A 143,859-nucleotide genomic window follows, 5' to 3' on the forward strand; every position below is an offset into this window, starting at 1 on the left:
AACAACAGAGGGAGAGGATGGTCTCCACTTACCCCTCCTTTATGTTTATATTCGGTCGAATTATGGATGAGAAAAAATAATGATTTTGAAGAATCTCAAGAAGATAGAAAGATTGAAAAGTTGAGGTTAACCAATCTACATAGCAGGTTTCTGTCTCACAAAAACAAAACATTTTAAAATTGGTAAGAATGGAGGTTGAAGAACTGGCTCCTCGCTCCTCTCTCAAAGGACTGGCATTAGATTCCCAGCACCCATGTGGCAGCTCACAACCATCTGCGATGCCAGTTCCAGAGAACTCATCCCCCTCTTTGGGACTCTGTAAGCTCCAGGCAAGTATGTGGTACACAGGCATACATGGAGCAAAATACACATGCACACAAATTTTTAAAGTTTTAAGACACTTTTTTTTAATCTGATAAAAGCATTCACTGTTTCTGTGTGGGGTAAGAAAAATGAGGTTTTCATCAGGGAACTAGGGGAGAAGTGGGCTGCTCAGAGTACACCCAACAGAACTGTTCAGATTTTTTCTAACAATATCTTTAAGAGAAACCATTCATTAAAAGATCAAAAGTTACTTTAAATAAAAAAAAGTGTATGCCAATAATCCCAGAATTTGGGAGGCAGAGGCAGGCAGATCTTTGTGAGTTTGAGGCCAATCTGGTCTAAAAAGTGAGTCCAGAACAGCCCGGGCCATTAAATATAAAAACCCCTTCACCAAAAAAAAAAAAAAAAAAAAAAAAACAGTTACTAGAAATAATTACGAACAGCTTTTTTCTTTATATGTTTTGCAAAAAGAAGCATTTTGAGAGAAATATTCATAGAATGAGGAAACACGTATCAAATCTTACTTTTATAGAATGAGCAATCACATTTATAATGCAGTTTTTTTTTTTTTTTTTTTTTTTTTTTTTTTTTGGTCTGGAGACTTGGGAATGCTGGTTTGTTACATGTATACAATATGTTGTGACCCTATTCACCCCCTGTGTCCTCTCTTATCCCGTGCCCACTCCTACTGACCCTATCTTCCCGACCAAGCCAACATTCTCCTCCGCCCACACCTCTGAGTGTCCACGTGTGTTGCACACATGGCCACTTGTGCTGTGTGGCTTATCTCAGTGTGACGTCAATGTCCCAGCCATACGCAGAAGTCACCATTTCACAGCTCTATCCCCAACGGCTGGCTCCTCCCATCTTTTCAGCCCTCTTCCTCAATGTCCCCTGGCCTTGGAGGACACACTATGCATGTCCCATCTAGGACATAACACTCAACAGTCACCTTTTTGCGGCTCATTTACCAGCTCTCCGTCTCTACATCAACTGCTACTCGATATAAGAAGAAGTTTCTCTGAACAAGGCTGGGGGCTGTACCAGTCTATGGATATAAACTTAAGTCTGTAGAAGTCTGAGTATTTTGACTACATGTCCTTTTAGCGAAACATCAGCTACAGGTGTCTCCTCTAGGACCTGTTACCTCCTCAGATTTAGCCACCTTTCTGGCAATGAGCATATACTGGCTGACAGGTCAGTGCTGTTGCACACAGGATCTGCAGCTGAGTAAGATGATCAATGGCTTTTCTTTCCCCCAACCAACGAGAACCTCCTGGCCCGGTGAGGACCTGACAGCAGGGGGAAGCTCCCACCTCACTTCTAGCTTGATTTCTGTGCCCTGCATTCAGAGTATGCGATGTCTTCAGCTACACAGTCTAACCATCAAATTCCAATACACAGCCAAGAGCAATGGCAATGGCTTGTGGTGTTCTGGGAATCTCACCATAACTCATAGGGAAGAATCCCGTACCTGGCCCCATGGTTTTCATTTAAGAACCTGTGGCTTCTGAAAGAATCATTAATCAACTACAAGGAATACCTTTCTTCAAACTCGTTTCTTAAATTATAGTTTCTCGCTATGTGGACATCGTATCCCAAGCCCTTTAATCCCAGCACTTAGGAGGTAGAGATAGGAAGATATCCATGTAGACTAGACATGCCAGATCTATATGACAAGACCCTGTTTTAAAAAAAAAAAATTCTAAGTGGAGGTTGGAAAGATGGCTCAGCAGCTAAGAGCACCAACTGGTCTTCCAGAGGTCCTGAATTCAATTCCCAGCAACCACGTGGTGGCTTACAAATAGGATCTGGTGTGTCTGAAGACAGCTATAATGTACTAATTAATATACATAAAATTAATAAATAAATCTTTAGTAAAAAGGAAAAAGATGTATTTTTTTGTTATCTTACATAGTTTCCTATCTGCTTTTTGGGTAATGCTCTCCCACCTTTTCAATTCTGACAGCTCCACTCCCTTCAGCCCTTCCCTCACCTAGTGTTTCTCCCTGTTTTCATATCGCATATGCTTTATTAACTCTCTTACCTTTAAAGTCTCTTAACTGGTTCTTTGTGGCTCCTCTGTTGTTTCCTGGCCTCCACAGACATTCCAATTTAAACACAGAAATCCAAAAGTTTGAAGCTGAGAATCAATATAAGAGAGAAACAGACGTGTTTGTCCATCTCTCTAGGCCTGGGTTACCTCCCTCGGTATAATATTTTCCTGCTCCATTCATTTTCTGAAATTTTCATTTAAGTACAGAACAAAAATTCCATTGTGCATATGAATCACATTTTCGTTCCCTACTCATCAGCTGATTGACATCTAGGTTGGTTCTAGCTCCTAGCTAAGGGACTAGAGCAGCAATGGGCGTGGCTAGCCAGGTACCTCTGTCATAGGATACAGAGCATCCTGGGCCACTCTCTATGTGCCTTCTGTGCTCTGTATGGTACTTTTGGTACGTGCCCAGGAGTGCTATAGCTGAACACCATCTGTTTTCTTGGTTTAAAACAACAAAACTCTAGGTACATTAGTTAGATAAAGAATGTATCATGATTGTTTGTGTTTGTGCATGTGTGTGCACCTGTTCATATGCACGTGTGTGCCTGCACAAGTGCACATATGTGCATGTGGATACAAGTTGATGCTGTCTGCTTCACTCACTCTCCACATTATAGTTTGAGACAGGGTCTCACTGGACATGGAGTTCACCATTCAGCTAGACCGGCTAGCCAGGGATGCTGCCGTCTCTGGTGTTACAGGTGTGCTCTCCCACACTGATCCAGGGATGCTGCTGTCTCTGGTGTTACAGGTGTGCTCTCCCACACTGAGCCAGGGATGCTGCCGTCTCTGGTGTGACAGGTGTGCTCTCCCACACTGATCCACGAATGCTGCTGTCTCTGGTGTTACAGGTGTGCTCTCCTACACTGAGCCATGAATGCTGCTGTCTCTGGTGTTACAGGTGTGCTCTCCCACACTGATCCAGGGATGCTGCCGTCTCTGGTATTACAGGTGTGCTCTCCCACACTGAGATTTTTATATGGAAACTAGGGAATCTTTTTTTTTTTTTTTTTTTTTTAGTTATTCATTGACTTTATTTTTTTTAAACAACTTTATTTTACAAAACAACAAAACAAAGATAAATGTACAGATTTTAAACATTTTTTGCTTAAAATTATACATTTTTGTCAGTACTTTTTTTTCCGTTTTTAACATAGTTTTTACATAAAACTATATGAATATATTTTTTAGTCAGTACTTGATTGTTTTCAAGGTTTGATAGTATGCCTTGAAAACTTAATAGTTACAATGAGCATAAAGTACATGTAAAACAAAATGTAACATGGAAATAGTTAAAGTTTTCTTGTTTGTAAATTTTTTTTGTTTTGTTTTGTTTTCTTTATTTCTTGGACTTCATACAGTCTGTGACTTGTTTCTGGGGCAGTGCAAGCCTCTGGGGTTAGCATCCCACTATCAGTGACTGCATATTATGTCTGTTCTTTTGTGACTGGGTTATCTCACTCAGGATGATCTTCTCTAGATGCAGCCATTTTCTTAAGAATTTGGTTAAGTCAATGTTTCTGGTGGATGAGTAGTATTCCATTGTGTAAATGTACCACAATTTTTGTATCCATTCATCTTCTGAAGGACATCTGGGTTCTTTCCAGCTTCTGGCTATTATAAATAGAGCCGCTATGAACATTGTGGTGCATATATCTTTGTTGTGTATTAAAATGTCTCTGGGGTATATGCCCAGAAGTGGAATAGCTGGGTCTTCATGTAGTACTATATCCAATTTTCTGAGGTATCTCCAGACAGATTTCCAGAGTGGTTATATTAGCTTGCAACCCCACCAACAGTGGAGAAGTGTTCCTCTTTCTCCACATCCTCGCCAGCATCTGCTGTCATCTGAGTTTTGGATCTTGGCCAATCTGACTGGTGTGAGGTGGAATCTCAGGGTTGTTTTGATTGGCATTTCCCTGATGGCTAAGGATGTCTAGCACTTCCTCAGATGTTTCTCGGCCATTCAGTGTTCCTCAACTGAAAACATTTTGTTTAGCTCTGTACCCCGTTTTTTAATAGGGTTATTTGATTCTCTGGTGTCTAGCTTTTTGAGTTCCTTGTACACCTTGGATATTAGGCCTCAATCTGATGTGGTGTTGGTAAAGATCTTTTCCCATTCTGTTGGTTGCCGTTTTGTTTTCTTGATGATGTCCTTAGCCTTACAGAAACTTTGCAATCTCATTAAGTCCCATTTGTTAATCTTTGACCTTAGAGCTTGAGCCATTGGTGTTTTGTTCAGGAAATTTTCTCCTGTGCCTATGTGTTCTAAGGTTTTCCCTACTTTCTCATCTAATAGTTTCAGTGTATCTGGTTTAATGTGGAGATCTTTGATCCACTCACACTTGAGCTTTGTACAAGGAGATAAGAAAGGGTCTATTTTCATTCTTTTGCATGCTGAGTGCCAGTTGGACCAGCACCATTTGTTGAATAGGCTGTCCTTTTTCTATTGAATGTTTACTGCTCCTTTGTCAAAAATCAGGTGACCATATACATGAGGGCTCATTTCTGGATCTTCTATTCTATTCCATTGATCCACATGCCTATTTCTGTACCAGTACCATGCAGTTTTCAGCACAATTGCCTTGTAATATAGCTTGAGGTCAGGGATAGTGATTCTTGCAGATGTTTTTTTGTTGTTGAGGATGGATTTTGCTATTCTAGGTCTTTTGTTATTCCATATGAAATTGCACATTGATCTTTCCAATTCCATGAAGAACTGTGATGGAATTTTGATGGGGATTGCATTAAATCTGTAGATTGCTTTTGGTAGGATGGCCATTTTTAAGATGTTGATTTTTCCAATCCATGATATTGGGAGATCTTTCCATTTTCTGAGATCCTCCTCAATTTCTTTCTTTAGAGGTTTGAAGTTCTTGTCATACAGGTCCTTCACTTGCTTAGTTAGAGTCATACCAAGGTATTTCATAGTTTTTGTGACGATTGTGAAGGGTAGAAACTAGGGAATCTTAACTCAAGTCCTCATGCTTGTTAGCAAGCACTTAACTGGCTGAGCCTTCTCCCCAGAAAAGGAATACATCTTAATATTACAAACACACAAAATACTAGTAAGTACACACGGAGGCTGGGCGGCCAGCCAAAACTTGAACAGAATTCAAGGCAACTCGGAGCCCCTATCATGATGACACAGAAACTGAAGGTGACAATGCTGCCATAGATGACCACTGCCACTGATGTACTTGCACAGCCTTGACAGCCACTGGATCCTTGACTTTCTGAGCCGTCCCTGTTTTCATGTCACAACCTCAAGGTTCAAAGTTCAATGCAGGAGCAATCAGCCAACCAAATAAAATGAAGACTATTCCCCAAGTGGAAGGTCCTGTAGGGTCAGGGACAGCACACTCCCTCACCATTTACTATAACAAGAGGGCAAGCTAGAAGGTGGATTTTTAAATGGAAAGATGAAGGAATTGGATTGGTTGCTTCTGTTTTCTCAATGCACTGTGACAATGGCAGCAGTAAGCAGACAGTACTAGAGATTCCACTAGCCTACATAGTAAACTACACCAAAACAGTGGCCTACAAAAATAATGGCCACTTCCTTACTTATGAGTCTGGCAATTCTTCTCCAGGGCCCCTCATATAAGTGCAGTGAAATGGTGGTGGAGCAGACATCATCCTGAAGGGCTCTTCAGACAGTATTCTGGCCTTGGGCTAGGAAGGCAACACTGGAGCACCTCAGAATCTCTCCCACTCCCTCTTTCCCTCCATTTACATGTGCATATGCACATGTACATGTAGTTATTCTACTTGTATATGCATATATAATATACATGTATACATGAGTATATATACTCATCTATAAATTATCAATATGCATATTTATATGTATATTCACACAGAAGCTAAAGGCTCCCAATAACCCAAGAAAAACCAGAAGAATCTTTGTAGCCTTTTCTAACCAGGTCTCAGAAGTCTTATATTGTTCATTCTACTATATTCCACTCATGGTAGAGGAAGTTCTTTGACTCTGAGTAGTTAAGTCCTACCCAGAGCCAAGGGGAAGGTGTCTAAATGTTCTCTCAGTGTAAGAAATGTCAAAGAATTTCCAGGAATATTTCTAAAGCATTACATGTTTAAAAAAAAGAAAAAAAGAAAAAAGAAAGATTAAAGAGGATGAGGAGAAAGAAAAAAATGTCAGAGCTACACTGGGTGTTCATTGTCATGGTTCATGACATGATCATGAATCAGAGACTCTGGTTGGAAGTTGATTTTGTCCATTGACTTTAGGCTTGGTGGGTGTGAATGCAGAGAAGACAGTCTGTTTACAGTCTGTCTTCATCAACAGTCCTACCTATGAGGAAGTCGGTTTCATAAGGAAAGAACTTTTGTGTGACTTAGAGCTGAATCCCAAAGGTCAAAAAGCTGATCAAAGGATCCCTCCATATATCCTTGTTGGGTTGATCTGGGCTCTTCTAAGCCCTTTTGAGTCATGATCTCTGCCTGCCTCTTTGTTTCCAACTCCACCATTTGACTTGACACAGCTCACAGGAGTGCTTGGAGCCTTAGGTCTCACATCAATTAAATGAAGATGATTTGATTTTAAGATCTGTTTCAGGCATAAAAGTCACATCTTGCTGTCTTGCATAACTCGTCTGATAACCTGCAACACTGCCGCCAAAGCACATCTACTCAGATGAAGGCACCAGCAAGGTGCCCTCAGGTTTTTAACTTACAACTGATCCACTTAAGACGAAGCCTCTGGAAACACATTGAATCTAAAAGCAAAGCCTCCTACACTCAATAAATCCTTGTTGGATTTCAATGTAAGAACACACAGAGAGAACTATTGGTGCTGGAACTGTAAAGTACCTGAAAACAGATAGGTCTAGCCCATCATTTGCCCTCTTGGGTGTTCACGTCCTGACTCAGCTGTCACCCAACTCAGTCAGGTAAATATATCTCTTTTTATCTCTCCACACATATCAATCCCTTTCTTTCGTTTTCGTTATTTTTCTCTAAGCATTACCCAGTCTGTCTTTGCCTTTCCAATGTTTAATGTAAATGTTGTACACGGGGTAGGAAGTCGGAGTGAGGCAACAAAAGCAGTAAAGAACATGGAGCCGTGGAAATAAATCACATCACTAAGGCAGTGATGTTGTCTAAGCATACACTTTGCTCCAGCAGCTGGAGCACACCCTGAGGCTGGGTCCGTAAGCCCAGCAACTGCCTATGAGGTGGATTTGAGGACTAAAGTGGGTGCCCCTGCTCAAAAGTGGCGAGACAGGGTTCAATGCCGGCTCTGCCACTAATAAAATGTATGTGTGACCTTGGATAAGCCATTTCCTCATCATTCCATTTCTTGGTTTCTTTCTTTAAAATATGAGTATGCAGCATACAGGATCAAACAAACCACACCCAGGGCAGAGTGACCAGGTACAAAAGCAAGAATAGATCCATGACACCTGAAATCCTATCATTAATAACTTACTCCATAGGATGAAGACAGGGACCCAGCCTTGCTGCTAGCCCTACTCTAACCATATTGTCAAGCTAAGAAGTCTATTTGTTCTCCTTTATTCTACAATGGATGGAATTCTCATATCAGGCCCTATAATTGGCCCTACCTTGAAAATCTGACCAATGTCAAACATCTCTACTACCAATTCCCCCTCGAGTGTTACCTTCCTCAGGATCTGGACTAATGGATATTCCAGACCAATGGAAGATTTCGAGCTAGGTATGAGTTAGAGATGCAATGAGTTGATTGGCTGACCAGCTACCTTCTTCTGGTCTCCAAGGTGCTTACCCAGAATGGTGCCCCATGGGACATCATCCTTTATCTCTGTATCTGCATTTGGTAGCTGCTTTTTACTGCCTGCATCTAACTCCTCAGTCCTCCATCATCTGCCATGAACCCCAGCCCAACCACTACTTTCCTTCACTTTCTTGGCTAAATAATTGAAGTTGTTAAATCTCTAGGGTTCTTCTCCAGAACGTACTGACCACAGTCCATCTAATGTAAAACTCCACCCCTCGAGATCAGACAGGGATCCATTGGCCACACTTAGTGACATGTTCTCAAATCCTGCACTTCCTTAGGCAGAAACCTATGAGCATTCCAGTGAAAGCCCCCCTTATTCTATCCCAGCTCCCCAAACCCATTCCAAATGCAGGAAAGTTGGGACTATGATAAAAAGACCAGGCTTTCTAGACCAAAGATGGTGATCAGAGAAGAACATAATAAGGCTGAGGGACAGAATGGTTGCTCACTAGGTAAAGGTGCTTCCCAAGCCTGATGACAACCCACAGTAGAAAGAGAAAACCAACTCCTAAAAGTTGTCCTCTAATTTCCACACGTCATGTGCATGCTTGCATTTGCGCACACACACACACACACACACACACACACACACACACACATCATACATACATACATACTTACACACACACACACATACACACAATAATAATAACAGTACTGGTAAACAAAAATAAAATAAGGCTAGAGCAGCAGGATGCACACAGATCAACAGAGCTTTAGAAGGAGAAAGCCTAGCCTAGCCAGGAGACTGGCATGACAAGGGTGAGTCTTCAGGAGGATCTTCATGTTGGAATACAAAAATATGTGACTGAAAAAACCAGTGAGGGTCGCACACTCTGAGCTTTGAAAAGTATTTCAGGAAGTTGATGGAGCTTTTAGATTATTAATAGGAGTGTCGGGGCAACCCCTGAACTCCAGGTTCAAAATCTTGGATTCAAATTTTAAAGCCAATCAGCACCTGATACAGAGCAGGCCCTTGAGTTGTTATGAATGTATGCATCTTCCCAGAGCCCTATTAAAGTCCTAACCCAGGATATGATGGGAGCAGAAAGTCGAGCCTTTGGGAAATAATTTAGATGGAGTTTAGATGAGGCCAAACGTTACATATCCCATGGTAGAAATTAGTGGTTTCATAAGGACAGTGACACCTTCGACTCCCCTCTTCCCCATGCGAGGTCACATCAATAAGGGAAACAGTTACAAGGCAGAAAGGAGGCACTCAGCAAAAGTAAAATCTGCCAGCACCTTGACCTTGCACTTCTCAGAACTCTCTCAAACCATGACAAATTAAAATACCAGTGAGTCTGTAGTATTTTTATGATAGCAGCCTAAATTAATTAAGACAGTAATGTAGCCAAGTATGGTGATACACTTGCAATCCCGTTACTCAGGAGGCGGATCACTCAGGAGGCTGACACAGAAGGATCACAAGTTAGAGGCTAACCTACGTCATATAATGATACCATGTTGGGGGAAAAAGAGAAAGGGAAGGAAGAAAGAAAGAAAGAAAGAAAGAAAGAAAGAAAGAAAGAAAGAAAGAAAGAAAGAAAGAAAGAAAGAGAAGTCAGAGACTGGATGGATGTAGTTAGGTATTGATGTTATAGACAATGGAAATTGGACTCTGGACCATTTGAGGGGGTGGGGATCGACTCTTGGTTTGGGGATTTGGGAAGTAAAAGAAAAGAGTTTGAGGATTTCTAGTCAGGTAATAATGGATAACCAGATAGATGGTGTAGATCTAATGAGAAATTTTATCAGGTATTTTGTTGATTTTTTTTTTTTTTTTGTGTTGTTAATAGATATGGATGGGAAGTTTGACTTGTTCACTGGATGAGTTTAATAAAGCACCTAGGACATGATTGACCTTGAGAGCCTCATAGTAAGCCATCTGTCCCCTCCCTTGTGGAACTTATACTGTCCTGGAAAAAAAACACCCAGACAAAGAATAGTAGTTGCTGGAAAGCAAAGGCAGCTGGTGCAATGTTGATGATTAGGAGCCAGGGGTGACTTCTGAAAGAGTTATAGAGAAGATGCAGGAGGAAAGGCCAGAGCTTTGCCTGATAGCATGAGGGAAGAGATTACAGAGCTCTCAGGTTTGCTCTGAAAGTATACACGTTCCCTGATTAAATGTAGGCAAGACCATACTATACTAAGAGATGACAGGGGAATGGTTAGCAGGACAGTGGGTGGCACACTAGGATTTAAGAAGAAAGTGATAAAGTATATTCGTGAACCTAAATTTTGAGCAGTTTCACTAAGATTTAAAAAAAAAAAAAAGGCAGACTGTCAAGGTGTGATAGTACTGTGGTACTCCACTTAAGTCTACTTCTGGGTCAAGAGTAAGATCATCTTCCAGGGGTCTTAAGGAGCCCAAGCCTTTGAATTGGGTTTTAATAGAAATGGGGTCAGGTCTTTTCTTCATTCAGCAGTTCTATTGGCCTCTTTGATCTCTGAAAAAATCAAGTAATAATATTTTCCCTTCAGTCAAAAGCTTTCCACGGGTGGTTTCTTGGGAGCCTTGAACACTGCTTTGGCTGGTGTGTGGTGCCCAAGAGGAAACCCCCGAGGGCCTCTGAACAGACCAGGTGGTAGGCAGGGTAACAGTAGCAGGAAGGCAGGGCCCTCAGCTTCAGAAGCCTCTTTTGAAAAGAGGAAGCTAGAAGAGTCTAAACTCAAAAGGGAGGCCAGGCAAGTGAAGAGGAAGAGATGAGTACCTTAGAAAACAGAGTGAAATAGAGAAACTAGGAGTGAACCAGAAAAAAGAAGTTACAGCTCTACAGAACTTACGTAATGACTCAGATAGATTAGATAGATAGATAGATGGATAGATAAATAGATAGATAGATTGATTGATTGATTGATTGACAGACAAAGATAGGTAGAAAGAAAGAAAGAAAGACAGATAGACAGTATATAGACAATAAACAGACAGATAGATTTACTGGAATAACTTACAAGCTTCAGTCCAACTAATCCAACAATGGTGCCTAAGTTAGGGTTTCATTGCTGTGAAGAGACATCATGACCAAGGCAACTCTTATAAAGACAAATATTGTTTTCATAATTTTTAATTCACATTACATCCCAATCACAGCACTCCTCCCTCCTCTCCTCCCAGTCTCATCCTTGCAAATCCCTCCCCCCATTACCCTTCCCCTTTTCTCCAAAGAAGAGGACACCTCCCTTAGGTACCACGCTAACCTGAGACAAAGGCAAACATTTAATAAGGGCTGGCTTACAGCTTCAGAGGTTGAGTTCATTGTCATCATGGTAGGAAGAAAGGTAGTGTGCAGGCAGACATGAGACTGGGGAAGCCAAGAGTTCTACATCTTGATCTGAAGGTAGCCAAGCCCTTATTAAGTAGGTGACTCTCTTCCTTGGACAGCCAAGAGAAGGCTCTCTTCCGCACTAGGAGACCTCAAAGCCCACCAACACAATGACACACTTCCTCCAACAAGGCCACACCTATTCTAATAAGGCTACACCTCCAAATAGTGCCCCTTCCCATGGTCAAGCATATTCAAACCACCACAAATGGCCAGCTGTGAGTAGAAACTCCAAAAACCTAGTGGTAACTCAGTCCACACGGCTGGATGTTTCATCCGCTCTTCAGCTTATGCTGGAATTCCAAAGAAGTGGGTTCCAATGCCAGTGAAGAAATGGAAGTGCTAAAAAGGAAAGGGCAAGCAGGCAAACATCAAAAACATCCTTGTTCTATGTCCTTTAGACTTCTAGCAGAAGCTATGATCTAGCCAAAAGGTGTGTCTTCCCACATCAAGATCCATGAGTAAAGGTGTGTCTTCCTGCTTCAAGAGCAATCAAAGTCATGCATCTTCCTACCTCAAAGGTCCAGAATAGATGTACCTACTTCAAACAAAGCAAAAAAAGTCTCTTCTAGATGTGCCCTCCATCTTTGGATTGTAGTTCATTCCAGATGTAATCAAGTTGGCAACCAAGAATAACCATCACCATAGGTTTGCTTAGCAACAGGGCTTGGGTTTTGTTGGCAGACCTGAGGAAAGAAGCAATAATGAAAATTCTAAGGAGGTACGGTGAGGATGGCTAAGCCTGTAAGGAGAGATGAGTTCCTCAAGCTTGAAAATGTATTTGCCTCCTGCTGAATAGCTTTCACAGTTCCAGGGGGCTGTGCATGCTATTGGGGAAGAAAAACCATTGCTGCTTTTCCCCAGTGCCAGGCTGCATGCTAAAATACCAACTTCCATGCAAGATGCATCTCCTCGTCCAAGAGTAGTACAACTATTAGATTATACAACTTTATGGTTGGCTTTAAAATTTGATCTACAGGAAGCAATGTCATGCCTAGTACTGTAACCCTTGTCAAAAGTCAATGGTTAGGGAAGTCATAGGCCTTAGAGTAGTGCCTCTTACTGGTATTTTGACAAATAGCCATGTTGTCAAGTTGACTTTTTTATTATTTTATTGGATATTCTCTGTATTTACATTTCAAATGTTATCCCCTTTCCCCCCCATTCTATCCCCCCTTCCCCTTTCCTTGTTTCCATGAAGGTGCACCCTCTCCCAATCACCCTCTCCACCTCAGTGCCTTGGCATTCCCATACACTGGAAAAACAAGCTTTCACTGGACCAAAGGCCTCCCTCCCATTGATGCCCCGTAATGCCACCCTCTGCTCCATATGCCACTGGAACCAGGGGTCTCTTCATGTGTACTCTTTGGTTTGGTGGTCAGGTTGACTTCTAAATATTTATATTTGTACACACACACCTAAGCTGCAGTTGACCTTCATCAAGAAGGCTTTATGGGTGGCTCTTGTTGTTGTTGTTATTGTGGTTGTTGTTTTCCCATGGGCAATATCAAGGGAGAGATTCATAACCGATCAAAGTTCTGAGAGGAAAGACTGAATGCTCAGCCCCAAACGGGACATGTTTATTAACCCCTGTCATCCCAAGTCAAGGCTCAGGGAACATCACAGAAGAGGAGGTAGAAGGAAGGTAGGAGCAAAGGAGCATGAAACGCTGCTTTCTGGGTGTGGCATAGCTAGTTCGAAGCAGCTGTGGTTACCTACAGCAGATCAAGTCAGCCAACATTTGCACACAGGTGGAGAGGTGCTCTTAGGCCCCCACCCTTACTGAGGAGCAATTAGCAGTTGATAGCAGCTGGGGGCAGGAAAGAGGCTACTGGTAGGTTCCACACTCCAGTGGGTGGCCCCAGGCCCATGCACATAAAAGCAGCACCAATTGAGTTATATAAATTTAAAAAGAGGGAAAAGATATGAGGTTTAGAGGGGGGTATGCAGGGGCTGGGGAAAATGGGAAGATAAGTATGGTCGTATTTTATCATATACATGTATAAAATTATCAAGGATAAAAATGTAATATAAATCTTTTTAAATAAAAATAGTTTTAAAGGAAATATTGCATTTGTGTGACTTTGGAATGTGCAACTTAGAATATCTCAGATATAAAGAAAAGCCTCAGTCCACGTGACAGTGGCTGAATTAAGAGACCTTGGAGGTAACACACAAGTGATGACTGAAGTCATGAGAAAGGATGACACTGTCCTCAAAAGGGGACAGAATAGGATGATGAAGATGCTGAGAGGCAGACCCTAGGACAGACTAAGCAGGGACAGCAAGAATGCTCAGCATGTAAAGACACTAACCACCAAGCCTGGATTTAAAACACAAATCCCACATGATAGGAGAGAAATGACTCCCACTGATTCCCTCCTGACCTCCTCATGTGTAGTGGCACAAACACACACATACACACACACACACACACACACACACATACACACACACACGTAAAAATAAGTGAATACATAGAGGCTATTGAAGAGAAGCAAGGACTAGATTAACCAGGAGAATAAAACTAGAACAACTAAAGGAAGAGTTTTCAGGAATGGAGTGATCAAAAAAATCCACTGTCCCATAAGTGTCAACTGAAGCGTATCTATTAGGTTTAACTGGGAACTCAGTGCTAACTTTCCACCTAGAGCTAGGTACCATGATGCACAACTTTAATCCCATCACTCAGGAGGCAGAGATGGGCACCTGATCTATGTATCAAATCCCTAGCCATCCAAGAACATGTAGTGAGACCCTATCTCAAAAAAAGAATCTACAAAAAAAAAGAAAGAAAGAAAGAATCTTTTCAAGACGGAAGCAGAAAATAGAATACTGGGAATTAAGGATGCCAAAGTGCGACAGGGTAAATGGCCTTTTCACTTACTTACGTGTGAAAAAAAGAAAGATGAAGACGGGAAGAGAAATATCCAGAAAAGCCACTGAGTCACCAGCAGATGCAGCTTTTGCTCTTGCTTTATAATGAAAAAAAGATTCTGAAGGTGGTTCTATGGTGATTCTATTCTGCGTAGAGGAATCTCCTGGAGATGAGGGGGCTGCAAACACAAAAGAATAGAAGAAAGCTCTGACCTTCCAGTAAGGTCACAGCAGAGAGACTAAAGAAGTAGAATTTAACCCAGCTCACAGCTCAGCCTTAAATAGACAGTATTGCAGCATCAGGAGAAGTACAGGCTGGTGCTGATGCGGACACATGCGCTCGGGCAGCAATGGCCATCTATCTTATTCCTGGCAGACATTATCAAATGTTATCTGCAGAGAATGAAGTAAACTGCAGTGCAGGTAGGAACCTAAGAGGTGAGGAAAGCACCCCACCCTGAGAGAATGCCAAACAGAGCAGTACCCTTTACTGACCTACACCAATGCCAATGTCCACACATGCTCCATGACTGCCTCTGTCATCTCTCAGGATCTCAGGTATCTTAGATCTAAACTAAGGTTGCAGAACAGGTGGAAGAGGCACACAGGGAAACAAAGAAATTAAGGATGCTAGAAAGAGAGAGAAAAACACAAATGCACCAGGAATCCTCATCAAAAACAATAAGGACATAAAACCATAGGAAAGGACTGGTGAAAGGGACAGAGGAAACAGAACCAAGAGACTGGAAATTACCAAGCAAGGAGAAAACAGATAGAGATTTTACCATGGATCCTTTCCCTTTACTACCTATAGAAAGTTAGCTCAAAAGCCTAAGTTTCAATATAGTGCAGTGAAATGAATGTTAAGGTTAAAAGAAATATTAGAGTTAAAACCATAAAGCTGAGAAAACATGGGAAGAGATAGCCAGGTAAACCTAATGTGATACAGAAAGGCTCTGAAAAGCAAGGCCAGTGTCAGTGAGCTCACCAGCTGGCTTCCATGAGACTCCCAAAGCTCTTGAGGCACTATTGTCCTTTAACACAAACTTCCTTCTAATGCAGCTGATGATAAGCCAGTAATCAACTGAACTGTAAGTAAGGATGGCTTCTAACTTAGAAGCTTTCACTTAGTAGACAATCCCGTAGACATGGTACTATGAGGTGACCAAGAAAGACTCAGCTACATCTTGGTGGCTGTGGTAGATTTAACTCATTGCCAGAGTAAAGTTCAAAGTTGATCATGCAAATATCATAACAAAAAGATATTAGTGTCACTAGCCAGAGAATAGCAATGCCAACCAAGTGGCTAAAGGTCAGCATTCAAGGTCAACATCTAACAAAGTCAGAGTCAGACACAGAAAGAACAGGGCTTCACCTACCTCTCTGTGTGGGCAAAGCATGATTGATCATCTCCCTGGTTGGGTCAAGAAGACATACACAGGGAAAGGCGGCTCGAACAGGCTGAGCAACTGTGACCTGGAACAGATCTTAGGAACTTCTGTTCCCACCCGGAGACGACTTCAGGACGCAGAGCGGAGCCTGGCCCAACTACCAGCCGAAAAGGCGGCTCGTACAGGCTGAGAAACTGTGACCTGGAACAGATCTTAGGAACTTCTGCTCCCATCCGGAGATGACTTCAGGACACAGAGCAGAGCCTGGCCCAACAGCCAGCCGGAAAGGCAGCTCGTACAGGCTGAGAAACTGCGACCTGGAACAGATCTTAGGAACTTCTGTTCCCACCCGGAGACGACTTCAGGACGCAGAGCGGAGCCTGGCCCAACTGCCAGCCGGAAAGGCGGCTCGTACAGGCTGAGCAACTGGTGAGTGGGAGACCTAGGCTGCGGGGGAGCAGAGGGATCTCTGCGGAGTGCGCACGGAAAGGGCACCCCCTGCCCTGACCTGCCCTGTCCTCCCCGACCCAGTGACCGGGAACAGATCTTAGGAACTTCTGTTCCCACCCTGAGACGACTTCAGGACACAGAGTGGAGCCTGGCCCACCTGCCAGCTGGAAAGTTGGCTCAGAGAGGCTGAGCATCTGTGACCAGGAACAGATCTTAGGAACCTCTGTTCCCAGCCGGACGCAACTTCAGTACGCAGAGCGGAGCCTGGCCCAGCTGCCACCCGGAACCTGGGCTGCTGGGGAGTAGAGAGATCTCTGCAGAGTGCACACGGAAAGTGTACCAGGGACACAGACCAGATACAAGGGAAAGGCAAGAACATATCACCGACAACAAAATGGCAAGAGGAAAAAGAAAGAGTATATCCCAAGGAAACCAAGACAATCTAGCAACACCAAAACCCAGCTCTCCGATAGTAGCAAACATCGGAATACCAAACACTCCAGAGAAAGAAGACACAGACCTGAAATCATGCCTCAAGACGCTGATAGAGTTACTTAAACAAGAAAGGGAGGAAAAGCAAAAAGATTCAGAAGCTTTTAAAGAAGAAACAAGAAAAACACTCAAAGAACTCAAAGAACGAGATGAAAACAGAACCAAAGAAATAAAAGAATGGAAGAGGAAAATTAAAACAGAAATTGACACAATAAAGAAAGCGCTAAAAGAGATAACCCTAGAGTCAGAACACCAAAAAAAGAAATCAGGAGTCACAGAAGCAAGCATTTCCAACAGATTACAAGAGATCGAGGAGAGAATCTCAGGGGCAGAAGACAACATTGCAAACATAGACAAAACAGCCAGAGAAGATGCAAAAAACAAAAAGCTCCTAACCCAAAATGTCCAGGAAATACAAGACACAATGAGAAGACCGAACCTAAGGATAATAGGAATAGAAGAGGGAGAAGAGTATCAACTAAGAGGCACAGTAAATATCTTCAACAAAATCATAGAAGAAAACTTCCCTACCCTCAAGAATGAGATGACCACGAGCATAAAAGAAGCCTTCAAAACTCCAAATAGGTTGGACCAGAAAAGAAATACCTCCCGACACATAATAGTAAAAACATCAAGTGCCCAAAGTAAAGAAAGAATACTAAAAGCAGTAAGGGAAAAAGGTCAGGTAACATATAAAGGCAGACCAATCAGACTCACACCCGATTTCTCAACAGAGACTATGAAAGCTAGAAGAGCCTGGACAGACATCATGCACTCCTTAAGAGAGCACAAGTGCCAGCCCAAGCTGCTATACCCAGCAAAACTATCAATCACCATCGATGGAGAGACAAAGATATTTCAAGACAAATCAAAATTCACACAATATCTGACCACAAACCCAGCAATACAACGAATTATAGGTGGAAAACCCAATACAAGGACGGAAAATACAGCCTAGTAAAAACAAGAAAACTCCTAAACAAGAAAACTAAAAGAAGAAAAAAACACAGACACAACTCAACCCAAAAAAGCAAAAATGGCAGGAAACAGAAACAATTATTCCTTGATATCTATTAACATAAATGGTCTCAACTCCCCAATAAAGAGACATAGACTATCAGACTGGATACATAAACAAAATCCAGCCTTTTGCTGCATACAGGAAACTCATCTCAGAGACAGAGACAGACACTATCTCAGAGTAAAAGGGTGAGAAAAAAACTTCCAAGCAAACAGCTCCAAGAAGCAAGCTGGAGTGGCTATTCTAATATCGAATAAAGTAAACTTCCAACCAAAAGTTATCAAAAAAGATAAAGAAGGACACTTTTTACTCATTACCGGGGAAATCTATCAGGAGGAACTCTCAATCCTTAACATATATGCTCCAAATAAAAAATCACCCACATTCATAAAAGAAACTCTACTAAAGCTCAAAAAATACATTTCACCACACACAATAATAGTGGGAGACTTTAACACCCCACTCTCACCAATGGACAGATCAGGGAAACAGAAACTGAACAAGGACACTGCAAAACTAGCAGAGACTTTGAACCAACTAGAATTAATAGATATATACAGAACATACTATCCTAAAGTAAAAGAATACACCTTCTTCTCACCACCCCATGGCACCTTCTCGAAAATTGACCACATAATTGGACACAGAACGAGCCTTCATCGATATAAGAAGATTGAAATACTCCCATGCATCCTCTCAGATAACCATGGTCTACGGCTGGTCTTTAACAACAACAAAGACAACAAAATGCCCACATACACAAGGAAACTAAACAACGCTCTGTTAAAGGATAGCAGGGTCAAAGAAGAAATAAAGAAAGAAATTAAGGACTTTCTAGAATTCAACGAAAATGATAACACAACATACCCAAACCTATGGGATGCAATGAAAGCAGTATTGAGAGGAAAACTCATTGCCCTAAGTGCTTCCAAGAAGAAACTGGAGAGAGCTCACATCAGCAACCTGACAGCACAGCTAAAAGCCCTAGAACAAAAGGAAGCAGATATACCCAAAAAGAGTAGACGGCAAGAAATAATCAAAATTAGGGCAGAAATAGACCAAATAGAAACAAAAAAAACATTGAAAAAATCAACAAAACAAAGAGTTGGTTCTTTGAGAAAATCAACAAGATTGATAAACCCCTAGCCAGACTAACTAAAGGGCAAAGAGAGAGTATCCAAATTAACAAAATCAGAAAGGAAAGTGGTGACATAACAACTGAAACTAAGGAAATTCAAGAAATCATCAGATCCTACTACAAAAACTTATACTCCACAAAATTGGAAAATCTGAAGGAAATGGACGAATTCCTAGACAGATACAAGGTCCCAAAGTTTAACCAGGACCAAGTAAACCATCTAAATAACCCTATAACACCTAAAGAAATAGAAGAAGTCATCAAAAGCCTCCCATCCAAGAAAAGCCCAGGTCCAGACGGGTTCAGTGCAGAATTTTATCAGACATTTATTGGGGATATAACACCAATATTCGCCAAACTATTCCAAAAGATAGAATCAGATGGAATATTACCCAACTCATTTTTTGAGGCTACAATAACCCTCGTACCTAAGCCACACAAAGACCCTACAAAAAAAGAGAACTTCAGACCAATCTCACTTATGAACATTGATGCAAAAATACTCAACAAAATCCTTGCAAACCGAATCCAAGAACCCATCAAAACCATCATTCATCATGACCAAGTAGGCTTCATCCCTGGGATGCAGGGATGGTTTAACATAAGGAAATCCATCAATGTAATCCACCATATAAACAAACTTAAAGACCAAAATCACATGGTCATCTCACTAGACGCTGAGAAAGCATTCAACAAAATCCAACACCCCTTCATGTTAAAAGTCCTGGAAAGAACAGGAATCCAGGGCCCATATTTAAACATAATAAAAGCAATATACAGCAAACCAACAGCCAACATCAAACTTAATGGCGAGAAACTTGAAGCAATCCCACTAAAATCAGGGACTCGACAAGGCTGCCCACTCTCTCCCTACCTATTCAACATAGTACTGGAAGTCCTGGCTGGAGCAATTAGACAGCAAAAGGAGATCAAGGGGATACAAATCGGAAAGGAAGAGATAAAAACATCACTCTTTGCCGATGACATGATAGTGTACTTGAGTGACCCCAAAAATTCCACCAGAGAACTCCTACACCTGATAAACAAGTTCAGCAAAGTGGCCGGATACAAAATTAACCCAAACAAATCAGTAGCCTTCCTATACTCAAAGGACAAACATGTAGAGAAAGAAATTAGGGAAAAGGTACCCTTCACAATAGTTACAAAAACTATGAAATACCTTGGTGTGACTCTAACTAAGGAAGTGAAGGACCTGTATGACAAGAACTTCAAACCTCTAAAGAAAGAAATTGAGGAGGATCTCAGAAAATGGAAAGATCTCCCATGCTCATGGATTGGAAAGATCAACATCTTAAAAATGGCAATCCTACCAAAAGCAATCTACAGATTCAATGCAATTCCCATCAAAATTCCAACCCAGTTCTTCATGGAATTGGAAAGATCAATGTGCAATTTCATATGGAATAACAAAAGACCTAGAATAGCGAAATCCATCCTCAACAACAAAAAAACATCTGCGGGAATCACTATCCCTGACCTCAAGCTATATTACAAGGCAATTGTGCTGAAAACTGCATGGTACTGGTACAGAAATAGGCAAGTGGATCAATGGAATAGAATAGAAGATCCAGAAATGAGCCCTCATGTATATGGTCACCTGATTTTTGACAAAGAAGCAGTAAACATTCAATGGAAAAAGGACAGCCTATTCAACAAATGGTGCTGGTCCAACTGGCACTCAACATGCAAAAGAATAAAAATAGACCCGTTCTTATCTCCTTGTACAAAGCTCAAGTGTAAGTGGATTAAAGATCTCCACATTAAACCAGATACACTGGAACTATTAGATGAGAAACTAGGGAAAACCTTAGAACACATAGGCACAGGAGAAAATTTCCTGAACAAAACACCAATGGCTCAAGCTCTAAGGTCAAAGATTAACAAATGGGACTTAATGAGATTGCAAAGTTTCTGTAAGGCTAAGGACATTGTCAAGAAAACAAAACGGCAACCAACAGAATGGGAAAAGATCTTTACCAACACCACATCAGATAGAGGCCTAATATCCAAGGTGTACAAGGAACTCAAAAAGCTAGACACTAGAGAATCAAATAACCCTATTAAAAAATGGGGTACAGAGCTAAACAAATCATTTTCAGTTGAGGAACACTGAATGGCTGAAAAACATCTGAGGAAGTGCTCGACATCCTTAGCCATCAGGGAAATGCAAATCAAAACAACCCTAAGATTCCACCTCACACCAGTCAGATTGGCCAAGATCCAAAACTCAGATGACAGCAGATGCTGGCGAGGTTGTGGAGAAAGAGGAACACTTCTCCACTGTTGGTGGGATTGTAAACTGGTACAACCACTCTGGAAATCAGTCTGGTGATTCCTCAGAAAATTGGACATAGTACTACCCAAAGACCCAGTTATTCCACTTCTGGGCATATACCCCAGAGACACTCCAATATACAACAAAGATACATGTACCACAATGTTCATAGCAGCTCTATTTATAATAGCCAGAAGCTGGAAAGAACCCAGATGTCCTTCAGTAGATGAATGGATACAAAAATTGTGGTACATTTACACAATGGAATACTACTCAGCCACCAGAAACAATGACTTAACCAAATTCTTAAGAAAATGGCTGCATCTAGAGAAGATCATCCTGAGTGAGATAACCCAGTCACAAAAGAACAGACATAATATGCAGTCACTGATAGTGGGATGCTAACCACAGAGGCTTGTACTCCCCCAGAAACAACTCACAGACTGTATGAAGTCCAAGAAATAAAGAAAACAAAAAATATACATATATTCACAAAACAAGAAGACTTTGACTATTCCCATGTTGCGTTTTGTTTTGCATGTACTTTACGCTTATTGCAACTAGTACGTTTTCAATGCATACTGTCAAGCCCTTGAAAAAAATCAAGTACTGACTAAAAAACATATTCACATGGTTTTATGTAAAATTTATTTTAATGTCTGAAAAAACAGTACTGACAAAAATGTATAATTTTAAGCAAAAAATGTTTAAATTCTTTACATTTATCTTTGTTTTGCAAAATAAAGTCGTTTAAAAAAAAAAAAAAAAAGAAGACATACACAGAGTGTATTGCCCTCCACTGGTTCAGTACAAGATAACCCAGAGCCCAATCCAACCTCCTGACAATGACCTTCACCTTTGTCTTTGACTCTATAAAAATCCCCACACAACTCAACTCTTCATAAAGTTGGAAAGAGCAATTTGCAAATTCATTTGGAATAATTGAAAAACCAGGATAGCAAAAATCATTCTCACCAATAAAAAAAAAAAAAAAAAAAAAAAAAAAAAAAAAAACTTACGGGAGAATCACCATCCCTGACCTCAAGCTGTATTACAGATCAATTGTGATTAAAAAACAAAACAAAAAACTGCATGGTATTGGTACAGAGACAGACAGGTAGATCAATGGAATAGAATCGAAGACCCAGAAATAAACCTACACACCTATGGTTACTTGATCTTTGACAAAGGAGCTAAAAACATTCAATGGAAAAAGAACAGCATCTTCAACAAATGGTCATGGTTCAACTGGCAGTCAGCATGCAGAAGAATGCAAATCGATTCTTTCCTATCTCCTTGTACAAAGCTCAAGTCCAAGTGGATAAAAGACCTCCACATAAAACCAGGTAAACTGAAACTAACAGAACAGAAAGTGGGGACATGCTTAGAACACATAGGCACAGGAGAAAATTTTCTGAAAAGAACACCAATGGCTTATGCTCTAAGATCAAGATTCGATAAATGGCACCCTGTGAAATAACAAAGCTTCTGTAAGGCAAAGGACACTGTCAAAAGGACAAAATGGCAACCAACAGATTGGGAAAAGATCTTTACCAATCCTATGTCTGTTAGAGGGCTAATATCCAATATATACAAATAATTCAAGAAGTTAGACTCTAGAGAATCAAATAGTTCTATTTAAAAATGGGGTACAGAGCTAAACAAAGAATTCTCAACTGAGGAATACTGGATGGCTGAGAAGTACCTAAAGAAATGCTCAACATTCCTAGTCATCAGGGAAATGCAAATCAAAACAATCCTAAGATTCCACATCACACCAGTCAGAATGGCTAAGATCAAAAACTCATATGACAGCAGATGATGGCTAGGATGTGGAGAAAGAGGAACACTCCTTCTTGTTGGTGGGGTTGTAAACTGGTACAACCACTCTGAAAATCAGTCTGGCGATTCCTCAGAAAATTGGACATAGTACTACATGAGGACCCAGCTACACCACTCCTGGGAATATACCAAAAGGAAACTCTAACATCTAACAAAAACACGTGTTTCATCATGTACATAGCATCCTTATTTATAATAGCCAGAAGCTGGAAAGAACCCAGATGTACTTCAACAAAGAAATGGATACAGAAATTGTGGTACATTTACACAATAGAGTACTACTCAACTATTAAAAACAATGACTTCAAAAAAAATGACTTCACGAAATTTCTGGGCAAATGGATGAAACATGAAGCTATCATCCTGAGTGAAGTAACCCAGCCACAAAAGAACACTTATGGTATGTACTCACTGATAAGCAGATACTAGCCCAAAAAGCTCAGAATACCCAAGAAACAATTTACAGAACTTATGAAGTTCAAAGAGAAGAAAGATCAGAAGGCAGGTGTCTCAGTCTCTCTTAGAAGAGAGAGCAGAACACCCATGGGAGGAAATAAAGGGACAAATAGAGGAGAAGGGATTGGAGAAAAGATCAGCCAGAGACTGCCTCACCTGGGGATTCATCCCATATGAAGCCACCAAACCCAAGCACTATTGCTGATGCCAAGTAGTGCTTACTGGCAGGAACCTGATATAGATGCCTGCTCAGAGGCTCTGCCAGAACCATACTGATACAGATGAGGATGCTTGCAGCTAAAATTCATTTGGAACATGGGGACCCCAAATAAGGAGCTAGAGAAAGGACTGAAGGAGCTGACAGGGTCTGCAACTCCATAGGAAAAACAAAATTATCAACTAACTAAAATCACCACAGCTTCCAGAGACTAAAACACCAACCAGTGAGTTCTCATGGAGAGACCCATGGCTCCAGGTGCCTATGCAGCAAAGGATGGCATTGCCTGGCATCAGTGGGAGGAGAGGCCTTTGGTCCAGCAAAAGCTCATTTTCCCAGTGTAGGGGAACACCAAGGTGCTGAGGTGGGAGAGGGAGATTGGGAGAAGCACCTTTATGGAGGCAGTGGGAGGGGGAAGGAGGGATTGGACTAGGGGAAAAGGGATAACATCTCAAATGTAAATACAAAAAAGATCCAAGAAAAAAAAGAAAAAAAATTTTTTTAAATATTGTTTTGGGGAAATGGCTGGAACTAGATATTTTCAAGGAAGTGGAATAGGCCAAACCCAAAAAGATACAGATTTGTATTTTCTCCCATCTGTGGAAACTAGGTTTTTAAACACACACACACACACACACACACACACACACACACACACACGAGGGGGGAAGGAAGGGAGGGAGGGAGGGAGGGGAAAAGGAGGAGGAAGGAAGGGAGGGGCGGAGGAAGGGAGAACATGAAAATAGGAAGGGACTCGATTTGGGGAAGGGAAGGGGTGATGAGAAAGAGAGTAACCAGGAAGGAACATGATCAGTTAGTGACATATTTGAACGAAGTGTCACACTGAAGGCCATTGCTAACAGAAGTCATTCCAGGATGAGTGTGGAGGATCAAAGAGGAAGTGCTTTACTCTGGATAGCTCACAAGCAGAAGAAACTTCTTGTTCTGGAGGCAGGAAAGGACAAGATCAGAGCAGCAGAAGATTCAGCACATCGTCATGGGAAAGCCTTCATCTTTAAGTCATCCATCATGATACATCAGTCTTGCCTCCTGGGTTCTTCATTCATTCATTCATTCATTCATTCATTCACTCATTCTTCCTTCTTTCCTTCCTGACTGGATTTCAAAAGTAGCAGAGATTGTTCTCAAACTCATGATCCTCCTGCCTCAGTCTCCCAAATGCAAGAATTATACAAATGTGCCACCACACCTGACCAAGGTATTTCCTTACAGTAGAAATACTTTGCTCTCTGTCTCTACTGAGTGTAAAAACAAAAGACAAAGAGTGATAAACTTTTTCTGAAATTTTTCTTTATGAAAGGGAAGTGTGTTCATACATGTTTTAATATTCACATAAAGTATTTCTGTTTCTAAAATATATAGACTTTTCCTCGGCTTACTTCACTCAATTATGTTATATTCCTGGAACTCTGCTGGCATTTCAGCCTGAGTCCCTGGGCAAGAGCTATACCATTAGAAAGCAGTAAAATTATCCAGATTTTATAGAACTTACTCATGGCATAGTCAATGTTTTACTGCTGTGTCTTGGCACTGATTTTAGACTTCATATATCTCTATACCATGGCCTTCTTTTTCCACAAAGTCTTCTCAGTAAATGAATGCATCTAGACAAGTGTTTACCGCACTGCAAGTAGGGAATCCTCCCGGCATGTGAAAGAATAAAAGAGCTCTACAGCAGCTGATGATTAAAGGAACGGAATAGATTGATTTACTTAGTTAAAGGGGCAGATAGACTTAAAAAGGGCAGAGGGCAACAGGAGAGCTGTGAGAGATACAACTAAATTAAAAACTGAGGTGGGGAACGCAAGGAGGGGAATTACAGGGGAATTAATCATGAATGATGGGAGAGATGAGAACAAAGGAACGACAGGGAGATGAGCCAAGATGTCTGCCACTGCTGAGATGGACACATCAAAAAAAGGAAAACCAAAGTCCAGAACCAAGATTGCTGGGAGAAATGGGATTTTAAAAGGTGCTGAGGCTGGAACCAGAAGGAAAAGGGTAGACATACGGAGAAAGGACTTGGTGTGCAGCATCGGAACCATGAGAGGACTGAACCACAGCTGAGGAAATCACCTGGCAAGGCTACCAGTTCATCACCGTCCAATCCTTAGCGGGGAAAAAACAGGAGTGGAAATAAAAAAGCAAAGGCAAGTAACTAGTAGAAACCAGAAGACCTAAGATTTAATAGGGATCTGGGAATAAGAAACAGTAGGAGGGCTGGCAAGATGGATCCACAGGGGTGGACATTTGCCAGAAAAAGAACCAACTCCCTTAGTGTCCCTCCAACGTCCACACTCAGAGAGAGAGAGCAGCAAATACAGACAACACATTTCAGTAGCTTGAGCTGACTCAATTTCCTAGCACAAACCTGAGTCGTTTCCATTCTTCCTATATTCCCAAACCTTCAACAACAATAAATTCTAAATGTCTATTGTTGAGGAGCTCCATTTTGAGTTATTCTTCCCCATATGGAATAACTTTTCTCCAAGTTTCCTTTTTTGTGGGTGAAATTTATAACCTCTTCATTAGCCTAGTATATATTTTCTTCCAGAACATTAACAAAGGTGTTTTCTTTTAAATCTGATTCTTTCAGAAAACAACCTGAACTCAACCCCCTGTATGAAATCTCTCCTTATAGAATTCTTAACTCTTCTCCGGTCAGAACTCAATGACAAGACAACTTTGCAACTACAAAACAATAAAGCCATTGACTTGTGAGAAAGCCAGTCAGTATTTTACAGTACATCTGAGCAAAGCCCATCCTCATTGGCTAGATGCACGTTCTCATTTCAATCATAAGACTTTCTCAGAACATAGGTAGGGAGTCCACTTCTCAAGTGATGTGTTTTAAACGAGATGGTTGCTAAGTTTTTTATTATATATCAGTAAAACTACTTCTGGTTGATTTAAGAGAACATTATAGGGAGACAGAAGATTAGGACTTGGGAAAAGACAATAAAAGTATTTATGTCTTATCTTCAGTTTATGAAATTGAAAAATAAAAGTGATTGTTTCTGCCCTAAGTACTTCTTAGAACTTTTAGAAGGGTGAGTGAGATACATAGTTGAAAAAAATGCCTTATGAAATGCAATATAAAGGCACAAGTACAGAGTCCAAATACCTCAAGTCCAAATCCAATTGAAATACTCACTGTGGCCTCAAGTAAATTATTCACCTTCTGTGTCTTGATTTCCTCATCTGTAAAATGGGAAGAACAGGAGGCCCTTGCTGGATTTGGCCCCTTTTATCAACAGTGAAACCTGTATCATTTACACCCCAGAGAAACTATGGGACATACTGAAATCACACCTCATATTCCTTTCTTATTTTTATTAATTATTTGGGAACTTCATACAATGAACCTTGATCATACTCTTTTCCCATTCCTCCCAGGTCCACCCTCCAACTTTTATAACCTCCTCCTCCCTCCCCCATCAAAAAAAAGGAAAAGAAATACACCAAACCTAATTTGTGTTACCCATATACTCAGTGGAACATGGTCAAACTCCCAGTGACCAGCCCCTTAAAGATAACTGAATCCTTCCCCACCCACCCACCCCACCCCACCCCCCAGCTAGAAGTGATTAACAAACTGAGACGATCTACACTTCTGAATCTTTATCACAATTTTTATCAACTCTCTTCAATGTTTAGCCATATCCTTCCTTTCCCTTATTTAATTTTCCTAAAAGCATTATTTGAACATAGCACATAGATGTAAGCGCTGCTTCTAGGCAACTCACAGTGAGTCTACGCTACTTTCTCAGTTTCGTGATACCGGTAGGGCACTTAATACCATGTCTGGCACTATTATTGCTCTGTAAGTCTGAGCAGAAAGTGGGCCAGGAAAAATGGGATAAATGATCATGATGTTGTTATAAAACCCCAGGCTAGTGGTTAGGGCCGAGGAAGCTGCCACTGCACCCTAATAGGTAAAAAGCTGAACAAATTGAAAAATCAACAGTTCCTCCTGGATTTTATGGGGAGCAAGATCACCAAGCAAACTGCTGCCCCAAAATAGGAGAAACAAGCCGGCTGATACAGAGAATCACAACTTACATAGCAGAAGCCTCTGCAGGAGCCAGTGATGAGCAGAAAAACTGCTGTATTGAAGTCCCAGCAGAGCCAACCCCGAGAGTCTAAAGCTTTCAGGGAGCCAATCACAGGAGACATCAATATTCTGGTGAGTTTTACCTCTAGGAGCCCTATCAGATTCTCCCTGCAAATATCAAGGAAAAGAACCGTTCTGGACCAGGCCTGAGCATGCTTCTTCACGGGGCAAGCCACTGTAGCTGGGCGTGGTGACTGCATGCCTTAAATCCCAGCATTTGGGAGGCAAAGCCAGGTGGATCTCTGTGCGTTCAAGGTCAGCCTGGTCTACAGAGCAAGTTCCAGAACAAGAGCTACATAGAGAGACTCTGTCTCAAAAACAAAACAAAAAACTGTCAGCAGAAACCTACTTCTACCTGTCAGGCTCCACCTTATAAAGTAGCACCTTCAAGATGAGTAGTAACTGGTGTGAGGTGGAATCTCAGGATTGTTTTGATTTGCATTTCCCTGATGACTAGGGATGTTAAGCATTTGTTTAGGTGTTTCTCAGTCATCCGATATTCCTCAGTTAAGAATTCTTTGTTTAGCTCTGTACCCCATTTTTTAATAGGATTATTTGATTTTCTAGAGGTTAGCTTCTTGAATTCTTTGTATATAATGGATACTAGACCTCTATCAGAAGTAGGATTAGTAAAGATCCTTTCCCAATCTGTTGGCTGCTGTTTTGTCTTCTTGACAGTGTCTTTAGCCTTACAGTGAAAGACCCCCAAGTTGGGGAAGCCCCTCACGCAAGTACCGGAAGAATTTGAACCCAAGAACTCACGAAGATACAATCTTGATGCAATCAGGCAAGAAGTTTAATGAGGAGACCAGAGCTCTGGGGACGACATGTATCTCACACAGGAGGTAGAGGAGTCGATCCCGAACTCAAGTGGGGAGACGTATTTATATGAAAAATCACATAAGCAGTTAGCAACAGGCACGTAGCAATTTCATTGGTTCATTCAAATTGGCACACTCTCTATTTTGAACACGGCTCAACTCTAGGCCACCCTATTTTTGGGCACGCCAACCTTCATACTTGTTTTTCTCAGAACTGTGAAGCCAGACCTTATCGAGATCAGATAGTATGCAGTTGGGCTATGTTATTTTGTTCTTAGCCTTGAGACATACTTGTCCTCAAGGGAGGGTTAGTTTGGTCAACTTAAAATTTTAACTCTTTCAACAGAAGCTTTAAAATTTCATGAGGTCCCATTTTTCAATTCTTGATCTTAGATCATAAGCCATTGGTGTTCTGTTCAGGAAATGTTCAACATCCCTAGTCACCAGGGAAATGCAAATCAAAACAACCCTGAGATTCCACCTCACATCAGTTAGAATGGCTAATCAAAAACTCAGGTGACAGCAGATGATGGCTAGGATGTGGAGAAAGAGGAACACTCCTCCACTGTTTGTTGTATTGTGAACTGGTACAACCACTCTGAAAATCAGTCTGGCGGTTCCCCAGAAAACTGGACATAGTACTACTTGAAAACCCAGCTATTCCACTCCTGGGTATATACCCCAAAGATGCTTCAACATATAACAAGGACACATGATCCACTATGTTCATAGCAGCCTTATTTATAATAGCCTCAAGCTGGAAAGAACCCAGATGTCCTTCAACAGAGAAATGGATACAGAAAGTGTGGTACATTTACACAATGGAGTTTTAGTCAGCTATTAGAAACAATGACTTCTTGAAATTCCTAGGCAAATGAATGGAACTAGAGTCTATCATCCTGAGTGAGGTAACCCAGTCACAAAAGAACATACATGGTTTGCACTCACTGATAAGCGGATACTAGCCCCAGAAAGCTCTGAATACCCAAAAAAACAATTCACAGACATTATGAAGCTCAAAGGGGGGGAGCAAAATGGGGATGCCTCAGTCCTTCTTAGAAGGGAGAACAAAACATTCACAGGAGGAAATGCAAGGTCAAATAGAGGAGCAGAGATTGAAGAAAAGATCACTCAGAATCCACTTCACCAGGGTATCCACCACATATGCTGCCACCAAATCCAAGCACTATAGCTGATGCCAAGAAGTACTTACTGGCCGGAACCACCTCCTGATAGAAATTCCCCCTCAGGGACTATGTCAAAGTCATATAGATACAGCTGTGTATGCCTGCAGCTAACCATGGGGACTGAACACGAGGACCCCAATGAGGGTGCAAAAGAAAGGACTGATGGAGCTGAAAGGGGTTGCAACCTCATGGGAAGAACAACACTATCAACCAACCAAACCCTCCAAAACTCCCATGGACTAAAACACCAACACTTTGAGAGTCCTATTGGTTCAGTTGCATGTGTAGCTAAAGATACCCGTGTCTGGCATCAATGTGAGAAGAGGACTTTGGTTCAGGGAGGGCATGTTTTCCCAATGTAGGGGAATGCCAAAGCAATGGGGTGGAGAGGGTGATTAGGAAGGAGTGCACTTTTGTGAAGGCAGATGGAAGGGGAGGGGGCATGGGAATGAAGTGGGGGAAGGGATAACATTTCAAATGTAAATACAGAGTATCTAATAAAAATGAGAAAAACTAAATTTAAAAAGAAGATGAGTAGTAACTATTCAAAGCATGAGCTCATGGAGACCTTTGAGAGTCAAGTCATAAAATATACCTTAATGCGCATCACAAAGGGTTACTTTTAGCATTTTTACCCATGTTAAGAGGGTATTTTGTTTTGTTTTGAGACAGTATCTCACTAGGTAGCTATGGCGGTAAGAGAACTCACTTTGGAGCTCAGGCTGGAATGCTAAGAGATCCACCTGCCTCTGCCTCCACCCAAGTGCTGGGATCAGCAGTTTGCACCAGTATGCCCATCTGAGGGCAGGATTTTTAACTATGCTGCTCCACTAGGCCCCAATAAAGCTGACTAACATGTAAAGTGGTGTCTACTCATGCTGAAGTTCCACATCACCAAACAGACACTAAGCTGCTACCTGACTTTCTTACAACTAAGGGGAGAGAACCAAATTTCCCCTCAACAGGCTCCTCTCAGTTAGTATACTAGCTAAGCACCTTCTTCTAATCTAATACTTGCCAGAACTTTAACCCAAAATAACCTGATGTTAACCAGTCGGGTTTTTTTTTTCTATCCTTCTTTCTCCCAGCCACCTCCTTGAAAGGGAAGTGACTTAGAAATGGACAGTCTCCTATTTGTTCATTTCTGCTTCCTTCAGCCCTTTTCTTCCTATAAAAGCAATCTCCTGGGCTCAGCTCATTGGAACGCCTGTTTTGTTTTATGAACTGGAGTGCTGCCTGATTCTAAAATCACAAATAAAGCCAATGTATCATGTCCAGTCCGCAACAACAACAAGGGAAGGGGCGTCATAAGTCATAAGAAAATGCAAAGATACAGACCGGAGGCACAGCACGCATTGGCGTTAGTGAGGCAGGAGCACTGGCGTTCTCTACTGAGACGTTAAAGCAAGTGGGTTAAGGCCTGTCTGGATAAAATAGACAGCATGCATGACTACAGAGAAGGAAAAAGCTGAAGACATGCCGAAGATTAAAACACATATTTATAAATTATGAGCCCCTCTGAAAGGCTTGTTTGTTGACTGAACGGGGCTAAGGAGCGTTTCTGAGTCAATAGAAGCTTGTGAAACTGAAAAGGGAAAAGGGAAAAGGCATGTACTAAAGAAGCATGGCGTAATCACAAGCTCCTGGCTTTCCAAACCTCAGACCAGTTCCTAGGTTTCGAAGTGACTTTCTGTTTCCCTGCAAACTCTGGTCTCCTGGTCTCAGTCACTCGGACCACCCCCTGCCACTATGGAACATTGAGGAGATCTGAGTTTCAAGGATCCAGCTTCAGTGGTATGCCTCTGGCCAAAGGGAAAGAGAAGGAGCTATATGAAAAGAAACTACGTGAACTCCAGATGCAAATTTTCTCGAGGTTGTGAACCGAAGCCCCCTGAACAAGCCCCTTTTCTGCTGAGGAACGTACAGAAAGTCATATTAGCTTCAGACTTGGGGCAACTTGTTCCACAGCAATAACAAGCTAGTAATGTAGAAAGACAATGAAACCCCAGATGTCAGCATCTTGGTTCAAAACCAAAGACAAAACTCAAAGACTATGAATAAGAAGGTAGAATAGGGTGGAATTACCCAAAAAGCTCTAGGAGGAGCAAAGGGAAGGACCCAAATGTCAGCATGCCAATATAAAAGAAAAAAGAAAAATAAATAAACAGCAAGACACATCATTGACAATGACAAACAGGCTGGAGAGATGGCTCACAGGTTAAGAGCACTGGCTGCTCTCCCTGAGTTCAGTTCCCGGCAACCTCATGGTGGCTCAAAACCATCTGTTATGAGATCTGATGCCCTCTTTTGGCTTGCAGGCGAACATGCAGGAAGAAAGCTCTGTACATAATAAATAAACATTTTTTTAAAAAAATTATAAACTCAGTATTAAAACTTGACTTCCAAGGTCCCTGAAACATCCAAACCAGGAGAAACTGAACTGCTAGCCAGTTCACAGTTAGCAGAGTGTCACTATTAAGAGAGAGACAGAAAGTCTTTTTCTTAGAAAAACGGAAAAAGAAAATGACTAGGCTTTTAAAAAAAAATCAGAATTTAATCTTCAGTCTCCTGTGACATGAATAAGGCATTCCAGACAATGCAAACTCTTTGAACTAACTCAGAGTCACTCTTTCTGATCAGCTGACTGTATAAATTAATAAGATGCTGCTGCGAGTTCAGTCTTAGCTAGAGAGATTTCAATAAACTTTCTGAAGTCATTACACATTAATAGGTTCCCTGGAAATTTTCCAGGGTTTCACTTTTCCAAGGCAGTCCTGTAGCTTTCTTCCCAAAACTGCAGTGGCTTCATAGTGACCCCTGGCAGTGTGATGGGGCAAAGCTGGGGGACAGGGCGGGGCTGGGACTTTGGAGTCTGGTCCCAGCATTGTCTAATCAGTCCAAGTCTTCAACCAAGACGTTCTGCTTCCGGAATGTTCTTATTTGACAAACATGACTGGCGATGCCATCCTTCACGATAAATAACAGATGGAAAGCACTTAGCAAACTGTAAAGTGCAGTGCAAACTGAAAAAAAAAAATCCTTTTAGCGGCCATGTTTCCAGTGAAGACTGTCTCTCGGCTAGGGGCAACCCTTCTGTCAGTTTAGATCTCTCACGATCAGGAGACGTTTCTCTCCAGCGCCTAATCCTGTTTTGAGCATAGCAATCTCTGCACCCTGGGCTTTCACCCTTGCTTACCTCTGCTCCTCTCCAGCGGTTCACGTTCACTTCCGCCTTCTCCACCAGCAACAGTGGAGAGTGCTCCCTGACTTTTCTTTCCGGAGGAGACGTTTCCCACTAATAAAGGCCCCAGCCCTATCCTTGAGGAAAGTGTAGTAGACTCATCCTGTTCTCATTCTCCAGAGAAAGGGCCACTCGCAGAGTGCGGACTCATTCTCCACAGGCTGCAAACCTAAACATCTGCTGGAAATGAGCCTGTGGGGGGGGGGGGGCACTGAAGACCAGGAAAACTCAAACTCTACCCAACCCCCTTCTCCTTCTCCTAAAGCTCTGTATTGCCCCCCCCCCCCCCCGCCCCACTGTGTGATACATTTCAAAAGGTCATTCTTGCTTCCCACAAGCCTACACTCCTTTCCCTAGGGAGGAGGAGCACTGGTTTCAAAACTGATCGGTCACCATGGGGAAAACGACTTGTCTTCTCTGTGATTCCGTTTTCCAGTGAGAATAAAGCCACCTGCTTCTTAGTCCTGTGTGTATTACTTCCTTTTCCTGCTCTGTGATCAAATACTAGACAAGGAGCAATTTAGGGAAGAATTATGCTAGTTCATGGGGGCGTGGACCATGAAGACGGGGATGGCGGCTCCTCCCTCACATTCCACCTGTAGTCAGGAAGCAGACATCAGTGAATGCTGGGGTTCACCAAGCCCTCTTCCTCTTATGAACTCCAGTCCCATGGGAAGATGCTTCCCACACTGAGGGTGGGTCTCCAACCTCAGTTTACCCAATCTACAAGCTCCCTTATAGACATGCCCAGAGGTCTGTCTCCAAGTTGATCACAGATCCTGTCAAGCTGACGATCAGTGTTCACCATCATACCAATTAAGTATTAAGAAAAACAAAGCATAGACATGCTTTAAAATATGCACTCACCGACGAACCTACAACTGTTAACTAGCAAACAAGTCCTAACTGCTACACACAAGGCTTTGCCCTCTCTCGGTCTAGCCTAGCTTCTATCCTGACAGCCCTTCTTGACCTTGGAGCATCTCCCTTCCTCCCAATGGACCACATTAGGACCTGGCTCCTCGGCAAAGCGTGAGATGCTCGCTTGGGTCCCCACTATGCATTTACTGCATCTCTCATCACTTGGGTCCCCACTATGCATCTCTAATGACTTGTGTCTTCACTACGCATTCAGAACTCACCCTATACTTCCTTATACAGAGAGATAGGGACTGTTCGGTCCCTGGTCTTCTTTAGTGAAAGTGCTTTTTATTGCCGATGTTGTGATTTGCTAACAGTCTTCACCAAACAGACTTATACCCAGGACCACTAATGTGAATGCTGTCCCCCCACCCTACCCCATTTCACTGAGATTAGGATAAGATGTAGGGCAGCCTGACTTCAAACAATCTGGGGACCACTTGCTTCAACCTCCCAAGTATTACAATTACAAACATGAGCTACTATATCCATCACTGAGTCTCTTAGATGTAGGTACATTCAGGGAACAGCAAGGAAAGGGAGAAACGTTGGTTGGCTGGTTGGTTTTGAGACTGGACCTCACCATGTAGACCAGGCTGGCCTCAAATCAGACAAATACCTGCCTCTGCTTATCTGGTGAAATGTGCCATTTTAAAAGCCAAACAACTGGCCAGGCTTTGCCTCCAGCGAGTTTTGATTTCTAGGTGCAGCTCTAATGCAGCTTTGTCAGTATTAGAGGAAAAGAAATAACGAGATAAACTATCAGATTTTAATTAAGGTGACGGCACCTGGCTAGAACCAGTAAATTGTACCTGAGAATCTTGATCTTTAAAGCAAGGTTGGAGTAAGGTTAGTTTGAGTGATTAGTGAGCAACTTAATCCCCAAAGTCACTTGTTAATAATATTTAGAGGCGGGAACTTTAAGGGGGCGATGAGGTCATAAAGGCTAAATTGTGGATTAATGGGGTCTTCCTAATGGTGGAATGTTTAAAAAAAAATAAAAAATCCAGCTGTCTCAGCTGTGCCTTGTATCCCATGATGCCTTGCGCCACCCTGTGGCTCTGCCCTGCCTTAACGAAGTCCTCCACCGGACACTGCCCTGAACTTCTCAGCTTCCAGGACTGGCAAATGAATAAACCTTTATTCCTTACAAATTACCCAGGATCTTGTATCTCCTGTCATAGCAGGGAAAGCAAACAGAGTCAGTAAAGTTAAAAGAGAGGACTGGCGATGAACAATAGGAAAGGCCTTACACAGAAGTAGAGTCTTCCAGGGTCCAAGGATGAGCTGCCCACAAACAGCAGGGAGGCTCAAGAAGGAAAGACATCCCCTTCTTCTCTTTTAGCTATTCAAAGAGACTAAATCTGAGTTAGTCTCAAAAGCAAGGTCAAAAAGAAAGCCTAGAAGCTGGACATGGGAGCATATGAGTGTAATCCAGCCCTCAAGAAACCAAGGCAGGAGAACTAAGAGTTAAACTTTATACTATAAAATTTTATACAAAAATAGTAAAATAAAATAAAAATGGTTATTAAAATATAAGAAAATTTTAAAAATTAGAAAACAAAAAATGGCTCCAGAATTACCTAACCTAAGCTCATATGAGCTCACAAAGACTGACTGGACAGTTGGGGACCCTGCATGGGTCTGACCTCAGTCAGTCCTCTGCGTATGTTATGAATGTGTAGCTTGGTGATCTTGTGGGGCTCCTAACAGTGGGGGCAGGGGCTGTCTCTGACTGTTTTACCTGCTTTGGGGACCCTTTTCCTCCTACTGGGTTACCTCACACAGCCTTAGTATGAGAGGAGGTGCCTAATCTTATTGCAAGTTGATATGCCATGTTTGTTTGATATCCCTGGGAGGTCTGCCCCTTCCTGCAGAGAAACACAGGAGGCGTGGATCTCGGGGAGAGGAAAGAAGGGAGTCGGGGCTGGGAGGAGAGGAAGGAGGGGAAATTGTGGTCAAGATGTAATATAAGACAGAAGAATAGAAAGAAAGAAAGAAAGAAAGAAAGAAAGAAAGAAAGAAAGAAAGAAAGAAAGAAAGAAGAGAGAAAGGAAGGAAGAAAAAGAAAGGAAGGAAGATAGAAAGAAAGAAAGAAAAAAGGAAGAAAGAGAAAGAGGAAGGAAGGGAGGAAAAAGGGGAGAGAGAGAGAGAGAGAGAGAGAGAGAGAGAGAGAGAGAGAGAGAGAGAGGAGGTCTAAGGTCCTTGTCAGTGTCCTTACTCAAGGAAATCACCTTTATGCGTTTACTGACTAAACTAAAAAGACTTGTCTCTTGCAATTAGACACTGAAGGTCAGGTGTGAGCATGGTTCACAGATAAATTACCAAAAGCAGCTGATGTTAAGCTGACCTGCCTTGGTGATATTTCACTAGTGCTGAGAATCAATAGGCCAGTGGCCACTGAGACTTTCAAAAGGGAGTCAACCTACTTTAAACTTCAAAGCTGAGAAGGACTTACACTCCAGGTCTGCTTCTTCCAGCAAAATAGGTGCATGTCAGCAGCTTCGCCAGTTTTGGGATGCCTCAATACTCTGGTAAAGTGTCAGAGTCAAAAGTCAGTGTGTGGGGCCTGTTAAGAGCACTGACTATTCTTCAAGAGGTCCTGAGTTCAACTCCCAGCAACCACATGGTGGTTCACAACCATCTATAATGGAATCAGATGCTCTCTTCAGAGAGCTACAGTGTACTTATATATAATAAATAAATCTTTTTTTAAAAAGTCAGTGTGCAGCAAACGCCACTTTAAAGAGACTCCCTCCATATGTCTCAGGCAGCATAAGCAATGGTTGTTACAGACTGAGCTGTGAACCACCACAAACACCTTCTCCTACTCCCCCCAAATCTAAATCTCCAACTGCCAGGATGGCTATATTTGAAGTCAGGACCTTTGAAGAAATCAGGAAAGCTAAATGTGATCTTAAGGGTAGGCTCCTGTTGCAACAGAACTGGGATATTCTGTGAGGTTGGGATTGTGTTTCTCTCTCTCTCTCTCTCTCTCTCTCTCTCTCTCTCTCTCTCTCTCTCTCCTCTTCCTCTTCCTCCTCCTTCTTCCTTCCCTGCCCTCTCTGTATATATACTTACATAAATGCTCTGGCATCTCCATGTGGAGATCCAAAGACAACCCATGGGAATCAGTTCTCTTTCACTGTATGGAGATCAAACATGAGAGATCAGGTCTGATAGGAAGTGCCTCCACCCACTGAGCCTTCTCACTGCTGCTGCTGCTGCTGATGATGATGATGATGATGATGATGATGACGACAACGACGACGACGACGACGACGACGACGACGACGACGACGACGAAGAAGAAGAAGAAGAAGAAGAAGACGATGATGATATTTAGGATAATGTTTTTCTTCTATATATTTCATGCTGACCTCCAACACACAACCGTTCTGCCTCTACCTCCCCAAGTGCTGGGATTACGGGCGTGTACCACCATGCCAACTAAGCTGGTCTTGATAATAAATAAAGCCAGTAGTAAATGCCCACTCAGAGGAAAAGCCCATTTGATGCTACAAGTGCTAGAAATCAGCTGTCTGGAAACCAGAGGACGAGGCCTCACCAGAACTAACCCTTCGGGCACATCGATCTGGGACTTGTAGCCTCCAGGCCCTGTGAGAAAATAAATTTCCCTCAAAGCCACTTTATCTGTGGCATTTCACTCTGGCAGCTGGAATAGGCTAATGCAGGGACCTAATTAATAACTGTGTGACACATTCAAACATACACGTAAGGAAGGGGGTAGACAGAACTTAGACATAGAGACCAAGAAAAGCTTCTTAGTAAAGAAGAGGAGACTGGGCAGTCTTGCTATTCCTCAAAGAATTTTTTTTCTTAATGCCTTTTAAAAAATAATTGGTGTGTAAGCCCGGCTCCACCGGCGTCGGCGCGGGTAGTGGCGGCCAGGGAGGCCTCACATAGGCGGCCGGCCGGCGGGGACAAGAAGGTCATCGCAATGAAGGTTTTGGGAACAGTAAAATGGGTCAATGTAAGGAACAGATATGGTTTCATCAACAGGAATGACGCCAAGGAAGACATATTTGTACGCCAGGGTGCGGAGTCAGCAAATGTTCCAGGCCCTGATGGAATTCCAGTTCAAGGCAGTAAATACGCAGCAGACCGTAACCATTCTAGATGCTATCCACATCCTAGGGGTCCTCCACGCAATTACCAGCCAGATTACCAGAATAGTGAGAGTGGGGGAAAGAACGAGGGGTCGGAAAGTTCTCCTGAAGGCCAGGCCCAACAACGCCGGCCCTATCGCAGGCGAAGGTTCCCACCTTACATGTTCCAACGCCCCTGCGCAAGGAGAAGTGATGGAGGGTGCTGACAATCAGGGTGCAGGAGAGCAAGGTAGACCAGTGAGACAGAATATCGGGGTTACAGACTATGATCCCGCAGGGGCCCTCCTCGCCAAAGACAGCCTAGAGAGGATGGCAATGAAGAGGACAAAGAAAATCAAGGAGATGAGACCCAAGGTCAGCAGCCAGCTCAAAGTCGGTATCACCGCAACTTTAACTACTGACAATGACACCCAGAGAACCCTAAACCACAAGATGGCAGAGACAAAAGCAGCGAGCGGATCCACCAGCTGAGAATTCGTCCGCTCCCGAGACTGAGCAGGGCAGGGCCGAGTAAATGCTCACCATCTCTACCATCATCCGGTTTGGTCATCCAACAAGAAGAAATGAATATGAAATTCCAGCAATAAGAAATGAACAAAGATTGGAGCTGAAGACCTTAAGCGCTTGCTTTTTGCCCGTTGACCAGATACATTAGAACTATCTGCATTATCTATGCAGCATGGGGTTTTTATTATTTTTACCTAAAGATGTCTCTTTTTGGTAATGACAAATGTTTTTTAAGGAAAAAAAAGGGTCTGGTTTTTCTCAATACACCTTTAACGGTTTTTAAATTATTTCATATCTGGTCAAGTTGAGATTTTTAAGAACTTCATTTTTAATTTGTAATGAAGTTTACAACTTGATTTTTTTTTTCAAAAAAGTCAACAAACTGCAAGCACCTGTTAATAAAGAATTGGTGTGGAGACTGGAGAGATTGCTCAGTGGTTTAGAACACTGACTGCTCTTCCAGAGGTCCTGAATTCAAATCCAGCAACCACGTGGTGGCTCACAATCATCTGTAATGAGATCTGATGCCCTCTTCTGGTGTGTCTGAAGACAGCTACAGCATACTCACATAAAATAAATAGTTCTTTAAAAAAAAGAATTGAGGTGTGTGTGTGTGTGTGTGTGTGTGTGTGTGTGTGTGTGTGTGTGTAGAGGTCAGAGAACATCTACAGGGATTTGGCTTTCTTTTTTTACCATGTGGGTTCCAGGGACTGAACCCAGGTTGTCAGATTCAATAGCAAGATCTCTTAAGCCATCTCACGGGCCCCCAGAATACTTTCGATAGGTCCCGGGCGGGAGGATGGGATGTGCCTGGACCCTTCTCACACTAATCATTTTTATCCCATCTGAACAGTTTTTATAATACAAAGGTAATCTCTCTGCAGTTTTAATAGACACAGATTGACAAGCAACTACGGGGCACCAGGACACAAGGAACAAAGAGAAAGATGCTACCTCCCAGCTCCAACGATGAAAAGACTCGGGAATGTCAGCTCCCTTTCTCATCAGCACCCCCTACGTGCTCTGTGCAACAGACTATGACTTCCAGACGTCCCTAGACCAATAGAGAGCACCCCCCCACCCCAGATCTCTGAGTGTTTGGAGAATGAACAACTATTTCTATTTTGTCTAATTTTAAGATGTTTCCCTTCTAAGGGTATTTTTTCCATTATTCCACTGAAAGATCTATGACGATCAAGTTTAAAAGCTTTATTTTGGATCACAGTCTGAAAGTGAACCCATCGCTCTGATGCCCATGATGAGGTAGCATCATATCAAGGCAGAGGAAGATGCTCCTGTCATGGCAGCCAGGAAGCACATCTTGTTTGAGGGCACACTCCCAGCAACTGCTCATCACTTGAAATGATGACTCCAAGACACAGGCTGTGCTCCAGACTTCCAAAGGGCAGGCTGTAAATCAGCACTTCCCAGGCCCCCTTTTCAGCTTCAATTCACTTGTAAGGTTGGCTCACATAAGTCACCAAAGCACTTACACTCACCCACGTGTGCTTCTCTGTTTACCAGCCTAAGTTAGCACTCGAAGTGGCGGGTCCCGTTATGGTATCTCCCCTACCGATGTGTCATTTTGCTTTATTTTCACTCATCTCCCTCCTCTGTCGCCCTTCACATTGATCCCGGTCTTCCTTCCCCACTCACTTGTTAGACAAGCAGAAGAGAGGCACAGGTCAAGGTGAAGTGGAGGGCAGGAAGATTTCCTCAGCCATCATCTATGAGCCGAGCTTCATGGTGCAGTTTTACTTCCAGCTCTCAGGAGGCGGAGGGGAACAGATTTCTCTGAGTTTGAAGCCAGCCTGAACTTCATAGAGAGACATAAGTTCCAGGACATCCCGGCTACACAGACAGAGAAATCCTGTCTCAATACATATATACATACATACATACGTATTTAAAAGGCACCTCCCAGGTGCCTAGCTGTCCAGGAGTCCCTGAGACCACTGTCTGAGTTTCTAAGTGAGGCCTCCCTCACAGCAGAGGTAGGATTGATCTGCTCTGGTCATTGGCAGTTGAAAAGTTGGTTCTACAATCAAGAGCTCTTGCTGCTCCTTCGGAGGATCCAAGTTTGGCTCCCAGTGCTCATGTGAGGTAGCCCTCAGCCCCCTGTATCTCCACTTCTGTGGGATCCCACTTCTAGAGGATCTGACAACCTCATATGGACTTCACAGGTTCCCATGCACGTGTGACACAGAGACAAAGATACACAGGTGGGTCCTCGGGTGCCACCCATAGACACAAATAACATAAACTAATAGAAATAAATATTTTTTAAAATATTACTCATTGATCTCAACAGCCTCAGCACCTCTCCCCTCCTGTATGCTGAGGAAAGAGTAGGAAATGTCCCAGATCACTCTGTCCTCTCATCCCTTCCCCCTCTCTCCTCATTCCCTTCCCCCCGGATCTATGTGCTCATGGTTAGCCTCTATTTCTCTACTCCTCTAGTGTCTTTCTCTGTCTCTACCACCCTCTCAACTCCCCTCCCCATGACCTAAAACAACTCTATTCTATACTTAAAAAAAAAAAAAAAAAAAAAAAAAAATCCCTCCATCCCTTGAGTGACAGCAAGAGTTTTAGAAGCTATGTGCTGGGGCCTGAGGGCACAGATCAAATATGTATTTAATATACCATAGTATCACAGCAGTCATCTCTCACAGTGGCATGGCAGCTCTGCAGCACAGTATTGTGAACCTCATGTTTTCTAACAAAGAAAATCAACGACCAGAGAAATCCTACAATACAGCCAAGGTCACCAGACCTCGGTAGCCTGAATGCAAAGCATCGAGCGACTGCTATAGTCACTGATGGTTTTCTGGCTTTTAGTCCAATACCTTTGTTGGTGTCCTGATAATGTAAAGGAGCTAATGCACACTCCTCATTGAGAGCCATGAGGAAACAAATACACTGGACAGAAACTTCATCAGGAGGGCGTAGAAGAGACGTCAATCACTGCAGCTGCAGTAAGGCAGGAGAATCAAAAGCTCTAGGCTAGTCTGGGCTACGCTTGCCCAGAGTGAGGAAACAGGCCTGTGATCCCAGCAGGACACGTCAGCGTTGAGGCTAGCCTATGCTAAATAGCAAAACTGTCTAGATAGCAAGGAAGCAAGAGAGAAACAGGGGAGAATAAAAGAAGACTCCCTACCCTGGCCTCTGCAAATTCCTCATCTCCAATAAACTGTCTTTTTTTTTTTTTTTTAAGATTTTAAGAGTGCACTGTAGCTGTCTTCAGACACACCAGAAGAGGGCATCAGATCCCATTACAGATGGTTGTGAGCAGTTGTGAGCCACCATGTGGTTGCTGGGAACTGAACTCAGGACCTCAGGAAGAACAGCCACTTAGCCATCTCTTCAGCCCCTGTCATCTTGTAATTAATGTTTTACATTAGCTGATTCCCAATTCTTCAAGAACTCTCAGGCATGAAGTAGGTTATAATTATCAATTCTATGACATAAAAATTCTGACTTTAACCTTTTAAAATGTCTTTTTAACCATCAAAAAATTAAAGTGCCTCTTTTCTCTAATTCTTATAAGCAAGAATGCTCTCTCTCTCTCTCTCTCTCACACACACACACACACACACACACACTCACACACACACACACACTCACACACTCACACACACACACACACACTCACACACTCACACACACACACACACACACACACACACATTCAAGGACTAGGACTTAGCTTTTCTTTGCAACTGCATACAAAGCTTTTAACTGTATGGTCACTCTGCCATCTAGCTTCCTAAGCTTATATAGTTTTCCCTGAGATTCTCCTGGGCCATGTTAGGACTGATCATCAACTTTGGTTTAAAACATATTGTTTCAGAACACCTAACAATGTCCAATCATGGACAGAAATCACAATAACAGGATACATCATGTGTCCTCCACAACAAGAAACAGACCTTACCTGAAAGATTAATCTGTGGTGCCGTCAGTTGTGATGTCTTCTTGTTAAATAAACATCAGCTGGACAGCACCTTTCCCCCTTAGAATCTAGGACGCAGATTTGGGTCTTAAACTTCACAGGCTAATGTGGAAGTCTAATAAACCAAATGGAGTGTCCACCCTTTTTCTGTTTGATGGATCGTGTACATTTACTTGAAAGGGCAAAGGTTTTTCTAGTAATCTGTGTCTGATTGGTCAACCCTGCTACTCTTAAATCACCAAGCATAACAATTATAATAGAAATTGTATTGTTGCTAGATGGTGGTAACATACCCCCAAGAAAAGGAGAGATGAGGGTAGAGAGAAACAGCCTGCTGTGAGCAGCCTGCCCTGCCACCTGAGGCCACTGAGGACCATGTCGGCGTCTGACACATGCAGCCACGAGGGTCTCTGTCGATGTTCCGATGTGCTCGTATTACTACCAAAGGTCATGCGGGCATCCCTGGTCTAGGCTGCTGCCTGGCTGGTCCCACCCCTCATCGGCTGCAGCACTTGGGAAAGTGAGCCCTGCACCTTGCTGGTCAGCACCTGGTGTCAGGGGCAAGAGTGAGCCAGCCGCTAGGGCATGAGCGAGGGAAAGCTGACCCCTCATCTGCCGTGCAGTGGTATGGGCTAGGGAAAATGCCCCCCATTCGTCTCTCCCCACCTGCGGCATGCGGGAGGACTGGTCCTACCGTCTACCAGCTGCAACTCTGGGTGAGCCAGTCAGGGCGGTGCTGGAGAGCTTGCCCCGGTGATGTGGGTTCAGGAGAGCTGGTGGGCTGACCAACTCAGCTACCACCCAGGCCCAGAGCTTTGAGTTGGCCCGCACCAACATCTACCCTATCTAAGAACTTCTGTAACGGTCATGAAAATACAAAAGCTGCAGGATCTCTGTGACACAGGACAACATCAGGATACCTCTGAGAGGTCCCGGTGAGTGGTAGCAACTGATGACGTTAGCAGAAGGCAGAAGACTTGAACCCAGACCGAATGATTCACTGCAACGAATGTTTGCAAGTGAAGATGTGTGAACAAATGAACTCCGGGACACGCCAACACACTACAGCTTCCACATCCAACACTTTTGTTTGTTTTAATTTTTTAAATCTTCTTTTGGTAGGGGAGGTTGCAAGGCCAGAGGGTAGATAAGAAGGGATGGGAAGATGAATGGGCTCAGAGTGCATGGTGTGAAATTCACAAAGAACCAATAAAAATTAAAAAAAAAAAAAAAAAAAAAAAAAAAACCTATGAAAGACTTAGATTAGGTCAAAAAAAGATAACTGAGTGCTTCTGAAGAAAAATCCATATTGTTTCTAGCACTGGTCGCTGGATGATCTCTTTCTGCTGGGTTTTATTTTCCTTGAGCGATTTACACCTCTGCAAACAACTGATGGCCAGAAAAAACTCCCACATACAGGATATGCAAGTAGTTTCCAATAGCTGGAGAGATCATTTTATTTCCCTATATGCAGAGTTAAATAAAGATATTCAATGCTGTTTATTGAAAGCATAGTAAGGTAGACGTTTTCCAGAGCACTGAGATAAAAACTGGAAACTCTAGAATGGGGTTGGATGGAAAAGAGAGGTTAGATTCCAGCTCCACTACAGCGCATGTGAGCATTTATAGCAAGGAACATATAGAGGTAAGAGATGGGAAAGAAGGAAGACTTCAAGGACAAAGTGGATTCTGGGTAGACCAGTAAGAGGATTCATGCTTTGTATAGGCAGGGTGAGCAGTTACCATCTGGGAAAAAAGAAAGATCAGGTTTGGTTTTGGTTTGTTTTAATTTTTTTTTTACCCTTACTTTATCTGCATTTATTTTATGCTGAATTTATGCCCGTGCCATGAGCTTTTGCTTCTTCAGTTTCTTCTGGGATATCTTTTTCTTCTGTGCAACCTCCTCTTCTGGCTTTGGAACAATCTGTTCCTTCTCAGTGAGGATCATCTCAATGTGGCAGGGGGAGCTCATGTATGGTTAATTCGGCCATGAGCTCTGTAGGTTCGCCGGCGCATCTTAGGTGCCTTGTTCACCTGGATGTGTTCAATGACCAGAGAATCTACATCTAAACCCTTAAGTTCAGCATCACTCTCTGCATTCTTAAGCATGGGCAGCAAAAACTCAGCACTCGTTTTTGGCCACTGTCCCTGTGTCCAGCCCCACTGTTTGGTCCGGGGACACTTCCAACTCCACCATTATACCCTGGAATGGCACAAATTGCTTCTTTAAATCGACATCCTTTAGGTACTTGGTGGCTTTGCGGATATGCATACCCTTGATGGCCTGGGCAGTTTCCCGGTGTTCTTAAAGTGAACACGAAGGTTTGAACCTCTGGACTTGCATGATTTTGTGGGGCTTTCTGGGTAAAGAGAGTAGCAAACCATCTTCACAGGACACCTCTGGCCGCTTACAGGAAGAGTTTGTTTTAATTATTAATAGAGCTATGGGTGGTGGTTCGTTTGCCTTTCCCGGCTTAGATCTTCCGCAGATAGAACTCCAGCTCCTCTTCTGCTCTGCCACACCGGCCTGGTCTTGAAGCAATAGAGGCAGGAAGCCCCCTGCTGGGGCTGCTCCTCAGGAAGACTGCTGACTTTTGCATTCTTTTTTCCTATCTTTGTATTTCTTTTGATCCTTTTCTTTGATCCTTTCTTGTTTAAAGTCTCTTCCTCCTCAGGAATCACCTTGGCCCCCTTCTTGAGGCACAGGCGCAGCACATAGTGGGACTCGTACCGCTGCCAGTGGTGCGGTGTGCTATCAACAAGCACAATGCTGTTCTTCCCCAGGGTCTTGGTGTGAACATTGTTAGACGCATTGTACACAACATCAATGATCCTTGCTTTGCGAGGACAAGACAGCGCCCCAGGAAAAGTTCCCTACATCCAAACTCAAGCCACGGTCCTTCTTACTGCCTCTTCAAACTCGGACTGTGTGTATGCGGCGAGGGCCAATCTTAGTGTTGGCAGCAGGCATCCCAGCTCATACTTCCGCTTCCTGTGGTAGGGCTTTCTCTTGCCACCGCTCTGTGGCAGTTGTGCCAGTTGTCCCGATAGATGCCCTTCCGTAGGCGCTGGCTGGAAAGAGGAAGCGCAAAGCTTCATGGTCCGGTTTCTAAAACCGAGATCAGGTATCACAAGGGACCAAATAGTGAGTGACTCAGCGGTTGAGAGAACACAGCGATCTGCCTGCCTTCCCTCCCAAGGGCTGGGTTTAAAGGCATGCACCACCACCACCCAGCAATACAGGTTTTCAAAATGATCAAAAATACATACTTCACAAAGACATGAAATAAAGTCACACCAAAGATTGAGAACAAATGTAAGTCAAATATCCTCATAGCCTTCAAGTAAGCAGAGTTCATAAACAAAATAAAAAGCCAAAATATATCTATGAAAGAAAAACACTAGTATATTGGACTCCTTACAAACCAATAGGCATTTTAAATTAGCATTAATAAAAGTAAATAAATACTAATATTATGAGGCAATGAGATGGTTCAGCAGATAAGGGCCCCTGATGACCTGAACGGGATTCACTGGGACCCACATAATAGGAGGAGAAAACCAATTCCCATAAGACAAGCACACTGTGGCCCATGTGTACACACACACACACACACACACACACACACTAAAGCAATAGATATAAAATAAACCTTAAGATAGTGGCAAACCACAGTCTTAGAGAAAATATTCATATTCAATATATGTGCATAAGATAAGAATATACACACAGACACACGCAAATAAGTAGGTGTAACAAAATAAATAAAAATAACAATTTTTAAAGAAATTTATCTAGGGGTTAGGGAGTAGCTCAGTGTGTTTGCCTAGCTCAGACAAGGTTTCAGTGTTTGACCCCAAGCTCTGAGAGAGAGAGAGAGTTTTGACAAGTAATAATACCCTTCCCCCTCTACACACCCTTTATATGAATTTATCTCCCTTGGAGAAATACCCTTGACTATCTGCTGCTGTGTATATCATAAAAGATCCTAGGTGATGTCTGGATTACAATTAGTTTTGCTTTAGAAAAGCCAGTTGTCCCTTCCTTACTGCTCTGGGAAGTTCTGCTCAGCTATGGTCATAAACAAGATTGGCCTTGTACTGTGAGATCAAGGACTCCCTGGCTTGGACCTATTGCAGTTTAAGATATTCTAGGCAATACCCAGAAATCTGCCTGGTGACTGGACAGTGAGTAACCGGCATTTACAAAGCTTTAAATCATAATCTTCCATTTGCATGCGTTTAAACGCTTTCAACAGCTCTCCCCATAAATAATGTTCACCGCTACAATTTATTGACTGCTGGCTTTGTTCCCTTTGACTGTCTGAAGTGTGTCGCCCTGAGATTCAGTTCATCCCTTCCTGTTAGCAGCCAAAGAAATGCTAAGGCTCTGTATTTGCAGGTCTAATGCTCCTGGATCCCAGCAAAACTGGAAGGCCGACTAGAGGAAAGCAAACAGCCTCGGAAGTGGGGTAGATGGTGAGCAGGACCGGCAGGCTTGGGGGCTGCACAAGATACTTATTCCACATTGTCAAGGTGCTTGGTGCTCCCTGGAGTAACTACACACCCTTCAGGATTCTGAAGCCACAGTGGCTGCATTCAGGCCACACTGCTTGTCAGAGCGGCCAAACCCAGATTCTTGCTCCCAGTGTACCTGGCCTCCTCTCAAGTGTTCTCAGAAGGCGACTCCTGTCTGCAGTCCGCAGACTTCAAGGCTCTGCACCGTCAAGAACCACCCACAGTAGACATTCATTTGCCAACTCATTTGGTACTTTTGATACTTTAGTCAAGTGGCATCACCGTGCCTGTTTTATAAATGACATTACTGTCCCCTAGAATCAAACTTCACTGGCACACCCCAAACTTGTGTTCATTGTATATATTTTTCATGTACACATACATAATAACAAATTTCACTGGCCTTTCTAGATGGTTCCAGGGAGGGAAACCCAAAATCACTACAGTCACTGAGTCATGGCAGCATCTTTGTCATTTGGGCATCCCTGGAGTCACTTGTAAGTTTATGCCAAGAAATGAGATCAAAAATACCAGCTCTGTGATTACAGGACTGAGGTTTGGATTAACCTGACTGTAAGGGATTGAAAAGAGGATCCACGCTTTGTGCCCCAAGCCTTTAATCCCCAGCACTTGGAAGTCAGAGAGAGGCAAGTGGATCTCTGTGAGTTCAAGACCAGCCTGGTCTACATAATAACCTCAAAAACAAATAAATAAATAAGGTTGAGAAAGGGAGAAGGAAGGGGAAGTCAGTTACCTGGCTAAAAATTCAACCATGTCCACATAATGGAACTCCGATAAAATGGAGGATGCTGAAACAGAGTAGACCGGGAACGCTCGGTGCAGAAGCCGTAACAGATCTGAGTGAGGTCGTGGGGAGAGATCGCGGAAGCTGTCTTGTGGAACCTCTCAAACCCCACTGTATGCCTTGTTCTTCATCTGGCTGGTCCTTGTTCATGTCATTTGGAATACAGACGTAATTGTACTGGAGGCTGGGCTCTGTGGGAAACCGCCAACTTTGTAGCTAGTTGGTCATCCGTGGCCCAGAGACTCCCAAAGTGCAGCTGACATCTAAAATAATGGCAGCCTCCCAGGGGACCATGCCCTTTAATTCGTGTAGTCCGTGCTAACTCACTATAGTGTGAGTTGGTGTCAGAATACTTCCCAGATATAGCACAGCATTTTTATAAGATGTTTTTATGCTTGATTGGTATTATTTTCCTACTTGTAAAAACCACTTGTGGTGTGATAGAATACAAAATGTTTTCTAATAAAACTAATGGGATTTTTTTTTTTTCACTTAACAGCTTTTATCCCAGTGGTAGGGTTTTCAGGAAGCAGGTTAAAAAACATTAACAAGGACTCCCTGCACTTAAAACACCTATAATAGTGGATCCAACTGAGAGGCAAATGGGACATCATGTTCTACTCCTTAGACAATAGACACACAGCAGTACCTGGCTCCAAATAAGACAATGAAGGCCGCTGGTCTTGTGGAGTGTCCTCTAGAAAAGACTGCTCAGACATGGGTTCAAGCCAATAGAAAACCTTCATTAGCCTGCCAGTGAGTACACTGGGTGTTCAGGATTCAGGGTGGCATCGGGCCTTTCTCGGGGTAAGCTTTTAAGCACAAGAACCATGCTCTAGGTTGACACGCTTCAGTTAACAAAAACAGTTAACCAAGAGCAGAACTACAGATGCCAAAAGAAAAAAAGAAAAGTTAGCACATTTAGAGACTTTCCTGGAACAATGGACTTTGATGGGTTCAGTCTTTGCTTTGGTTTTGGTAAGTAGTGCTGTCTATGTGCTGAGTTTTACAGCCTGAATGGTGCTCCATCATGGAGTCAGTTGTGCTAAGGTCTGGGCTGATCCAACCACATGAGCCAAGATACCCAAGGATACTGACTATTGTTTGAGGCTCTTTTTTATGCTGCTCTGGAGGAGTTTGGTTACTAGAAGTAAAGTGAGGGTGGGTTTTTTCTGTTTTATTGACAAATTATATGACATAGTCATTTTTTCTCTATTGTACATGTCCTTTTCTAATCTAGTTTTAATAATATGCATAGCCAATTATGCATAAACACAAGATGGTAAGTAGAGGACACTCCCTAAAAGGTTACTTGAAGACATAGTTTTTGCTTATTGCACATGTACCCAAAATCAGTTCAGGCCAGATCAGCCCATCTTACATGGTGCTCAGACATAACTGGGAATATGACTGAGCAGAAAACGTCAAGGTTTCATGGTCATTAAGAAGGTAAAACCTTACTCTATTCTTGAAGTCAGGTGTGTGTGCAGCTCAAGGCAGATGGGGTTGGAGGTCCTAAGTTGCTAACACATTGCTAAGAACATCATTTAAGTGGGATCTAAGGGTCTGCGGCTGGCAAGCATGTTATTAGAGAAGGGGGGGGGGTTGTTTATAACCTAATAAAGTGAAGTCCCCTTTCTTAAATCATTCTCTATGCCTTGCTGCCTGAAAGGGGGGGGGGACATACGGCTGGACAAACTCAGAAATCTTCATGTCTGATGACAAAGCACTCTTCAGATCTCCAACTCCTTTCAGCCTTGATGACTGTAACAAACTTTTCCTTGGCCTCCTTCCACTCCCTGTCAGCAGCTTTCCTTGGCAGATATTCTATGGCCCTGTCATCTCTAACATCTTGGGGGCATCTAAAACAACTTCAACTTTATAGCTGTAAAGTTGTTCCAATCTCTGGGATCTACACTTGATCTTCTGGGCTCCTCCAAAGGGTTTGAGTCACATCTCCAGCTCTGCCCTCTGTAGCACTCCAGGGTTTGGTTGACTCTACTCCACTGCCCCTGCTATTCTTGGTGGTCATCCCATGGAACTGGTATCTCCAGTATGCTGGGGTCTTCTGCTGCAACTAGACCTCACCGATAGCCTTTCATAGGCTCTCTTCATGGTACCAAGCCTCAACTTCTTTGCTTGACCCCTTCAGTTAATGGGCCATCAACTGCAACTGAGGCTACCACCAACCACCTTCCCTGGCCTCTCATAGTGCCAAGCCCCAGCTGCTCTCCATGACCCTTTAATACCTTCAAAACCAGCACCACCTGGGTAATTCTTAGCCAAATCCAGCTGCATCACAAGGTACAACGTTGGCTATCTCTGGAACACCGCTTCTCTCTCAGAAAACACCGCCCAGAAGATTTCATCTCAATGATGCTGGTCTCTTATCATTGCTAATGTCTTAACTCCAGCCAACCAGCATTCCAGTAACCCCATCTATTCTTGACTCCAAAGCCAGAGCCACATAATCAAAGCTTCCAAGTTCTGCTGTTTGCTGGAGCAGAACATGGCCCCCTAGTTCTATTACATTCTTCACTTCCTAAACTTGGCTGTCCTGGAACTTGCTCTGTAAACTGACCTTGAACTCGGAGATATGCATGCCTCTATCTCCTGAGTTCTGGGATTAAAGGAATGTACCAACACGCCTGGACCTGAGGTTTCCATGACTACTATTCCTCAAGATCTGGATCACAGACCTTCAGTATCCACATAAACGTTGGGTAGGCATGCTGGCCTACCTGTAATACCCGCTTCTGAGAGGTAGAGACAGGCATGGATCCCCAGAGCAAGCTGGAAAGCTACACTAGCCAAATTGGCAAACTCCAGACTTAAATGAGAGTCCCAGCCTCCAAATAGAAAGTGCAATCACAGAAGGTACCTGACATCCACCTCAGTCCTCTGAACACACATTTACACACACCCAAACACAGAAGGCCATTTACTCACTCATAGGTGAGCACACATGCACACATGTGCATGTACCACATACAGACATTTTAAAAAGACAGGAAGCAAAACAATACTCCCCACAAAATAAGATGAGCATTATACATAACACCTATAACACAGAAAACCTTGGCTTTGCAGCCAGTTGGTCAAATTACTGCCCACAAGCTTATTGGCAGTACATCTTCGAGTCACTTAATCCCATAAGACTCATTTTTATGGTCTACAAAACGCACATAACAACTCTGTGTGCTTGTCTGAAGATCGGTAGAGACAATGCATGAGAAACTGCTCTTACAACACTAAATAAATATGAAATCTTTCTGCTGCAAAATCTCAAATCTGAAGACATCTTTCAAACACAGCAACCCAAAGAACACCCAGATGTAACAGTAGTGTTTATTGGGTTTGGTTTGGTTTTTGCTGTTTGTTTGTTGTTTTGAATCAGAGTCTCACTGTATAGCCATAGCTGGCCTAGAACTTGCTAAGTGAACCCAGCTGGTCTTAAACTCAGAGAGCCTCCTTCCAGTCTCTTGCCTCTGGGGGATTAAGGACATTAGCTGGCATGCCCAGCCAGCATTCTTGCTAACCGTAGTGTTCCCCTGACAACCACCCCACCACCCAGGGCTCTGAATGCCTTCTATCCTGACAGCAGGTAAAGATGAAAAGATGCGGGGATTAGTGCTGAAAAGCACAGAAGGTGGCTAAACAGAACACAGTCTTCCCCCAGTCTTGTCTGTAACAAGTCAACTACCCAGGGCAAAAGGCAGTTTTGAACTTCAAAAGCTAAAATATCTGACAGGGTTTACCTAAATCTCATGCCAATAATCCCAGAGCTTTGGAGACTGAGGCAGGAAGATTGCTGTGAGTTCAAAGCCAGCCTGAATTACGTGGTGAGCTCCAAGCCAGCATTGGCTACAGAGTAGTATCTTGTATCAAAAAATAAAATATAATAATAATACGAGCTCAATCATAAATCTTGCAGTAGTGAAGTTTGCCTCCTCCACCGCTAACCTAGCCTGCCTGTATTTCTCCAGGATGCCGTGCTAGTGGGCCGAACCATCTCTGCCGCGGCTGCAATTCCAACTGTGTGTTCGTTTTCACAGGCTTCTCCTTTTGCAGCTGACTGCATGTGTCGTCTGTACTGAATGTCCACACTCGGTCTTCATGAATGGCACTATTAGTTAATTACCATCTGAGGAAGAACATGCACCAGTGCCCCGTGAAGTGGGCTTTGTGGTTATGTGAAAATGAGAACGTGAGGTGAACAGGGCTCGGCCGAGGAAATTCAATGACTACGCTGCGAGAAACAGGCTCCGTTTCTTTCTTGCCTTATTCTCTTATCGATTTGTCTGTGCTGCCGTGGATGTTTGTCACGCCGTCAACTAGTCCTTTAATTTGCAATCTTGTTATTATTTAGGAAATAAAATGCAAACCTTCTTTAGCATTAATATAATGAGACATTACTCTTTATGGAGAATTGTTAGGCATTTTAGTAACCCATATATCTTTGGTTCCCGGGGAAAAGACTTATTGATTTTTCTAGCAGTCGCTGTTAAGGCTTGAGACTTAGCGGTGGAGTCTCAGCGAGTCTACACAGGGGAGCTGTTTACACAATCAGCATAATTACTATCAGGTTGCACATGTGCATCATGCTAGTGGTACTTACACTATTACAGCGTTATTAAACTAAGCCATTCTATTCTCTCTGCTCCACACTTGAAGTGTTAAACATTCCTATGGTGCCATTCTGAATTGAGAGTTTACACAGTAGAAACTTACAAAGTGATCTCCTGAATATAATCGTATCCAAATACATCTTCAGATTTATCAGTAAAGCCCATATCCCCAGGGACAAATGATTTTTTTTCTCTCTGTAAAAGGGCTCTCACTCCTTTCTGCGGATACTGCTCCACTCTTCTTCCTTTCTTTAAGATCTCAGCAACCAGCCACAGTCTTCCAGTGGAAACGAATTCCTTTGCTGTTTGTTCAGGATGTTGTGTGAATGTTATAAGATTATCTGAATTATTTTGTAACATGGGCGTTGATAATCGCCTAGACCAATGGTTCTCAACCTTCCTGATGCTGCAACCCTTTAAGACAGTTCCTCATGTGGTGGTGAGGCCAACCATAAATTATTCTTGTTGCTATTTCATAACTGTTATTTTGCTACTGTTACAAGTTGTAATATAAATTCATTTTTTTCAGATGGTCTTAAATGGCCCCTTTGAAAAAGTCATTTGATCCCCAAAGGGGTCTTGACCTAGTTGCTGAGAACCACTGATCTACAGGACTCTCTGGACTTCCCTAGCACAAAGAATTGAATGTCGATGAACACAGAGGACAAAGCCACAGAGAAAGGGAAAGGAATAGCTTTTATCCCTTCAAGTTGGGAGGAACCCTAAGCTTGGGAATCCCATAGCTGGAACAGCTTAGGTATTTTACAGCATCCCTGGGTCCTCCCCTTTCTTTTTCTGGTTCTGTTTTGAAGCTCACCCCTGTGCCATCCTACAGTCTTGTCTCTCAGTATCAGTGAACAAGAAATCGTCACTTTAGGGAGCCCACACTTGCTGTCCACTGTCTACCTACGTCCTTCTAACTCTCCTTTTGTCTTACAGACAACGTCTAACGGCTGCAAGCTCGGTCTTGTGAGTTGACTGGGGACATTACAAGCAAATTCAGAAATAGGAAGGCCTGATGGAAAATACGAAATGGGAACCCAGAAACAGAATAAGTAGAGGGCATGAGAAAAGATAGAAAACCAAGAATAACTGGAAGAACATGGGGTAAAGAGTGATGCTGAGGATGTAGCTCAGCTGCCAGAGCTGCCAAAGCCCTGGATTCGATCCCCAGCCCTGCAGAAGCCGAATGACGGAGGCACGAGGATCAGAAGTTCAAGTCTATCTTTGACTACACATCGAGTTTGAGGCTAGCCTGGGCTATTGGGCTAGAGATTGCATCTCAAGAAAAGGCTAGTGAGGTGAAAGAACAGAAAAAAAGGAGTCTAGTTGGATCTCCTCAGCTAAGAACCAAAAGTCCAACAAAACTAACACTTTCTATGAAAGTTTTAGAGATATGTTAATAAAATAGAAAAAAAATGTCCCACTTACTAAGAGTACAATTCCTAACCACATTCTAATGATTTGTCCTTAAACACACAAATAAGTGCAGTTCCCAGCCTAATCAAAGAAATGTCTCTTTGCAACAGAGACCATTACAGAAAACCACAACTGATCAAAATTCAGAGCTATGAAATCTAGTTCCAACTGATACACCTATAACACAGCTCCTTTACCTAAGGCTCAGAGAACATTGCAGAATATATATGTACATATATATGTGTGTGTGTGTACTAAAGAATACTTATTAATAAATAATAAATATATTTCTAAATTTCATATATATTACATATATGTTATAAGTCTTTTTTTCCTTTTTTTAAGAATTATTTATTTATTTACATATGTGAGTACACTGCTGCTGTCTTCAGATTCACCAGAAGAGGGCATCAGATCCCATTACAGATGGTTGTGAGTCACCTTGTGATTTCTGGGAATTGAACTCAGGACCTCTGGAAGAGGTAAAGTCTTAAAAAGTAGTGATAAATCATGCTTATCCTCTAAGCCTATATGACCTCCAAAAAACACCTGTTTTCCAAGATATTCTGGGAATGTCACAAATAGAACTAAACCTTTGCTTATAGTTAAAAGCAAAAAACAAAAAAGCAAAAAAAAAAAAAAAAGAAAGAAAAAAGAAAAAGAAAAAAAAAAAAAACAGCTCCTGTAACCTAAGTATCTTACCTTGTCAACTATAATCCCATCACATCAAGAACCACCCTATGATCTTATTCACCAAAGAACACAGGGCTCCTTAGCAACCACTTAGCATGTAGCTTCAGAAGCCACCAAACACAATTTAAACTGCTCCTGCAGGTAAGTGCCTCTCTCCTTTCCAAAGCTCATGGCTGTGCTCTGGGCTGTGGCTTTCTCTTCTCCAGAGCTCCTCTTAAGCTCCACCACCATCCATACTAGCACATCCTAAACTTCTTTTCAGTGGAAAAGCCAGGATCTAGCTTTATCTAAGGGCGTGACGCTGTAAAATGCTAATGTTGGCAGCTGAGATCTCTGCTCCCCCACTCCCTCATTAAGAACAACCTGTATCTAAAGGTGAAAAAAAAATGTTGTTCATTTTTGGCAATGAACACAGTTCACTGAAATGTAATCTTTGGAGTCTTGGAGTAGAGTCATTTCGAGGTACAGAATTGTCACTTCCAGAAGTCACTTTTAGTCATTTTCCCAAGACCAGTGATTTTCAAACTATACAGACATGCAGGAATGTTTGTATAGAGGCAAGAAACAATCGAGTACATGAATGAAGAAATATTATACGTGTTGATTCCCAACCCTCTATATCAGATCTACTACCACCTAGGAGACTAGCCTCTGGGCAAGCTTGGGGTGGGGGTATTGACTTATTGAATGATTTGGTGAGATGCACTTACGGGGGTGGCACCATTCCCTTGGATGGAAAGAAGAGGAGAAAGGGAGCTGAGAACTTGCCTCTCTTGAGGTGTGCTGTGATCAGCTGCTCCAAGCTCCTGGTGCCTTGACTTTCCCATCATAATGGACTGTACCCTAGTCTGAAATAAGTAAGCCCTTTCTCCAGTCAGCTGCTTGTGCCTTAGGTATTTTCTTATAGCAACAGAAAAGTAACTAAGACATAGTGTTACACGCCTTCAAATACAAGCCCAGTAGTCTTAAAAAGATTTCCTTATCAGGGAGCGGTGGCACACACCCTAAATCTCAGCACTGTCAGAGCACTCAATGTTTAGAATGAGCTGGCATTATGCAGAGTCTAGGTCTCCATCAAATTCCTCCCCTCGGAGCTCCGGAAATCCAGAGGGTGAGGAGGCAGAAAGAGTGTAAGAGTCAGAGGGACTGGAGGATACTAGAGAACAAAGTCTCTAAGCTCGTATGAGCTCACAGGGGTGGAAGCAGCAAGCATAGGCCCTACGTGAGTCTACACCAGATCCACTGTGCATTATAGATATGAGTTTAGTATTTTTCTGGGACTCCTAACTGTGAGACAAACAAAAAGTCTCTAATTAGAGATCTGGAGGTGGGGAAGAAATCAGAGAGAGAAAAAACTATAATTAGGATCTATTGTATGATAAAATAATCTGTTTCAATAGCAAAAATAAGCTGGTTTAAGGGAAAAAAGTCTTAATACTGACATCAGGGATACTACACACAGCAGTCACTGGATACCCCAAGTCTAATGGAGTCCTTTTTCTTTTCCATTGTTTTTAAGACAGGGTTTCTCTTGTAGCCTTGGCTATCCTGGAACTTGCTCTGTAGACCAGACTGACCTTGAACCCATAGATATCAGCCAGACCTGACCTCCGGAGTTCTGGGACTAAAGGTGTGTCACCACCACCCAGCTTAATCCGATGCTCCACATTTATCACACAAAGGCAAAGGCTGCTAAGACTCCAGCATGTTGGTCTTTCTGTGCGTTTCTGCAACAATGAAATCATACTACATACACAGTTCCCTAGTTTTTACTAATTATTTGTTAGATACAACATCTAGCACAGAAAAAAATTTAAAGTTTCTAGTGAGTCCTACTCAACTCTAGTAGAGTATCCAGGACACCTTCCCACAGCAGGCTTCCCTCCAATACAACAGGGGTGGAACTGGCTACTTTCCCCTAAGTCACTGTACATGTATGTACATATATGTGCATTACACAGGCCATCAGGCTAGAACAGACTACAGCTCACCCAAGGTTCTTGATCAAGTCAGACTGCTCTCACACTAAATCATGAAATGTTAAGCTTCTCTAGTTTCAGCTCCCAGATTGTGTATTTGTTCAACTGACTTCTCATCCATCCTCTATCTGCAACAAGCCCATCCCATCGCCTGAAAAAATAAAATACCCTCCCAGCCAACGGAAGAGCATTCCTAGACATGTCCCTGACAGCAAGGGAGGCCTGGTTTTGATCTTGTAAGAAAACTAGCCTCCAACTTACTTAGCCCAAGCTGTTCTTGAGCTCTTGATCCTGCCTCCACCTACCAAATTCTGAGTTTGTAGGCATGCACCACACCTAGATTCTGTATCAAAGGCCAAGATGGATTACTGTGAAACCTAACTTTGGACTGGGGATCTCTTGGCCCACCAGCCATGTTCATCCTCTTTCAAAAACTAATTTAGCTGGCTAAAACCCAACCTGCTCATACAAGAGAAGGCTGAGGTTAAGAGCTGCTCTTCCAGAAATCCAAAGCTCAATCCCCATCCACCCTTGTGGTAGCTCACAACCATCTATAGTGCAATCTCCTGGCATGTAGGTGTACATGCAAACCAACCTTACTTTTCCAGCCACAGCAGACTGCCAATCTGCTCCCATCAGATGCACTCAATATTGCTCACTCCCTGCTTGGACCAAACCCCACACTTGTTGGTTCATGTAGCCCAGGCTGACCAGGACTTCTGAAGGTATAATCTCCTGCCTCCACCACAAATGCTAGGATTAGTGGCACACATCACTTAGATCTCCACCCTCAGCCGGCTTTGCTAAACTTCCAAGTAACCTAAGTCTTTTCCTTCAAGTATATTCACTCAGAGAGCTGAGAACACAAGGCACCCGTGCCGCCCAACATCACTTCTAATTGTCTTGGTTCCATTTCCTCTTGCCTCAAATTCATTTTTGCCTCAGCCTCTTACTCTGAAGCTGGGTTAGAGCGCAATAAACCCAGCCCTACACTTCCAACAGACATAAAGAGTAAGGCTTCCTGAATCCAACCAGATCTTTCCTCCCTTTTTCTAAAAAAAAAACAAAAAAAAACCCCAAAAAAAACCAAAACAACAACAAAGAAACACACACAGAGGAATTAAAGTCTTCACTTTTTTATTCTTTGTGCACAAAGACTAGCATGATCCGGTTTCACTGGGTAGGCAGTCAGTCGAATAATCCATTCAAGGTGGCTTAGTCCAACTGCAAAAGAAAGCACACAGGCAAACTCATTACTTAAAGAGTGTGATTCTGGAATTTTAACTGGTTCCCTCTAAGAATTATTTCCCAATATAATACCACACAAAATGATGTTAACCATGTCATGTATTCTGTAGAGTTACCAAGTACAAGTTTTTACAGTTCATCTTAACTGGAAAAAAACTTGGGACTACAGGGAGGAACCATTCTCCAACCTTGACACACTGAAAATGAATCATTCAAATCTTCAAACTTTAGCACTAGGCTTACAGCGGTTATTTCGATCAATGATGGAAGTCTGAGCTTAAAAATCTGCTACACCTCAGAGAGCAGTGTAAAAATAACATGTAGGTCCACTAAACACAAGCTTATTTTAAATTGGTCCTGCATCTGGGTGTGATGTACACCTTTAATCCCAGAAAATTTAGGACAGCCTGGGATACATAAAAGCCCCGTTTAAAAAAAACAAAAACAGTGCTCACTTCGACAGCACATATAAACAAAAAACTGGTAAATAAAAAGCAGGCGAATTTTATTTAAAAGTGAGTTCTGAAGAATTAATAAGACTTGAAACTTCAAGCAGGGTTATTAAGTGTTTACAGGGTCTGAAACCTAAGGCTCTTCCCAGTATGAGCTCTTCCCGGCCAGAAATTTAAGACAGGTACTCGGTTAGAAAAGATTCAGCTCCTGTGTAGAAACTGTTCTATATCCTACAAGTTAGAACAATTTCAACAATCTGACACCTAAGTTTGGGATGGCATTAAATCCTTCACCCTTCCCTTCTGGAACTGTTTAAACCGTCCTCTGTGTGGACTCGCTCTTCTCGCTCCCGCCCGCGCGTACCTTGATGAAGCCTATGTCCTTCGCGTACTGCCGGAAGCACTGACGGCACATGTTCAGTCCGTATTTACGGATCAGGCCGTGGCGGTTAGAGCAGACGCGGCTGGAAGGAGGAAGAAAAAGGAGATGGCGTTGATGCATAAGGTCACAGCACTTCTCAACTCGCACCACCGCCCGCAGCAGGGCCCGCTCGGCCTAGCACAAGCCCGTAATGGCGACGGCGGCTCCGAGCGCCCTGCGCGCCCCTCGCGGACCTTGAGTTTCGAGTACCCCGCCACCAACAGTGGCCCTTCCCACTAACCGCGATCTCCATAACCGGCTTCTTACCAAGAGCGAGAGCCCTGGCCGAACTTCCGCGGGTGACTCCAGTAGAGCTGCTGGTGACCCATCTTGCCTTCAGACGCGCAACGAGGAAAAAGGAACGAGCAGGCTGACGCGTGCGCTCTTCAAAGTTTTTGGAGCCACGCTTTACCCAGAATACAACGCTGAAACGTGACGTGTGCGTAGTGCGACAACATTGGTCCGTGTGCTTTGAGTGACATTTCTAAGGCTGGCCGGGCGGGCACAGTAGGTGACGTCACGGGCCGCCGAAGCTCTAGTATCTCCCCGCCGCCCTCGCCGACCGCCGGGCGCGGTGGCGCACGCCTGTAGTCCCAGCTACTCGGGAGGCTGAGACAGGAGGATCGCTTGAGTCCAGGAGTTCTGGGCTGTAGTGCGCTATGCCGATCGGGTGTCCGCACTAAGTTCGGCATCAATATGGTGACCTCCCGGGAGCGGGGGACCACCAGGTTGCCTAAGGAGGGGTGAACCGGCCCAGGTCGGAAACGGAGCAGGTCAAAACTCCCGTGCTGATCAGTAGTGGGATCGCGCCTGTGAATAGCCACTGCACTCCAGCCTGGGCAACATAGCGAGACCCCGTCTCTTTTGGACACTTACGTTATTAATTCTATCTATTCTTATTTTTCCTTTTAATTCACCCTTTTCGCATACAAGACAGTCCAACCGTAATCTTTTACCTTTTCTTTTAACCCAAACGCTCACTTAGAAATACGATTTTTACCTTCGCTCGGTACTGACACCTACTGGTGTGAAATTATAGGACAACTTAAATCAAGTGCAATGAGTAGTCATCAACGATAGGGGTTTCTTTTCCTCTTGTTTATAACAGGTTTTTAATCTTTTAACCTGATACTTTCCTCTCCATCCTTCCATGGGGTGGGGAATAAGATCTTAAGTATATGTGAGTACTCGGTAATATATTAGATACCTAAATGTAGTTGGTTAAATTTATTTTTTATTTGTTTTTGTAACAGTCTTTCTGTATAGGCAAGACAGGCCCAGAACTCGGTATTTTGCCCATAATTGTCTGACTCTCCCTGTTCTAATGCTTCGTCGTCCAGGACTGGCCTAGCTTGTGTCATCAAGAGCAGTTCAGGTGGTTGAATCTGAGGAAAAGAACGTGAAATAAAGGTTGCTTTCATTAGCTAATTTGATAACAGAGCAACTAACAACAAATTTCACAATGCAAGTTTCTAACAAAAAATAAAAGCTAGACGTTATGCTTCCACAAAAGTAACCTAAAACTGCACAAAGCCCTACCCCATGAAATGAAAATTTTAGCTAGATATAGGATGTAGCACAGAATACAACAATTAAGAAAAAAAGGCCCTTTGCAGACGACCTCTAATGAGAACTTATGGGAAAAGTATGCTACTTTGGGATTTTGGTAGACAGCCCTTAACCATTATTTTATAATGAAAGAGTCACATATTTAAAGACCAGATGTAATTTAATTTCTGTTGTCAAATTCTTTGAATCTAGTGTTTTACACAAACACACACAGAAGCACACACAAACACACGGGATTCTCAACCCTTCCAATTACAGTTCTATTTGTTGTTGTTGTTGTTGAGCCTACTTTCTTGTCCTAGCCCAATGTCAAATATTCTTGCTGAGATCCTTGAAGCGACACCAAGAGCTCACCACACATACACATTTAAATAAACAAATACAACTTGCTGGATCCACTTATGGTTGCCTATATGTGCATGTTTTCAGGGCAGGCCACTTAAGGACCATTTAGAGGCTCAGGCCTGAGGAAGGCTCTCTCAACAGTCTTTCATTTCCTCTAGCAGTGCCGTTGTGAGATTTCTGCCATTCCCAGTGGCACTTCAACTGCTCTTGCTATTGTTTAGATGCACAGGGTTTCTGTTTCACTGGTGGGGGTTTTCCTGGAAGCAGATGTATTTGTCCTCCGGCCCTTACAATCTGAGATGCTCCCAGAGCCTGGGGTGTGGGGGTTGTGTTGAGGTTGTGCTGAAATGTGTTGGTTGGGGCTGGACATGCATTCCCACAGCATGTTGATCTCTTCCTTTTGTCCAGCTTTGGCTTTCTGTAACAGTCCATCGGCTGCCTAGAGGAGCAGCTCTGGTGGAGGGTGGTAGTTAAGCTTGTCTTTGGTATGCAGCCAAGCATTTGGAATGAAGTTAGGAATGATACTAGTTTAGGAAGGTGGTGGTAGTTGGTTCTGCTCTAATACCCAGGACCTCACTAGCCAAGGGTAATTAATTGGCTAAGTTTCCAGCAATAGGCAGGATTTCCCCTATGGGCCTCATGTCTAATTAGACAGCTGTTCATTATCCCCAAGATATAAGTGTCACTATTTACTTTTTGAGATATCTTGCTAGCCATGTGGAAATTTTTAAGTTTATGTAATTTTTTTTCTATTTCTTAAATTACTGCTTTAAGGTTTGTGTGTTGTGTTTGTGTGCATGTGTGTGAGGGAGAATCCTTAGGAAAGTAATAGATTCACTAGAGACATGGCTTAATGGTAGATTACTTGTCCAGCTGCCCCAAATACCTAGATGAAATTCCCAATTCCTTTCACTGTTTTTTCTTTTGGTGGTAGTTGTTGTTATTTAAAAGAAAATATTTCCCAGTGATGCTTTTATCTTTTCACGTTTGATTCTAAAACTTGAATCCATTTAAAGCTTACTTTTCTGCCCTGCCTCCAAGGTAGAGGGAGAATGAATCAGAATAGAGACCAAATGGCTATCTACTTACTCAAGGAATATGGGTTTAAGATGATTGCTTCTCAGCCTTCTGACTAAGATTAAGTGTGGATTTAAGATGAGCCTGCTCTGTTTGTTAAACAAATAGCATGCATTCCTATAATTTAAGTAACCTATCTACATGTGCTGTTGATTTACCCTTTTGCAAATATGCTTTCCTATGTCTTGTAGATAACACTAATAACTCAGAACCCAGGAAGCGTGTGGTCTAGAGGTTAAGACAAGCATAAATAACCACAGCTCGGTATATTAGCGCTTAAGAAGCTCGTGTTCCAAGAGAAAGGACTGCCCCATGGAACACATAGTTGAAAATAAAGATAAACACAATTTATTTCAAGAGAGAGAGCACTCCCGAGAATGGGAGTGTGTATCAGGTCTTTTGCTTTGCTACTTTGAGGGTTCTTCTTTTTCCCACCCTTTATCTCCTGGCTTTCACTCCCTATCACTAGATAGGAGAGAAAGAAGGAGGAAGGAGAGGGAAGGTGGAAGGAAGAGAGAAGGAGGGAGAGAGACACACAGAGAGCTCTGAATCTAATTTCTTTCTTGTTTCTTATTTGAGCACCACTACTAACAAACTACAACCAACACCCCCTGAATGACCAACAACCACCCACCCCGCCTCTCGGGGCTCTAGCATTTACATACGCTCTGAAAAGTTCCCAGAATTCCAAATGTTACATAATCACAGAAACTATCCATAGCTGGTGAAACCATGGCTCTTCGAGATAATCGGGAACAGCCCCATATCCCTACACCTAGAATTAAAATGAAAAAATATTCTTATACTATTTGTGTGGGGAAAGGGATGGTGTATTTAGGTACACAGCGTTCTACCTGCGTGTATGCCTGCAGCCTAGAAGAGGACACCAGGTCTCATTACAGGTGGTTATGAGCCACCATGTGGGTGCTGAGAATTAGACCTCTGGCAGAGCAGCCAGTGCTCTTTAACCTCTGAGCCATTTCTCCAGCCCTAATTTTGTGTTTTTTTTTTTAAAGGCACACGAGGTTCCCTGGGCCTTTTACATAGCCAAGGGTCTCTCCGAAATTTTTACCACAGGGCTTTTCCAGCACTTGTTCTGTTAGGTCCATGAAGCCCAGAAGGCCTTCCGGTCTTTTTCAGCCAACTGGGCATGCTCCATTTGTTACACGAAGCTCCAGCGGGCAAGAGCTGCCGATCTCTGCCTGACCACAGTGTAGTAGTCAGGTGTCAATTTATTATCTTTGCCTAGCTCCTGAATTTGTGTGGTTTTGAGAACATGAAACCAATTCGTACACAATTCAGCATGCTGTATGTAATCAGGGATGTTCGTTTAAGGCTAAATCGTAATTTTGCCACGGTTAAATTGAAAATTGGTATTTCTGAACATCATTTCACGATTTAAAATGTGCAACTTAAATGAACTGTTTTACTACAAGGCCACCACCAGGATAAGGCAAAAGGGGTTTCTAATGCACCACTTCACTTAGAGAGTAAGTGTGTCCCTAGCCCGAGCTCAGTAAATAAATAAACAAACAAATAAATAAATGTGTCGCTGAGCAATTTTGCAGCTTTTACTTGATACCCAAGACACTGAAGGTAAGACAGCCCGATTTGTGCAGTGCTTCTTAAAATTAATTTTTTCACTTACTCGCTTTACATCCCGCTCACCCCCTTCCACAGTCCTCTCAACCCCCCCCCCCCCCCGCTCTCCTACTCTGAGAGGACAGGTCGGGGGGGGGGGGGCTGGGTATCTCCCACCCCACGGGCTAGGTAAATAAAAGAAATGAGGAGTGAACGTGAGTCTCGACCGTCTTTCCAAGGCCGACTATGGCTGCAAAGTAAAGCTTGCTCAACAGGAATGGCCTCGCCCCGTACTGTCACTTAAAGCTCCGCTCTGACTTGCAATGGTGCCTGGGGAGAGTACTTCCTCGCAGGCGTCTGTCTCTATAGACAAGGGGACAGTTGACTTGCAGGTATCCCTATCCCGGGTCGGCTAGTCCAAACAACGCCGGAACCCTGGGACCTGCAGCGCAACCGCACCCACCACGACCGCAGCTAAGAGCCTGGTGCCCTCAGCGGTCGCCTGTCCAAAGACAGAAGGAGGGTCCTCCGTGCGCTCCGAGCACGCAGAGGTTTGGTCACTAAACGTTCAATAATGCTAAAATATTGGAACTCCACCATCCTACGGGGAATTTGGAGTAGAACTTTGAGAAGCCATAAAGCCAGTGAGTTCAGGCGCGCCTCGGACAGCTCCAATGCGAGGACCCCGGGGGCCCTGACGGGCAGGAAGCGCCAAGTTTTAAAGCCTGACGGGCGGAGAGGCCAGCTACCTGCAGGATGAGGCTGCCCTGCGAAGTTGAGGTCCGTAGCTGTCATTTGCCAACTTTAGGGCTCAAGAGCCGAGGCAAGGGCGTGCGAGCGGTGGTGAGCCTCTGCCAGTCCCCGGGCAAGAATGAGCTGCAGCCTGGGGCAAGGACAGAGCCCGGCGGCCACGCCTGCCTGCTGGTCTCCACCATGAAGGACAAGCAAGGAACCCGCTACCAGGTAGGTACCCGTCCGCGGCGCCTTGATCACCCACACACTCCTTAATTCAGCTACTGGCTTCTGGGGGCGTGAGATGGTAGATTGCTATCCCGCCCGTGTACAAACCTCTGACACTGCCGCAGAGGAGCTCTATGAGGCTCTTGGTTAAATCTCCAGCACATAGAAAGTGCATGTAACAATGAATACTATCCAAACTAGTTTGGGCTAAATCTTGACATTGTTGTTAAAGAGGTTTGCCACATATATCCCGTACGTTGTTTGGAAAATGCTTGACCCGACTTAGGTCCAGAGATTGTTTGTGCCTGTAATACTGGTGGCAAACTCGAGTCTAGTCTATCCGTAACTGAACCCGAAGTTTGAAAGCAAAATTTATAAAATCCGTTTTCCTCCATTACCACGTACTGCTTTTTTGGCCAAAACAAGATGTCTTTGTGTCTACTATGAATGGAGATGAGGAAATGATTCATCCCCCTGAATCGTTTTTTTTAGCGAATTTTATGTTTTCTAGGATTCTTTCCCTTTTATGTAATTCACAACGAATATTTACTTGAGGGAAGAAAGTATTGTCTTATGCAAATTACTTATTTTTATTCATTCATTTAATTTTTGAGTGCTGGGGATTGAACCCCCAGGACCTTGTGCATGTTAGAGAGTAGTGGTAAGGAGGACCTCCCTCAGACTGTCAACTCAATACCTGTTGTCAGCATGCCATTCTTACTAAACACTGCTCCACATTCTCATTGTGGTGCCTGGTACATAACAGCCTCTCCGTAAAGAGTTGTTGAAGTCTAAAGCAAGCACATCTGTTACGAAAAGTTTTGAGCATCAGTTATGTCTGTCGTCGATCTAGTTCAGAGGTTACCATAGTAACAAGACAAGCTTTCTGCTCTCATGGAGCTTGCATATAATCTAGCAGAAGGCTTACTCACTTGGACCAGGGACTGCGACTCTGAAGGTGAGAACTACTGCTGGCTCTTGTGACCATAGCCATGTAGTTAGGTTGGAAGAGAGGGAAACATTCTCTAGAAATGAAGGAAGTCACTCAGCAGTAATGCCCAGTGTCAGCTGGCTGTGAGCTGTAATATTCAGCTGCTTAAAAAAAAACAAGAATTCCTTAAAACACTTAGACATGGAACTAAAAACTGAACTAAAACCTGGAAGACGACTGGCGCATTCTTCTGTCAGTATTATTGGGTAGTAATTCTCCTTTTGTGTCCCCCAATCCCTTCTCTTTTCACTTTTCATTAGCTAAGAGAGAACATTGAGCAGCTCTTCACCAAATTTGTGCATGAGGGGAAAGCCACTGTCCGGTTAAAGAAGCCTCCTGTGGACATCTGTCTGAGTAAGGTAGGACATTGGAAATAGTAGCAGAAATATGCAAACCAGGCGCAGTACCAAATGCTGTGATCCCAGCACTCCAAAAGCAAAGGCAGGATTTTTTGTAAGCCCAAGACTGGTGTAATGTACATGTCAAGTTCTTGGCCATTCAGGGATACACAGGAAGACTGTATCCAGAAACAGAGATTGTTTGGCTGTTAAAACATCTTGATAACCTGTACCACTCTGGTCCCAGCAGGCTACATGAGTGCACTTGCCCAGGAGCTATCTAGACTCAAGAATGGAAGACATGCACACATACACACCAGTTAATTTTTAAATGCCTTGGCTACCTCAAAGGTTGGGCACTCCTAAACGTTCCCCTGCTACCCTAGGCCCAATCAGAAAAACCCACCTCCCAGATTCTCACATGACTGGTTGGCTTTCTCTCCTGTAGCTCCTGCATCCCATGGCGGTTCTCTGTCTCCTTTTCCCAGTTCTCAGCTCTTGCTACTCTAAGGGTCCTGGCCTGTCTCCCTTTGCCCAGCCATTGACTGTTGGCATCTTTATTAATCAATCAAAAGCCAACTGGGGACAAGGATCTTCAGCATTTGGACAGTTGAATCAAAGCATTAGAACCAATCCCCAATACCTCACCTTTTCTGTGCAAATAAAAAAAGTTCTCTTGCACAGGCATAAATTGAGCATACCCATACAATTATGTAAATTAACATCCAGTCCATCGTATTTGTCAAGTAGATAAAGTACTCCACCTAAACTCCTAACTAAAGAACTTAAAATTCTATACCTGAATTATGTTGATTTCAGCCAGTACCACCATCTGAAAACCATGCTTTCAACTCTATGTCATATCTCTTAATGCTAAACAACTTAAGTTTGCTTATAAGACTATAAATAGTCTTCAACCCAGTTAGAAATCCAAGAACAAATTAAATATTACCTGAATATATTAGGAAGCATAAAAACATAGCTTCCAAAACTTAAACAAATTATAGAGACTGCTGATTACCTGGTCAGTCGCCTAATTTCTTATAATGTTGGAGCATCTGTCTTCAGCCTTTTGGTCCAGAGCCATCTGGCAGACCCTGAACTGAGACCTGCAGTTAGAGACAGATTCTTGCAGGTGTCTGTTTTGTTCAAGATAGGCTCTGAGACCATACTAACTTAAAACTGACAGCAATCCTGCCTCAACTTCTCTAGTGCTGGGAAGACAGACAGGCCTGAGCCACCACATGTACCTTTCCAGTATCTGGCTTTTGTTATTATTCTTTTTTCTTTTTCTTTTATTTTATTTTCTTTTAACTTTATTTTAAATTTTGTTGTTATTATTAATAATGCATATTTTTATGTGTGTCTTGGTCACTGTTCTATTTGTGTTAAAAGATACCATGATTGAGGCAACTTTTATAAAAGAAGCATTTAGTTGGAGGCTCCCTTACAGTTTCAGAGGATAGTCCATTATCATGGTAGCAAGGAGAATGGCAGCAAGGACCTGTGTTGGTACAGTATCTGAGACTTTACCTCTGATCTGTAGGCAGAGAAAAACAGACAGTTGTCAGCAGCCTAAGATGGGTGCTGGGACCTGACCCTGGGTTGTTGGCAAGAATAACAAGTGTTCTTAATTGTTGACCTGCATACCAGTTCCACCCTAACCTTATTCTGTGTGTGTGCGTGCGTTCGTGCGTGCGTGCGTGCGTGCGTGCGTGCGTGCATGCACGTGTGTCTGTACATGGGTGGAGGTCTGAGGGAAATCTGCAGATTTGGTTCTCTTCTTCCTCTCTGTAGGTTTTAGGGATTAAACTCAGGCTGCCATGTTTAACAATAAACACCTTTACCCACCAGCCCTCTCACTACCCCCCAAGTCTTTCAAAGTTAAAATTTAGACCAAACACTAAAATATTTTTATAAGTCCATTTCAAAACTGATTAGATAACCTATTTATGAAGCTATAGGGCTTTAAGGAAAGAAGTAGCAAGCATCAAGTATTTAAAATGGGACTTATAATTGTATAACTTGTTTTTATTTATTCAGGCCAATCCTGGCAATTTAAAGACATTCCTTTCAGCTATGAGACTGGCTCATAAAGGCTGTGACGTCAACACACCACTTTCAACACTAAAACCAGTGAAGACTTCAGAATTTGAAAATTTTAAAACCAAAATGGTTATCACATCCAAAAGGGATTATCCTCTAAGCAAAAACTTTCCATATTCTCTGGAACATCTTCAGGCTTCTCACTGTGGGCTTGCCCGAATTGATATGCGTATGCTGTGCTTAAAAAATCTTACCAAGTTAGACCTGAGCCACAACTGTATAAAAAAGCTTCCAGCCACAATTGGAGACCTCACCCACCTTCAAGAGTTTAACCTTAATGACAATCAGCTGGAGTCATTTAGTGTGTCGTTGTGTGAATCCACACTCCAGAAGTCACTTCAGAGTCTGGATCTCAGCAAGAACAGAATTAAAGCACTCCCTGTGCAGTTTTGTCAATTCCGGGGACTTACCAACTTAAACCTTAGCGATAATCAGCTGATTCACCTTCCTTTCAAGATAGGACAACTAACAAACCTTCGTTTTCTATCAGCAGCTCGAAACAAACTTAGAAATCTACCTTGTGAGTTTAAAATGTTATCCCTGGAGTACTTGGACCTTTTTGGGAATACTTTTGAGAAACCAGAAGACCTTCCAATTATAAAGCTTCAAGTACCATTAACTTTACTAGAATCTTGTATACGAGCCGTGCTATCCTATAGGTAAGACTTCAGTCATGAAATATGGAATTTGAATAGCATCCTAATATTCTGGTGAAACTCGAAGTAATAGTCTTTTTTGGCATTTAATTTTTTAGGTATTTGGTAAAAACAGGGAGTAGTGGGGGCATTTACAATACCACAGCATTTGGACAAGGTCAGAGGACAACTTGTGGGAGTAGGTTCTTTACTTCCACTATGTTGGTTCCAGGGATCAAACTCAGGTCATCAGGCTTGGCCACAGCACCTTTACCCAGTGAGCCATCTCACCTAGCCCAACAGTCAATCTTAATAACTCCTAATGTGCATAGCCTGACCCTTGCTACAGGGACTTTTAAGAATGGGGACATGGCTGGGTGGTGGTAACATATACCTTTATCCCAGCACTTTGGAGGCAGAGGCAGATAGATCTCTTGAGTTCAAACGTAGCCTGGTCTGCAGATCTAGTTCCAGGACAGCCAAGGCTACATAAAAAGATCCAGTTCTGGGAGAAAAAAAAAAAGACTGGGATCAACTGTTTTTAATTAGATCTCTGTGTGATCCTAATGCACAGAGAAGTTTGATTCCAGTCTGGCACAATGCTGAAGTGTGGTCTGTCAAGCCAGACTGGCTTTACCCATTTATATGACTTTAGCATGTTAGTTAACCTCTTAATCTCATCAGAAATTGGGATAATACTTTTACAGAATTTTGAGGCTAAATGAGCTAATATTATACCAAAACATTTTGCACATGAAGGACTTTGTAACTGCTGGTTCTGTTGCTCTTAGCTCTGAACAGTTTGTGAGAGTGAACTACATTGCCTTGGTTTTGTTTATTTGCTAGGTTTTTGCATTTGTGTTTGTTTGTTGTTTAAGTTTATTTCATATAGATATGGAAGCTAGTAAGTGAGCTGGCCTATTAGCATCAACTGTCAACTCGACAGTCTAGAATTGCCTGAGAAGTGTCAGTTGAGTAATTGTTTTATCAGGTTGGTCTGTGGCACTGTCTGTGAAGGGATGTCTTGATTAGCAGTTGACGCTGGAGGGCCCAACCCAATGTGGGTTCTCCTGTCTCAGTGCAGGTAGTCTAGGCTATATAAATAGGCTGGCTGAACATTATTAGCCTGAGCTAGCCTCTGAGTGAGTCAGCACACACTCTGAGTGTGTTCCTCTGTGGTTTCTGCTTCAAGCTCTGGCTTGGGTTCCTACCTGATTTCTTTCCCTTACTGATTTGACTGTGACCCAGAAGTATAACATAAAAGAAACCTTTCTTCCAGAGTTGCTCTTTGACACAGCAATAGAATGGCATTAGGACTATTGAGTACCTACAAAATACTAGAAAGATGTATTTTAAAGAAAAGAGTGTATGTGTATTTATGCTCACTCAAGTATGATTCAAGCATCAAACACCAGCCTCAAGAATCATTCCCTAAGGGCCATCCTTATTTTTTTAGATGGTCTCCTTTTATCCTGAACTCATCAAGTAGACTAGGCTGGCCAACCAGGGAGCCTGGAATCTACCTGTTTCCATCTTTTCCATCTTGAGATTACAAGTGCCACACTGTACTGAGATTGTGTGTGGACCCTGTGGATCAAACTCAGATCCTCGAGCTTACTCTACAAGGACTTTACCTGCTGAGCTTTACCCCCTAGCACCTACCGCAGACAAACTTTACTATGTAGTTCAGGTTGGCCCCAAACTTGCAATCTTCCTGCCTGGGGTTCATCTGCACATTACCATACCCACTTCTTTTTTTTTTAAACTGAAGACTGAACCTTAGGCTAAAAGTACCCTTCCATAAAAGTATCCTCTGCCCAGTCAGGCCTTGAATTTAAGATCTTCTTTATTCTTGTTTCATTATAACTCAGTGTTCTGATTATTTTGGGTTTTGTTTGTTTGTTTTTCCTTTTTTTAAAAGATTTAGCCACCTTATGTATAGGAGTACACTACAACTATCCTCAGACACACCAGAAGAAGGCATCAGATCCCATGACAGATGGCCATGAGCCATCATGTAGTTGCCAGGAATTGAACTCAGGACCTCTGGAAGAACAGACAGTGCCCGTAACCACTGAGCCATCTCTCTAGCCCCTGTTTTGTTTTTTAAGAAAGGGTTTCTCTGTGTAGCACTGGCTAACCTGGAACTGAATTTGTAGACAAGGCTGACCTCAGCCCACGTAGATCTGCCTGCCTCTGTCTCCCAAGTGCTGGGACTAAGGCTGTGCACCACCACACCCAACTTCAATATTCTAATTCTTGTCCAAATATATGGAATTAAAAATCTTATAACAAGGGGCTGGAGAGATGGCTCAGTGGTTAAGAGCACTGACTGCTCTTCCAGAGGTCCTGAGTTCAATTCCCAGCGACCACATGGTGGCTCACAACCTTCTGTAATGGGATCTGATGCCTTCTTCTGGTGTATCTGAAGATAGCAACAGTTTACTCATAAAATAAATAAATACATCTTTATTAAAACAATCTCTTAACAATATATATTTTTCTCCATTAGAATTCCATATGGCCCTGATATAATTCCTTACCATCTTTGCCATGATTTGGATACTGCCAAAACCTGTGTCTGTGGAAGATTCTGCGTACAATCTTTCATTCAAGGAACGACTACAATGAATCTACACACTGTTGCCCACACTGTGGTCTTAGTAGATAATATGGGTAGAACGGACGCTCCTGTCATCTCTTACTTTTGTTCTCTAACCTGTTTTGTAAATTCCTCTAAAATGTTAAAGTAATTAATGTGATAACAGAAAGGTTTTTAGCTGTATATCAGTTGAGTATTTATTTGTGCATTAGCAGTAACAAATTAGAGAAAGGGAAGCTTTTTGTATATTTGCATGGCAAGAAAATGTATATCATGTTAGCATTTTCAGCCATTTAACTCTGGAATTTTAATTTAATTAAAAGTGAATTTAGTTTTGGGAGTGAATCAATCGTTCAGCAGTTAAGAGCATATACCCTCTTTCAGAGGATCCATGTTACACCTCACAACTGTAAGTACTCAAGTGCTACAGAATCCCATGTCCTCTTCTGAAATCCAGGGACACCAGACATGCATGTGGCACACATGCATATTATATATGCAGGCAAAACACTAAATAGATCTTTAAATCTTATTGTGAAGTTAACATATAATTGCAAGGTTAGTTTCTGCCTCAAGAATCTAGGATACACTGTAGTTAGTCTGTTATTCTGTGTGCCCATGTGCATGTGCACCGCATATCCATCATGGTTGGTGGTGCTAGGGATTAAAGCCAGAGCTTTGTGTTTGAGCTACTTTGGGTTTTGTTGTTTTGCTTTTTCGAGAAAGTTTCTCTGTTGACTACCCTGGAACTTGATTTATAGAGATCTACTTTGTGCACCACCACACAGGCCTACATCTTAAATTCTAATGAAGTGAAATCAAATACGTAATCCTAATCACACAGGTGTTAAGAATGTTCTTGGGCTCAGTAGGTAAGGGTCCTTGTTGCAAAGCATGACATGTGTCTTAGTCAGGGTTTCTATTCCTGCACAAACATCATGACCAAGAAGCAAGTTGGGGAGGAAAGGGTTTATTCAGCTTACACTTCCACATTGCAGTTCATCACCAGAGGAAGTCAGGACTGGAACTCAAGCAGGTCAGGAAGCAGGAGCTGATGCAGAGGCCATGGAGGGATGTCACTGGCTTGCTTCCCATGGTTTGCTCAGCCTGCTCTGTTATAGAACACAGGTCTACCAGCCCAGGGATGGCACCACCCACTATGGGCTGGGCCCTCCCCCTTGATCACTAATTGAGAAAATGCCTTACAGCTGGATCTCATGGAGGCATTTCCCCAGCTGAGCCTCCTTTCTCTGTGATAACTCCAGCTTGTGTCAAGTTGACACAAAACCAGCCAGTACAACATGTAAATCATTGGTACTCATGGTAGGAGAGAACAGATTCTTGCAAGTTGCACACAGGCATGCAGAATAACTTAAAACATGTAATATAAGAGCACTGGTTTCACAGAAAAAAGTCAACAATTGAATGCTCTGGATGGTGTCTGCTGTTGAGCATATGTGGGGTACTTGGGGCCTTGTGAACTGTTCTATGGAGTCTAATCATCCTTAGTAAAGTGGAGACTGTTACACGACTGGTGATGGGCTGGTTCATCCATCCCTTCTACAGAAACTCCAGTAAGGCTGCAGGGATGCAGGCTTCTCTGGGCATCAGCTGTCTTCTGAGAAAGATTGGGACGGGGGGGGGGGGGCGAGCATTGTAATTATAGTGATGGCAACATAGCTGAACATTAGAAGAGGCCAGCATGCCAGCATGGATCTGAACCTGCCAGCTGTTCCCATTGTCTCTGAACTGGACAAGAATTCAAGCGAGCTGGGTATAACACACATCTTTAATCCCCAGTACTCAGGAAGAAGAGGTAGGTGGATCTCTGAGGTTGAGGCTAGCCTGTTTTACATAATGAGTTCCAGACCATCCAGAGCTACCCAGGGAGACCCTGTCTCAAAATAGTAGCAGCAGCAACAATTTCAAGCCCAGGACTGGAGAGATGGCTCAGTGGTAAGAATACTTACTCTTCCAGAGGTCCTGAGTTCAATTCCTAGCAACCACATGGTAGCTCTTAACCATCTGTAATGTGGTCTCATGCTGCCTTCTGGTGTGTCTGAAAACAGTTATAATGTACTCTCATACATTAAATAAGTAAACAAGTCTTTAAAAAAAAACCAACAACAAAAAAAAACAAGAGCACTGGTTGCTATTGCAGCAGACCCCCCAATCACGGCAACCACAAGGCAATAACTGTAACTCCAGTCCCAGGGAATCTGAAACCCTCTTCTGAAGTTCTCAGGAATAATACAAACATGGTGCACAGAAATATGTTCAAGTAAACACCCACACTAATGTTTAAATTTTAATGTTATAAAGGCCAAAAAGTTTAGTGGTTAGGAACTAATAGTGCTCTTCCAGAGGACCTGAGTTCAGATGGCAGCACTCTTCTTGGGCAGCTTAAAATGCCTGTAACGAGATCCAATCCCGCTTCTGGTCTCCATTCAAAATTTCTGAAATCTCACAATTCCCACACTTCTTGCCTTAATCCCAGCACTTGGGAGGTAGAGGTTTAAGTTTGAGGCCAGCCTGGTCTATAGAGTTCCAAGGCTACACAGAGAAACCCTGTCTCACAAATAAGCAAGAAAAAAAAAGTAAAAACTAAAAAAATCCACCACTTCTCCCGAGCATTCCAAATTAGGGATACATAATCTATGTGCATAATTACAGATTTAGAATATAGAGTGATTTTAGAGTGTAGTTTCAGAATAGTACGCTTTCCTGACATTCCATATACTCAAGTACTAGGTTAGCTTTTATAAATTTCAGAATGTCCTTTATGTATATATATATATATATATATATATATATATATATTTTTTTTTTTTTTTTTTTTTTTTTTTTTCCTTTTCCACTTTTGAAAGAGAAAGTGGAAACTTAGTTTTACTGATTGGATTCCTTGAGGATCTAGTGGGGAGTATTTGTCACTAAATATTCTATCCCCCCAAACCATGATACATACTTTATTTTGCCACTTGGGAGGCAGAGATAGGCAGATCTCTGAGTTGGAGGCTAGCCTGGTTTACATGAGTTCCAGGTAGGCCAGAGCTAATTGGTTTGGAGGAATGGAGGCTACTGGAGACAACCCTCCCTGTTTAGTATGTTGCTGTTCAGCTTGAAGGGGAAACAGATTTCACCTATATTTTATTAAAATTTTATCATTTGAAATTTTTCGTTTTCTAAAGATTCAAACATTTGTATCAAGCATTAGAACACTTTTTTTTCCCTTGGTTTTTCAGGACAAGTTTCTGTATAGCCTTAGCACTCCTGGAACTTACTCTGTAGACTAGGCTGGCCTTGGATTCCTGCCTTTGCCTCCCAAGTGCTGGTATTAAAGGCTTAAGGTGTACTCCACCACTGGCCAGCAGCAGAGAACTTTTTTCTTTTTTAAAGATTTACACACCAGAAGAGGGCTTCAGATTCCATTACAGGTGGTTGTGAGCCACCATGTGGTTGCTGGGAATTGAACTCAGGACCTCTAGAAGAACAGCCTTAACCACTGAGCCATCTCCCCAGCCCCAGAGAACACTTTTATTAGAACTTTATTCAGAGGGTCAAATATAGTGGCAAACCTTAAAGGAGGCCTGAGGCCAGCCAGTTGTACATACTTCCAAGACTGCCAAAGCTAGAAACCCCATCTCCCAAAAGTTTATTTAATTAGGCAATGATGGTATAGGTCCATAGTAGACTTGCCTAGTATATACAGGACCCTAAATTAATCCCTGGCACCACTACCAATGAAAAAGCTTGTTCTCCTCATTATCTTTAACTCTACTTAAGAGTTGGTTTGAGATAAAACATTGAGTCAGAAGGGATTATATTCAAATGGGTATCTTGTCTAAGTGTCTGTTCCACATGCATGCCTGGTGTCAGCAGAGGGTGTTAGATCCCCTGTAACTCAAAGAGTAGCCATGGGCTGAAGAGATGGCTTGTATCAGTAACAAGCACTGGCTCTTCTTCCAGAGGACCCAGGTTCAATTCCCAGCACCTACATGGCAGCTCATAACTGTCTAACTCCAGTTCCAGGGAACCCAATATCCTTACACATATACTTCTAGGAAAAGAATCAATACATATAGGAGGTTTAAAAAAAAAAAAGCAGCCAGGGCTACTAAGCCATCTCTCCAGTCCTAATTTTTACCCCACCCAGCAAGGAGTAATTCTTTGATTGGATTAAAATTTTGTCCTCAGTTTTTTATGGAGTTTTCCTGAATTACCGAACACATTGTCCATGGTAAGTTAACTAACTTCCACAAGTCTGAAAATGGAAAATGTAATGAACAATTACATAGCAAATCTTAAAATACCTAAAGGAAGATGTGACCAATTAAATGTTAGTCGGTAAGCCATTCTGAGTGGAATGATATCTTTGCCACCAGATCTGGGAAATGAATTACATAACCACATGTTTTGTGCCCATTATTCTGTAACTATTGGGTACTTGTGTCTTCTTGTAGGGCACTCAGTGTATACCTTGCATATAGGAAGCTCTGGGTTCAATCCAACTGAGCACCACAGAAATAGGATATGGTGCAATTCTGTAATCCTAATACTTAGGAGGCAGAGATAATCCTGACTCGAAAGTATGTCCTTGAAAACATAAACCCCTAAACATCAATTCTACTTAGAATCCAAACATAAGGCTTAGTATCATTAACAATAACTTTATTTTCTAGCAGGTCATTTTTCTACTGCTTCAGTATTTTCCTCAGAGAACACAAGTTTTAGAACTGGATCACTTGGCCCTTTCTCTTCTTGTCGCCTCCCAGTTCAAAATGCTTGCATCTCTTAATGGCCAGCATCCTCTTGGATCTGCAGTTGGGCTCAACACACTCAAGCCTGAGCACAATCTTCTTTGTGGTTTTGGCCTTCTTTCGAAAAATCGGCTTCGTCTGCCCACCATAGCCACTCTGCTTTCGATCGTAGCGCCGCTTTCCTTGGGCATACAGGGAATCCTTGCCCTTCTTATACTGGGTCACTTTGTGAGGCTGATGCTTGCCACATTTCTTACAGAAAGTCCTTCGGGTTTTAGGTACGTTGACCATCTTTGCAGTAGAAGTGTCTGCGATGAAAAGTGTAATAAAATTTCAGGCATTAAGGATCTTAAAACGCAAAAGTTTTAAACAGATATAATTTGTAGGAATATATAAAAAACAGTAATGGTCTAAAATGTGTAAGCCCAGTAAGTACTCACTTTCCACATGAATAAAAGGCCAGGCACGTGTACAACTGTTTGAGTGCCTCAGGGGCTGGGCAGGACATGCAGCTGAGTGGCACTTGCCTAGTGTGCTTAAACATGGGGGTTCAATTCTCACCACTTCAAGCCTATAAAAAAAACCGTAGCTGCTTCTTCTTGGTTTTTTTTTTTTTTTTTTTTAAATAAAGCGAGACATAAAACTAGCAGTTACAAAATCAGACCTGATCGAGTATGTCCTGGGAGGCTGAGGCAGAAGATAGTTAGTTCGAGGTTAGCCTGAGCATCATAAAAAAAGTCGTCTCCAAAGAAAAATCCACAGTATCAGACATTTGGAGTAGCCAATACAGTTCTCCACAAAACAAACACAGCGTTCAACTTACTGTGGCTCACTGCAAGGACAACGTAGTGGCATCCGGGTCGAGATGAGCTTTTTTTCCCCCCCAACAACCCCACATCAGTTCTCTCCGTTTTCTAGCTATGGTGGGCGTACAATGAAATATAGTAGTTTCTCCAACAACCGGCCTCGTTCCTTCCCCCGAGCCACGTCTGTTTTGGCTTTACCGCACCCACTCCTAAAGCACCGTCAGCGGCCAGCGGGCCCGAAGGCTGACGTGTCGTTAACAGCCAACACGCCTCCCGGCCCAGGAGCCGCCATGCTGGAGCGTCTCTTCTGAAAGGGCCACGGCCTGACCTCAAGCCGCGACGGGCAGCACCTGCCTCTTTCCCACGCCTCAAAGAGCTCGGTCGGCCCCGGCCTCCAGGCAACCGCGGTCCCCAAGGAACCAACTACTGCTCAGCTCCAGACTTACCGAGACACCGGCGGCAGCGATGCCTGCCTCAACCGCACGCGCCGAACAGGAAAGGGACGAGCGGAGCGGAAGTCGGAACTGAACCTGAGCGACGGGACTACGAACCAATAAGCAGCGGCCTCCTCCGGAGGCTTCTGGGAAGCGCCAACCAGCGGCCGGCGGGGCGGGGCGGAGGGTGTGGGCCGGAGGGCCCCCGGCGCTCGCAGGCCAGTCGCGGCTTGTCAGAGCGGTCGCTGCCGGAGCGGGGCGAGGCTGCGGCGTTCGGTGTCGGCGTTCTGCCGTGCGAGCAAGGATGAGCGCGCAGAAGACACAGGGCCACGGGCAGTGCAGGTAAAGGAGCCACGGTGTGGCGGCCGCGGCTGGCCTTCTTCCGGGACCCCGGGTGCTGAATGGAGAGAACCGAGGCGACGCTAAGCCGCGGCTCGTAGCGGCGGGGCGGCTGCTTGAGCTGCAACTGCCGGAGAGGATGTGCGGAGCCCGGGCGGCGCGAGGCAGTTGAGAGCCTTCGGGCCCCAGGACGCCGGGGCCCGGGATGAGTTAGCGAGGGCCGCCGCGGGGGCCAAGTTCCTAGGGCTACAGGCCAAGGCGACGGCGCCGCCCGCCCGCCCCTTCCGAGCAGAGGCCGCCAGCTCCTTTCCGCGCCCGCGCTCCCGGCCCTGGAGACCATGAGGTTCCGCATCTACAAACGGAAGGTGCTAATCCTGACGCTCGTGGTGGCCGCCTGCGGCTTCGTCCTCTGGAGTAGCAATGGGCGACAAAGGAAGAACGACGCCCTTGCCCCGCCGCTGCTGGACTCGGAGCCCCTACGGGGTGCGGGCCATTTCGCCGTGTCCGTAGGCATCCGCAGGGTTTCTAACGAATCGGCCGCTCCTCTGGTTCCCGCGGTCCCGCGGCCGGAGGTGGACAACCTAACGCTGCGGTACCGGTCCCTGGTGTACCAGTTGAACTTTGATCAGATGCTGAGGAATGTCGATAATGACGGCGCCTGGAGTCCCGGGGAGCTGGTGCTGGTGGTCCAGGTGCATAACAGGCCGGAATACCTCAGGCTGCTGATAGACTCTCTTCGAAAAGCCCAGGGTATTCATGAAGTCCTAGTCATCTTTAGCCATGACTTCTGGTCCGCAGAGATCAACAATCTGATCTCTAAGGTGGATTTCTGCCCGGTTCTGCAAGTGTTCTTTCCATTCAGCATTCAGCTGTACCCGAATGAGTTTCCGGGTAGTGATCCCAGAGATTGCCCCAGAGACCTAACGAAGAATGCAGCTCTGAAGTTGGGGTGCATCAATGCGGAATACCCTGACTCCTTCGGCCATTACAGAGAGGCCAAATTCTCGCAAACCAAACATCATTGGTGGTGGAAGCTGCACTTTGTTTGGGAAAGAGTTAAAGTTCTTCAAGATTACACTGGCCTTATACTTTTCCTGGAAGAGGACCACTACTTAGCCCCAGACTTTTACCATGTCTTCAAAAAGATGCGGAAATTGAAGCAGCAGGAGTGTCCTGGGTGTGATGTCCTCTCTCTAGGGACCTACACCACCCCTCGGAGTTTCTATGACATTGCTGACAAAGTAGATGTGAAAACTTGGAAATCGACAGAGCACAATATGGGGCTAGCCTTGACCCGAGATGCCTATCAGAAGCTTATCGAGTGCACGGACACTTTCTGTACTTACGATGATTATAACTGGGACTGGACTCTTCAGTACTTGACTCTAGCTTGTCTTCCTAATATCTGGAAAGTCTTAGTTCCTCAGGCTCCTAGGATTTTTCATGCTGGAGACTGTGGTATGCATCACAAGAAAACATGTAGGCCATCCACCCAGAGTGCCCAAATTGAGTCATTATTAAATAATAACAAACAGTACATGTTTCCAGAAACTCTAGTTATCGGTGAGAAATTTGCTATGGCAGCCGTTTCCCCACCTAGGAAAAATGGAGGGTGGGGAGATATTAGGGACCATGAACTCTGTAAAAGTTATAGAAGACTGCAGTGAGAAAAAAAATTCACAATTGCAAAAGCAAAAGTGACAGTCTTCTATTTTTTATATTTGTCTCAATGGGATATACAATTGAATAAATGGTATAGGAACTGGTTTCTGCTTTAATACATAAAACTTCTTGTAAAAGGTGTCCAAATACATAGTAATCCTTTTCAGTTATGACTGATTAAAATTTCAAACTGAAATTTTCTTTTGGAACTTGGGTTTTAAAATTCAGTCTGTGTCTGCTTAAAGGTAATGATTAGATTGTTGATAAAAAAGGGGGGAAATTTTAAGTCACATCTGTTAATCTTTTTATCTAAAACTTTGTATACTTTTCCACTTTCAAAAGTTATTTTAAGTACAGCAAGATTTATTTAAAACTGTCAAAAGTAAGAAGTATTATAATGAAATCATTAGAGTATTGCTGGGACAGACCCAGTTTCACTATTGACACAGTTATTAGGAATTGTTTGACTGGTTTAATAACTCAGAAGTTAAGTTAAGCGCCCTGTCGGAAGAGTCCTTTTCAGTATTACTGATTCCTGTGCTGTTGTGTTAAGATTTGCCTGTGCTTTCAACCTTCCCATATTACGTGATTTCTTTTGGAATGTATTTGATTAATAAGAAAGTTTAAGCAATGTTTTCACCTCAATGTAGAAATACAGTGGTTTTGACTTTTTTCTTTTTAGTGCTGCCAAAATAAAAATACTCATTTTTGCATAAAAAGTTCCCGAATCATTTTGCTTTAAAATGTTCCATTTGTATCAGTAAAGGCATTCTAAGGTTTAAGAATAAGCATTACATCTTAATATTTTCTAGCTATACTTTGTATAAGGTTAAAATGAAGCCTGTTCATGACAGTGCATTCTCTTAGGGAGTTGTTTGGCTTTCAAATTAGCCAAGCATAGATAATGAACAATAAAAGCTGCTGCATAAGGGAAGTACTGCCTACATTGTTTTTGAAGGCCAGAAATGATACAAAGTTCAGTTTTGCCAAGGTACAGCAGGACTGGTGCCAACTGACCGAGATATTTTTAAAGGTACACGGAGTAAGAAGCAATCTTTAGACTTACTCCATATTTTACATTACTTTTCCATGATATAATTATATTAAAATTATAGAGGACTCATTTCTGTGTAAAGATAACTTGATCATTTGAACCAAATTCTCAAGAATTATTGTTTTCATCCATCTCATACTGGAAATACGAGTGTTTTCAAGGTGAAACAAAGTTGTTTGGTTTTTGGCTTTTGAAGTGTTTTGCCACATGTGTGGGTGTGCACGTGTGTTGGTGGTGCATGCTGAAGGTCAGAGGATGTTGGCTCTCTACCCTGTGAATCTCAGAGACAGAACTCCAGCCACTTTGGTGGCAGGTGCCTTTACCCACTGAGCTGTCAATCTTCTCACTTGTTTAAAGATTGGTTTGCGTTTATAGCTCTGGCTGGCCTTGTGTTTATAACCCTCCACTTCTGCATGCAACACAAGGGCTGTATGCCAAGCTATACTCCCAGTGCATAATGCTCAGTGTTGTATGGGGAGAGATGTAAATGCCCTCTCCATGATTTATACTCCTGTATAGAATCTTAACCTGTTATCACCAGTTCAAAGGACAAAAGATGTTTCCAGGAGTGTTCAAAGGCTAGTTGGTGGTAATTAGCCTTCTCTGAAACTGAACCACATCAGTTCATAGCCTTGGGACTAGTGACATCTACAGAGACTTCCTTTTTTACATTTCTTTTCATGCTGTTCTAAAATAGAACACAAAACTGTTAGGATCTCCTCTCTACCTCATTTTAGGAGTTATAAATTGATTTTAAAAATAGTTGGTTTTGATATGAAAGACAATTTTTCTGTCAGAACAGATGGCCAGCTTTTTTAAAATTCCTGTTGTTAAATATATTTTTTTGTGTGGGTATTCTGTCTGCATGTGTGCCTGTGTGCCACCTGTGGAAGTCAGGAGGGCATTGGATCCTGTGGGACTGGAATAGTTGTGAGCTGCTAGGATCCCTTCAAAGAGCAGCTAGCATTAACCACTGAGCCATCTCTCCAGCCTCTTCAGAAAATTTAAACATATTCTTTAAAACCAAAAGATGTTAATACTTTAACTTTCAAGAAATTGGGGTTGGTTTTGAATTTTTTTTTTAAGTTTATTTATTTAATGTGTATGAGCACACTGTCACTGTTTTCAGACACAGCAGAAGAGGGGATCAGATCTCATGCCAGATGGTTGTGAACCACCATGTGGGTGCTGGGATTTGAACTCATGACCTCTAGAAGGGCAGTCACTGCTTTTAACAAGAGCCATCTCTCCAGTCCAATTTTGAATTATCTTAAAAATTTGTGTGCACTGTTTTGCTTGCATTTATGTATGGTCACCACATGTGCACCTGGTGCCCTCATAGGCTAGAAGTGGCATCAGACCCTCTGAACCTCAAATTAAGATGGTTATGGGCTATAATGTGGGTGGTAGGGATCAAACCTGGGTCCTCTACAAGAGCAAAGGCTCTAAACTGCTCAGCCATTGTCTCCAGCCCCCAAAAAGACGATCTCTCTCCTTTGCTTTTTTTAGAAGCAGGTTCTGTTTGTAGCCCTAGCTGTCCTGGAACTATGTGGAATTTACAGCCTACCTGCCACTGCAAAGTAGTAGGATTAAAGGTATGCACTACCACTTCCAACTTGAAGATACATTTTTAATTATATTTTTATCTGTGTGTATGTTGTGTGTGCACAAGTTTGTGTGCCACCATAGGTGTAGGGGTCAGAATAAACTTGCAGAAGTAGATTGTTTCCTTCTATCATGCAAGTATCAAGGATTGAACTCAGGTTGTCAGACTTGTCAGCAGGTACCTTTATCTGCTGAGCTATCCAACTGCATTCCAAATTATCTTTAATTGTGTATGTGACAGATTTCTATGAATTTGATGCAAAAATAGCTAAATTTCATTTCTACTTCTTTAGATCATTATGTTTGAGTTCTTTCCTTTCTTAAAATCTATTACCAACAAAAATATGTTGGAACATAGATAAGAACAAATTTTAGCATTGTATTCCTGCATCATATTCCAGTTAATTGCATTCTTGAGAATTTAAATAACAAATGTAACTGTGGATTTTTATTTTGAAACTTTAATATAAAAACCAAATTGAACACAAACCCAGTATATACTTGTAGCACAAGTATCTTTAAAGCCCAGTGAGCTGACATATGCGATAGTTCCAGCACTCAAACTGTGTCCACCCATCTCCCTGACTCCAAATGTTTGTTTTTTCAAAATAAAAATACTTTGCCTGAGAAAAATATTTCTATTAGAAAAATAACAAAGATGTTCTCTTATTAAGGAAATTGTTCAAGAAAAGTATCTCCAGAACTTGTTTTTAAAAAGACATCATCACAAGTAGCCTAGGCAGCCTCTAATTCATTGTGTAGCTGAGCCTGACCTGAACTGACCATCAGGTCTCCAGTGCTCAGCACTGGAATTACAGTTATCTGGTTCCTAGCTTCCTCACCAGAATCAACTATAAATGCTTGCTTATATATCAATTTATAGTTAAAAATGCAAAGAAACTATTTTTGGTTCCAATTTTCTTTTACATTTAAATTTCAAAATGATATACATTAGTCTAAATCAAATAGCAAAGAATTTTGAAAACTGAATGCACAATGAGTTGTGTGGTCTCTAATAATCTGCACACTACCATCCTGCATATTGGTTTCTTTTATAGTGTCAAAGTCAGGTATGCTTTGAACTACAGTTTTGTTCATTAATGAAGACAGGTGATTTTCATCTATCGTTTTTTCCTTGGTTATTACTGGCTCTTTTACATTTTCCTTTTCCTCGGCTGAGTAGGTAGTACTGATTTCGCTTATAAACTCAGGATCCATTTTCGCCTCTGGTTGCAGAGGTTTTCCAGACAGTGCTTCCTTGTGAGGAACATCAAGACAGCCGTGTTGAAGGTCCACAGCTGAACCACAAGTGTTTGTTTTTAGTGCTTCAACTGCTATAGATGTATCAGAGTAGGCTGTAGAGGAGGTAGAATGTTCAGTGTTTTCTTTTTCACTTAGAGGACATTCTTCTTTGACTCCTTTTTCCTGTCCCTGAAGCCCATCAGGATCACTACATTCTTGCAACTGTATCAAGAGAAATAGCAAATTAGTAGTTATTTGAAGCAACAGAAACTGAATCTCGGCTTTTATGTATATATGTGTGTTCATGCATGATAAAGCCCATACAAAGAGGTCAGAGGGCAACTTGTAGGAGTTGGTTTTCACCTTTTACCACATAGGTGCTAGGATCAAACTCAAGCTTGGCACTGAGTGCCTTTACTCTCTCTCCCTGTCTTTGTGTCTGTAGTGGAGAGGGCTGTTCTGGAGGTTGTTTTCTCCTTTCACTTTTACATGGTTTGAGCAAGCACCCGTACCTATTGAGCCATCTCAACCTCAAACTAGCTTCCATTTTCTTTAAAAAAAAAATTTTTTTAAGATGTATTTATGGGGCTGGAGAGATGGCTCAGTGGTTAAGAGCACTGACTGCTCTTCCAGAGGTCCTGAATTCAATTCCCATCAACCACATTGTGGCTCACAACCATCTGTAAAGGGATCTGATGCCCTCTTCTTGTGTGTCTTAAGACAGTGACAGTGTACCCATATACACAAAATAAATAATAAATAAATCTTAAAAAAAAAAAAAAAGATGTATTTACTATGTATACAGCATTCTGCCTGCATATATGCCTGCAGACCAGAAGAGGGCACCAGATCTCAGTATAGATGGTTGTGAGCCACAGTGGTTCCTAGGAATTAAACTTCGGACCTCTAGAAAAGCAGTCAGTGCTTGTAACTTCTGAGTCATCTCTTCAGCTCTTAAAACTTTTTTAGACAGGGCCTGGCTTAGAACTTGCAATCTGTCTGAAATTAACCAAAAACTCCCCGGTGGCTTTGATCTTCTGATTAAATTCTTTCTGTTAGGACTGGGGAAATGGTTTAGCATCTAAGAACACCTGCTGGGAAGAGCAGGTTCAGCTCCCAGCACCCATGTGGCAGGTTCCCCTCCCCCAGCACACTTGTTATATACATGCTGACAAAGCACTCATACACACATAAGATAAAAATCTTTATACACATATTTCTTTTTCTTTCTTTTTTTAAGAAAAGGTTTCTCTACACATCCCTGGCTGCCTGTGTAGAGTAGGCTGGCCTGCCTCTGCCTCCAGAGTTCTAGGATTAAAGGCCTGCACCACCAAGAAAATTCCTTTCAATTATTCTTCATTTCCTTCACAATGAAGAACCAAGCTCTTAAGGAGTGCCTACAAACACCTTTAATTAATTAATTACTACAAGGGCATTGTTAAATTTCTCAGCTTTTCTTACTCAAGAATTCTAGTTCCTAGGTGGTTTTTGTCTGGTGTTGAAGGCCATAAGTATAACCAAACAAGGTCCAGCTGGAAACAAGGAGTAGAGTCTAGATGTCATTTCTGTGATTTGAAAGCCAAAGAGACTCGCTTACCTCTACAAACTTCCAAATGTATATGTATAACTGGAGGAACACTGTGGGATTAAAAACATCAACTCTTCTAAAAAATCACACTTGAACTTTTTTTTATTTAGAGGATAGAGAACAGGCTCAATGGCTACTCTTCCAGAGGACATGGGTTCAATGGTGTTCACAGCTGTGTATTTGCGTTTCCAAGGGATCCAATGCTCTCTTCCACCTTCGGTGGGCACCAGGCACAAGTGTGGTACACAGACATACATGCAGCAAAGCACTCATACACATAAGATAAAACATTTTACTGTTTGTGTGCTATATATATGACACAGTGCACATGCAGAAGCTGCTCCTATATAAGTATTTTTCTTGGATTAGCAAACTTAATTGTCTTTTGGTATATTTTTAGCAGAGAGGCCATAATGAATATTTTTTTGAGTTGTGTGAGCCTTAAAATGTTTTTACTGTAGTGCTTTTATAAATGTTACGTAGAATATAAGATTCCAGGTTTCAAACCACAAGACAAACTGCTAAATTTCCCTGACTATAAGATTCTGATTCCTCATACCAAATACAGAGGTGGATGCTCACAGCCAACCACAGAACTGAGAATAGGGTCCTTAATTGAGGAGAAGGAGTTGCAGGGGTTTGCAACCCCATAAGAACAATACCAACCAACCAGAGCTCCCAGAGATTAAACCACTATCCAAAGAGTACACATGGACAGACCCATGGCTCCAGCTGCATATGTAGCAGAGAATGGCCTTGCTGGGCATCAGTAAGAGAAGCCCTTGATCCTGCCAAGGCTTGATGCCCAGTGTAGGGGAATGTCAGGGTTGGGAGGCAGGAGGGGGTGGGTGGACACCCTCATAGAAGCATGGGGAGGGGAATCTGGGAAAGGTGATAACATTTGAAATGTAAATAAAATATAGCCAATAAAAATATATATAAATACCCCTCCCCGCAAAAAAAGACTGATTCCAAGGTCCACTTGCAAATTCAACTGCTGTTTAGTAAATTTTAAATTCATCTGAATTTTTAAACCCTCTGAAGTTCACTCACAATAAACTGATTTGTAACATGAAAATAAAAAGCTTATCACACAGTAGACACACAGAAGTCTTACCATCACTCTGCCCAGCCATTATGTACATGTTATTTCAAATTCTGATGCCAGGAATTGAAAAACTGCAGTCATTTGGCCAGTAGTCACTTGACATAATCTTGCCATCAGTCACTATGTTTGAATGCCCACTAAAATCTTACCTGTGCATGGATCTGAATCTGCTCATCAGTAATCTGAAGAACCTCAATCAGTGGTTGGGTTAGGGACCTTGTCTGTCTCGATGGGGAGGGAAGGACCTCTTCAAGAAACTCATTAACATTTTCCTCACAGGTAAACAATCTTTCCTAAAGTAAAAGAAAAAAAAGCTTACAGGTAACACTAGCAGCTCAAAAGTTATTATACAATGTTACAGCTTTTAAAATGCTTATCTCATGAGCACTAAGTGCTGTCTTGAAAAGATGGAATCTAGTATTGCCCAGAATATAATGTGAAAAATATATATTCATGAGATCTATCCAAAGGAGAAAGAAAAAAAAAAAAGAAAGAAAAGGAACTGGTGATGCTTTTCCTAGGATACTGAAGTGGAGGTGTGCTTTCCCTACCAGGATGATCTGACAAGTCTGTGTACCTGCAGGTGATACTCTGTCTCCATCTAAGTGCTGGTGCCTCTTGATATGTCTCTGGAATAGTCACTGCAAAGGCTACAAAGGATACCTAGGTATTTTAGTTCAGTCTTCTATTAATTCCTAATGAACCAGCTAAGAAATACACAGGCCTAGATCTGTCCAAATATGTTATTAAATTCTTGACTGTAAACTGGATCTGGTGGCACAAACCTCTATTTTCCAGCACTTGGGAAGTAGAGGCAGGAAGATCATAAGTTCAGGCTCACCTTCAGCTACATAGGTTAGCTCAGGCCCCTCAGACTGTGTGTCTTTAAAACAAAACCCAAAGTTCTTAACCACATAAGAACCAATTACAATATTTAAAAGAAGTACATTCTACTTATTTTTAATTTTTGAAGCAATGTCAGGATTTAACAAAAATACTGACTGTAAGGATAATGGAAAAGTAAGGTGCCCAGAGCTGGACACAGCAACTCACATCTGTACTCACCGTGCTCAGGAGGCAGAAGACAAGGTTAGCCTAGTCTACAACGGGAGTTCCAGGGCAGCCAAGGTTACACAGAGACACTGTCTCAGGAAAAAGCAAGGGTGAGATCAAGAGAGGCACTCAGGAGAGACACATTTGTGAATATAGGTGTAGGCTTTTCAAAAAAAAAAAAAAGTTTGATTTTTAAGAATTGAGATATTTCAGTGTATATAGTTATGTGTATACTATATACACTGAAATATTTATGTGTATATAGTGAAATATTCGTGTATATAGTTATTTATACTTAAGTAGTTCAAGACAATAAGAGATTTCTCAACTATTAATAGAGAATTTAAGCATCACTATCACACAAATCCAAACACCATATAATTTGCTTATATTCATATCAAGTGAGAATTAGCCATTTAACCATTTAAAAGTATTTAATTTATAAGATTGGCTCAGTTGTTACCCCAAATAAAATTATCTTCTATTCTTTTATTTAAGTAAAGTATTATAACTACAAAGTAAAGATTATTTTGTTGTCCAAAGGGGGGAGGGGACAAAAACTAGAAAAGTTTCAAGTTATGTTCAATTAGCTTGAACAATATTTGAATTTGCAAGTGAACTAACGGATCGGGAGAATTTTATATTTAGAGCAATTTGCCTTTCTAACAGTTGCAGATTCAGTCTTATATTCATTCATTGGTTCATTCGTTTATTTATTACCTTTGCCTCACTCTGAAAAAAGGTACACCAAATATTTTGGATTTTCAGCTAATCCAAGGAAGTAGTTGTATGGAAATGGTACCATTAAACTACAGAAAATTCATATTTATCCTAATGCTGATTTTATTATAAAAGTAGCTAAATTCACTGGCCCTAAAATTCTTATGAATTCCCCTAGTTACTATTTAGGGTGTAAATATGTATTTAGTACTTTTTATGTGTAAAATGACAATTCTGGCCTTGAAAGCCACAAGTCTATGATTAGTTTCATAAAAACAGACAGTCATAAAATTATTATGTATGTCTCAGTCTCACTACTCCCAATTTCCTTTTTGTTTTTTTAGGACTGTGTCTCACTACAAAATACAGGCTGCCCTCAAACTCATAACCCTCCTTCGTCAAGCTCCTGAACGTTAGAAGTCCAAGTTCACATTGTTATACCGGATACTTAAGGCTTAATACAGTATAGTGTAAAATAAAAGAATGGGTATTATGATCCCATTAGCTCTATCAAAGGTAATGATAATTGTGAAATTGTAATAAATCTACTTAAGTCTTCAAATATGCAAAATTGCAGTTGTCTCAATCCCATTTTGACTTAGAAAAACATCTGGAAGTGAACAGTTTTGGCAGGCTAGAGCTCAGGGTCAAATACTCTCTCTACAAAGCTATTGTTTTCTATGACGACCTGAGTTTCTGGGAGGCCCCAGGCCAGTGCTCTGCCACCAAACTACACGTTTGCCTCTTCAATGTTAGAGTTACATATAACGTTGATATAAACCTCAAACAAAATTACCAAGGGCTTAACGCACACACATTCGTTTTTTAAGACAAGACCTTACTAACTCCTCCAGCCTCAGGCCCCAGGGTGCTGGGAATATGGGCGTGTACCATCTAGCCAGGCTAGCAAGCATTCTTTCATGAATTTAAAGTCTTTTAAAACTTCAAACTTTAGAGTTCCCACACCTAGGGGTCCCAAGGACAACTAAAAACAAACGGAGGGAATTTTTCTTGGTAAATAACAGCCCACCAGAGGGCAACCCGACTGAATTTAAGCTCTGAGTTAAGCAACCTCAAATGACCAAACGGGATGTAGGAAAGGACACTAAGGCCTAGAGTTTACCTAGTTCTCTACCACTGAGCTCAGTCTTCAACCCCGGCATAGAATGTAAACGACTTCCTCTCTGGGAGAAAGTTATCATTTCTTGCACAAATTTCTTAGCTCGGAAGACAGTGATTTCCCGAGTTAAAATAGGAGCACTTTGGAGGGGTTTTTGACCACGTTTTGAGAACAACTAACGTTATAACCTTTTTCTCAGGAGAGATAGAACCCTCAATTTTCTTGCATACATTTCCAGAAGTCTAGGAGTCACTAAAATCCAGTTTTCTCTAGTCAGTCAGTGGACCGCAAGACAACCCTGAAGATCTTGAAATGCATCCTTTGGATACAACATATGCAATCTTCACTTTGAGAATGAGCTTAACCGGCACTATCTTTCATCATACGAATAGACAAAAAATATTTATGTCCATGTAACAAAAAAGAGCATTTCAAATAGTGAGAACGGTTACCTCCAAAGAATCATTGTTCAAGCCACAATACCACTCTCGCCAATGTCCAAGGCTCTCGGAAGATTTTGCCAGTACTATGACGGCATTGTTTAAAGAAATGCTAATCTCGGGTTCTTTGGTACTCAGTTTATTCTCCGGAGCAAACTGCAAAGTGAAAGAATAACCGGAGTCTTGTGTGGAGAAGCACAATTCGTAACTGAGGGGGCTCAGATCCCCGTGCAGACTTTGCGGCTGAATCCCAGGCACTTGAATGAGCAAAGTCAACGAGTCTTCGTCCTGATTACACTGTAAAGGAGGGCACAACAGTTCGCTGCTCTCCGTTCCGGGGCCACCCATGTCTGAGCCCGAGGTGCGGTGGCAGGTCCCCTCCTGCTCCTCACTAGTCTGCACACTGAGCTCTCCGTACACTCCCGGACTTCCCACAAGGGATTCGGCGTCGCCGCCCGGGAAAGCAGAGTAAGGGAGGCTTTGGTCCCCAGGAGGAGTCTCTCCCCCGAGGCCTAGAGGTGTCACCGAGTCCCCTCCGAAGTCCTGCTCCGGTTCGGGAACAAGCTCCCCTTCAGCGTCTGCAGCACCGGGGTCTGGGGCTTCCACACCGTTCTTTTCCCCGAGGTCAGCTCCAGCTCTACCTGCAGACTCTTCCCGCGGCGCGGCTAGATCTCCCGCGCAAGCGCAGGTTATGTCGTCAGTTCCGGTCTCGGCCGTGCGCTCTTCCGGCGTCGCCGCGAGGTTCTGGCGCGCGGCCGCCTGCGCCACCGGCAGCGTGACAACCAGCTGCCGCCGCGCCTTATTGTACTGTGCCTTGCCGCGGCCGTCGTCCACCGGGTACGGGAGCGAGAGTCGCAGCCGGTAGTCGGGGTTTCTGGAGTCCAGGCACAGCAGCTTCCCCTTCACCTCCAGCTCCGCCCGCTCGGCCGAGCGCAGCAGCGGCAGCTCGATGGTGACCACCAGCTCGTGCGGCACGGTGCTCGGGGCCGCGTCGCGCGAGCAGCGGTAATCCTGGAGGTCCACGTGGTGGCGCTGCACCACGGAGCAGCGCGGCTCCGTGGGCTCCGGGCGCTGCACGGCCTCGGGAGCCGGTGTCGCGGGCGAGCGGGCGGTGCTCGCTGCCGCCGCCGGGTAGCGGTATGGGTATGGAGGGTCCGGGAGAAGCCCTGGCGGCTCCCCCTCGGGCTGGGCCGGGACGCCCCCGGCCAGGGGCGAGCGGAGCACTGCGGCTTCGGGTGTCCCCTTGTACTTGATCTTCAGGGTCTTGGCGTTCCTGCGGTCCAGCCTAACGCCGAACTGCTGCTCCACCGCCTCCAGGGCCGTGGCGTCCAGCATTTCGCGGAAACGCTCATGGCTCCGGGCCAGCGCAAGCGCTTCGGGGTGGAAGACCACGTCGTAGACGGTGTAGCGAGCGCCGTTGCGGCCCACATACTGGCGGCCCCGAGCCAGGCTATAGGGCAGGGACCAGTGGCTGCCAGCTGCCGTGCCGCCACGTCCCTGTCCCGGCCGGCTGCTAGGCGCGCCGACCAACGAGTTGCTGCACACGTTCACGAAGCAGCGGTGCTCCCCGTCCAGGCTGGTACGCAGCACGTGGCCCGGCTCAGGGTGCACGAACCGCACCTCCACCCCTCGCTCCCTCTCCATTGCTGTGATCTCCTCCTCGTAGCGCCTCCGGTTCTCGGGGTCCGTAATCTCCGCGGCGTACTCGGAGAACATTCGGCGAAACTCTGGGTCCTGAAAAGCGGAGGTGAGCCGCTGCACCTCCTCTCCGCTCAGATCCAAGTCCTCCAGCGCTGAGGAGGCTGCCGCCTTGGCCATGGTGACCCGCGCGAACCGAGTTAGTTAGGATGGGTTTCAGAGTCGGATTCATAAAGAACTGACCAGCCCTGGAAGGTAACGGCTGGATCGTCAGCGCCGGGCAGCGCGTGCTTTGTTGCCATGGTAACACCTGGGAGGAGGGGCAGTGATCCTGTGGAAATCTTAGAACTAAGTTCCTGTTTCTTCAAACCAAGCAGACACTACCTGCTATGGGTTTTAAACTACTATGTCAGGACGCATGTACTTTGCAGTCTGTCATAGTAATTGTCCTCATTTTCAGCGCTGTGTCTTTATCTTATTAACTTTAATTTCACGGACAGGTAAGAAGTTTTTTAGCCAAGGCTACAGTTCACAACCTAACTTTATCTGACCCTTTGCACTTTAAGCCCTTCCCATTTTCAGGTATTCCACCTTATAGTTGTCCTGCAGAAAACCTTGGGGGCAAAAGATGACTTCCCAAACAGATCCCAGAGCCCAATAAGCACTGGAAAGGTGTTTATTTTTAAAAATGTAAATGTAAGATCTCATAAATCACTTGACAAAATTAGGCTTTGTCCTGATCAGTTTCCTTAGGTTGAGAATAGGATTATAACTGCACTTTTTTAAACCACATATCCTTAGATTGACTCTGGAGTCTCTAACAGTGTTTCACAGGAACTAACCAGCAGATGTAGTAGTTATATAATGGAATTTACAGTGCCAGACTATAGAAACTTTGTCTTGTGACAGGGTGAGGTGTGGGGCTCACCACCTCCCGCCTGGGACATGAGCTCTACCACGGAGTCACCGAAAGTTTCTTTCTTCTAGTGGTTTAACATTAAGTTACTGTTGTAGGGCTGGCAAGATGGCTTTAGTAATAAGTTTGTTCCTGTCTTGTCTCCAGCCATTTTCTTACAAATGTCTTCACACAGGTGTCTTGGTCTCTTTATAGCTACTACATTTATTTTGAACACCAGTAAAAGCCAGGATAACTTGAAGTCCATTTTCTCCTTGTATAATGTATAATCCCCAGCAGAGGATCGGCTTAAGCTGGTCCGCCACCTCACTAGAACTGATTCATATCAGTACTATCCGCTCTCAAGTATTAACACTCAGATGTCTAACCTCTAACCTACTCTGCTGTCACAGTCTTGAGAGTTTAAACATCACCTAAATTCCTACAGACATGCTCCCACCTCCAAGCACTCCATCACGTGTCATTTCGGGTTGTTTGGTGTGGTCTTACAGCGGCTTTCATCATTGGAACGTAACCCAGAGCTCTGCTCTCTGATGGAACTGGATTCCCTGAATGTATCATGTGATGAATACACATACTAAGAGGAGGAAACACCTTTAACATGTAAAGCCTGGTCCCAAAATACTTCTGTAAGAGAAAAATGTACAGAGAAGAAACTGGGATATGTAGCCAAATATTAAAAACTATTTCTTTTTTAAAGATTTGTTTTCTTGCCTTTAATTTCAACATTCTACAGGCAGAAGTAACCAGATCTCTGAGTTTGAGGCTAGGCTCATCTACAGAGTGGGTTTGAAGACAGCCAAGGCTACACGTAAACCCTGTCTTGAAAAAAAACAAAAATAAAGATTTCTTTCTTATGGTTGTGTGTGTATGTGTATCTATGCACATGAATGTAGGTGCCAAAAGAGGGTGTCAGAGCCCTAGAGCTAAAATTGTAGGAAATTGTGGGCCCCTGACATGGGTGCTGGGAACTGAACTCTTGATCATCTAGACAGCAGCAAGTCCTTTAACCACTGAGCCCTCTCTCCAGCCCTCTAAAGGTTATTTCTGAGATTGCAGGTTATAAGAACATCTTTTAGGTTTATCTTGTATTTTCTATTTCTGCTATGAATTTGGGAAGTTTTAGGGTTTTGTTTGGGACAGGCCTAGATCTTGTGTAGTCCTGTGGCTTCAAAGTCACCTGCCTTTGCCCCTTGAGAGCGGAGATTAAAAGCAGGTGCCACCCTTACCCAGCAGTGATCAAGTTTTAAAATACCTTCTCATTTAAGGTTTGAAGCTCTGCTGCAGTAACTGAGGCAGGCAGGAGAGTCCTGGGAGGCATTTGAAGTATGTGAGAGAATCAGTAAATAGTCTCAAGAATTGGTTACCTATTTTAAGTCATATTTATATTTTCAAATTTCAGGACAAGTGCCATTTTACTGGGTTTGAACTTTTGGGGGGGGGGGACCAGAATGCTCTCACATGGGCAGTTTTATTTTAAAAAAAGAACAAAAGACCAAAACATCAAACAGAAGTTCACCCCATAGAAGGTCCTTGGGGCCTGGCCGCCCTCCACTGCAACTGTGTCCTGCTGCTGCACGAAGGGGTTAGGGATTGCCATCCGGAGGGCAGTTGAGCATCACCAAGGTGCCACGACACACTACGAGCCCCAGCTGCTGAGTGTCCTGTCAGCTTGTACTGGTCATCAGGGTCCCACGTGTACTCAATGGTTCCATCTGGCCCCAGGTTGAGCAGTGGGTCAAACTCGATACCACTGGCTTCCCGGCCACCCTGGTCTTTTTCTCTTTGTCCGCCATCTTGTCGAAGCGCGTTGCCTGGGTTTGAACTTCTAACCCTGTGCAAGCTAGATGAGCACTCTAACTTGGAGCTAAACAAGCAGCCCTCTTCTTTTTGAGACAGGGTCTAAGTCCTTACCTTTGCCCTTCTTTCTTGGATCTCTTACTCCCAAACCCAAGTTTTTGTCCATAGTAAATGATCCTGTCTTTGGTATTGCTATAGCAGTACAGAAAAGTGAAAACCATGATTCAAAGGAAACTATGGGGCTTGGGCCTAGCAGTGGGTGAGGCCCTAGGTCCAATCCTCAACATAACAAAAAGCTTAATAGCAAAATAGAAATTTTGTGGCTAAACAATTAAAAACGTATTACTATATTATTAGAGTTACTATGGTTATATAATTATATAACCCAAGTTAGATAAAAACAGTTCACAAAGTTTCCAGTATTGGTTTTTTTTACAGTGAACTGGGGTGTGAGTAGCGTGGAAATAAGAAAACAAGTGCAGATGTGTAAATAGACTTACATCTTAAATATATCTTCGTACTTCTGAGACTACTACCGGAAGATTTCTAGAAAGCTTTCTAAAGTATAACACAGTATCAAATTTTCATAAAATACAATGTATAAAACATTCTAAGGTTTATCATAAGTTTATTACAATTCAATATACAAAATACATAAGATAAAAATAAGAAATTGATCTCACGTAGTCTCATCGGTCTTAAAAGCCCTGAAGTTTGCTGAAAAAGAAAAAACAGTGAGCAATTGCAGTTTCTCAATATTTAGTTGAGGTTATGTTTAAAGACAGGTCCATGAATACATCCTCAGTGTTAAAATTCAAGAGGAAACACTAAAACTGTCTCATGGCCAGCTTGTTCTCCTAAAGAGATTTCTTTATAAATGTAGTCTGGTCAAAATAGGAAGGATTACTTCAAGCTGATGCTCAAGAAAACAAGCATAAGAAACAAGCTGAGTGTGATGTGACACATTCCAGAGGCTGAGGTAAGTTCAGGCAAGCCAGTGCTACCCTCAGAGATACAGGGGTGGGGATATAGCCAGTTGGTAAAATTCTTACCTAGTATGTCCAAAACCCTGAGTTCAATATATAGCAGAATAAGAGGGAGTGGGGGTGGGTGTTATGCTTTAAAATATATACACCAAAAACTGGATATAGTGGCACATGCCTATAATCCCAGCTACATAGTGAGACCCTGTCTCCAAAAAGAAAAAAAAAGTTTAGGAGCTGGAGAGGTAGCTTAAAGCCCTGATGTTCTTGCAGAGGACCAGAGTTCAGTTCCCAGCACCCACATCAGACAGCACACAACTGCCTGTAACTCCAGCTCCAGAACTCTGATCCCACTTCTGGTACCATTCTCACCTGGTGATCATTTTGTTCTAAGACCTTTGAACCCATCACTACACACATCCAGCTTCTCTCTTCCTACTTTGCTGCCAGTTTACCTACGCTTTGAAAAACAGCCATGATGGAGGACAGGACCTACTGGAAGAACATGAAGGAGCTTCATGTGTTATATCTGGGAACAAGACCACCTACACAGCCAGCCAGAGAATCCACTGAAGAAAGTTCTTAACAGAAACATAGCAACCAAGATCTTAACATGACTACTGTTAAGCCAATGCAGACATACAAGGAATATTTAAACCTACCTATCAAATGTGACTTTCAGCAACATAAAACCAAGAGAAAGCCCCTGCTGTGTCTGGTGGGCATGCTTACCTGTCTTCTACTGTCTTACTGGAAGGGTAAAAAACTTTAAATGCAAATCCACTTCTTGGAAAGGAGCCCTTTGAAGACAAAAATATCCATAAGTGACTATTTGTCTTGTCTAGAATAATCCCTATTTCTAGAATCACACCTACCTACCTTCCTCTTTTCTTTCTCTCGACAGGATGTAGCCCTGGCTGTCGTGGAACTAGCTCTATAGATCAGGCTGGCCTCTGCCTCCCAAGTGCTGGGATTAAATGTGTGCACCACCATTATGACTTAAAATTACAAGATGTGACAGTAAAACAGAGTAGAAGCTAGAGTGTTCTTTATAGGGAAGGTTACTATCAAATGTCACACCTACTAATTTTTTAAGTTGACATATGCCAGCAAATGTCACTGAAAATGCTTTGGCATAGTTCTCAGTGTGGAAGCAAGTACTATTGTAAAATCCTAAACACCCACAGAAGACAGACTCCTGTTGTAGGAGTCTTCCCTGCCGTTCCCTTGAATAGTGAGTTGACAGAGTCCCAGTGTATCCCCGGTGCCACTGAGGAAGAACTACATGTGACTGTCTATGAAGAAGCTCTAACACCCCAGAGACTCTGCTTTTCAGTCATATTTCCAGATACTAAAGCAGCTTGAACATTTCAATGTTCTAAATAAAAAAATCAAATAGTAGATCACAAATATCATTCATCACACTTGGATTCTGGACATTTGGGCAATTTCTACAAGTCACAATTTTCAAAAGACAGGCAACCATCAACTAAGTTAAAGAAACTGTTAGGGGACCTGAAAGCAATTCCTAAAGAAGACCTGCACAGTGTGACTTTGCTACTTTGAAAAGAAAAAAATACTTGTTTGATTTATAGTTTGGTATGCTTCTCACTTAAAAACTTACAATATGTTATGATGACATCACATATTGAGAGTTTAAAAATCTATGTATCCCAAACTATATCATATCTGACTATGTATTTGGTTCAAACAATGATTTTATTCTTTGTATAAAGTCATAGAAATGTGCTATAGATAAGGAACTTGCGGATGAGACGTCTTTGGGACCCACATGGTGGAAGGGAGAGAACTGATTCTCACCGTGATATGCAGGCCCCCCCAAACAAGAGACAACTTTATTAATTAGAGAGAAGAAAGAAAACTGTTAATCCTCTTGGCCGCCCCGCCCACAGCATCCTTACAGGGTTTATGCAGAGGCACTCAGTGTTGGTCACAGTGAACGGATCGTACTTGTCTGCAATGACCAGCAGATCAGGCACTGGGTACACTCTCAAAGTGTAATCATACGCCCAGTAGACGGGGCACACGTAGAGAGGGAGAGGAGCCAGATGTCCCTGAGATAAGACAGTCTTTACGAACTACAACAGAACACAGCAAAGTGAAACAGTTCGTCTGTGAAGGGAAAACAACGAGACAAGTAGTTGCACATTATTGATTTCCATGAAGAACTAGAAGGAAGCCTTGAATCACTGACCATCAGTAAACATTCTTAGAATGAAATTATCAAAAATTTCAGGGGATAACTCTGTCCTGACCCTCCCTTTAGTCATTTTGAATCAGCTGTGTATATAATACTCTACTAATTCTGCTTAAAAAAAAAAAAAAAAAAAGCAGACAGGTGTAGCAGTCTGTACTTTTACCAATCAGGAATGAGGTAGGAGTACTGATTGCCATCAATCTGAGGACAGTGTGAGATCTATAATAGTGCATGCCTGTTACCCATGTACAGAGGAGGTTAAGTCAAGGTTGTTAGGGCCTATGAATTTGGGCCAGCCTGGGAAACTCAGTACAATCTATCTCTTTAAAAAATTAAATGAAACAATAAAATTATGACAGAATAAAAGTGATTCACTTCACTTTCATACATCTCAGTAACAACTGTAAATTTGGGAACTTCGAATTTACATACTAAACACTGCATGTTCTCCTGCATGTGGACACACCATACAAAATATGTAATAAGCACAAGAAATATGAACTCGGTTTGCCCTTCCAGCTGTTCTCTAGGTTCTTCAGTAGAAAGCCACAGTCCTGATATCCAGACAAAACCCAGTGACTATCTTAAACCACAAGGAAACATCAAAACATAAGTACAATGGAGCTTAACAAAGTTAAAAAAATGCAACATTTAAAATAGTTCAATAAATTTAAAAACAAACAAACAAACCCTGCAAGAGCTGAAGAGATGGCTCAGTGGTTAGGCAAGCGTGCTACTTATGAGGCCAAAGTTCAGATCCCAGTCCCCATGCTTAGGCTGCTTGCCAGATTGTGTAATGCAGTTCCATGGTTCACAGTGCCCTCTTCTAGCCTCTGTGAGCACCCGCACATACATGTGCGCATACATTTTCAGAGATGCACACACGTTTAAAACAATGTATTTTAGAACCAGACCAAGGGCTGGAGCACTGGCTCAGAGTTCACTGTGGCTCGGGCACAGAACCCGGGTGATTCCCAGCCCTACGTGGAGGCTCACAACTGTCTGCAGTTCCAGTCCCAAGGGACCCAGTGCTCCTAACCTCCACAGGCATCAGGCACACACGGTGCACATACATACATGCAGGGAAAATACCCATGTACACAAATTAATGAAATAAATATAAGAAAGATAGTTTATCAAAGACGTCTACTTACATGAGTAGGAATATCCAAACTGCTGCTGGGAAAACGGACACAGTTTCTACACATTTTATTCACTAAATCTTCACGGAAGATAATTATTTCTTGTGTACAATACTGAATTCTGAAATAAAACAGAAATTGAATATCTGACCTCAGGAAAAAAAATAGATAATTTTAAAGGCAAAGTCTTATCAAGGGACCCACTGGCCTTCTCAACGGTCAGTATACAGAGGCTCAGCCAGTCCATCTTATCTTTTCCCTAATCTTGTTTTATTTACTGAATTCTCATCCCCTCCCCACCCCATCTCTTCCCCAGCCCCGACTCCCCCTCTCTGTTGTCTCTGTCTCCATCTCTGGTTTTCCGTCTCTGTGTATGTAAGTATGCACGTGCACAGTGCTAGTGAAAGCACTCTACCACTGTATTGTGCGCCCAGCCCTTTACTCGGCTTTTAATATGTGCCCAACATTATAACATTTATAACATGCAATTGATAAATGAACAGAAGAAAAATATATACACTTTGCATTCTAACAGGGGAGGAGAGCAGAAAAACTGAACAGACATGATACTAATATATGTTGGGAAAAAGAAAGGTGAAGGGAGATCACACTTGGGAAGGAGGGTACAGAAGGAGGCTGGGGTATTAAGATAAAGCAGGAAAGGCTCCTCAGACACAGTGGCCTGAGCACAGGCTTGCAGTGCACCAGCAGCTAAGATGTCTGGAACAGGGGCTCTGCAGGCAGGAGAGCAACATGATATGTTTTCTTGTGTAAAGAACAGGGGAAGGAATAGAAGCCAGAGACTAGCATCAAGCAGCTGCTGATCCAGCCTGGAGAAGATCTCAGGTCACAGTGGTGAGAGGTAACCAGATTCAGCATTTATCCTGAAGATGATAGGGCTACCTCAAAAGCTGTGTAGAGGAAACCTTTGGTTATGGCCTGAGCAATTGCAAAGACAAGGCGCCATGAAATGAGATGGGTTGGCCCCGAGCAGGTGAGAGATGGAACTGGGGCAGGATCAGACTGTTCATTTATCTACAGGACATCAGAGAGGCCACTGGACATTTGGACCCACAAGGAAGCTGGAGATGCCCGTGCCAACACAGAGACTCTACATTCACTATTGGTAAATTATTTGACTATAATTAAAATATATTTCAAAGCTTGAGGGATCTAAAATCAAATTTACTTTTTAGATCTACTCTATAGCAGTCAAATTTCAGAAGAAACAGAAAGGACAACACAAAATGCTATTTTTGAGTGACTTGCCTGCAAGGATTAGTAGTGAAAACTGAAAACGGGACCCTTTGTCTGAATTCCTGTGTGATGCTTTCAGCAAGTGGCGGCCTAGAAAGACAGCATGATATAGGATGTATTTATAAATTTTACACAATTCTCTTGACTATCAAAACAAAATGTGAACAAAGATTACCTTGGTAAAATGGAACCAAATCCAGGATCCTCTGGGCCAGGCACAAACACAAAACGGCTACTGCAAAGAAATTCAACACCAACCATTAAAAATAACAACATGCAACATTTCCAGAAGCCAAAACTAAGTCACTGCCTTCAACAGAATCACGGGGCTTTCTTTAGTTTGAGTAGAGGTCTTGCTATGTGGTTCAGGCTGGCCTTAAACCTACCATCTTTTTGCCTCTGTCTCCTCAGCATTGCAGTGCCACGATGCCTAGCTATAGTGGGTTTGTTGTTGTTTATAGTTGGTTTGTTGTTGTTTTAATGCATTTTAATAAATGTTAAAAGTTTCCAGTCCAAAACTTTCTATTACTAACAGTATGGTGTGAACCCACACACCCATGTGTAGAAACTCTATCTGCTGTAGAAACAGCAGCAGTTTGGATATTCCTATTCATGTAAGTAGACGTCTATGATAAACCCACGCATGCACGGATGCACGACACACACACACACACACCGGCCTGTGTCCGCTATGGCACACATGTCAGAGGACACCTTGTGGGAGTTGGTTTTCTCCTTCACATAGATGGCGGGAATCAAACTCAGTGACCAGGCTTGGAGGTGGGCACCTGTTCTCACTGAGTCATCCTGCTGGCTGGGATTAATCTGTCTCTACAGATGGGCCAATGATGAGCTGAAGGTCCACCTCCAGATAAGCAGTGTCGCCAAAACCTCTCTCTCCCTTCTCCATCCTGTTTCTCTATAACATGGTGGTGAGAGGATTTACCCTGGGCTCTTGGTGCTCTCAACGTTTTCTCTCTTCCCTCCCTCATCCTTCCTTCCTTTTTTTTTTTTTCTTTTAAAGATTTATTTATTTGTTTTCTGTATGACTGCTCTGTCTGCATGTATACCTGCAGGCCAGAAGAGGGCATCAGATCCCATTACAGACGGTCGTGAGCCACCATGTGGTTGCTGGGAATTGAACTCAGGACCTCTGGAAGAGCAGTCAGTGCTCTAAAACACTGAGCCATCTCTCCAGCCCATCAACTTTTTCTTTTCTAAAGGCAATTTCTTTATAATCAGTGATATAAACTTGGTGGCACTTTAAAAAAAAAAGTATTTTGGATTAAAAAAAAAAAAAGGTAGTCATAGAGATTTTTACCTTTGGTGGATACTTGGGTATTCACATATTATGTCTGCCAAAGATTTTAGGGAATCTGAAAATTATAAAAACATATTTAATATAATTTGTGATGTCCATAAGGTTACAGTTTATTAAATGCAACCCTAGATCTACAATAAAATATTAAACATAATTTATCAATACAGTTCATGTAAATATAGAAACATTCAATTTTTTTGTTTTGTTTTGTTTCTTAAGGCAGAGTTTCTCTGTGTAGTCCTGGCTGTCCTGGAACTTATTCTGTAGACCAGGCTAGCCAGAAACTCAAGAGTTCCTCCTGCCTCTGCATCCTAAGTGCTCGGATTAAAGCCATGCTCTACCACTGCAGGGATTGGAAACACTCTTAGTAACAAGATCCTCAATACCTTTCAAAGCCTGGACTTGATTTTTTCCATATGGTGCAGATGAAAAATTACCACACAGAATAAAGCAGGTTGGAGGTGCGGGTGAGTAACCTAGGGAACAAAAGAATATTACTTTTCAGGGCTGAAAATGTTGTGTTATTTGTTTGTTTTTGAGACAGGATTATACTTTGTAGTCCTAGAGAGCCTAGATTTCATATAGACCCATCTGCCCCTGCTTTCCGAGTGATGGGATTAAGTATCAGTATGTCTGGCTGGCTTTAATTGTGAAAGCTTTGGTTTGACTTTGTTTTCTTTTTAAAACCAGGTCTTCCTGCGTTGCTCAGACTGATCTCTAATTATGGCTCAATAAATCCCCTTCCCATGTAACAGGGCCCACAGAGGCACTCCACTACAACATGACATTTAGTTTCAGAACACAATCCTTCAGAACAATTCAAGAAAGAAAGAAAAACAGTAATAAGTACCAACCAGCAAACATTATGTGAAGCTTCTCCAGCACCTGCACCTGATCCAGCCAAACGTCAGACACAATCACAAACATGGCGTCCTTGTTCTCATCTTCCAGCTGTCTCAGTTTTGCAGAAGTCTTCACTGATGCATTAGAAGGCCCTCCAAAAAAATTAATATTTCCATAGTACGCCCTATGTAATTATAACACAATTATCGCCTATACCATATTCTGTCCATGGAGAAAGTAGAAATACACCAGATATAACACCCATGCAACACAGTAGTCCAGAAATGAAATATGCTGCCTGCAAATTATTTAAAACATATCACATGAAAACTGCCCAGAGAGGAATATTCAGCATGCATGCTTCAAAGGCACCGAGAACACAGCAGCCACTTCCATTTTAATCAGATCAGCTGTGATTAACTCCACAAGACTGTCAAGGGGACCCTCACAAGGTAAGCCTACTGGCAGTTGTCATAAACCAGGGGGGAGGGCTGGAGAGATGGTTCAGTGGTTAAGAGCACCAACTGAGGTCCTGAGTTCAAATCCCAGCAACCACATGGTGGCTCACAACCATCTGTAATGGGATCTGATGCCCTCTTCTGGTGTGTCTGAAGACAGCTACAGTGTATTCACATGCATAAATCTAAAAAAAAAAAAAAGTCTCAAAGAAAAAAGCAAAACAAAACAGTCACTGGAGATCGTGGCCACTCTGCTCACTGCTGTTAGCCTGCCTCAGCGACACAGTCTTGGAAGGTGCCAGCTCACACAGGAGTTAACTGGGGAGAAGCGGGGAGAATGGACTCCATCTGTGCTGTTATGGGCAAGTCTGGCCATGCTTGAGTGCGACTTTTAAATGATTCAGCAGTCTTGGGGTCACCTGTGACACTGTGAGCTCAATAAGACCATTGTCCCACCAGGTAGATTTGAGTGGAACTGTTACATGGCTCTGCCACTGGTACCCTATCTGGGGTGAATAGGCATTTGTTCAAGTGTGCTCAAGAAAGGGTAAAGCAACAGTATACTTGGGTGCCAAAGGAGCAATTTACATCTGTCTTCACTTGCTCCCCTACCGGGCCTCAGGCTGGAGCTTCTGGCAACTTCCTCTTCTGTGTGAACAAGAGGGCAGTGTGCTCCCATCTACCCCGCTCGGCCGGAGCCACGAATGCCTGGCAGCCCAATGTCTCACTGTTCTGTGCATGGTCACTGCGTCATAGTACTGCACATTTACAGAGACCTGGATAGACTCCATAGGTGACAAAGGCCTACCGCATACATGCATGCATACATACATACAGATATATAGATATATAAAGCACAGACTCATTAAATTCATTTTTCTTTTTATGCCTCTAGTATTCCATTTTTTCTTTTCAATTTAAAATTTGTATTTATGAGTGTGTGTGTGTGTGTGTATGTGTGTGAACATATGCCACATTTATGAGTATTTGTGTCTGCATATCTGTATGCACCTGTGGAGGCCACAAGAGGGCATCGGACCCGCTAAAGCAAGTGGGTTTCCATTGCTGCTTCTCATCTGACACCTTGTAGTGACTGAGATAAACTATGTTATGTTCACTGCTGCCTATATACAAATTCCTGTGCCGTTGAAATCAAGCACTTTAATACCTTGTGGTGCTGGAGGGCTCGGTGGGAGGAAATCCAAAGGCATTGGCATGAAACACTTGATCTTCAAACCAACCTAAACAAACCAACCAGGTAACAAATCATTACTATCTGCTCAATTATCCTTTTTTTGAAAAAGCAAATTCATGTCACATAAGGCAATGAATCAAACTACAAAAATCACTCTAACTCCAGAGCCATGGACAGAGCAAATTTTATAAGGAAGACAACATTAAACAAGTGTACCCCACCCCAACAAACTCATATTTTGGGGTGGGGTAAGGTGCTGGGGGATTCATAGCACATGCTGAGGAAGAGAGAGCAGCTACTCAGATGGGACCTGTGTGTGGCCCTCTGTGAAATCCGAGTGCACGTGGGTGGTTTTCAGTGCCCACAGCTTTCTCTACTTTCTAATCTCAAGGTGCTTTCCTCAGCCCCGAGTTTCCTAAAAGCCTGTTTCCTAAGAGTCACCTTCTCACAAGGTCGAGTTCTCATGGTGAATACCCTCTGGAATTACATCTTAAGGTGTCTCCCCCAAGAAGAAAGTTTTACTGTCAAGCAAGGACATGAAAAGGGTGAGTACTCTTACCTTCAGCCAGGACAAAGCACGCCTCAGTGTATAAGCCGCTGTGGAACTGGTACAGAGCAGCTGAGGAAGAATTCAAGTCTATGCCCAAGTAATAAGATCCGTATACAGTCTGAGCCCCAAGGGGCTGCTAGCTTTGTGCTGATATAGATTCTCTTAGGGAATTATGTTGTAGGGAGGAAGTCTTATTTGTTGTAGGGAAAAGTTGAGACACATAGCCCAGGCTGGCCTCAAAACTCCCAAAAGTCCTGTCTCTGCTTCCCAAGTGCTAGAATTACAATTACGCACCACCGTGCCTGGCCTTAAAAGGAGTCTTAAAGAATAAACTGCAGTGTTGTGAGCTGTCACGTGGGTGCTGGGAATTCACCCCCAGTCCTACAGCAGACCGTTCTTAACCGCTGAGCCATCTCTCCAGCCGCATCTCTCCACTCTTTTTGGAGACAGGGTCTCACAATGTAACCTGGATGGCCTGGAACTCACTATGTAGACAAAGTTACCTTACATTTACAGAGATCCACCTCTGCCTCTGCCTCCCGAGTGCTGGGACTAGCTGTGTGCACCATCCAGTCTTTGTAAAGGATATAGCTTTACTAAGGTCCAGCTGGACTGTCCCAGTAGGGTCTTCCAGGAAAAACTTCCCCTAAAACAGAATTAAATGAAACATGGTCACATTTGCATACAAGTGAGTCCTCTTACAAATGATTAGCATAGCAGCTAGTGTGACAACAGGGTACATTAGAGAGAAGTAAATCTGCACGTCTGAGTAATTCCTAGTCCACTTTCTGTTTATTGGCAACCTCAGACTAACCACTTGCTAGACTCACAGACAGGGCCAACTGTTGCAAACCACAGGGTGGCCAGGAAAGGCCCAGGCTGGTTACCATTCGGCCTCACCAAGTGCCTTTGGCTAAGAGAATGACCGGTACCTCCAGGCCACCAGGATGTGGTCAGCAGCTTGCTTACTCAGAAACCCAGAGTCAGTTCAGGCAGAGGTCACTGGGGGCCCACCTGGAGGCCCACCTGGAGGCCCACCTGGAGGCTATGCAAATCAACACCTGGACAGTCTTTCCCATTAAAACCGCAGAACCCGGATGCAGGTGACGAGCTTATTACAGATTATGTTGTCTGTGAAAAACATGTTCCTGCATTTTCTATGAAAAAACACTGCTGCAGCAAGGTATCACCAACTCCAGTACAAAAATAAAAGACAAAGCACGTCAAACTTGACTTACCTCTTTCAGCTGGGTGATCATTCCAAGGACAATCACGTCACCAACTTTGCTTGTACTACCCAGTAAAGTTTCTATTGTTTTAAGCTAAAATAAAACAGAAGAAAAACTTAAAGACTAAAAGCATGTTCTAATTCTCTTAAAAACAAGTATTGAGTAAATGTTTTACTATGGACTGGAGCAATGGCTCAGTGGTTAAGGGCACTGACTGCTCTTCCAGAGGTCCTGAGTTCAATTCCCAGCGGCCACATAGTGGCTCACAACCATCTGGAATGGGATCTGATGCCCTCTTCTGGTGTGTCTGAAGACAGCTACAGTGTACTCATATATACAAAATAAATAAATCTTTTTTAAAAAATGTTTTACTATATATAGTTGCTTTAGGAAGATTAATCAGCAAGTTTAATTTTAGCCTATGAAAAGCTAGTGTCAAATGTATGTAAGCAGAAGTGTAACCAAAGACAAGCATGGGTACTCACACCTAAGGAGGCAGGGATGCTGTGTCTGAGGCCAGCCTGCTAGTGTTTCCTCGTTGGTGCCACCACTGAACATTCATTTTTGTTAGTTTCTGCTTTTTGAAAGAGTCCCATGAAGCCCAAGCCAGCGCTGGACTCACTACAGCACTAAGGATGAGCCTGAATCCCCATCTCCTGCCTCCACCTACGTGCTGGGATCACAGGTCCGCAGCACCACACTCCCAAGCTTCAGTCTGAACGTTATCCAGTATCACGGTCCCAGTCTCTAACAGACTCCTCAGCATAATGAATGTTCACCTACCAAGGCAGAATCTAATGAGCACTGAGTAGGAGGGCCCCTTCAAAATTAATGTAGAGCCTCAAGGAAATGGGGGAGGCACAGACAGAAGAAGCAAGCAAGAGCTAAGTGGGGTCCTAAGTGCTAGAGAAGACAGACTGACTGACAGTGGCCAGGCGGACTGCTGGAACTAAAACAACAGTGCTGTCTGGGAATCACCTTCCAAACCATGAAAGTGGAGGTTGCACAGGGGCCAGGTCCTCCACTGAAATTCAACAACTCTAGGGCCCATCTGCATTCTCACGTTCAATCTATTGTTTCTTCAGGAGATGGGGGGAGGCGGTATTGAAACCAATGTTCCTTTACGTTTTCCCTGCAATGGATATTGTACATTTTCGTCCAACTGTTCTGTGCTGTACGGTGATCAAGAAAAGGACAGGAAACAACCAGTATTCTGAGCAAGGGCTCGGAGGATAATGAGAAGCTGCTCAGAAAGCCATGCAGGACTCGGTTTGGAGGCCAGAGATTGTAGGTGCTTCCCTGGCACCAGGCACCAAAGTTAGAGCATTAGCTTCTGCTGAAGAGCTACAGAGCCCACAACATTAGGCGTGGCCTCAGCAGCAGCTGTCATGTAATTGTACCTCCAGACTGGTTGAATGGGTTATTTTCACTTAAAATTCAATGAATTAACCAGGCAGGGTGGTGCATGCTTTAATCCCAGCATTGAGAGGCAGAGCTAAGTGTCTGTGTTTGGACCAACCTGTATACACAGCAAGTTCCAGGCCAGTCAGGGTACATGCTGAGCTCTTGTCTCAAGCAAAAAATGAAAAAAAAAAAAAAATATTTTTGAATGAATTAAAAGTAGCCAGGCAGGCAGGATGGCTCACTGGGGAAAAGCATTACCACCAAACATAATGACCTGAGTTCAATGTCCAGGTCCCACGTGGTGAAACAAAGAACCAACTCGGACTTCCACAAGTGTCACATCACATGAGTACACACTAAAGTAATAGATACACCCCTAATTAATTAAGATAATGTCCAAACCTGGAATTTGCTTCCACTTTCCTCGGGATGTGAGCCTATCACCGGGGGAGTGAACAATTCATGCCTGTGTGTCCTCTGGAACAAAGAGATCCTTATGAATTACTGAACTAGACATTTAAAAGAAAGAGTCATTACAACACAGAAGACAAACACTGCCTCTAAGCTCCTACAGTTGCTTATTCTCAACACATTTGAAAACCAGTATTAATAAGGCAGCATGCAAATCCCTGGCAAGTCCTCCACTACAAACCCAGGGCCTACCGCCAACTCGGCAACCCTACCACAGAGCCAAATCCCCAGCCTCTACAGCAACTTTTAAAACAAAAGGCATTTAAAAACCTCAGCAAGCTGAGAGAGAAAAGCCACCATATAACATGGCTTTGTGGGGACTGGCTGTACACCGGGCCAAAGAGATCATTTAACAAGACCCAAGTGATAGAACATGGTAAGGAAGAGGGCGTGTCCAAAGGAAGAAGACTGTGAATAGAGGAGTATATGAGAAGCTCTATGTTAGTTAATTCTCTTGTCTAACCCTGCAACCCTGTCTGACAAAAGGAGCTTAAGGGGAGGGGGGTGTGGTTTTACTAGGCTCCCGGTTGAGAGCCACAGTCCATACTAATCATGAAGAAGTACAGGAGTGCCTGGCTCAGCTATTTAGCTTGCTTTCTTGTTTTGCTTGTACTTAGTCCGGTGGATGGTACTACCATCCACACTGGAGTGGGGAGGAGGATAAGTCCCTTCATGCCCTCTGGAAGTGCCCTCACAAACACACCCAGCAGTATTCTTAACCATGTCTTGCTCCAGGCAGACTCATAATCAAAAGTAACCACCAGTCTACAGCCAAGACACTCGGAAAGTACCCAATCTTGTCAAGACTAACTACCACCCTATATAAAATTTAGTATGAGTGTGCACAAGGTCAACTGTCGGATGAGCTGCAAGCAACTAATTAGGAACTGTCCGTCCCCTGCCATTACTCGAACTCTGGGCAGGCCCTTTCCCCTTCTGAAGACAGCCCAGGTCTGAAAGACGGAAGCAGAGACGTGGACTGATGCAAGGGTGAGCAACTGAGAGATGTTCAAGCCTTCTGCCAGGACTGCAGGACAACAGGACTCTTTCTAGTTGTTGCCATGGCTACTAGTAGCCATTTCTGTCACTCCATAAGAACTTGTTCAAAAGGATAATCCTTTTTGCAAAAAAAGGTGCACTAGAACCCAGAAAAAGACAGAAAAGACAGAAGCTTTATGATGTTCATTGTACGAGCACCTGGATGCAGACTGGTTTAAAACCACAGCCCTCTAGTCTTCCTGGTAATACAGAACAAACTGATATATTCTTTCTTTGGTTTTAGTCACTTTTGAGTTTTTCACAATCTTAAATTGAAGAAAAAAACGCTTACAGGAAGAACTGGGGACATGGCTCAGCTTGCAGAGTGCTTGTCTGGCATGCACAAATCTCTGGGTTCCACCCCAACACTGCTGGCCATGGTGTTATGTGCCTGTAATCCCAGCACTCCAGAAGCCGAGCAGGAGGACCAGAAGTTCAAGGTCACCCTAAATAGTGAGTCTGGGCTAGCCCAAGAAGCTAGAGACACTCTCTGAAAATAAATCTGAAGTAGAATAATGACAAACTCAAGTTTGTTTCCAGGAAAATGTGTACAGTGAAAACGTGAGCAGGCTCCAGCTCACCTCCATCTCACAGTGAGAAACACGAACGGAGGAGCCAAGTGACTCACTTGAAACACTAGAGACAGAAATCCAGGAGGAGGACCTGGGAACGGTTGTACATGTCTCAAATATCATTACTCAGGGGTCTGAGGCAGGAAGATCTGCAGCTGGTCTGAGTGAGCTAAAGGCCAACGTTACTCACACAAGCAACAGCATGTCTCAGACATGAGAGGGAGAGAAAGTCTGATGACGTCTCTGTAAAGAGCAGGAAAGCAAATGTTGCAGTCAGAACAAACAGGAACCTGTGGTAGGCAGGTGCACAGGATGAAGGCAAGGCAGGTCCATTTTTGAGAGCTACACCGGAAGTTACACTGCTCAGTAGGCCTGATAAGGAACAAACTGTATCCAACTGGAAACCAAGAGAGGCTTCAAGAGAGACTTCATGGTCCTGGGTTGGCAGAATGAATATTGTAAAAATGATTGTATTACTAAAAACAACCTGTATATTCAATACAATCCCTATCACAATTCCAATGGCATCCTGGATAGAAACAGAAATGAGCAAAAATAAAGCCTCCAATTCTTATGAAAGCGCAAAAGCCCCGAATAGCAAAAGCAATCCTGAGTAAGAACAATGCCTGATTTCAAGCTATGCTACAGAGTCATAGTAACGAAACCGTGTACGGAACTGGGACAAAAACAGACATGTCAATCAATGGACCAGAAGCCAGGACCCAGAAATAAACCCATGAGGTCACAGCCACCAAAGTTTCAAAAGGTGCCAGAAATACATCTTGAAGAAAGGAGAGCTTCTCTGACAAACGGTGAACCTGGTGTCTGCACACAGAATGAAACCTGCTTTGTCTGTACGGTCAGTTCACAACGAATCAAAGCCCTTAATCCAAGAAATGAACCCTTGAAACTTCTAAGAGGAAACAGGAAAAAAAAAAAAACAAAAAAAAACAAAAAAAACCTTCAACACATAGACAGAGGGGCTGAAGAGATGGCTCAGTGGTTAAGAGCACTGACTGCTTTTCTAGAGGTCCTGAGTTCAATTTCCAGCAACCACATGGTGGCTCACAACCATCTGTAATGAGACCTGATGCCCTCTTCTGGTGGGTCTGAAGACAGCAACAGTGTACTCATATATACAAAATAAATAAATCTTAAAAAAAAAAAAAAAAAAAAGACATAGAGTTGACAACTTTCTGGACAGGATGCCAACAGCTCAGGTTATAATAACCAGATCCAAGAATTGGGACTGTATCAAAATCAAAGGCTTGGGAGATGGCTGGTGAGTAAGTAGTTAAACAGGCAAGGGGACTTGAGTTCAGATCCCCAGTACCTACCTGAAAAGCTCAGCGTGGCTGTGCATACCAAAAGCCCCAGTGCTGAGAAAATGGGAACTCTGGGGTGTGCTGGCCACCACCCCAGCTGAAAAGCAAGCTCCAGGTTCAGTGAGAGACACTCAACAGAGATTAGGAGAGACCAACAGGAGAACAATGAGTCACACACACACACACACACACACACACACACACACACTCAAAAATGACCAGCATCCACCAGGCAGTGGTGGCACACACCTTTAATCCCAGTGCTCAAGAGGCAGAGGCAGGAGGGTCCCTATGAGATAGAGCCCAGCCCAGACTACAGAGTTCCAAGACAACCAGGGCTACACAGAAAAGTCCTGTTTCAAAAATGCAACAAAATCAAAACAAAACAAAATCCATAAAAGAAATGCCAATCAAGCGCTGGCAAGATGGCTCAGTGGGACAAGACACCTGCTGCTCAAGCCTGGCAACCTGAGTTCAGTCCCTGGAACCTACGGAAAGGTGGGAGGGACAGTCCACTCCAGCATTGTCCTATAGCCTGTCCTATAGCCTCCACAAAAGGACCGCGGCGTGTGTGGTCCTCAAACATCATCTACACACATATAGCAAACAATAAAGATTTAGAAAAAAGAAATGTAAGCAACAACACACCGAGATTGTTTCTCACCCCAGCTAGGTTGGTTATCAAGAAAACAGGAGAGATGGCCTCATGGTTAAGATAGAGTGCCCCCTGCTCTTCCAGAGGACCTGAGTTTCCCAGCACTCACATGGGTGTTAAGGACTGCTCTTTTGCTATACATTATATTGCTAATACTGGCTTTCAAGATCTGCTTGCACCCAGGGACAAGGACATTCTCACATAGACCCAAGACACATTCTAACCTTGCCCCAAGTTATCCCTGATTGCTGAATAAAGATGCCTACAGCCTGGACCTGAGCAGAAAAGAGACAGGCAGAGTTTTGGTTCCCAGGCTCGGGGTGTGAGCAGAGACCGTGAAGAGAAAAAGGGAGAATGTGGAGAGAGAAGACACCATGGGGTAAGTGAGTCATGAAAACATGGAGGCTTGACACAAAGTAAACTAGAACAGGGGATGTAGCTCAATGTGAAATCAGGCTGGGCTTGATCCATAGACAGACAGACAGACACAAAGACACCATGTGGTCATGCTGCATGAGTCCTGGCATACATTGGAAGGCAGCAAAACCAATGGAATATTATTTAGCCACAAAGAAGAAACTCATCCTCAGAAGTGTGGGCAGAGCTGGAAAGCATCCCACGCTAAGTAAAGTAGCTTTTTAGGACGAATCACTGTGTGTTCACTATCACACTGGGAAAGACATGAAAGTAGACAAGGGGTCATGAAGGGGGACAAGGGCTTCTTCCGACGGGAAGAGAAGTGTGATCAAGTACACATCATAATGAAACCCAACATTCTGTACAATAATAAAAGAGAAGGAAAGCTTCAAAACGGCAGAGGGATTTGAGAGGGTTCTTCCAGAACTGGGAATTTCACAGTGCATTTCTCGAGTAGGAGGTACAGCCAACAGTAGAAGAAAAGACAGAAACAAAAGAACAAACAGCTTCTGTCTGCCTCCAGCAAAACAGAAAGTACAGAGGAGGCCAAAAGTGTATGATGGGCGATCTCAACCACCAGGCCTAACTACTGACTCCACAGCAGCAGCCATCCTCAGAACCATGCCAGGGTCAGAGCTGCTCAGAGTGACCAAACATGACAGAAGCTGCTGAGAGCAGCAGTTCTCAGACTTCCTGTGCTCCTCCCACACACCACCATCCCATCCCTGATCTGAAGAACCTCTTGCCTAGCTTCGTCCACCTTCCTTTCTCTCAGGGTCTTCAGTCACTGCAGATGCCTGTGCGCCCTTCTAGCCCTTCTCCAGATCTCTGCCCTGCTCCACATTGATGGGTCCACTCTTGACTATGTTGTTGCAGATGACAGGAGCAGAGCTGCCATAAATCTTTCACCTTGAGGTTCAAAAGCTTATCTGGTTTTGTGGTATTGGGGATCAAGTCTAGGGTCGAATGTGCCAGGCAAGCACTGTGCCACTGAGCTGCATCCACAGGCCTTCCTGCTTTCTATTTTGACACAGGGCCTCATTAAGATGCTCAGGCTATTACTGAACTCATTCCACAGTTTGCATAGACTCTGAACTCCCTGACACCCTCCCTTGGTTGTTATAGCACAACAAAATTCTCCCTTGCTTGAAGGGATTAGACAGATTAGACAGAATCTGAATCCAATCCCAACTCTACATGTGACCTTTGGGAAAGTCATGAAACCTCTCTAGCCTTCAGAATCCTCACTTGTAAAACTGGGGCCCAGCATTCATGAGTCTGTACACGCTAGCGGACTAACGAGGTAAATAATGCATGCAGAGTGCTAAACAATGCCTGGCACCTCAACAGAAGGCATTAAGTTCTGGGCACACTCTTTAATATCATTAAAGGGAAAGGTACTTTGTATCTCTGTTCTCTCGACAGGATGTCAATCGCAGATCCTATAAGCAGTCTACACAATGACCTTGCTTCCTTCCTTCCTTTCTCTCTCTCTCTCTCTCTAGACAGTTATAACTGCAATGCTGGCCCTATTGGAATTATAGGTATGAGCCACCAAACCCAGCCTTGAATGACCAACCTAATATACAAAAGTGAATCATTTAAATATCCTTGATATTTCCCAAAGCTCTTTTTCCTCCCCAATTTATTACGGATGTTCTCCATTCCCAACTTACCTGGTGTAAAATGGTATATCGTTCACGATACAGCTCAGCTTTGTCTTTTGCTGTTCCAAATAAGGTTGGTGCAGCATGATTTGTCATTGATAGACTAATAAAAAAAGGAATGTCATTAAAAAATATATATGTATACATATAAACATAAGACAATATACTTTGTGAAAAAATATACAATTGAAATTAATTTAATAAATAGAAAGATTTTATTTGGCCCAGTAGATGAATACATTTGTGTAGATTGTCCTGAAGCTGTTTGTATTTTAATGTTAATTCCACTTCCCCAAGAAGGGCTGCCCAGTCACATACTCAAGAGGTGACATCATCTGAACCTTCCCATTTTAATTAGTAAAATAAAGAAAAGCCAATGACTGGGTGGGACTAGGGAGGTGGAGAGAAGGCAGAGGTCTCAGAGGTCAGAGGACAGAGGGAAAGATCTTGGCAACATGGAGCTTCCCAAGGATCAGCTAGACCCAGGTGGGATTGAACTTTAAAAGCTATGAACATTAAGGATTTTACAGGTATAACATCTCATATAGAAGGGCAGTTTGTATCTTTGTCTATTTGATGCAATCTTGTTGTGTAGAGGGTTTGTGGATTGAGAGCTGAATGTATAAACCTGAGTGAAAAGCAACTGGGCTGTAGAGTTGTATTTATGTGGGATTTTGAGGTACAGAAACACCCCGGGACAGAGGCCGAGAACAGGTGGTAGTAAACTGCCAAGGTAAGGGAGTAGCACAGACAAGTTGGGCCATGGTGGCGGCTTGGACTGGGCGCCAGAGGTGTGTGCAGCTCTGTATCAGGGTTGGGCCTGAGAAGTGAGACCTCAGGGCCAGTAAAGAGATAAGCATTTTTTATTTTTTAATATTTACTGCAACACATTTGTTGTTCTTGCAGAAGTCCTGAGTTTAATTCCCTGGACTCATATAGTAGCTAAAAACAGTCTGTAACAGAGGATCCAGCACCCTCTTCTGAACTCCAGAGACACCGGGCACATACGTGGTATATACTCAAACATGTAGGCAAAACACTCATACACATAAATCTTAAAAATTATTTTATATCAATAAATGAAACATGGTATACTTACGGAAGAAACTTTTTTCTTTCTGAATTATATATAAAATGTGGAATATCAAAAGCTCCAATGATATTGAAAATATGTTCACTGAAAAACAACCCATGAAACACAGTTCTGAACTTTAATTAAACTCAAACATTATAAGCATAATTCACATTATAATCTTTTGCATATTTTCCTCAAGCCATGTATCTATGAGGATAAAGATTTAGCTTCACATTCTACTTATGAGAGATACAAAGGAGCCAGGAGTGATGGTGATGATAGTGACTCCCACCCCAACCCCACCCCCACCCCCACCCCACCCCTGGCTCCCACACTCCCTGCACTAGGAAGACAGAAGCAGGAAAGTCAAAATCCCAAGGCCAGCCTCACCTGTCTCAAACAATCAACCTGTCAATTATACTTTTGATGTTCAATGTAATTCATTCACAGCACACAGACTATTAAATCAGACAGACTAGAAACACACTATGTCAATAATACACAAATACTATAATCTCACTAGAAAATATAATGAAGACAAATCATTTAATAATGAGATTTATAACATCATTCAAAATGAATCAAGTAACGACAACTTGTACTGTAGAACTATTGATCACTAATTGTTTCCCATGAAGGTAAGCACTGAGTAACCCTCCACAGGAAGATGTCCATTTTACCCACATACATAGTCTCATCAACAGACTGACTGCACTCCTGGACAGCCGCTTCCACTACAGATAGTTCGATCATGTTTGATGACACTAAAAAAGGAAGTTCAGAATTAAAATGTAAAACACGCATGAAGACTCAGGTATGGTACTCCCACCTAGATGTCTAGTACTTGGAATTTGGAGACATGAAAATCAAGAGTTCAAGTCTATCCTGGGCTACCTAGGGAATCTGAGAGCAACCTGAACTACATGAAACCTTGTACCAAACCAAGGCATAAAAGTTAGTTCTTTGGTTGGATACAGTAGCACACAGCAGTAATCCCAGCACCATTGAGACACATATTCTCTTGCTCTCAAGTTCTAAGCTAACCTGGGTTACAGAGCTACATTCTATTCAAAACAAACAAAACAAAAAAACAACAAATAGAAAGATGGCCCTGTGTCTAAAAGCACCTGTTCTATTCCTTTTTACAGAGACAGGATTTTAATACATAGCCACAGCTGGCCTCAGACTTAGATCAGGCTAGCCTCAAACTCACAGAGATCTACCTGCTTCTGCCTCTGCTAGGATAAAAGATGTGTACCACCACACCAGGCAAAACCAAACATCTTTATTTGTATAACACTTCTGAAGATAATACACAATAAAACAATTATAGGACTTTTTGCAATAGGTCAAATATCTCTTATTAAAAAATATTCGACACCAGAAGAGATTTGGATTTTGGATTTTCACAGATTTTAGAATAATTGTATACTATTCATAAATGAGACTTCGTGGGAATGGAACCTTAAGTCCAAATATTTGTTATTTATTATTCATGCTATTTATGTGCGCCGGCATAAATGTCTGTGCTGAGCATGCATGAAGAAGCCCACAGAAGCCAGAGGAAAACATTGGACTCCCTAGAATTGAGTTACAGGAGGTTGTGAGCCGTGTGAGTGCTGAGAACTGGGTCCTCTGCAAGGACAGTTCTGTGCCTTTTGATGGGCTGCTTTAAAACAGGGCCTCCATGCCTAGGCTGACCTCCTGAGGGACAGACGTACGAACGCTTGCCAGACACCTGGCTTTGAATGCTTTATGTATACCTTACCCACAGCCTTCAGGAAGACACTTGTTTCCAATACTGTGACTCATATGAAGTCAAGTGAGGAATTTGTGACACTCTTCTTGACTGTCAAAATTTTCAAGATTTGGGAGCATTTCTGATTTTCAGCTTTAGTTAAACCCATATATAGAAACTATTAGGTCAGAAAAATCATAAAGGCCATGTGTCAAAACCTTATTTTCCCATGGTCAAATACAGGCATAATACCTTAATATATAATAATGTGGCTTTGTTTCCTAAAGGTTATTTAGTAATATAAACTCCGTTAGCATCAGTGTGGTCGGAGAAATATAACTTAATCGAAGCTACTGTGCTTCACTGAGTGGCAGGAAGAGCAGACAAATGACAGCCATCTTTCACTGTAGACTTGGTAAATGTACGACACTGTCTTTAGGATTTTACACTTAATCCATCAGACAGCTGCTTCACAGTTCTGAGATCAATATGCCTGCCTTTTCTGTTTGTTTGTTTGGGTTTATAGAGATGGTCTCGCTGTGTAGCCCTGGCCAGCTTGGAACTCACTATGTAGACCAGACTAGGCTCAAACGCAGAGAGATCTGCTGCCTCTACCTCCCCGGTGCTAGGATTAGGGTCTGCTACCACACCAGCAATCGCCCCACTTCTTATGGATGGGGAGAGCAACTTTGAGTACCAGCCCAAGGACACAGCTAAACAGGTTAGGAAGCAGCACAAACTCAGGCCTGATCAGCAAGTGTGCACCCTTAGTCACAGTCTTTGGGAAGAATACCATATGCCACCTGAAATTAATATGATGATTAATGATAATAATCATGACTTCCTAAATTTCTATTGTAAAGGAATTTATAGAGTATTCTTAGAATCCCACATTTAGAAGTGGAAGGAGAACAAATTCTCCTCTGTCTCATGGACCACATGACTTTCTACATCACTGAACACGCCAGTGTCTATGCCACATGTCAGAGTGGGCTAAAGCTCCTATTCTGTTGGCAACAGAAACATCAGCTCATTTCTCCGTGTTAGGCCAGTGCCTGTGGTAACAGATGAAGTATCTAAATGACAGAGCAGGAATCTTAGGCCTCTTACTTTTCTCTTATTCCCCCAAACACTTACAAGACAGTCACAGGTTCAAAGAGCAAAAGAAGAGACCGTTAGGGATCAGATCAGGGCCAACGACATGACTCAGCAGGTAAAAGCACTTGCCACAGAATTCTGATGACATGAGTCTGATCGTCAGACCCACGTGCAAAGGAAAGAAACTTCTCCAAGGTTGTTCTCTGATCTCCACATATGCACTGTGGCATAAGTGTATAGGCACATGCAAAGTAATAATAATAATAATAATAACAATAAAACAACAACATAATTCTTTAAAGGGCAAGATCAAATTCAACAGTTAAATACAGAAAAGGTGCTGTGGCAACTCCACTTCCCCAGGAAACTGGGGACTACAAAACTAAACTAACCCCTTGGGAAAAGACACTACTCTGTGTGTGTGTGTGTGTGTGTCAGAACTCTGGACTATGTTACTAATGAAGCCTCAGTTTCCCTTTAAATCTAAGTCAGAAGACACAAAGCTAGAACAACTTAAGCATCATCAGAAAATGTTACTTACAGGGCTGCTTTTCAACTGCATCGATGATCTTCTCTAGGTTCTCCTCAAGCTCCAATTCAGTAACAGACTGGAGCACTTCAGTGAGATACTTGGTGGCTTCACTAGTAAGAGAGGGAAAAAAAGATGAGACTACAAATTTCTCAGCATTCAGGAAGTATCCATTCACTTCTCCCTTCAAGTGGCTTTCATTTTGCCTACAGTTTCTGAACAAAACCACCCTTCTAGCCCTAGCTAATAAACTGTTTGGTAGTGGTAAACTTTTATCCAAATCTTATAAAACTCAAGCTTTAATAAAAGCTACCATAACAGAAAAGTCAGTTCTCCCTCTAAAGCCTGAAGTATCAAGGCTTGAAACAGTTCATTAAAAATAAGTGAACAAGTAAAATAACAACAAATCCCCCGCAGTAGATCATGAAAAAAAATACCTTTTAAAAATATCTAAATAAGGGCTGGAGAGATGGCTCAGCGGTGAAGAGCATTGACTGCTTTTCCAGAGGTCCTGAGTTCAAATCCCAGCAACCACATGGTGGCTCACAACCATCTGTAATGGAATCCGATGCCCTCTTCCATAACTACAGTGTACTCATATACATAAAGAAATCTTTAAAAAAATATTGAAATGAACTGGATATCCTGGACACCTGAGATGATCCTATCATCACTGGAGTATATGAGACTAAAAGCTGAAACTCTGATTTAAGTTTTTGTTTGTTTTTCTAGACAGAGTTTCTGTGTAACCCTGGCTTTCCTGGAACTCACAGAGATTCACCAGCCTCTGCCTCTGCTGAGATTAAAGTTATGCTGGATTCCTGGCCTACAGTAAATGCAGGCCAAAACATGGGTGCAGTTTTAGTCTCTAATTTATTTTTTAATTTCACAGAGCTTTATTGGGTAGGACAGAGGGCCTGCTTAACCCCAAACATTTAAATTGTTATTGCTCTGAGATCTCTGGTGATCTCCTTCATGGGAGTTTGAAAACATTTAAGAAGGAAAAATAATTCTGGCTTCATGATAAATTCCAGTGTGGTTTTCACCTCCAGTGTAAAAGTGAACTGTAAATAACAGTCTTGGTCTCTAAGTCACAGGGTGCTCTGTTACACAGATAACACCCTGTTTTCCCATAGGAAACCTCCATGGTGTTTTATTCCACACACGGTCTTTGAAGCTGAAAGATTTTTGAGTGTGTGTCTCACTGAGTCAATTAATGAGCTTCCAACGGCTTAATAATAGTACATTTTAAGTGGAAGAAAGGAAAAGCTATTTGCTCAATCCTCTCTTCAAACGTCAGGGGCTAGTCAAACTAAATTCATCACTTTCTCCCTGGGTATACCCAGCTAGACCCTGGGACACTACTGGGCAAAAGGTAAAGTTAAAAGTTTCATGAAGTTCACGATTACAAAAGCAAAACATTCAAACTGTCTCGAAAAGGTGTACGGATCTCAGCAGGTACTTAAACTAAAGTGTATTATAAAATGTAAATTGTGATAAGAGAGCTCTTGGATATGTTCACTCTTCAAGACTAAAAAGCTAAAAAGACACACTACCATCACGAAAACCTCCTTTTGGGGCAAATTTTAAACTAGGAAATCTAAAACAAAAATAAGTAAATAAGAACTCGCTTAAAATCTATCCCAATTTACTTCTCCAGGCAATGCGAATCTCACACAGGGACAGGTTTGAGACTCATACTGTACAATACAAATCGCCAACAGACGTGCATAGGGGTTCACCCAGGTCTCCCCTTTGACTCTCAGGAACTTCAGAAGTAACATTGTAACGATTCGCACTCAGCAGAGGCCGGACCTACTGATCAGAGAAGCCAGCAAGCTTCCAACTTCCCGGGCTCAGTTCCGCGCCGGCTGCGCAGCTCCGCCCAGCCTGGAAGTGACAATTGCACCAGGCGCCAGGATCGCGGGAACCTAGGCTCTACAGCCTCAAATGCACCAGATCGACCCCGCCTCTCACGACAGAATTCTCGAGCTAGGGCTCTGCGGCGGGACAGGTTGCCTCGAGACTCACCTCCTGAGCAGCAAGCCCCGCAGCTTGAAAGCGGAGACCGTGCGGCTCCGCAGCCGCTCCGGCGCCATGTTCGCGATTTGGCGCCACCGCCGAAGCCCCGCCCTCTCCCAGAATGGACACGCCCTTGTCCCGCCCTCGTCACGCCCCGCTCTTACATTCTTGGACTGGTGAAGTGAAGATTCGTCCGTACAAACTGCCCGGCCCCGGGGAATCTCAGACCCTAAGTCTGAAACGTAAAGCCACCCGCGCGCCCGCCCTACCTAGGGAGTGAAGCCAGAGTGGTCTGGGTGGGAATAAGCTTCGTTTATCTCAAATGCATTTTTGAACACTAGCTCCCCCACACCCTTCTACTTCTCTGATTCTACCAAGCTTCCTGCACCCACAATCTTCCCTTCCGGGGCTATGAGAGTTGAGGATCAGACTTGTTTACCGGTTCAACACAAGCTCTGGAAATCCTGTGTCTTCACCATTTTCCCCAGCAGGAACTGTCCATCACGCCCCATCTAACCACACTTTTAGTTGGGGGCCTCTCCAACAATCCTTCAACATCAATTAGCAGTGCCCCACTTTTTTCATGACAAATTTCTTTTTTAAACTGGTGGGGTAACAAATGGTTTTAAATGGTTGATTATAAATGGTTGGCTTGAGATGAATTATCAGTGAGGTGGAACCACACTTGAATTGTTATTCTGAGTCCTAGGAGCTGACTCAGTAGAGCACATTTTAAAATGTTTGCTCTTGCTGAGAGTGATGATGCAAGAACTCAGAAGGCAGAGGCAGGGGATTCTGTTAACACCCGGGCAACTACAGAGTGTGTGTGTGTGTGTGTGTGTGTGTGTGTGTGTGTGTGTGTAAGTGAGCATGCAACTTTATAGGATACAAGGAAGCTCTGGGCATAAGGTCACAGGTCTGTAATCTCAGCATTCAGAAGGTAAAGGCCATCTTCTATGTCACACAAGCTCAAAGAAAGCCTAAAATACCTGAGGATTAGTGGGAAGGGAGAGGCAAATAAGCAAAAAACATGAATGTTTTCTACACAGGAAAGTGCAATTATCTCTGGGACGTATAGTTAAAAATCTTTTTGAAACGCAAAACAGTAGAAAGAAAACATATGTGTATTTGTTTGATTTTTACATTTCAAAACTTTTGAAAAGTTAAACTAGACAAAAAAGAGAGATCCCAACTGTGGTTCTTTGAGTGAGGAATATCCCCCGTATGCTCTGGTGTGTTAACACTTGGTTTCCAGTTGGTGGCACTGTTTGGACAGATTCAAGTGGTGCACTTGTGTGGAGGGTTGCCTTGGTCATGGTATCTGGTCTCAGCAACGAAACCCTAACTAAGGCAGTAGGCTTTGAGATTGTATAGCTTCACCTTACTTCCAGCTCCTTTTCTCTGCTTTGTGCTTGCATTTGAAGATGGGAGCAGTCAGCTTCCTGTTTCTGCCACATGTTCCCATGACTGAGTGAGTAAAAGAGCTTACTATGCAAGCCTGAGGACCTGAGTTCTAGTCCCCAGAGTCTACGCAAATCCAGATGTGGTGCTGAGAATCTATAATTCCAGCATTCCTACAGCCAAAAAGAAGATGGAGAGAGTAGGAATTTTGGAAGCTCATGGGCCAGCAACAGTGAACAACTAAGAGACCCTGTGTGAATCAGGGTGGAAGACAAGTCACACATAGATACATCACACACACACACACACACACACACACACACATACACACTTAAGAGGATTAAACTTGTCCTGGGTGACAATTATGCCCACCTCTCTCAGGCATATACTATATGCATTTCTCCACTGGGAGAGAACATTCTGGGGTGAACATATCACTAGAACGCACACCCTGCATGCCAGCATTGGAGAGTTGTACCAAGAGTGCAAACTGTAAAGGCCATCATATGTGGCTGGGTGAGACAGGAGCCTGTAAAGTTGCCTATCTTGAGCTGGTCTATCAATATCAAACAGCACAGACAGCCCAGGAGTACGATGAAATCACGGAAACCTTTAAACAGCTAGACAGGGTAGAGATAAATTACCCCTTCAAAGGCCAGAGTGTAAGGAGTGGGGAGGGAGTGTGGGGGCTATGAAAAAACAAGATGTCTCCTGGAGAGTGAGAGTGGATTCTGGAGAATTGAGTAGAGTGACCACTATCCCGCCATCACCTGTCCACAAGCAGTTGATAAGTGGTGTCTCTCTCTATTGACCTTGACCTTGCTAATAACCTTTTCAGTTGTCCTTTAGCATATGGTCCCAAGACTAATTCACCTTCACTGGTATGAAGGACAGTTCACCTCCAGATACCTCCACCAAGGTTACCACTCAGGAGCAGTAAAGACATTAACATAGTACAGAGGTAATACACTCGGGGATAGTGACCCAGAACCTTGTGCCTATTTCCACTAAAAAGGTTTCATTGTTTAAATGAAGTGATGCAAAGTGGAGTGTTTTATGACATTATAAAATAATCTGAGAGGCGGAGATGGCTCAGTTGATGTGTTCTTGGATTCAGTTTGCAAGAATTTTATTGAGAATTTTTTTTATCAATGTTTATGAGAGAAATTGATCTGAAGTTTTGTGTCTTTGTAGGGTCTTTGTGTGGTTTAGGAATGAGCATAATTGTGGCTTTGAAGAATGAGTTAGGTAGTGTTCCCTCGGTTTCTGTTTTGTGGAATAGTTTGGAGAGTATTGGTATTAGGTCTTCTATGAAGGTCTGATAGAATTCTGCACTGAACTCATCTGGTCCTGGGTGTTTGTTTTGTTTTGTTTTGTTTTTTGTTGTTGTTTTTTTTGGGGGTTTTTTTTGGTTTTTTGTTTTTTTTTTTTTTTTTTTTTTTTTTGGTTGGGAGGCTTTTGATGACTGCTTCTATTTTTTTAGGGGTTTTGGGGCTGTTTAGATGGTTTATCTGATCCTGATTTAACTTTGGTACCTGATATCTGTCTAGAAAAATGTCCATTTCCTCTAGATTTTCCAGTTTGGTTGAGTATGGACTTTTGTAGTAGGATCTGATGATTTCATGAATTGCCTTGAAAGACCCCCTGGAGGGGTATCTTCCGTCTGAAGAGACCCGTCCCAAGGAACAGCAAGACCACTCACTTCGGATGCAAGTAGCAAGAGGTTTATTTACACAGGTACCTGGGGCAGCAAAGTCTCTCGGAGGACTTGCGCGCCGGACAAAGGGGCAGTCCCCTTTTTATAGGGCTTGAGGGGCAGAAGCAAGGTACAGAAGCAGAACCATAGTTACAGGGAGGTGATTGGTTGGTTTAAGTGAAGCCAGGGTGAACTGAGGACAAGCCTCAAGTTTTCGGGAAGAGCGGCCTTGGCTCCTCTTCTGGGACAGGGGTATTGTTTTTCGTCCTTGCCTTAACATGTGTGGCAAAATATTTTGTCTTCACTCTGGTCCAAGTGGTCATCCGCAGATATCTTATTTTTACAGGGACTGGGCTGTCCTCTGGCTCACTTCTGTTTCAGTACTTTTCCATCCCTGCCTGTTCTGGGCCTAGCACAAAATGGCGTTACTGCAGCTAAAGCAGGAGGGGGTCTTTCATTCCCCCATTTTCTTATATACTCGAATGGAATCTTTCATTCGGGAGGTCTGGTCTCTCTCATTTTTGTAGCTCAGGTTCATATTGTCTTAGTTGATGGTACTGTTGAGTAAGAACTAAAGCTTGGATCATGGATAGCCTGTCTTTCATGAATTGGACTAAGCGGTTTAGGATACAGGGTCCAAAGAGTAATATTAGGAGAATAATAATCAATGGTCCCATTATGGAGGAGACTAGAGTGGTAAACCATGGGGACTTGTTAAACCACCCTTCAAACCAACTTTGTTCAGACTCAAATAACTTCTGTCTTTGTTGGAGCCTTTCTCTGAGTTTGGCCATATTGTCTCTCACCAATCCAGTGTGGTCTGCATAGAAGCAGCACTCCTCTTTTAGTGCTGCACAGAGTCCTCCTTCTTGTAAAAATAGAACATCTAGTCCTCGTCTGTTTTGGAGCACTACCTCAGAGAGGGATGTCAGGGATTTCTCTAAGGCGCTGACCGACTCTTCTAACGCCTGTAAGTCTGCATGCATTGCCTGTTGCAGTTCTCTGAACTGTGAAGCTTGTATCAGGGCAGTAGTACCGGTCCCTATACCGGCCGCTACGCCTCCCATTGTAACCCCTCCCAGGAGTAGGGCCAAGGTTAAGGATACTGGTTCTCGGCGGTTTTGAACTAGTCTCTCGAAATGTTGGTATATAAATTCAGGTTCATGGTATGTAACCTTAGGCCATAATTCAATTAGCACACAGAATTCAGAGGTTTGGTTAAACACTGTAGCCGATATACAGGGGGTTAGACCAGTGTTGCAAGCCCAATAGGTTCCTGGTCCTGCCGCTAAGTAGTAATTTCCTGCAGCAAGTGGCTGGGTCTGATTACAGATGTCTTGATGAGTCAATGGGACCGCTCCCAGACAGAAACCTCTTCCTGACACTTCGGCCAAGGTTAACTTATGGCTGGGAATGGAGTTACAGGCATCTTGGGCGGTGGTGGAGTTACTATAATTTCCTAGAATGGCCACTCCCTCATAATATGGTGGGCTAGAGGTTAGGCATAACCAACATTCTTGGGACCTGTCTGGGTCGGAAGAGTTTAGGGCTAGGTAAGCCCCCTGTATCAGGTTGAGAAGTCTATCTCCAGAGCCTACTACTTGAGGGCGACTGGTGACTTTGGAAGGTTGGGTGACTACAGACACGGAGGACTGGGATTTGGAGTTGTCAGGCTTACTGGTCTCTTAGGTATGACTGGAGGGGGGCCTAAGCACAAAATGGTGTTACTGCAGCTAAAGCAGGAGGGGGTCTTTCAGCCTCAGTTTCTGTTGTTATGTCTCCCCTTTCATTTTTGATTTGTTAATTTGGATACTGTCTCTGTGCCCTCTAGTTAGTCTGGTTAAGGGTTTATCAATCTTGCTGATTTTCGCAAAGAATCAGTTCCTGGTTTTGTTGATTCATTGAATAGTTCTTTTTGTTTTTACTTGGTTGACTTCTGCTCTGAGTTTGATCATTTTTCTGCCATCTACTCCTCTTGGATGTATTTGCTTCTTTTTGTTCTAGAGCTTTTAGGTGTTCTTGCCAAGCTGCTAGTGTATGCTTTCTCCAGTTTCTTTTTGGATGCACTCAAAGCTATGAGTTTTTCTCTTAGCACTGCTTTCATTGTATCTCATAAGTTTGGTTATGTTGTGCCTTCATTTTCGTTAAATTCTAAAAGGTCTTTGACTTCTTTCTTTATTTCTTCCTTGACCAAGGGATCATTGAGTAGAGCATTGTTCAGTTTCCATGTGTACATGGGCTTTTTGTTCTTCTTGTTGTTATTGAAGACCAGCCTTAGTCCATGGTGATCTGACAGGATGCACAGGAGTGTGGTTTCACCCATGGGCTCAGGAGTGAGAGCTCTCCCTGGGTCCCAGCAATCTTCGGGCAGGCCATCAGTCCTGATGAAACTCAATTTTAGGAAGTCTTATAGGATCATCATTAAGCAATAAGAAATCATCTATTTGTCTATATAGTATCACTATAAGACAGTGTATCTTCATTGATCTGCAGAAATCTGCTCAAAATGGTAGGTTGATACCTAGTGATTGTTATATACATTTAATAATAATAGAAAAGGCATATTAATAGTAGAAATCTTTCCTAAATGTCTCTCCAGCCTTGCCTCAAGCCCCCCCCCCGCCCCCTGTGTCTTCACAGTCCATAGTGAAACCACTCAGGAGGATCACTTGCTCTTAGCTTTTCCTAGATGGCTCCTGGCACACATTTGCCTACACACACTGTATACATAGTGTTTTAAAGGTAATAATAAAGAGAAAGGAATCTGAAAAATTTGACATCTATTTTCTATCGCTAGCTTTACAGGTTCATGGAGAATCGTATGAGTGTGAAGTTTCGTATAAATAAACCCTGTCAATGTTTGTCTTCTGTCCTTGCACCCACAATAAACCATTAGTTCCCTTTTATGACCTTTGGTTAAGGTACCTATTGGTACCTAATAGCGAGGATGAGGATGGTTATGCACATCTTTAATTCCAACACTTTGAAGGAAGAGGCAGATGCATCTCTGTGGGTTCAGTACTAACCAACTCTGTCTCAAAAACAAACTAAACATACAAACCCTTGCAGCTTGGAGCTGGAGAAATGGCTCAGCATACTCAAACCCACATGGCAGTTCCCAGTGCCCACATGGTAACTCACTATCATCTGAAATTCTAGTTCTGGTCTCCATGGGCACTATACACACATGGAGCACAAACATACATAAAGGCAAGAGCATCTATACACATAAAATAAATCTTTAAAAAATTATGGAGGCCATGCCCGCCTTTAATCCCGACACTTAGGAGGCAGAAGCAGGTGGTGGATCTCTGAATTTGAGGCCAGCTTGGTCTATATAATGAGTTTCAGGCAGCCAGAGCTACATAACAGAGAGACTCTGTCTTAAAAAAACAGCAACCAAAGATAACAGCAAAACAAAACAAAAACAATAAAAAAGGGGATAGATCAGTCCCTATTAGGTGCAGGAGCGGAAGCACAATTATGAAATTCTTGAAAGTATTATAGCCTAGTAAGATACCTATGATACCAAAGTTGTTAAGAAAGTCAAAAATCGCCAATACCTGTGACCATAAAACAGGTGCAGATATTTGTAGAGCTCTTAAACCATTGATGTTTTCATTTTCCACTTCACCTATTACCCATCCTTTTGATAATTTGATTAAAACAGGGGAGTTAGGGGGTGCCTGTGGAACTGGGATAGAAAGGCTTGAGAGGGTTTGAGAAAGCTAAATAGGTATGTGTCCCATGACTTCATGTTAGAAATTGCCAGAAGCTCAGAGATGATATCTGGAAGCTATAGCAAAAGCAATCTGAGCAATAAGCAAACAGTTCTGAGGCTTTGGTTCTGGACATTGGAAGGGAAAAGCTGGCATAGATTTCTAAAACAATTGCTAGGTGCTTTTAAAGCATTGCAACAGGTGAACTCCATCACCTTTGGGATTAGTAAAGACAGATTACCAAAGCACAGGTTGAACTGAAGACCTTCTAGGTCTCTTTCTGGGTGGCACAGACTCAAACTCTGTGAATGCATATTCACAACAATGAGGTGGTTTTATATATATATGGTTTTTATATATGGATATATATGGTTATAAATATGGTTTATATACATAGATAGATAGATAGATAGATAGATAGATAGATAGATAGATAGATATCACTTCCATTTGATAATATATATAAAATTAGGCCTAAGCACATGCTAGTTATATGAAGAAGTTGCCCAAATGTGTATGGTTTCTAATCCTGTTACAATGCCATCTTCTGTCAAGCATGAGCCTATAGCCTCATGGGGGATTGACTGAGGAGGAAAAGACTATAGGCTAGTTTACTGGTGATTCTGTATGCTATGCAGGCATCACCCAGAAGTAGACAGCCACAGCATGAAAACCTCTTCCTGGGACAACCCTAAAAAGAAATGAGTGAAAGGAAATCTTCACAGTGGGAAGAACTATGAGCAGTTTGTTTACAGTTTGTTTGGAAGAAGAAGTGTCCAGACTGTGCAATTGTTCACTGATTCATGGGCTGTAGCCAATTGTTGGTTGGCTGTTCAGGGACTTGGGAAGAGCATGATTTGATAATAGGTAAGAAAGACATTGGGAAGGAAGCATGTGGATAGATCTCACCGAATGGAAAAAGAATGTGAAGACACTTGCGATTTATATAAATGCTCATCAAAAGGTGACTTCAGCCAGGGAGGCATTCAATAATCAAGAAGATAGAAAGACCATTCTGTGGACAGTCAGCTTCTTTCTCCAACCATTTCTGTCATTGCCCACTGGGCCCATGAACTAACTGGCCGTGGTAGGTTATGCATAGACTTGAAAGACCCCCGGAGGGTATCTTCCGTCTGAAGAGACCCCTCCCAAAGAGCAGCGAGACCACTTACTTCGGATGCAAGTAGCAAGAGGTTTATTTAAACAGGTACCTGTGGGCACACAGTCTCTCAGAGGACTTGCGCGCGCCGGACAAAGGGGCAGTCCCCTTTTTATAGGGCTTGGGGGGCAGAAGCAAGGTACAGAAGCAGAAGCATAGCAACAGGGTTTTAATTGGTTAATTTAAATGAAACTAGGGTGAACTGGGGACAAGCCTCAAGTTCTTCGGAAAGGGTGGCTTTGGTCCCTCCTCTGGGACAGGGTGCTGTTTTTCATCCTTGCCTCAGCATGTATGGCAAAATATTGTGTCTTTACCCCGGTCCAGGTGGTCAACCGCAGACATCTTGTTTGGCAGGGACTGTGGCAGAAATATGGCTCCAAGGACACAACTCTTGGTACCAGTCGGGGGCTGCAGCTTATCTGAAAGCTGGGCTTGTCTGAGTGTCTCCCTTTCTTTGTCTATTGCAAGCTGGTCGCCCACCGGTATCTTGCTTGGCCACCTGGGACCCTGACTTAGCCTGCCCCGTGTGTGCACAGCCTTACAGACATGGCATTTACTGTTGCTAAGCGGGGGTCTTTCAGACTCAGCAACGCAGATTTCCACTCACCAAGTATGACCTGGCTACAGGCACTGCTGGGAGCTAGATCTGCCATCAGCAGAGACCCACATTAAGCCCCAGACACTGTGCCATTCCCTGGGATGACCAATCAGTGACCTACCTGATGGCAGGTTGACCACATTGGACCATTTCATTTCGTTTTTATTGGAGTAGATACTTATTCTGGTTACAGATCTGCACATATGCTTCTCTGCCAAAACCATTATCTGTGGATTTACAGAATGCCTTATTCCCTGTCATTAGTAGTCCATGCAGTATTGCTTCTGACCAAGGAACTCACTTCACAGCCAGAGAAGTGTGACAGTGGGCCCACAATAATGGAATCAGCTGGTGTTTTCATGTTACTGACCATCCTGAAGCAGCTGGCCTGATAAAAAGATGGGATGGCCTTTTCAAGACACTGTTGCACCACAAATTAGGTGGCAGTAGCCTGTTGCTAGGGTAGGGTTCTCCAGATGGCGGCTTATGCTTTGAATCAGTGTTCAATATATGGTACAGTTTCTCCCATAGCCTGGACCTATGGGTCCACAAACCAAGGAGTTGGAAAGGAAATAGTTCCACTTACAATCACCCCTAGTGACATACTAAGAAAATTTTGCTTCCTGTTCCTATGACCTTAATTTCTGTTGGCTTAGAAGTTTTGGTTCCAGAGCTGGGAGTGCTCCTGCCAGGATTTCCAATAAGCATTCCATTGAACTAGGAGTTCAGACATTTCTATGGCTTTTTGGGGCTTCTGATGCCCTTAAGTGAACAGGCAAAGAAAGAAATAACAGTGTTAGGAGAACTACGTTGCTTCTCCACAATGGAGGTAAGAAAAATTGTGCCTGGAGTGTAGGAGATCATTTAGGTCGTCTCTTGGTGCTACCAAGTCCTGTGAGTGAAGTCAATGGGAAACTATGCCAGCATAATCCAGGCAGGATGACAAAGGGCACAGACCCACCAGGATTGAAGATATGGGCCCCCTTCCAGGAAAAGAGCTAAAACCTGCTGAGGTTCTTGCTAATGTGGAGGAAATACAGAATGGGTACTAGAGGAAGGTTATTATAAATACCAGCTAAGGCGACATAATCAATTGCAGAAACGAGGATTGTAGTTGACCGATTTCTGTTGTAGTTTGTTAAGAATGCATTTGTACAGATATTTGTGTTTTCTTTCCTAAATTTATTACGTGATGTAACATCAATTAAGAGAATATTGATAGTTATCATATTTAAATTTGAGATACTAAAAGAATGTCCTTCAAGGGACATTGCCACCTATTCCAAACTTATAGTACATTTGTGGTTGTCCAAGGAGTAGTTACGTTAAGCATAATTATGACCTGGTTAAATATCTAATGCATTTGGGTGAAATGTGGGAGTTATATTTAGGCATTATATGACATGATTATTATCTTCATTTGGAAATTTATCACCACATAAGGCAATATGATTGTGTGTTAAGTTGAAACGGGTTGGGTTTGGGCTATTTTTGGTTGACAACTTGATTATATCTGAAATGGACTACAATCTGGAAATGGAGGATAAACCTGCCAGAGATTATTTTTGTTTGATTTGAACTGGGTGAGTTCAAGATCTTGAGGCAAGAGGATACACACCTTTGATTCAGATCTTGAGGTGAGAAGACACACCTTTAATCTGGGTCATACTTTGTTAGAAGCCTATACTCTAGGGGAAGGAAACTGTTGGAGGATGGTTTTGTACACTGTGTATTCAGATGCTGTTTTTTGTGCCCAGAGATTTGGTTGCAGTTTCCATCAACTCTAACTGGTTAATAAAGTGTTGATCAGCCAATGGCTGGGCACAAGAGAATAGGCAGGGTTTGTGGTCCCAGTCAGGAGTCCCAGAGAGATGAGAAAGGAGAGAGAGAGGGTGGGGAGGAATAAAAAGGAGGAAGAAGAGGAAGAGGAGTCAAGAGTTGGAGTTGGTGGTGCATATGTTATGTGGATGGACCAGACCAGTAGGATTCACCATGAGGTTGTGATAAGAGAGCAGTGATGAGGACAGACAGACAGACAGACACACACACACACACACACACACACCAGAGCAAGCCAAGGTCAAACGGCAAGTAACAGAGCATCTGGCTGGGTAGTAGCAGCTGGTTTAGAATAGCGCAGAACCTGCCCAGTTTAGGCTTAATAAAAACCCCAGGTCTCTGTGTTATCTACTCAGGGACTAAAATGGGTCAGGGCGTGCACAGGAATGCCCGTCGGTGATTTTTTTAATTGAACAACTTTATTTTAAAAACAAAGATAAATGTACAGATTTTAAGCATTTTTGCATAAAAGTATACAAATACATTTTTGTCAGTACTTGGTTTTTTTAAAGGTTTGATAGTATGTATTAAGATCTTACTAGTTACAATGAGCATAAAGTACATGTAAAACAAGATGTAACCTGGAAATAGTCAAAGTTTTCTTGGTGTGTAAGGACTGAGCATAATGGTTTTTCACTTTCTTTCTTTTTCTTGAACTTCATATAGTCTGAGTTGTTTCTGGGGTGTTCAGAGCTTTCTGGGGTTAGTATACAATTATCAGTGACTGCATATTATGTCTTTTCTTTTGTGACTGGGTTATCTCACTCAGGATGATATTCTCTAGATGCATCCATTTTCTTAAGAATTTCATAAAGTTATTGCTTCTGATAGCTGAGTAGTACTCCACTGTGTAAATGTACCACAATTTTTGTATCCATTCATTTACTGAAGGACATCTGGGTTCTTTCCAGCTTCTGGCTATTATAAATAGGGGTGCTATGAACATTGTGGTGATGTGTCTTTGTTGTATGTTGGAGAGTCTCTGGGGTATATGCCCAAAAGTGGAATAACTGGGGCTTCAGGTAGTACTATGTCTAATTTTCTGAGGAATCGCCAGACTGATTTCCAGAATGGTTGTATCAGTTTACAACTCCACCAACAATGGAGAAGTGTTCCTCTTTCTCCACATCCTCACCAGCATCTGCTGTCATCTGAGTTTTGGATCTTGGCCAATCTGACTGGTGTGAGGTGGAATCTCAGGGTTGTTTTGATTTGCATTTCCCCGATGGATGTCGAGCACTTCCTTAGATGCTTCTCAGCCATTCAATATTCCTCAATTGAGAACTTTTTGTTTAGCTCTGTACCCCATTTTTTAATAGGGTTGTTTGATTCTCTGGTGTCTAGCTTCTTGACTTCTTGCCCTTCAGTTATTAACAGGCAAAGAGAGTGTAGGAGAAACAAAACAATAATTACTTTTAGAGAAGCTTTTGGGTTTTTGCCTGCTCATCCTCGCCTGGCTAGCAAGGCCATTCCTTCACGGGCACCAGAGCCTACTCCTTCAGGATCCAGAAAGACCAGCTGAGACTTCCAACCTTGTGGACTAAGTAGCTACAGGATTCTTGTATTTCTGGTTCACAGCCAACCATTGTTGGATTAGCTGGGCTGCAGCCTGTAAATCATTTTAATAATTATACACACACACATTCTCTCCCCCCACCCCGTTACTCTAGAGAACCCAGATTAATACAGATGGTAAGTCTCTACATACATATTACACACTACATGTCTTTGTGGGAGAACTTGGAAAAATCAGGACTAACTGGCCCTTCCTCTGGCTAGCTTTACAGTTCTGGGAAGCACTATGCAGGCTGCTGGGAAGAACGAAAACCAATGGCCCCATTTTGCTCGGGATCCTTAAGTCTACAGTATTGACACATCAGGCCTGCTGTTCCCACTGGCGAAGAAACTATTATGGGTACAACCCATTATTTTCTGATTGGAGTTGTGGACCATTCCACAAGAGAGACTTGGTGCCTAGTTCTGCAAACCCAGTCAAAAGCACCCATGGCTGGGGAGACCTTAGATTTTCTAAAGCTGCTGTCACTGCTCTTCTGCTAAATGCTATGTGTCTGTCAAATTGCCTTCTAAATGTTTGTGTTTATACCGGTCCACTAGTGCAGCTGTCGTCTTTGGTCAATGGAGTTTCTTTTTCACAGTGGGCAGCAGCCACTGAAGAGACTCAGCTGGAAAGTGCTGTTGGATGTCCAGCCCTAGAGGACTTCCTACCCAAGCATCAGGAAACCTCCTGGAAGTGCAGATGAAAAGAGGTGGAGGTTGTAGAACTCCCCTCACTGTGATTAAGGATTGGGGGAGGGGGATTTAAAGACAGTTAACAGTTGCAAGAAAAGAGGAGTTCGCAAGCTCCCACCCCCAGCTTTTGTAGGCAGTTAACAGTTGCTAGGCAGAGACAGTTTATTCAGTGGAATAGCTATGCTCTTGTAAGTGTAATTAAACTCACTAGTTCTTCCAAGAAGACTTGAATGGAATTGTTTCTTTGATCTGCTGAATGGAGGTTCGTTCCTCTCCCCAGAGAAAATTTATACAAGTGGGAAATGGTAGATAGAGCTAGCTGTGTAAACAATGTTTCCTTTCGTGTTAAGAAAAGGGGACTTTGTGCCGGTGTTCCTACATACAATACTGCGAAGAAATAATAGAAGAGTAACACTCAGTGCCGTAGGTACTAACACCTTCTACGGTGATTAGCACTGAAGTACACGTGAAGGAAAAAGAAAACCACGAACACAAGACACCACAAAAGCAATCCTCAGATGTGATTTCCAAACTGAAACATAGACGGACGTAGTTTTACATGCACCCATGAAGGAGGACTCTACCTCCACAAAAAAGCCAGGAGGGTGCTCACGTCAATAAGCTGGCCCAGGTGGGGTTCATAAACCCAGCACGTGGCACAGATGAGAGAAGAAAGCTCATTTTACAAACGCTGGAGCTGGAGAGATCGCTCAGGGGTTAAGAGCATTCATTGGTTCTTGGAGAGGACCCAGGTTTGATTCCCAGCACCCACATTTCACAACTGCCCATAACTCCAGGTCCAGGATGTATATAGTACATACATACATACATATACATATTACATACATACTACATACGAGACAAATACACACATAAAATAAACTTTAAAAAAAAGTCACGAGAAGCCATTCCTAATTAATAAAGACCTAAGAAGTCCAGACAGTAGCTGCAGAGAGGCTTCAGGGAGAGAGCACAGCGTGTCTTCGCAGCGCCAGTGCTCCCGGGAGTACCAGACTCGGGTCCCAGGCGGCGGCCGCGCAGACGCGCAGGTTTCTCGGTTCCGCCTCCGCCAATCTGGACCCTCCTCGCGTTCCGTTCGCGCGTGCGAGCCGGCGCGGAGCTGGCTGGGCCCCGGAGCGCGGATGGCGGACTCGCAGGCGTTCTGCGTGGCCGAGGAGCGCAGCGGCCACTGCGCCGTGGTGGACGGACACTTCCTCTACGTGTGGGGGGGCTACGTGGTAAGGGGAAGGGGCGGGCGCTGGGGCAGCGCGGGAGCGGCGGCAGGGGGATGACGGCGGCCGGCGACGCAGCACTCCCACGGGCTCCCAGGCGAGCCGCCTACCGTACTGCCCACGTCACTCCTGGTCCCAAAGCCACCAAAACGGGGTTCCGGGGTGCGTGACCCCTCCAGCCTCCATGGCTCAGGACTGGAGAGGACCCCAGAATGCCGTGCCCTGTTATTTGGTATCATTGCCACCGTGCTACTCAGAATACGGAAGTCACCAAGCAGATTAATGTATCAGCTATTTTTAGTAGCATTTCTTTGCTAATTAAGTACTTCTGGAGTCTCAAAATAGATTCGTATTCGCAACACTCCACCACAGAATTTTGTGGTTGAAAATTCGTATTGCCATGGCGGTTGGAATGTGTGTTTGTTTTGTTTCTATGATCTTAGGATGATAATGAGGATTATCGAGTTGGGAAAATAATTCAGGTGTACCTGCCCACCCCGTTTGTTTACAGATTAGAAAATAAGCCCTACGGAATCTCTACTGCAAATAGAAGATACATCTGACTTCCTCAGTGCCCTTATATGACAGACCTGTAACACAACGAAATAAAGTGCATATTGTGTGTGTTAAGAATTCTCAGGTCTGAGTGGGTTTTTGTTGTTTTGTGTGCTTATTCCTAATTTAGTGCAGTATAAGTAAAAAAAAAAAAAAAAAAAAAAGAAAAGAAAATTAGTTTTTGAGTGCCAACTATATTTGGCATGTCCTTGGGAACTCTCAACTCTAATCAATAGGACTATAGACTAGAATCTAATCTGTAATATTGATATTTTTAGATTTATGTTATGTATATGAATGTTTTGCCTATATATATGTGTGCATCGTGTGTATGCTTGCTGTCCATGGAGGTCAGATGAGGGTGTTAGGAACTGGCATTATAACATTACAGATGGTAGTGAACCACTATGTGGTGCTGGGAATCTAATTGAGGTCCTTTGCAAGAGCAGCTAATGCTTTTAACTATAGAGCCATCTCTCCTGCCCCCCATCTTCATTTTATAAAGACAGGCATCAACCCTTTGGTAGTCATGTGACACCAGGGACTGTTTTCTGGAGCTTTATTTTGCTTTGTTAATTATTTGAGACAGGATCTCATACTGCAGCTCACACAGTCTGGCCTGGAATTTCTTGTGTAGCCCAGGTTAGCCTCAGCTTCAGGCTAACTGATAAACAACCTTTCTGTTTTTGCCTTTTAGGTGTTGAAACTTAGGAGCATGAACTACAGCAACTAGCTCTCCAGTTTAAAAAAAAAAAAAAAAAAAAAAAAGAACAAGGTCTCAAGTATCATAGGTTAGCCTTGAATTCCTCATTCTCTGGCCCTCCACCTTGAGTATTGGAATTACTAGTGGTTATCTCCTGGCCTGGCTTTGAATTAGTTCTTGTTTTTTGTTTTGTTTTTCTGAAAAACTAGTACTCATTTTTATGCACATACAGTTTTTTAATGTTTTTAAGTTCTGCCTGTTAGGGGAAGGATGAAGAGAGTGGGGGGGCATATAGCCCATGGAGGTGAGGCAAGGCCTGGGGGCAAGGCCTCTGGGGGGCCCATGTTGGGAATCCCTTCTCCCTGAGGGACCAGCCACACAAAGGTATAGTACAGAATAGAATTTATTCAAGTCATGGGCGAGTTAAGAGGGTGGTAGAGGCAGAGAGAGAGAGGAATAGAGGAGTAGAGGCCCGCCATGAGCACCTGGAGGGAGAGGGGGGAAGGGAAGGGGAAGAGGAGGGTTGGGGAGAGCAAGAGAGGCCAAGAGAGAGAGGAGGCGGCAAGCAGCCCCTTTTATAGTGTCAGGTCACTGGGGCGGAGCATACCTGGCTATGCCAGGTAATTGAGGGGTGGGGTTTACAGAATCCCAACACTGCCACTTGAAGATACAGACTTACCAAACTTTATCTGCTGTGTTTATATTGGGTTGTGTTGATAGTGGTGTGAATTAAATGGGAAAAAATTAAAATTATAACCTTGCAAGCCAGGTTGTATAGCAGCATGCCTGTAACCCCTGAAGTTGAGAGGCAGAATCAGGAGAAGCAGGAGTTGGAGGGCATTTGCTGTTACAGAGCTAGTTCCAGGGTAGCACAAGACATGTGTCAAAAGTAATAGTAATCTAGTATCTCACCTTTGTATGGATTCACTTTAACTCCATAAATGAAATAGATCAGTGCAGAATTCTTTGGGACCATAAAGGAAATGTCTGAATGTTTTAAATCTTATTTTACTCTTGAAAATTGTGATGGGCGAGAGTCCAGTTCGCCAAGGGGCAGCTACAGAAATTTTCTTTTCCAACTACTTGTTATTCCAAATAGCAGAGGTACTACAACACAGCCCTGTAATGTATGACACAGACTCAAGTCCTGGGTCTATTACTCTTCAAATCTCAGGAGCCATCGACAGAAATGTCTCAGGTATAAATGGAGGGGGAAAACAGGGAGGAGGCAAAAAAAGACAGCTTGCCCTATCCCCAGGAAAAAGCACGACCCTTCCAATAGCTGGTCTAGAAGGGCCTCTCAAGCAGGATGTGGCTGAAAGGTGCTGGAAGCTGGAGGGATTACTTCGGTGAATGGTTATGAGTATGTCTGGTATTGTCTCTTGTATGTCCCAAACAGCTTTCCTCATTAATACGAACAGTGTGTGTGTGTGTGTGTGTGTGTGTGTGTGTGTGTGCGTGCGCGTGCGCGCTCGAGAGTGTAAGTAGACAGCGGTGTGAAGTGCTTCCTGTTCAAGCCAGTCCTAAAGAACAGTGTATTTGAAACTAGTCTCCAGAGGCCAATGTAGCTGGTGCTAGAACATTCTCTTCTCTATCCTCTATATCTTTTTCAAATTTCTAACATCCACACAGGTACCAGTGCTGCTGACAGGAAGGTCAAATGTAAGCAGTTTCCCCAGGTGATGGGAGATTTGTTTAGGAAATGTTTGAGAGGAGTGAAGAGGGCCGTAGAACCAGATATTAAAGTATATCACAGCTCTGAAGTAATTAATTCAGTGATCTTGACCCAATAGGTAGCAGCATAGACCAAGAAAGAGATGACAGAAGCAGCCAGGCATATGAGACTGTTTTTGTTTGTAAAAGAGCTGTTTTGAATCTGGAAATCAAGTATACTATAAATAGCTCTAGGATAGTTGGAGGAAAATTATATCAGAGCCTTAGGACTGACAAGTTAAATACCGGAAGACTAAACTTCACTATGGGGGTGAGAAGCAGGATCATTTTAAAATCTTGGGTTGAGAAAAGAAAATCTGAGTTAGAAATATACATAAAAGAAAAAATTGGCAGATCAAACTTTTGAAGAAAAAAAAACTGCTTTTAAAGAAACCTCACAAACTGAGAAACTTAAAGGCTGACTAGGAAATATTGGTTATGTGTGTGGTAAGTTGAAGTCCTACGAAGCCAAAAGCAGACGAGAAGCACAAGCTTCAGAGACCTGGAGGGGCTCGGCTGTGGAGTCGTCCCCTACTGCACAGAAGTCCTGGACTGAACACGCTAGCCCCGTGGTGCACACTTGTAATCCCAGTGTGCAGGAGGTGGGGGTGGGAGGATCAGATATGTAAGGACATCCTTGGCTATATAGGGAGTTAAAAGCCAGCCTGGACCAGAGACTCTCAAAAAAATATTGTTTATAAAAGTAGAAATAACGTAGCAAGCCCATAAAACCCTAGGACCTGCCTGTAGTGGAGTGTGACCTGGGGCTGCAATGGCAGGACTCTGCAGGACTACGGTTCCTCAGTGTTGGTCAGTCTGCGGACAGTTCTGCAGTCCGGCCTCAGCTTCTCTCTGCATAGCCCAGATCCTGGTTCTCCAGTCTCCCTGATGACCCAGGAACCACTTAATAGTCATTTCTAAAACTATGTGAGTTGTTTGTTTGAGACAGGATTTTTCTGTAGCTCTGGCTGTCCTGGAACTCACAGAGGCCTGCCTCTGCCTCCCAAGTGCTGGGATTAAAAGTGTGTGTGCCCTGTGCCCAGCTAACTTTTATAGGTTTTAAACTTTGAAGTGTATACACCAAGGAACACATAACATAGTATTTAGTGACAAACACACTCACCCGCTAGAGTAAGAAACAGCCAGAGAGATGTCTCAGCAGGTCAGGGTGCTTGATGCCAAGCTTGGTGACCTGAGTTTGCTCTGTGGAACTGATATGGTAGAAGGAGATAGCCAGCACCACACGTTTTCTTCTGATCTCAACATATGTGCCCTAGTATATGCATGCCCCCCACTGAGTCATATATGGTATATAATATATAGTAGGTGTATATATATATACACACACATACATACATACATACACATAGAGAAAAAATTTGGAATTAACACTATCATTTTCAAAGCTTCTTGTTTATCTTTCCTTGTTGACATCATTGCTGTCCTCACTCCCACTCCCTCAGATTATTGATCCCTGTTTAATGATTGTTGGTTTGGATTTGGTTATATAGTACAGCATGGTAATATCATGGGTGTTAAGATAAACTGCCTTTGAGTGTCATAATCCTTTCCAGCCCCTTTAGATCTATAAGACAACCTTTAGAACTTACTATGTGAAAAATGAAGACTGTTTAGAATGGCTATGAGAAGAAGGAGAGCCTGTGTTTGCTTTTTCTTTACATTATGTGCCTGTGTGAGAGCACGCATGTGTATCTCTCCATATGTGTGTATCTATGTGTATGTAGGTCTATGTGTGGGGGCATCTGTGTGTGTATGTGTGTGCTGGTGCTCAACGAATCCAGATGAGAGTTCCAGGTAGTTGTGAGCTATTTGGTATGGGTGCAGTGAGATGAACTTGTGTTTTCTGTAATAATTATGCTCTTAAGTGCTGAGTCATCTCTCCAGCTCATGTGTTTGGTTTTTTTTTTTTTTTTTTTTTTCCCTTAATTCTTATGACACTGCTTCTCTGGCAGCTAAAGGAGTTTTGCATTTCCTTTGGACACTATTAAGTCTTGAAACACTTGCAGACAAATTTGGTGCTACGTGAAGCTGCCACACTATCATGTCAGCACTGATGTGGCCTGACTGAGAACTGTTGATTCCGTTCTTTAGTGTCTTACACATCTTACAGGGGTGATTCTGAGTATTTAGGTTCTATTATTGTTTCTGTGTTTTTAATGTGATTGAATCAGGCTGCCTAGATTTGATATGTAGTCCAGGATAACCTTGACCCTTAATTTTCTTTTTTTTTTTTTTTTAAAGATTAATTTATTTATTTTATGTATGTGAGTACACTCTCACTGTCTTCAGACACACCAGAAGAGGGCATCAGATCCCATTACAGATGGTTGTGAGCCACCATGTGGTTGCTGGGAATTGAACTCAGGACCTCTGGAAGAGCAGTCAGTGCTCTTAACCACTGAGCCATCTCTCCAGCCCGACCCTTAATTTTCTTAACTCTGTCTTTTGAATGCTGGGATCACAGGTGAGAGCTCTATGCTTAATTGATGTGGTACTGTGAACAACCAGGGCTTTGTGTAAACTCTAGAAGCACAATACCAACTGAGCCACAGCCCCAGGACCCTTCTATTCTAAAACTATATATTCTGTCTTCATAGTTGTCTGAGCCCTTGGTGTCCACCTTCTTACCAGATCATCCCTACCTTGAATTTCCTCCTTGTCATTTTTTAATAGTTTTATCATGTGTGTGTTAATAAACAGTATAGTATTTGATCTGAGAATTACAGCATACTTTCCCCTTAAGACTTTCTCATCACTTTCAGACTTACACATTGTCTTTTAAAATCAGTTTTATTGTTCTCTTTAATTTTAAAAAATTGATGGGTATATATGTATGTGCATGTCTCTCTGTGTGTATGTATATATGTGTATATGTGTATGTATGTGCATGTCTCTGTGTGTGTAGGTACCTACAGAGCCCCAGAGAAGACATCAGATCCCCTGAGGTGGATTTTGAACCACCCAAATGCCTGTCATGCGTGCTGGGTGAACTCTGGTCCTATGGGAGAACAATGCTCTTACCCACTGAGCCATCTCTCCAGCCCCTGTTTATGTGTGCATTGTTTAATCATTCAGAGCACCCTTGTATGGTAGTCCTGTTGTCCTCCAGTTCATCTGTGCCTATGCTGAACACTCCACTGAGTATCACCAAATATCCGCCAAACACATTGCAAGTCATCCTTAGATCCATTCCTCCGACGTGCATCCTTAGAGTTGTGTAAGTTTACTGTCATTTATCCTGCCCACTGTTGTTCTTGTGTTTCTTATTATCATCAGCAATGCGCAGTGAGCATTCTTACAGCATGTCTATCATACATGAGCAGGGTATGTGCATTCTCTAGGGCATGGACACCCTTGGGCCACTTGGCAGGCAAATTGAATTGAAGACTTCAGACTGTTGACAAAATATTTGTACTGATTTGTACTCCACCAGCCTCCTCATCTGTCTGTGCCCTCTACATGGTTTGGTACCATCTGCCTTAGCCTTCCTTCCAGCACAGTGAGGGAGACGTGTTCCACTGCAGTTTAGTTCTCATCTCTCAGATGAACGTGAGCACAGGGACGTGTGCTGTGGTGCACATGTGGAGGTCGGAGGACAACTTTCTGGAGTCTGCACTCTTTCCACCTTGGTTTTGAGGGTGGCTACCCTTGCTTCTGCTGTGCTGCATGTTTGCTGAAGATTCAGCCTAGCTGGTGCTCATGTTTCTGGACAGTTTTGTCTCCACTTCCCACCTCTGAGGCCTGAGCTGGGGTTTCCAGGCTTGTGTGGTAAGTGCTTTTACCCACAGAGCTGTCTTAATGGTCAAGGTAACTTGATAAAGTTTGAATTTTTTCTCAGTTTGTGGCCTATTTATATATTCTCATTTGTGAACATACTGGTCTATGTATTTTTCTGTTGGGTTGAAGTTTTGTCTTGGTTTTCAATAGTTACATGAAAATGTCATTTCAATTTGGAGTTGCTCTTTGCACTGTCCTGACATTTCTTTCCTTGGCCAGAAGTTTTATATGGTATAGTCTAACATAATTTTAATTTAATTCCGCCTTTTCCTCAAAGCTTTGTTTTTGGTATCTTGTGCCATTATTATTTTCTAAGCATTCTTTAGTTTTGCCTTTCATGTTTAATTGTTTCTTTAGCTGATGTTTGCTGTTGCTCTGGTTTAACGTGTGGGAGTTTGTATGGGCAGAAGAGCGTGTAAGAGAGTCTTACACTTCAGCATGCACCACTGTCAAACTCAACTCTTGATCTTCCTGCCTCTTCCAAGAAAGAATCAGATCCCATTACAGATGGTTTTGAGCCACCATGTGGTGGCCGGGAATTGAACTCAGGACCTCTGGAAGAGCAGTCAGTGCTTTAACTGCTGAGCCATCTCTCCAGCCTTCCTCCTGACTCTCAAGTGCTGGGATTACTGGACTCCATCAACTGCCACTCCCAGCTTTGTGGTAGAGGTGGTCTTTTGGAGTTCTCTCTTTAAGTGTGTGTGGTGGGGGGAGAAGAGGAGGAGGGGAGGGGAAGAGAGGAAGAGAAAGAGAGCACCAGTGTCCAAGAAGATAAGAGGTGTCCGGTCCCCTGGTTGTGACTGACCACTGTGGGTGCTGAGAATGTCCCAGGTCCTCTGCAAACACCCTGTGTGCTCTTAACCCCTGGACTATGATAGTGGTTTTACATTTGCTTATCTACCTAAAGCTAGAGGACTGTTGAGGTTTTCCTTTCTTCTAGACACATTTACTCTGGTTCTCTTTGCCTCGGTATTAGCTATTTCATTTAGGTTTTGACATGCATTGGTACAAACACAGTTTGTTTACACCCTCTACTTAACCCTCTCTCTATGTGTGTATATATGGGTGTATATTAAACTACACATGTGTCTTCCTTTCCACTCTTAAAATTGCCTGTTGGTGGCTTCCCTTCTTCCTAGGATAATCTTATCAGAGATTAATCAGCCTTCTGAAGAATAAGCTCAATTTACTGGCTCCTTTGTACTCTATTTTTCTTTGTTATTAATATCTGTTTTTATTATTTCTAGAATTCTTGGATTTATATAGTGAATGTTTGTTTGTTTGTTGTTTTCTTTTTTTCAGACAAGAGTCTTACTCTGTAGGTCTGGCTGTCCTGAAAGTCCATATATAGTCAAGCTGGCCTTAAACTAGTAGTCATCCTCCTGCCTCTGCCTACTAAGTATGGGCTAACAGGTGTGAACTCACTCATTCTACTTTACTTCTTGGTGTTTGTTTTTCCCCAGGACTGAGAATTGAACCTAGGATCTTACAGCAAGCTCTCCATTACTGAGTTATGTGTCAGGCCCTCTCTGGCCCAGGCAGGCCTTGATGACTTCCTGGCTCAGCTTCTCCAGAAGCTGAGGTTGCAGACTATTCCACAGGCTCAACTCCCTTGTGCTTCTGAAGTTGTAGTCTTTGGTCACTCCTTTTGAATTTGTTAAAATAAATACTTGAGCCTCTGCCTCCTGAGTGCTGGGATTAAAGGTGTGTCCCATCACTGCTGGGCATACTTGATATTTTTCATTGTTTAATGGACCTATAGCTTACATAAGGAAATAGTCAACATTTCTAAACTTGTAGTGTTCTTTTTACTGTTTATTTGATTATTTTAAATTTTGTGTAACTGTGAGAGAGATATGGGCACTTGAATGCAGGTGCCAGTGGCATCAGATTCCCTAAAGCTGGAGTTACAGGCAAATGTAAGTCCAGTGTGGATACTGGGGACAGAACTCGGGTCCTCTGGAAAAGCAGTACGTGTTCTTAACTGCCGAGCCACATCTCCAGCCTCAAACACAGTATTCTGGTAATCAATCTTGTCTCATTAGTTTGTAACAATGGTGTCCCACTGAGGAAATGTGATGTGTAGCTACTTCACAGTAGTCCTTTAGAATATGCTTAGGGTTTCTCTAGAGACCAGCCATGGTCATTTCTCATAAATATTCTGTTCATTCTTTTGTTTTTTTTTCGTTAGTTAATTTATTCACTTTACATCCTAATATGTGTCCCCCCTCTCCCCCCAGTCTCCCTCTCCAACCCTCTCCTCCTCTGGGAAGTGGGAGGTCCCCACTGGGTATCACCCTACCCTAGCACATCGTCTCTGCAGGACTAGACTCATCCTCTCCACCTGAGGCCAGACAAAGATCCTCAGAGAGGTAGGCAACAGATTGAGGGACAGCCACACTCTAGTTTTTGGGGGACCTGCATCAATACCAGCCTGCTCATTTGCTACATATGTAGGGTGTGTATGTGTGCCAGGTTTAGTTCATGCTTTCTTTGGTTGGTGGTTCAGTCTCTGGAAGCCCCAGAGCTCTAGGTTAGTTCACTCTTTTGATCTTCCTGTGGAGTCTGTGTCATCTTCAGGTCCCTCAATCCTCCCCCCAACTCTTCTACAAACTTCATCTATTGTTTGGCTTTGCATCTCTATATATGCTTCAGATGGCTGCTTGGTGGAACCTCTCAGAGAACAGTTAAGTAGGCTCCTGTCTGCAAGAACAACAGAGTATTATTAATAGTGTGAGGGACCGGTGCTTGCTCATGGGATGGGTCTCAAATGGGGCTGGTCTTTGGTTGGCCACTCCTTCCATCTCTGCTCTATCTTTGTCCCTGCACATCTTGTAGGCAGGACATGTTTTGGGTGGAAGGCTTTGTGGGTGGGTTGCTGTCTTTGTTCCTCCACTGGGAATCCTGCCTGGCAGCAGAGACACCCCCATAAATTCTCTGGGGCCTCCCCTCCACTTCAGTCTCAGGGCTCAGGCACATCCTAGCTATTACTCCCTGCCACACACCTCCGATTTTCTTTCTCTCTTCCCTGCTTTTCCCTACACCTGATCCACACTTTCCCCTTCCCATTTCTTCATCCACCTAGTTACCTTCATCCATCTAACTCTTAATAGCTATTCTTGTTTTTGATAGCTGAATTGTACTCCATTGTGTAAATGAACCACATTTTCTGTGTCCATTCCTCCACTGAAAGACAGTTGGGTTCTTTCCAGCTTCTGGCTATTATGAATAAAGCTGCTATAAACATAGTTTAGCAAGTGTCCTTGTTTAGCTGGGCTTAATGCTTATTTCTCTTTCAGTTCCAGTGATCAAATCAGGTCTGTGTAAGCAAGGCAAGCACCCACCACTGGGCTAGGCTCTAGGTATCTGTTCTGTTCTGTCAGTCACTGTAATCAATACCGAAATTCTCCATTTTATAATTTGTGAGATTTTTCTCTGTGGCCAGGGAGCCAGTTTTTGCTTCATATGTCTTTTGGGGTTATATTTTGAGGTACATATGAATTTAAGATTATCTTATATTTCTGGTTCATTGAGTATTTTATTATTTTATAATGACTGTCTTTATAGTGGAGCTGCTTGCCTTGTGGCTTACTTCCCAGTGTTCTTGCAACCTCACCAGCTTCCTTGTGGCTATCCTTGTAGTTAGTATTCGTGTGACATTTTTTAATCTATCCTATAATGGACCCAGTGTCATTCTGTTTTATGTAAAATACACACATCTAGGTCTAAGTTTTATCCAGCATGTTATTATTTTCACCTAGAGTTTGTCCTGTTTTCATCTAATGATACTCCTCTGTCTCATCACGTAGCCGAGGCTGGCTCCAAACTTAAGATCCTCCTACCTCTGTTACCCAAGTGCTGGAATTACAGACCTATTCCACCCTAATTCTGATATGCTATTTTTGCTTTTTGTTTTTGAGACTGGGTTTCTCTGTTGGGAATAAAGGCATGTACCAGCACACCTTGCCATTTTTTCCCAAGACAGGGTCTTACTGTGTAACCCTGGCTGGCCTGGAATTCACTATAGACACCAGGCTGGCCTTGGACTCATAGAGACCACAAAGATCTTCTGCCTCTACCTTTGAGCTAGAACTAAAAGCATGTGGCACTACACTGGCCTGGGAGACTTTACCATGAATGTGTTTTGTTTTCACCTCTCTGTTGTTTCTCATTCTCCATCTTTAACTCTCTTAATTTGAGAATCATTTCAGACGGCTTTGTTTGTTTTCAGTTTCTTTTTGTTGGTTTTAGTCATTCCACAGCTACTTTACTTATTTTAACATAAAATTTAGCACAACACAAGTTTACATAAATTTAGCATAAAATTCAAAGTTAAAATTTATATTTATTTATGTATTTATTTATTTATTTATTTATTTGTATGTGTCTGTGTTACAGGTAGTGGGTGGAGGTCAGAGGAGAGTTTGCAGGAATTATTACTTCTTTTCTTCCACCATGTGGTTTTCCAGAGATGGAATTCAGGTCATGGGCTTGGCTGCGAGCTGCTTTACTTGCTAAGCTAAGGTTCTCAGCTTTCCTAATGCTATTTCATTACTGAAATTTTGCTATGGATATGAATCATAATGTAAAGTAATATCTAGTATGTAAGATATCTGTGAAAGGGTCATTTGACCTCCAAAGGAACCACAACTCACAGGTTGAGAGCCACTGCAGCAAGCTTTCTGGTTGGCCCTCAGAGTCACATTTTAAGTTAAAAGTTCAAGTACCAGGCAGGGGCTGTGGCACAGTTGGCTCTTAAAACACTTGTT

The 143,859-nt window shown here is 43.0% G+C and overlaps 7 protein-coding genes and 3 pseudogenes across 11 annotated transcripts in view; 4 read left to right on the forward strand and 6 right to left on the reverse strand.

Moving 5' to 3' along the window:
• The first annotated feature begins 30,509 nt into the window (after positions 1-30,509).
• On the forward strand, positions 30,510-38,626 carry LOC308417375 (Y-box-binding protein 1-like; annotated as a pseudogene). The gene is made up of 2 exons: positions 30,510-30,515; positions 37,856-38,626. The product of its transcript is annotated as a Y-box-binding protein 1-like (transcript).
• Positions 38,627-44,394: 5,768 nt separating this feature from the next.
• LOC308413633 (large ribosomal subunit protein uL22-like) lies at positions 44,395-44,956 on the reverse strand (annotated as a pseudogene). The gene has a single exon. The product of its transcript is annotated as a large ribosomal subunit protein uL22-like (transcript).
• An 89-nt stretch (positions 44,957-45,045) lies between these two features.
• On the reverse strand, positions 45,046-45,670 carry LOC308417381 (small ribosomal subunit protein eS8-like; annotated as a pseudogene). Its single transcript has one exon. The product of its transcript is annotated as a small ribosomal subunit protein eS8-like (transcript).
• Positions 45,671-57,733: 12,063 nt separating this feature from the next.
• Positions 57,734-59,140, reverse strand: RPS29 (ribosomal protein S29). The gene is made up of 3 exons (XM_080923551.1): positions 59,002-59,140; positions 58,678-58,777; positions 57,734-57,837 (listed from the first exon to the last, which is right to left on the reverse strand). The coding sequence occupies exons 1-3, from the start codon at positions 59,061-59,063 to the stop codon at positions 57,829-57,831; spliced, it is 171 nt and encodes a 56-aa protein (XP_080779677.1). The 5' UTR covers positions 59,064-59,140; the 3' UTR covers positions 57,734-57,828.
• A 4,922-nt stretch (positions 59,141-64,062) lies between these two features.
• LRR1 (leucine rich repeat protein 1) lies at positions 64,063-71,089 on the forward strand (the record flags this gene model as incomplete). Its single annotated transcript, XM_080925300.1, has 4 exons — positions 64,063-64,269; positions 65,518-65,616; positions 67,639-68,360; positions 70,849-71,089. The coding sequence occupies 4 exons, from the start codon at positions 64,063-64,065 to the stop codon at positions 71,087-71,089; spliced, it is 1,269 nt and encodes a 422-aa protein (XP_080781426.1).
• Positions 71,090-75,579: 4,490 nt separating this feature from the next.
• On the reverse strand, positions 75,580-77,018 carry RPL36AL (ribosomal protein L36a like). 2 transcript variants are annotated; one of them, XM_080936939.1, is made up of 2 exons: positions 76,948-77,018; positions 75,580-76,003 (listed from the first exon to the last, which is right to left on the reverse strand). In XM_080936939.1, exon 2 carries the CDS (start codon positions 75,984-75,986, stop codon positions 75,666-75,668), a length of 321 nt encoding a protein of 106 aa, XP_080793065.1. In that variant the 5' UTR covers positions 75,987-76,003; positions 76,948-77,018; the 3' UTR covers positions 75,580-75,665. The 2 variants fall into 2 exon arrangements, with proteins under 2 accessions (XP_080793065.1, XP_080793066.1); XM_080936940.1 differs by lacking the exon at positions 76,948-77,018 and adding an exon at positions 76,136-76,261.
• Positions 77,019-77,197: 179 nt separating this feature from the next.
• On the forward strand, positions 77,198-79,265 carry MGAT2 (alpha-1,6-mannosyl-glycoprotein 2-beta-N-acetylglucosaminyltransferase). Its single transcript, XM_080917703.1, has one exon. The coding sequence runs from the start codon at positions 77,613-77,615 to the stop codon at positions 78,939-78,941; it is 1,329 nt and encodes a 442-aa protein (XP_080773829.1). The 5' UTR covers positions 77,198-77,612; the 3' UTR covers positions 78,942-79,265.
• A 2,877-nt stretch (positions 79,266-82,142) lies between these two features.
• On the reverse strand, positions 82,143-92,070 carry DNAAF2 (dynein axonemal assembly factor 2). The gene is made up of 3 exons (XM_080936548.1): positions 88,879-92,070; positions 85,683-85,826; positions 82,143-83,059 (listed from the first exon to the last, which is right to left on the reverse strand). The coding sequence occupies exons 1-3, from the start codon at positions 90,682-90,684 to the stop codon at positions 82,547-82,549; spliced, it is 2,463 nt and encodes an 820-aa protein (XP_080792674.1). The 5' UTR covers positions 90,685-92,070; the 3' UTR covers positions 82,143-82,546.
• An 865-nt stretch (positions 92,071-92,935) lies between these two features.
• POLE2 (DNA polymerase epsilon 2, accessory subunit) lies at positions 92,936-118,504 on the reverse strand (the record flags this gene model as incomplete). The annotated part of the gene is made up of 20 exons (XM_080912677.1): positions 92,936-93,263; positions 93,335-93,412; positions 94,936-95,003; positions 96,126-96,302; positions 97,576-97,684; positions 98,833-98,910; positions 98,996-99,055; positions 100,142-100,196; positions 100,528-100,617; positions 100,996-101,168; positions 102,611-102,683; positions 103,197-103,256; positions 103,785-103,833; positions 104,426-104,509; positions 106,223-106,297; positions 111,975-112,068; positions 113,065-113,142; positions 113,729-113,804; positions 116,418-116,518; positions 118,437-118,504. 20 exons carry the CDS (start codon positions 118,502-118,504, stop codon positions 92,936-92,938), a joined length of 1,974 nt encoding a protein of 657 aa, XP_080768803.1.
• Positions 118,505-132,208: 13,704 nt separating this feature from the next.
• Positions 132,209-143,859, forward strand: part of KLHDC1 (kelch domain containing 1) — a 46,711-nt gene continuing 35,060 nt past the window's right edge. The window contains exon 1 of the mRNA XM_080912688.1: positions 132,209-132,327. Coding sequence (XP_080768814.1) covers positions 132,232-132,327 — 96 coding nt within the window. The 5' untranslated portion in view covers positions 132,209-132,231. The remainder of the gene's footprint in view (positions 132,328-143,859) is intronic.

The sequence above is a fragment of the Micromys minutus genome (assembly GCF_963924665.1).
Source record: "Micromys minutus genome assembly, chromosome: 1".
NCBI classification, from domain to species: domain Eukaryota; kingdom Metazoa; phylum Chordata; class Mammalia; order Rodentia; family Muridae; genus Micromys; species Micromys minutus.

Coding starts and splice junctions, on each gene's coding strand:
- DNAAF2 (XM_080936548.1), bottom strand. CDS start 90,684: ATGGCCAAGGCGGCAGCCTCCTCAGCGCTGGAGGACTTGGATCTGAGC. Junction 85,827..88,878: donor TGAACAATGATTCTTTGGAG/GTAACCGTTCTC, acceptor CTTTTACTTTAG/GAAAGATTGTTTACCTGTGA. Junction 83,060..85,682: donor AGATTCAGATCCATGCACAG/GTAAGATTTTAG, acceptor CTCTTGATACAG/TTGCAAGAATGTAGTGATCC.
- MGAT2 (XM_080917703.1), top strand. CDS start 77,613: ATGAGGTTCCGCATCTACAAACGGAAGGTGCTAATCCTGACGCTCGTG.
- RPL36AL (XM_080936939.1), bottom strand. CDS start 75,986: ATGGTCAACGTACCTAAAACCCGAAGGACTTTCTGTAAGAAATGTGGC.
- RPS29 (XM_080923551.1), bottom strand. CDS start 59,063: ATGGGTCACCAGCAGCTCTACTGGAGTCACCCGCGGAAGTTCGGCCAG. Junction 58,778..59,001: donor GGCCAGGGCTCTCGCTCTTG/GTAAGAAGCCGG, acceptor TCCTCCTTCCAG/CCGCGTCTGCTCTAACCGCC.